General features: G+C 44.7%; 1 protein-coding gene across 20 annotated transcripts; it reads right to left on the bottom strand.

The window, feature by feature from the left end:
- Positions 1-5,666: 5,666 nt before the first annotated feature.
- Positions 5,667-98,471, bottom strand: Tsc22d1 (TSC22 domain family, member 1). Of its 20 annotated transcripts, none has more exons than NM_001310646.1 (5): positions 97,715-98,471; positions 96,443-97,515; positions 94,423-96,196; positions 8,135-8,183; positions 5,667-7,015 (listed from the first exon to the last, which is right to left on the bottom strand). In NM_001310646.1, the coding sequence occupies exons 2-5, from the start codon at positions 97,347-97,349 to the stop codon at positions 6,758-6,760; spliced, it is 2,988 nt and encodes a 995-aa protein (NP_001297575.1). In that variant the 5' UTR covers positions 97,350-97,515; positions 97,715-98,471; the 3' UTR covers positions 5,667-6,757. The 20 variants fall into 20 exon arrangements, 13 of the variants coding, with proteins under 13 accessions (NP_001297575.1, NP_997535.2, NP_001171222.1 ...); XM_006518803.4 differs by having other exon boundaries at positions 5,669-7,015; positions 96,443-97,556; positions 97,715-97,801; XR_001781105.2 differs by lacking the exons at positions 5,667-7,015; positions 8,135-8,183 and adding exons at positions 71,812-73,523; positions 74,324-74,496; positions 75,617-75,766 and having other exon boundaries at positions 94,423-97,556; positions 97,715-97,801.
- Positions 98,472-115,754: the final 17,283 nt, after the last annotated feature.

The raw sequence follows: 115,754 nt of genomic DNA, 5'->3' as shown, positions 1-115,754 counted from the left end.
GGATCCCATCGCCCCTCCATGTCCCCTGGTCTCATAATTTACAACTGCTATCACATGTCATCGACAAAAAGTTGTTTGACAGGAGTACCAAGCCATACCCACATTGCTGACCAAGTACCTAAAAGCTATCCAGAACTAAAATAAGGCAGTGGAGGAAGGAACAAGTGAGCCTGTGCTTCTCCTCTCTTCAACGCTTCTCTTTAACGCGTGCTTCTCCTCTCTTCAAAGCTTCTCTTTAATCCGAGTTGGTTTAGGGCTGCCTGTGAGCACATGAGCATGCATAAGAGATGCTACCCCTCTGAGAGTCCTTGTCCCTTTTCAAGGCAGAGGACAGGGTGGAGCTCGGTAGCTCTCCTATTCTTAGTCCTTTGATCCTGTTGTGTGTCCCTGTGTGCTGGCCGCGAAGAGCCTTACAAATCACACACTTTCCTAGGCACCCACGCAGCCCCACTTCCCGGATCTGTGCTGTACTGGCTCATCCAATCCCATCCTGTCCTCTGCCCAGCCTAGAGCACAGTCTCCAGGCCATTAGCTTTGGGAGTAGTCACCTGCATGTAGGCGCTACCATAAGAACCTCAGAGTTCGGATTTGTTTTTGGGATCACAGGCCATTGCCTTCTGATATCTCCGTCTGTGGATCCTGTAAGTCTCCCTCCTCTGCTTTCCCAACCTTGCCTTCTGAGCATCCAGTCCTGCTCAGCTTCAAGTGCTTAGACCAAAGCCCGCCGATAGTCACAACAGGATCTAAGTTTTCTTCTTTAAGAGGTCAAATCATATGAACCATTATATGATTCAGCCGCAAAATTTTAAGGAGCAGCTATTAGGGCTGATGAGATGACTCAGTTGGGCAAAGGTTCTCGCTGCCAAGCCCGATGACCTGAGTAATAAACTCTATTCCCACACAGCAGGAGGGAACCAACCCCTACTGTTGTTCTCTGACCACCACACCTAGTAATAGCATGCACGCCACCTCAAAATAATTTTTATTTATTTATTTTTAATAAAAAATAATTAGCTGGTATAATTAGGCTTTTAGAACACAATTTCAAATGTCTGTCTGTAGCAGGTACCGACTGAATGAGTGGCAAGTAACAACGGTTGATGGTGGAGGCTGCCACCGTGCCTTAGCAAGAGTGGAGGGCTGTGGTGGCTGAATTCTCAGGCCTGGTCCAAGGGAACAGTACTTTTGACTTGGCAGGGGCTGGGGACTGTCAGAGAGAATTAGACTCAAGACAGGAGGAATGCCACAAATTCACGTTAATAAGAGCATATCTGAAAGGCAGATCTGGCCACCGGTCTCGAGATGACCCAAGGAGCCACAGACTGACAGCTGATTGTGGTATTTCCCAAACTGAATTACACATTATGACTTTATCCAGGCAATTCTCGCTGCATAATATTTTTCTAAACAAACCACACAGGGAGGCAAGGATTTTGATAACTATGCCAAAGATTACTCTTCTCATGTGTTATTTCCGTTTCTTCCAAGTCAAACTCAAGATTCACTTAAGGGTCGGGCACATAGCTCAGTTGGTAGAGTACTTGTTTGCTTAGTATCCAGGGAGCCCTGGGATTGATCCTCAGCGCTGCATAAACTAGGCGTGTTGGCACCTGCCTATAATCTCAGCACTCAGGTGGCAGGAGGCAGGAGAGTTCAAGGTCATCTTTAATATACTTGTAAGTCTGAGTACATGAGACCCAGTCTGTCTGTCTGTCTGTCTGTCTGTCTTATACACACACACACAGAGTTTTATAGTTTTAAGTAAGTTTACAATATTGGGTTGGGTCAATTCATAGCAGTCCTTTGGTCCTGGGTTAAACATGTCACATAGACAGGTTCTTCTCTACGGAAAGACAGCAAGACATCTCTGGCACTTTGTTCTCTGAAGTTCCAGGTCTCTACCACTAGAATTTTCTTGCCCAGGTTCTCCAGGTGTAGAATTGTATTTAGGAGACCAAACTTCTTGGAACCTAAACAGTTGTTCAGACAGAGCTTAATGCACTCCGGGCTCCTGCAGAGTTCAGAGGCCTGAGGGCTGTTGAAAGGTTTTGCTGTGACAATATTTAAGTCTGGATTGGCTTGTCTTCCTCGACAATGAAACTCCTTGGAAAAACCAGTGGGCATCTCCTTTCTCCCTTTACAGTCAGCCCACTGGGTAAACTTCTGTACATGCCCAGTTTCCATTCATTTCTTCCTCTGCCCAACCATTAGGGGCACAGGGACATCATCTGAAACAGTGGCTCTCAACCTTCCTAATGGCGTGACACCTGAACACAGTTCCTCCTGTTGTGATAATCCCGAGCCCTAAGATTATCTAGTTGCTACTTCATAAGCATAACTTTGCTACTGTTATGAATCATAATGTAAATGTCTGATATGCGGCAGATCTGGTATACAACCCCGGCGAGGATCGGTACCCACAGGCTGAGAACCACTGATCTAAAACAAAGACACACTCCAGGGGCCAAACACTTCGAACCCGCTCTTTGCTAAAGGGAGAACACTGGTCATCTTGGCCCCCACGACACTGGGTAATACTTCAGTATTTACTGCCCTCAGGGTGGTATCCAGAAGCAATGGGCTGGTCCAACACTGGACAGCCCCAAGTTTCTTGCACTATTTATTCTCTCTTCTTTCTATTTACAGAGCAGCAGCACCCTGCTCTATCTTCTCCGAAACAGGAGGTGTAAAAGAGTGGTCTACTTTTAACCAATGAAAGGCCTCTCAGAGGTGCATGTTTTCAAAGCGCCTGGCTGGCGGTCTCCATCACCACAGACCAGAGTTCTACCGAATGGTTTGCCACTTTGTAGTATGGATCTCCGACTCCCGACAGTTCCACCACCACCCCCGATGGCTCACCCACTGCATAGTTTAAAGTGTTTGTCAGAAGCCACGGACCTTGGGATACTCATTTCCTCCTTCGCATCCCAGGCAGAAGATGCTAAAATGCTCCGTGGTGACCCATGCTTGCTCCTAGGGCTGTGCTTCCTCACTCAGGGCAGCAGGGGAAGGCCTTCTGCTTTGATCATTCCCTCATAAAGGACAGCAAGTGCCTCACCTCCATGGACACTAGGTCTTCATTTGCAGATGGGTGGAAACCCAGAGGATCATTTTGGGTCAATTTGGCAGAATTCAAATCCTTCAGCACTCACTCACCAGGAAGGAAACCCAAGTCTCAAAGTGATACCTAACTCCAAGGCAGAGGCAGGGACAGGGAAGAAGACAACAATGGATCTAAGACAACCATCACGTCCCAGTTTGCACTGGGCAGTGGTACAGTGTTTAGAACTGAGTTCTACCTTCTGGGAAGACCCCAGCCAACCAGTGTGGTCGTTTGTCACAACAGGTCGTCACGGCAGTCCTGCTTAAGGAAAGACACGGAGCACTTAGAAAGCAACGGAGACCATCTTCATTGCAATGTATGTTGTCCCTGGAAACTCAGAGAATTGGTTTTGAGAACTACACAGTCTTGTAGCACACACATCCACAGTCACAATCTTGGTCCCTGGGTTGACTGGAGAAGGTGGGGGTAGGGCCATCCTATCAAGAGACATGGCTTCTCATTTAGCAATACTTTTTGTTTGTTTGTTTGTTAATTTCGAGAAATGTCTTGTTATATAGCACTGGATGGCCTTGAACTCAAGATCTTGCTTCAGCTGGATCTACAGGCATGTATCTCCACAGTCATTAACTAGCGCTCTTAAAGATGTCTGCCCTCAGCCTGGGGTTCACACACACACACACACACACACACACACACACACACACACACACACGATTGGCAGAGATGGATCTTGGGCAGGTTGAAGATACTCGTTGATATTCTCTGAAGAAACTAACCCAGCATTCTAAGACTCGGTGCTCAGTCTCCATGAGAAGGGCTTTTCTAATTTGAGCTGAAGTTTAGCCAAGTTCTGGGTCTTGAAAGCTCTCACCCAGTGATTTCATGGATGGGGAGGTGGGTCTGTGGATTTCTGTTCCCTCCAAATATCAAATAGCCGGTTTCCACAGCACCTCAGGTGCGGTCGGCGAGTGTCTTTCTCCCACACAGCAGAGCAGGAACCTCATGGCACAATCTGCTCCCCAGTCCTGTTGGTAGGCAGTATTTTCAAACGATTTTATCTGGGAGGAAATTTCATTTTCGGCTTGTGTCTGATCTTACTGCTGTGATTACTGTCTGAATGGATGGGAAATGGACAGCTAAAGGCTGTCACTGCACAAGGCTTCATCTTGTATTTCACTCAGCCGGAGGGACAGTAGTGCCTGCATTGAAATTCATTTTCATTCCTAATTATGGTTATAATTAACTTTTATACGTTTCCTGAGCAAATATATAAACCTGATTTCTGGCACGCTGTATTCATCACAATTATTTTTACTTTTAAACTATGCGAAAACCAAAAGCACAGCTCCTGAATTCTGAACATTGTTAATTTGAAGCAGAGAGCAGGCATTCTTAGAATCACATGGTACCGTCGTCTCTCCGGCACTGTGCCTGGGTCTGTCCTGCAGTGACGTCACGAACACCCAGGGCTCACACTAGATCTCCTTCGGCTTTAGAAGTCACTCCTGCTCCATGGCAGGTGAAGTGTGACTCTATCAACTCCATAGTGACCCACGGGCCAAGGATGCCTAGTTAGGTTTGTGAGTTAGCAATAAGATGTGCTTAGAAATCAACTTAGATATGTTTAAATAGCAGTCAGTAAAACTTCTGAATTTACAAAGGCGAGGAAAGGCCATAAAAATATATCTTTTCATGTTAATGATTCATTACTATTTCACATATCAAGACACCGCAATCTTGTGAGATTTTCTATTAGTCGAAATAATGTCTATTTAGTTCATCAAGGGTGGAGACTTTAAATTCTCCACAGCTACATGAAAAAATGTGAGATGAAATGGCTACTGTCTAGTTTTCTTCAGAGAATCACCATCGAAGCTTCCCGTTAGATCAGTTATGTAGCTCTAAGTATGAGACACTGTCAAGTTCTTGCTGCCCTCCAGTTATCATTATGGCAACTGCCATCGGCTTACAGTGAGGACTTAGGTAACCCTCAGAGGATGCACAGGATGGACCCAACTCGCACCACATCCAAGAGCTATTGCCGAGGTCCTGGGGCAGAGAGCCAAGCCTGTCCTGCTAAGGCCCTTCCTCCTCCTTAGGCTCCACTGTGTTTACACATCACCCAGAAGGGAGAGATGTCCCAGGTCCTACCTAGCTCAAGCCCAGTACATCCTTTCAACCCCCAGAAGAGTGTCTACAAACACAACTACTCTCCCAGGGGCCAGAAACTCATTCTGGCAGCAGAGCTGTCAACGTGGAAACGAACCTGTCCCTCTTCCTTTAACCTTCACACACCAACCAGGCTTGTTCCCTCTCAGTTCAGCAACTACGAATAAATAAGCTCTACATAAACCCTCAAATTTTAAATTGGAGAAGTGAAGATTCTCTTATCAGTCCAGAGGGGTGAAGTGACTTAGTCACAAGAGAATGAGCCCTTCTGCCTGCATTCCCCCCCCCCCCCCAATCAAAACAATGTCTCCTCTCTTCTGGAGTCAAAGCACTGGTGTCAGCGCCCTGAGACTTTACTAGGCAAACTGCTGTTGACTTCATGAAGAGCAGCTGTGGAAATGAATGTATTAATGGCGTCATATAGAAACACGTGTGTATCAACATTTGATATGCTTTATTGAAAGGTGACAAGTAGAACAGGTAAATACAGTGGGGACTGTGTGGGGGACATGCGCAGAACGACTATACAGGTGAGGTGCAGAAACCCCTACTGGGAAATCCACTTCCTTAGCAACTGACCACTTCTCCAGGTATCACCAGCTTAACTGACATCGGTCACGGGGAGTTTACTTCGCAAGACTTCAGCAGCTAGATTCCGGGATTACACAGAGTGACTAACTGGGCCAAATTCTTAAAATTTCTTCAGGTGTGGTTTTTGTCACAAAGCAGTTTTTAAGTAGATCTCTCTAGGAAGGACAAGCCACACCTTTTCAGACAGCCAATGAAACATCTACATTTCAATGTGTAGAAGCTAAACAGTAGTTACGGACAGTCCTCTATGGTACAAATTCGTTACACTACATACACAAATATACAACAAGCAAAACAACCTTCATAATAAGATAGCCTAGGTCCCAGCTACCTGTCACCGTTGTGTCACTAACAGTTTTGTGTCTTCTGATGGTTCAGAAAAGAGGGACAGTACTATCGTGTTTTATAAGCTTTGGTGACAGTTGTCGGTTTTGTATAAGGACTGCATCATCCCTCCCCCCGCCCCCCATTGCAGTCTTGTTTCTGGCCTCTCCGAGTTCTTTGAAGGGAAGGAGAAGAGAGCGCAGAATCCAGGAGCAGCCCACTTTCCGAACCCCACGCAGGCGAGCCCCACGAAGGCGAGCCGCCCGAGCTCTCAGAAGCAGGGTGGGCGGCTGGGGAGGGTTGAAAAGGCACAGAGCTCCTCGGGGTCAATTAAACCATTCCTCAGACATCTGCCACGTTGCACAGGGCACATCCCTGCTCACTCTCTGATTAACCTTTAATTCACTCAACTAGTACATTTCTTCAAGCCAAAAGCTTATGAGTGCTTAATACTGGGGAGAAAGCGAGAACAGCGTGTGAGTCTCACGTCTCTTTCGTAGACAGCAATGAAATGGGTGACTGTGGAGGCGGCTTCTCTCTAGCACATCTCTTCGGTCTGTTCAGTTCAGACAGCAGCAGCAGCAGCCAGTTCTGTTGGGGCCTAGGAGGCTATGCGGTTGATCCTGAGCCCTGGGATGCTGGCTGTGCAGGGGGCTGTGTGGTCCCCTGTGGCTGCGTGGTGGCCGGAGGGGAGCCAGTCTGCAGCTGGGCCTGAAACTGGGCGAGCTGCTCCGGACTGGCCAGCGTCTTCAGCAGATTGTTCTCCTGCTCCAGCTGGGAGTTTTTCTCTATTAGTTCTTTGATCTGCTCCTTCAGAACTTCCACTTCCTCCCTCACCGCATACATCAAATGGCTTTTCACCAGATCCTGAAAACAGGAGGCAAAGAAAGGCTTTAGCTTACTAGGTCCTGGACTCTCCCTAACCAATTATTTATTCTATCTCCAAAGAGCATTTAAAGCACACTTGTGGAAATCTGCGCATAATCACAACCGCGCAATACTCAAGTTTAATGTATACGTGATCAAGCTTTCCAAAAGTCTCCAGACTTTCTCTGCAGACATTAATGACGTCTACAGTCCAGTTTCCAATTCAAGATGGCAAACCGCACCACACAGGGGCTCAGGCCCTGTGTTCGCTCTCCTCCAGGCCCGAGGCCCAGTGGCCGCTTCCCCGCCCCCAGGCCCTCCCGGCGCAGGGAGCGTCCCCTCCCATCTCCTCCCTCCCTTGGCACCGGCTGCAGCCAGTTCCTACAGAGCGTGTTGCCGCATTTTCTTCCCTCCACCTCTACTCCCCCCAGCCCCCCCTTGATTAAGCTGACATCACAGAAACCTGGGCAGACGTCGTAGCCAATGGGAGCCCGAGTTATTTATAGCTCTGAATTAAAGGTTCAGAGTTTGCCTAGCAACAGTGGGCAGAGAATCCCGTGAGAAGAGCCACAGGCGCTGCTCCAATAACAAAGAACGACCAAGGCGGAAATAAAAAATCGGAGAAATCCAGGCGCAGGCCGAGAAAGACAAAACTTTTCTCCCATTCCCCTCCTTTGTGCGGCCGCAGCACCACTGGAGAGGGTCTGGTGGGGTCTAGGGACCCCTTCTCCAGCTGCCCTCAGTGGAGGGGGACACCCTCCCTTCCAGCTCCCCAGTAAAATCTCAGGGTTCCCAGTAAAGCCACACTGCTGAAGGTGCTCCCAAGACCAGCAACGAGGAGGCTGGGCCACTGCCTTATCCCGACACGGAGTGAATGGGTCCAGAGCAGGGCCGCTCACAACCTGGGGCCCTTCTCCTTCCCTGGCAGTCGTGTGGGGATGTGGCTTCTCTCCACGCTGGCAGGGGAGAGAGAACGAGCTAGCGCTGGCATTTCTGACTGTATGAAGAGCAATCAGCACCGTCTGGATTTAGCTAAGGGATGCACTAGTCGTTTCCAAGACATGTCGGTTTTTGTGCAGCGCCCACATTGAGTACAAGTAATTTTAAATCAGTACATACCATAGCTTGCTCTATTTTGTTGTCGATAGCTACCACACTTGCACCAGAGCTGGAAGAGAGAATAAAAAAAGAGAGATCATCGATAAATGGAATTGATCTTTAACATCCAGGATAAGGACAGATCTCTGAATTCGAATGACGTTACTAGCATCCTATTTTGAGTATTCTTAAACGCTCCAAAATGCATCAGACTCCAGAAAATACCAGCCATACTCTATCCAGGCATTTCCCTATTTTAAGGAGCCACAAAGGACTAAATTACATAATGGAAGAAAGCCTGTTCTCGAGCCAGATCTACGAAAATAAGGATCTTCTGGCCATTTCAAAAAGCAACATCTATGTCACAGTAACCCTAGGCATGGACAAAGGAATTCGCATGGCTATCCTGTACCTGTAATACCGCAAGTCAATTTTACTCCGAGTCAATTTAAACCAACTATCCCAGCTGACATTTACCTATTGTCAAGTCTCACGGAAGCGTTTTCGGTTCCCAGCAAAGACGACAAGAAAGAAATGGAAAAATGTCTCAGTTGGTAAACTCCTAGATCCATCGCCACTGGTCTACACCATTGGGATTTCATGCAATTGCAGCCAAATTAAAAAAACAGCCCCGTGGAAAAAAAAGAGAGAGGGCGGGAGGGAGCAAGCTCCAGCAGCCTGGTTCAAACTAGATAAAACCGCCTAGCTGTCTGCAGCTCAGGGCGTGAGAACGGTGGTGCTGGCTCGAGTGACCCGGCGCGTCTGCAGCAGCTCGGTCCTACTCGGCTGCCGGCTCCACTCCTCTAGAGGAGGCCGCCCGGCCCCAGCGCCACATATAGGCGGGGAGGCGCCGCGCCGATTGGCCGCGCCATAGGCCCGCCCCGCGCTCCCGGGCTGCAGTCCCTCCCGGTGCCCGCGGCGCCGGCGGAGCGGGGAGGGGAGGAGAGGGAGGGGGTTGGGCGCCACCTCCTCCAAGGCTCGCTCGCGTCAGGGTTCCCGAAAGCTCCCGGTGCCCGCACGCTTACGTCTAAGGGAGTAAGACCCCGTCTCCAAAGCAGTCCCTGCGGCGGCGCTCAACCCTGCCCGCAAGCTTGCTCTTTGCAACCAGACCCAGCCGAGCTACTGGGCATGCCCAGTCCCACCACTAAGACTCAGGAACGCCGGCGTCTCGATTTCAATTATTGGGTTCTTACAAGAAGCACTAACGGGAGGCTACAGAGGCTGTGTTCTGTGCAAGGATAATAATCCTGCTGCAGGAATTCCTTTTTCATGCTAATGAAATTCATAGGAATATTACATTTGCCTTTTTGGTGGGAGATAGCTCCACATAAAGCTTATCAGTTATGTACAAAAAAACCAATATTGTATTTTTCTTTGGTAGGCAAATAAACGAGTCAAAGGAATCTACAAGATGAAATGCAGGGAACCTTCCCCAAACGGCCCCGGAGTTGTAAGCCTTAAAATCTCATTACCCTAACTGCATCAGTAATTATGTCTTCTTCCATTTATTGCTAGAAAAAAAAATCAATCTACAGGTCCAATCCCAAACAGATCTATTTTCTGCTAGTCCCTAGGGCCAAGGGTTCTTGAAGTGAGATCGCAATTCCGCCAAGACGCAATGCTCCGTCTTCTTAAATCGGAGAGATTGATACGTCAAGGACGTTTTCCAAAAAGCATGCAATTCCTTAATATGTAGCCTTTGCTCATTTGCAGTGTGGCCTGAACCAGTAAAAATGTGGAGAGAATCTAATGGTGGTTAAAAATAGTTCACCAGTCAAGAGATGCTGAAGGCGCTCTTCACCTAACAGTCACAGCGAGCAGATTAATGCCATCAAATCATGGTCCTTAGATAAGAGTTAACCCGGAGCAAAATCAACTCTAATAATTTAAATATCTGTGAAGATGCATCAATGAGGATTAACATACTATAAAACTAAGGGCAGACGTCTGATTACAGGTTATATACAGTCGGCAGTATGGTCGAGGAAAATTTAACCTCTGCAATACTACCCTCTAGTGGCAAAAGACTACAATAACAAAATAAGTACCAACAGTTTGGGACCTCTCCATAGGCAAGTGGTACTCAAATAATTCCAAAATAAAATCTGACTATGATACATAAATACACACTCTTACACTCACGTGAAGAGTGAACCCCTCCTCTATCAAGATGAGGCTTCCCCCTCAAGGAATAAACTTTCCTAAACTGCGGTCAGAGTCTCTTAGACAATCTCTGAAGTTTACCCAAGGCTGGAGGGGGCATATGGTTTCAGAAACTGCATTAATTCAGTTAAACGCCAAATATATTGAATACAGCACAAGAAGAGGAGAGTAATTCTCTTCTGTGTTGAAAAATGGGCGTCGTTACAAAACAATATTCTTTTTATTGTGTTTCGTGTTAGGCTTTGCTTCTGAACAAAAGTGTTAGTGTATTTGTAGTTTATGATGTGTGCTGTTTGAAGGCACCGCTCTCAGTAATGGGAAACAAAGGCGGACTGGGCAATCCTAGTGACTCGTGAAATAGGATGGAGCTCCTATGTCCACGAGTGCTAAGTGGGATTATTAGTTTCTATAATCTTAGAGTTAACATTCTAACTATCAATCTGTATCTTTTTAAATATTTTAGCTGAACACCAATTCCAGAGCAAAGACTATCACAGAAAGGTACACTGTAAATGTAAAAGAGCTAAACACAGAAATAAAGGCCGCTCAGGACATATGGAGAAATGGGGTTAAGAGTCCCAGCTGCAATGTAGAAGGATTACATGATTTTATTCTTCATGTTGTTCTTGAACATAAATAAAAGAGCTAAGTCGGTTCTGTTTCCTACCATTTTTAACTGCATGACTACCCACAGTATTAGCAACAGAAGCAAATATGAACAACCACCAATCTGTCTAATCCACTCCCCTACTGGAGAACTGGCTGGAAACAATGGAGGCTTTTCATCTCTTACACAAATGTGCTGAATTCCCTTAAAAACTTTTTATATGAACGGAAGAATAAATAATCTAAACCAAAGGCAATGGAAACAGAGGAAATCTTCGCGGGCTCTAACCACGGGGTCAGCACGTCCGAGGATGCCCCTTGAAGGTTCTCCTGTTTACCAGATAAGTATCCAGGAGTCTAAATCTAGTCTAAGTATCCATGTCTGAGACCCCAAGAGGTTGGCTGAGGTTTTAAAGAAATGCAACAGCCCTTCCCGAGAGACTCCCGAAGGTGTGGGCCATACAAGTCAGCCTCACCAAGTCTATACATACAGGGAAAGGTATAGACATTTGAAATTTGCTGTTGTGGTCCGCATGAGTGTTTGAATGGATTCTACTTCAATCACCTCTGACTCTTGGTATCAAATGTGGGGAATGAGGAGGAGAACCGAAAAGGTCTGTGAGGGGCTAAGGTGACTGGAGCACAGGAAGGGTCTGTGAGGGTCTGCCTGACGCAGAGACCCGCACACCTACAACAACCTCTTTTCCCATGGAGACACCTTGTGAAGCTATAGGAACTGCCAAGGAAGCAGGCAAGGGATGCATCTTGTAAAATTGCTCGTCTAGGTCCCACCCCACCCCACCCCACCCTTGCCCCCAATCACCTCACTTTCCCAGGTACCTAGGAAGCAGAAGTAGAATACCAAGTTTAACAAAACCACAGATTTTATGGCCAAAGAAAATGTGGTGAGCACAGAGTCAGAACTGGAGATGGGAACAGAAACAAAAATCCTACTTAGCCATTAAACATAAAAATCTTAGCCAGGTGTGGTGGCGCACGCCTTTAATCCCAGCACTCGGGAGGCAGAGGCAGGTGGATTTCTGAGTTCGAGGCCAGCCTGGTCTACAAAGTGAGTTCCAGGACAGCCAGAGCTATACAGAGAAACCCTGCCTCGAAAAACAAAAAACAAAAACAAAAAAATCTTATCATGGCTACAACACGGATGGAACCAGAGTCCAGTCAGTCAAAAACAAATTCCACATGATCTCACTCTAAAGAAGTAGATCTCATTGAGGTAGAGGGCAGAACAGTGGTTACCAAGGTGACCGAGGACGATGGATGAAGAAGGGGTGGCTGAAGGGACGCTACTCAAAGGCTACACAATCTCAGATAGGAAGCATAAGCCAAGAGACCCGCTGACTAGCACAGCAGCCTCAGTGAGTGATCACTGAGAGCATCCGCTCTTCTCCTGACAACTCAGGGCATGGCAAGTCGTGCATTTGTTAGCAAGCCATATTAAACTAGCCCACGTACATTTCTATGAACACAGAAATAAATAAAAGCAGTTAAAAATCACTGTGGACAATTTTACCTGTCAATTTAAAGCAGTATTTCAATATATAGAAATACATTAAAAATTCACAGATGAACCATGAATAATGCTTTAGTGATATAATAGTTCCTCTGCATACCATCGGGGAGAAATGAATGCCATCAAAAGATGAACAACTGCTACATGCAGCCTTCCTTTGGGTTAGAAGATAACACTGAAAAGTCTTCTCCAAGGGAGAACAAAAGGAAGGGAGAGTGCAAAGGAGACAGACAGGAGAAACGACTATCTAGAGAGTAATGTGCAAACAGGATGTGATCCAAAGACACCACTCGGGGAGAAGGAAGTTACCAGACAATCACCTAAAGCAGGAGTCTCCAGGTGAATGCGATGACCAAACACCTAAACCAAACCCAAACCCAAACAAACCATCAAAGCTCGCGGTCGCCACACAACACAAGAACACAGGGATAGAGAGGAATCTCACAGATAGAAAAGGCAAGTTACCAACACAACAGTAACAGCAGAGAAAACGGTTTTCCTACCGCTGCCAGAAGACCGTAGAGACAAAGGTCTTAAGGTTCTGAGAGGAAAGGGCTGCACTGACCAGAGTTGTCACTTGGCCAAATTCTCTCTCTGGTGCAAAACTAGAAGAATAACATGTTTAGATATTTTGTACAATATACTGGAGACCGAAATCAAGAAAAGCAGTGGTCAGGGGAGACCACAGCCAGAGCCAGAGATCAGAAAGGGGGCTGAAAGGCCAGAAGGCTGTGACCTCAGGAGAGGCTGCCTGGTAGGCTCACGCAGCAGCTGGTGCCTGGGCGGCCTGATGGTGGAGGGAGACTGCAGGAGCAGCAGAGCAGAGAGAATAACAAGGCCTGCAGGGCCTGGGCAGCTGCTGCTATGGAGGTACTCAGTCCTCCCGGAGAGGAATCAGTCAACAAACGCAAAGAGAGCACACACCTCCCCCAGTCTACATGGCCATCATTTTAGAGATTAAAAAAAAAAACAAAATCAAAACCATGAATTTACTGAGAAGGTGGTAGGAAGAATTTTGTAGTGTGCGATAGCTCCGAGGAGCTAAACCGCATCTACAGTGATCACAGCTTAATCATTATTCTCAAGATTGAAAAGTAAAAGAAGAGAAAAAAGGAATGTCATGGAGAAATACGGAGATAAAAAAAAATAAACATTAAGAAGTAGCTGCCCTTGAGAAATAGATAAGGGGCAGAAAGGGGGAAATGCTAAGTGTTTTGAGTATGTATATGAAATGCCTGGATTTAAAATAAAGTCTTTAAGTAAAAGGGAAGAATGCAAACACAGGCTTACAAAAGACCACCCACCAACAAGCTTCTATAAAAACCACCCAAGCTTTGAGACAGTCACAGCCAAAGAGCAGACCAGCAGTCAGAAGTCAGAGAGGGTCTTGGCTGGTGAGGGCTACGGAAGCGGAGAGAAGAAAGTCTAAGTCTGGAGCGGCGAATGCTCAGGACATCACCGCCCAACTACAGGGGTGTGTGTGTGAGTGTGTGTGTGAGTGTGTGTGTGAGTGTGTGTGTGTGTGTGAGTGTGTGTGTGTGTGTGTGAGTGTGTGTATGTGTGTGTGTGTATGTGTGTGTGTGTGTATGTGTGTGTGTATATGTGTGTGTATGTGTGTGTGTGTATGTGTGTGTGTGTATGTGTGTGTGTGTATGTGTGTGTGTGTATGTGTGTGTGTATGTGTGTGTGTATGTGTGTGTGTGTATATGTGTGTGTATGTGTGTGTGTGTGTATGTGTGTATGTGGGGGGTTGCACGCTCATGCATGAGTCTCTGTGTATGTGTCTGCGTGCACGTGTGTATAAAGTAGGCATCCTGTGTGCACACATGTATGTGTGTTTTGTTCCTATGGAAAGCTGTCTAAAAGCAAGCCTTGAAAAACTAACAAGTTACTCACTGCAAGGTCATATGTTAAAAAGTAGCAGACATACAACAGGAAGACAGGCAGCCGGGCGTGGTGGCGCACGCCTTTAATCCCAGCACTTGGGAGGCAGAGGCAGGCGGATTTCTGAGTTCGAGTCCAGCCTGGTCTACAAAGTGAGTGCCAGGACAGCCAGGGCTACACAGAGAAACCCTGTCTCGAAAAACCAAAAAAAAAAAAAAAAAAAAAAAAAAAAAAACCAGGAAGACAGGACTCATAAAACAAGAAAAGTCAATGAAAACGACCTGCATGTGACAAAGGCAATAGAACCCAAAGTCAAGGATATTACATTAGAGACTTACCTATGCTTTATACGGTCAAAGGTAGCAAAGAAATTAGGATATTAAAGACAGGTGTAAAAAAACAATGAAAATTATCGATTAAGATAAAATGAAAATTACAGTATTTGAGAGGAAAACTCTACTAGACGGGATGAACAGGATGAAGACGGCAGATCCAAGGGCAGCAGTGTTACACGACTTGAACAGCAGATGATTCCAAGTGAACCACAGAGGAAAAAACAGGGTAGGGAAAGGACCGGGGGAGAGCACTGGCCACAGCAGGAGACAGGCCCACAGGGGCAGCTTCAGTAAGGGAGCCCAGAAAACAGGTCGAGGAGGGGAACTATGTTAGGAGAGGACAGCAGCTTCCCCAAGCATTATTACAACACTAGCCACGGAAGCTAAGACGGCCCTGATGACAGCCAGGGTAAAGTGCCTAAATCCAGTCACAAAGAGAAACGGCCACAGACAGCAACTCTGTCACACAGGGGGACAGCAGTCTACAGCTGGCCTTGTACTGGGACACGATTGCAGGCAGGAAGCAGTTTCAGAAATACATTTATGGTTATCAAAGAAAAAGTTAGCTCAATACATGACATCGAGTTGATTTTGTAAGAGTTCTGCGAAGAACTGGTAACTTTTCAGTAATTGCTCCTTGGTCCTGGGCCAACTGGATAAAGTAAAAAATTAAATAACAGAAAAAAGAAAAAGAAAAAAAAAAACACCTCAAACTTTCCCTCACACATATGAAACATTAAGCACAAACAGGTCACAGAATAAATGTAAAATCCTGAACTACAGTGCCTCTGTAAGAAAACCCAGGAGAAATCTTTCAGTCAGTAGATTAAAAACACTTCTTAGATAGGACCCTAAAACCACAATTCATGAAGGAGAAAAAGTGGCAACAGAGCCATTACTGAAATTATTCTCTGACGTTAACGCCACAAGAATATTGGAAGCAAGTTAATGGCAAAAGGGGCTGGGAACAAAACCCAACAGCCAATAAAAGAAATGAGCTAAGACTGTATTTATATATCTATAATATATATTTATATAATTTATATAATACATTACACATTATATAATTATAACACAATATATTTATATAGCAAATATAAATATATTTTATATATAAATAGATGTGAAAAAAATACTAAGCAGAATCAACCATTACAAAAAATGCAAACCGAGGCTGTGAGATGCTCCCATCCGACACACCTGTATATATCCAGCATGGTTAAAATCAAGCCTTCCAGTCTTTTTGTGAAAGCAGCAGCACCAACCGTTGGGGTGGGGGTGGGGGCACAACAGACCATCCATCTGTTGGCAGTGGGAGTGTAAATGCCACGATCACTTTTCAACCGTTAGACACACACTCTGCATCAAGGCCAGTAACCCCAGCGCAGGTTATGAATTCAAGTGTGTACACATTCACAGCGGCTTTGTCGTAAGCACCATGATGTCATTCAACTGGAAGAAAGACAACCACGTCCCAGCAGCCAATCTAACGGGGTTTACCACTCAGCAGTAACAAAAAGCGAACTACTGACAGCATGAATAAATCTCAAATTTAACACAGTGAGTGGAAGAAGCCATTGAATGCAAAAGGCTACAAAATACATGGTCCCACTTGGAAGCTCTCCTAGGAAAGGCCAAACAGTAGGGAAGAAGACAGAGGCTGAGCCGTGAGGCAAGGTCGGAAGGTGCCAAGGGGACCCTACCCAAGGACCCCTGCATTGGGGACTCGCCTCAAAGCAGCTCCTCAATATCATTCAAATGGTTAATTTTTTTTTTACATCTCCAAGAGAATAATTATTCTGAAGCCAAATTTCTTCATAAATACCACTTCTGCAAAATGGTGGTAGATTATGAAAATGGCACCCCAGATTTAGAAGCTAAATGACTTCTGTAAGAAACATCTGAAGTGAAAAGTTCTCCTGCTTCTATTCCAGGACTGTCACGCACATTTCCTACCAAAAGTGACCAGTATTCCCTCTTCACTTTTCTGCAGCCATGGAAATACATGATTTGAGCTCCTTACACCTTAAAAATAGTCACTGCAGCCTAACATTTCACGAGAAATTCCTGAGGTAGCAGTAGAGACGAGGCAGGAGGACCAGATCGGCCCATTTCTTCTATGTACACAGAATCAGTCAGTCTCGGTGACCTTAAAGTAGACAAACTTAACTAACGAAAGAGTTCTCTTTACAAAGGTAAAGATAAGCTGGAGGGTGGTCCACAGCCACTGAGCGCCTAGTACAGCTCGGACTCAGGTGAGAGAGCTCACTGCAGTGTGAGCTCTTCTGCTCTGACTCACTCCCTATGATGGCCTCTCTGGACACTGGTGGTGGAGCTCTGCCCGGGGGGGTGGGGGGGCTTCCTCTTCACTACGAATTAGTCAGAATTTTAAAGAGGAAACAAGCTTTGTGGACAATTTTGTTTTGATACGCCTTAAGATACGTGTCCGGAATTTACCTACACAACTGGAGGATGGGCACAGAAACAGCTTATCAGTATATTGCCCAAAAGTGGCACAGAGCCTACAGTCTGGTGCAGCAGGGTGTGTAGGTCTGGTCTGCAGTGGAGACCAACCCTCCCAGCCCTCTGCTAGGATGCAGAGCAGACTGACCAGGGATGTCCGAGGCAGCTAGCTCCTCAGTCAGGCTCACTGCAGCTCCAGGCTGGCACATTACAGTGCAGAGATGGCCGTGAAAGGTGTTCAATGGTGACCTCCTGGGCCTCCTTCCGAGAGCCCCCAGGAGCTGTGAGAAAGGCCAGGGGAGTTCAAGAGGCGGGAAGGGAACGATACTTTGTAAATAAGGCAGGCTGTGTGGCATTAGCAGTGTGTCTGGTGGCAAGTGGTACCCAAGTACTCCTGTGGATCCTGGCTCACAGCAGGCAGTACCCTCTAATCTCTAATCTCCTCACACAACGTCTATGTGTGATGCTAACCTTGTTATATTCTCACTAGTTACAACTCAGTAAGGGAAAGGGGGCAAGAGGGCAAAGAGAAGTAACAATGGAGTGGGCCCAGGCCAATGAAGAGGGAGATGTGGGTCTCTTTCTGACTTTCACACATGTACCTTTCCTCTCTCTGTCTCTGTCTCTCTCTCTCTCTCTCTCCCTCTCTCTCTCTCTCTCTCTCTCTCTTACACACACACACACATTTTAAAAATAAAAACTGATAACATTTTTTAAAGGACTAATATAATACATTTTGGCCAGAAGGATACAAGCTAAAATTTTCGAAATTCTCTTTGGGCACTCCTCTCCCATTCATTTATCCATCCTTATTCAACAAAAACTGTGAAAGGCCAGGAACTAAAGTTACAAAGACAAATGAGTCAGAGGGACTGGGGACAGGTGAAGGGGAAGACAGAGGAGGAGGGTATGCTATCTGATGTAACAGGATATACACACACAGGATGACGTTCAGAGAAAGAAGTGGAGGGGGTGGGTCTGAGAGCTCAAGATGCCCTCTGGGCCTTGAAAAACAAGGCATTTACATGGTACAAGGGGGGATGGGGGTGGGGAACACCTGAGAGAAGGAAATGACCAGACAAATGCCTGGGTCACGAGGCAGCTACACCAGGGCTTGATGTCAATCTGGAACTGACTGGCGGCAGTCGGAGGTGGAGCTTGTGGAGGGGTTGCAGAGAAGTAGCAATGGGGAACAGGTTAAAACAGGCTGGGGCCGGGCAGGCTCCAGGGAGACTGGGATTCCTGGTAGCTGGGGGTCAAATGGGGTGTGTGTTTTATTTAGGAAGGTCACTGCCAATGTACAAGATTCCTGTAGGAATGGCAGAGGGAGACCACGCGGGAGGGAGAGAGAGGTGATGACCAGAGGCAAGTTCAGCAGGTAGGTGATTCTCAGCTTTCCAGGTAGGAATGTGCGGAAGGTGACGGTCATTAACCAATCAGATTCTACGGCTGGCTGGTGAGAGAGATAGTTGGTTTGGGGAAAAAGGATGGTGACTGGTTGGACCCAGCAGCCAGGGGGAAATATGGTCTGGAACTCAGGAGAGAGTGGGCCTAAGAGAAATGTTTATAGTTGAGAGATGGCAAAACTATCCATAGGACTGGCTGTAACCACCTCAGGGCTGTGCATGGGAAAGAGAAGTGGAGCGGGGGCACAGGTCATCAAGGGCGGCCATTAGGCAGAGACGTGAGCTTTCTATGGGTCTGGTGGACACAACAGAAGGTGGCGTGGTGTAAGCTATGTTTTCTAGATCCTAGCATACAACAGTAGTCTCTTGAATGACCAAAGTGACAGAGATGACCTCACAGAGGACGACAAGGAAGAAAGGGACAACTCAAATAACAATGCCAAGTGGCCCAAATGTTCCTCAGGAAGCCACCAAATGTGTCCTGTGCGAGCCCACTAAAGAGTAGCCGGTCAGCCTGGTCAGACACACACTGTCACAACCAGTGGCTACAGAGAGCACAGTGAGCCTCTGGCCTCTGTTCTCGCCTCCTGAGGGCTAGCTGGCACAACCTGCTGAGAAGACAAGGAAGCACTAGAGTCAAGCCCAGCTCGGGGTCCAGGCTCCTGATGGTTCTCCTCTGTGGGGAAGAGGGGCGAGACTCCTCACAACTCAATAGGAACAAAACAGGCAGGATCCTGTGCTGACAGGCCTCACACTGAAAAGTAAGCCTGATACAAGTGTGTGTGTACATATATATGTGTGTGCATGTGTGTACATGTGTGCATGCGTGTCTGTGTATGTGCATATGTGTGTGTATGTGTGTGCGTGCATGTGTGTGTATATATATATATGTATGTATATATATGTGTGTGTGTGTGTATAGGTGTGTATGGGTGTATGTGTATGGGTGTGTGTGCGTGTGCATGAGAGAGAGACACACACAGTGTAAGCACGGAGGGGACAAAGCCTGGAGCCGAGGAGTGAGGTCAGAGTTAATATGGAGTTAATCTTCAGGAAAGAACTCCTTGAGAAGCGAGTTTGGGGCGGTCCTGGAATGGAGTGAGTCCACCACAGAAGAGCTTTCACACAGAAGAGCTAAGGACGGACACCTCAGACACTCAGGGAGCCCATGACAAAGCCATGGCAAATGAAGCAGCAGCATGAAAATCCGCAGCAACCAATGCATGGAACCACTGCTTCTCTTGCTCCTTGAGCTGCATATTCCCAGGACGACCTTCTCGTAGAGGAGAGGGATGTGCGGCTGACATCACAGTGTCCCTAAGAACTCCAGTGTGGATGTGACAGCAATGGGTACTACAGCCCTCCCCACAGCCTAGGCTAGCTTCTTCAACAATCATTGGGATACGTCTTACCTTCTGAGAAACATTTTCCTGCCCAGAAGTACAAATAATTAATGTTTCCCAACCATAGAACTGGTTGTCTCAGTTTATGCAGTAGACACATGAGGGAACTTCTTGGTTGATTCTTGGTTTAGATAATTCCATGAAGCCCTGTGATTCTTATCAGGAGTTCACATGTTTAAGTAGCTGTTAAAAATTACTTCTGACCAAGTGAGGAAGACTCAACACATACATTGGTTTCCACCTACATACTACTAAAGACAAAAAGAATGCAGTTTTAGCCACATAAAGACAGAAGAAACATGGTAAAGATATCAATTCCGTCAATTTTCAAAGATGAGGGGGGTGCCATCAAATCAAAGACTAAACAAGCCGTAAGGTGAACTGGAAGACAGTTGAAAGCCATCAGTGAGCCCAATGTTTAGAACACACATGCTCCGAGAAGTCCAACATCCAGATGAGCCAAGCCTGGAGCACAGACACCCACTCACGCCTTCAGCAGCCCATGAGCCTCTAGTGTAAGCAGCGGTCACTGCCAGGGAAACGATGCAGTGTGGGACGCTTCACGTCTCAAACGTCTGCACAGATTCAACATGGCAGGACAAGAGGGGTCTGCATGGAGGAGGAGCTGGCCTTCAAAGTGGCACTGTGAACATTGACAGAACTAAAGAGAAACTGAGGACGTATCTCAGACAAGAACAGAACGAGGGAGAGAAGGAGGGAGGACACGAGAGAGCAGTTACTCAGATGAGCTGACATCGTCAAAGAAGAGAACCAGGCAAAGGTTAAGGATCATAAAATAATCTGAGTTTCTACAGCTACAGATGCTGACTCTGGTCTATCAAGACAGCATGGACCATGGATGTTTCTCATCTGGTGTAGATTTCGGTCACAAGAAACCCGACAGTGCCAGCAGCAGCTGTACCAAGCCACCAGGAGCTACCTCAGTCCACAGCTGTGTCTCACAAGGCCAGCATTTCACATTTCATGCTTCTCCAAATCTTAGCGCTTCTATATCAAAAAAGTATGATTCAATGTCCCAAAGATGGCTAGTCTCCCTGTTTTACTATCAAACAGCGAATGCAAAGGAAAAAAGTATGAAGAAGCTAGGGAGAGATCAGCCATCTCCCCTGGAGGAGGCAGAAGGGAACCCTTGCCATGTGCATTGTCAGTGGTCTATACACCCCCCACCCCCCACCCCGAGAGAGACAGACAGACAGACACGGGGGTGGGGGTGGGGGCGGGGTGGAGACTGTTGTAAGCAAGTGCTGCATTGTCATTTGGGACAATGACTGAAAAACAGAACAACTGGAAAGACTGTTAAGGTGACTGACATGTAGATGGCAGTGAATAAGAAATCAATCAGAAATAGCCCTCTTCCATAATCAGAGAAATAATTTTCTCCATAAAGACCAGAATTTGGCAGATCACGATTTCTTCCAGGCTAAGGTGGCTGAGTAGTTTCAGGCCCCCTGGCTTCCAGAGCCTTCAGCTACAGGTGAGACAGATAAGAAAACAGCCAGAGAATTCACCAGTGAAACCAAGGTTACCTGAAGAAGGCAGCCACACGTCCCACCAAGCTTTCAATCTTACTGAAACACCACCTATCATAGTCATATCTATCTTACAGACCCAAGAAACAGGCCCACTGGCACTTCTAGATGATTATTTATATTATTGGATAGACTTGGAAAACTTTTAATGTCTATTTATGGCAAAATAAGAAAAAAATTCTAGGGTTTGCTTTTATTTTCCAAGGACACCAGTGACGTCTTTTTACTTCAGTCACTGTGCCCATCACATCTGATCCTCTCGCTTCTCATGGAGGATGACAGAAGTCACTGTACCCATCACTTCTGATCCTCTCACTTCTCAGTGGGAAAATGACAGAAGAAGTTACTCATGTTCTCCTAACAGCACAGTCCTACATGGCCTTGGGAGATAAGCCGAAGTAACCTCTCCATTTAATCTCAACGTACTGTGTCTCAACTGCGACTTTGTTACTTTGGACCTTCAAGTCTCTCTCTCTCTCTCTCTCTGTGTGTGTGTGTGTGTGTGTGTGTATGTGTGTGTGTGCACGTGTGAATGCACACCTACACTTGTGTGTATCTCAAACCTTACAGCACATTCGTGGAGGTCAGAGAGCAATCTGTAAGTGTGGGTTCTGTCTTCCACCCTGTGGGTGGGGTGTTCTCCATCAAGTGCATAATGCCAGGTTGGCAAGCAGTCCTCTGCCTGATGTACTACCTACCTAGTTGGACAACACTGATTGCTTTTAAAAATACAAGGCCAGCCTGGTCTACAAAGTGAGTTCCAGGAGCCAGAGCTATACAGAGAAACCCTGTCTTGAAAAACCAAAAAAATAAAATAAAAATAATAAAAATACAGCCTTGTATACAGTCAGATTTGGGGCTCTGGAGTTAGACCCTGATTTAAATTTCCCCAATCATTTCTTCCTGTGTAAAACAGGGATATCATATTTTATACTTTTGCTCTGACAATTAAAAGAAATGACATAGGAATCTGGAGTTTCCTATAGGAATTCCAGCCATGATCTTGTGCCCTAAGTTATCTGGCTTCTGCGGTAATTGGAGCTATTTAAGAGACCTACACATTTCTTTACATAGTTTTGAAAGTAGAAAGTTTCTTGAGAGTGCCCAATACTCAAAATTATTGTAAATTACCAACCAACTTTTTCTCAACTATAACATCCACCGTTTTACAATGTGTTACCCCTTTCTAAACACCGGATCGTTACCTAACTGTCCAGCTGACTCAGGAGTTTAGTGAAGCGGAAGCCTGATGCTGGCTTCCACAGTAGCTCCAGGCCGAGTCTTAGCATCTTTATTTTACAGCTCAACCAGAACACTCTCACTTTCCTAACACTTAGCTGACATCCTATACTATGCTGCAGTTCTCTTGGCTTCTGTCAAGGCTACATGGACTCCGTGCCCTCTCCTGAAGCGAGATGTCCTTCGAGGTTCTCCTCTAGTAGAGCGAATGTATGTTCTCCAGAAAGATAACAGACCGTCTGCCCAGAATAAACCATGGGGGTAAAATAGACTTACCCTAAAAAGCTTTCACCAGAAATCATTCGTAGGAACTCAAAAACGTTTTAACCTGTGTAATGCAGAAGAACACCGCTTTACACGGCATTAAGGAGAACCTTAGGCAATCCCAAGATACACGGAGATATACAACTCCAGAGCTCACCACTCGGACCTACAAGGCGCACCTGGAACACCCGTCCAAGTGCCTGTCAGTGCTTGATACAGGCTCTATCTGCACATCAAAATGAGCACAGAAAAGCATGCCCCAGGTACACACACCATACACACAACCCCTCAAACCTAAAGAAAGGAAAACAGGGCAAAGAGACAATGTCAGTTGGTAAAGATTCTTAGAAATTAAAAACACCTGTTTACCTGAGAAAAGTAAAATGTTGCAAGTTAATGCATAATTTTAATCTAAATTTTAGGTGTACTTATGAACTCGAACATTTAAAAATTTGTAAGAGAGATCACTTAGCCAGACATGGTGGTATGCACCTGTCCTCAGTACTTGGGAGGCCGAAACAGGAGGGCTGCTAACAGGATTGCCACCAAAGGTCGAAGCCAGCCTGAGCTACGTAGTGAGACTGAGGCGTGTGTGTGTGTGTGTGTGTGTGTGTGTGTGTGTGTGAGAGAGAGAGAGAGAGAGAGAGAGAGAGAGAGAGAGAGAGCGCTCTTAGTTACCTTTTAGTCCTCCCTCATCTAAGCTAATCTGAACCCTAACTGTAAAAACTCAAGTTTAACATTTACTCTGTCACCAAAGCAGGTCTGCAGAAGAGCGGCCCAGATGAGCTGCAGGTCTGTGGCTGATCGTACCAGACTCTGAGTTAGAAGTGGATTCAGTTTTACAAGTGGAAGGGGCGAGGCTGTCCACTAAGGCTTGGTCAGAGCAAAAGCAATCAACTGCTGAATCCCGTGACGGGGAGATTGGTTCCTCTGCAGATGGCATAGAGCAACCATTTTGATGTGTGGCTTTTGATTAGAGGATTTCAGAATGATATGAATATATTATACCTAGGGCCACATAAACCTCTCTCCAGGGTAGGGGCTGAAAGTGCCAAGAGTTTTAGAAACCCTGGCACGGTCTTTCCCTGGCAGCCCAAGAGAGAGCAGTGTGCAGCAGTCACTGAGTGAGCAGCAGACACTGAACACAGTGCTTCCACTGTATCCAACCAAGCTTGGAGTCAAGCCAAGCCACCAGGAGTCCTTACCAGGTTTCACCGCCATCTACTCAACCTCCCCTCAGCCTACTGGCCCTGAGCCCCCTTCTCTCTGTGCTGCATCAGGCCTGGAGCCCTGAACTTCAAGCTTCTCTCTGTACTGCATCAGGCCTGGAGCCCTGAACTTCAAGCTTCTCTCTGTGCTGCATCAGGCCTGGAGCCCCGAACTTCAAGCTTCTCTCTGTACTGCATCAGGCCTGGAGCCCTGAACTTCAAGCTTCTCTCTGTGCTGCATCAGGCCTGGAGCCCCGAACTTCAAGCTTCTCTCTCTACTGCATCAGGGCCACCTGCCACCCCTGCCCATCACAACGCCACCAGCATGCCACTCTGCTCTTTTGGGCAGCTTTTATATCAACCCTCAGAGTTCGCAGCTAGAGGGAGCCGGAACCAGCTTTGTATCTACCAGGTGCTCTGGTTACAAGGCAGCTCTTTTGAGCGGCTGCCTTATTTTTACAGTGTGAACAGTAAACGTTAAAGGCCTTCACTCAATGTGGGAACAGCTCACCCAACAGACTCCAGCAGGAAGGCAGGGAGGGAGGGAGTGAATCCCTGAACCAAGCCGGGTTAAGTGACCTTTCGCCTTACCTTAAAGCCTTTGTCATGAGCTCTCTCCTTACCCACACAGATCTTGGCAGAGTAGGAAGCTCTAGTCACCTAACAGTGACACAGTCTCTGCCTAACGGAAGGGCTACGGCTGAGTGGTGGCTCTTAACTGTGGCTGAACTCTACAAACAAGCAGGCAGCTTTTATAAAACACAGATGCTCGAACCTGACCCTGACCCTGACCCTCAGATTCCAATTTCCCGGTGTGGAGTTGGCTTCCCAGGTGATTTGCTGGTGTGAAGCCAGGCTAAAAAGCTAATAAACAGGATCCAGCTGGAGCTCACTGGCTGGGGATGGGTAGAGAAGCCTTACCCAAAAGGTAAGTAAGCCAGTCACAGCGATGAGACAGCAGTCCTAACCACAGGGTGAGCCCAAGGCTCCGCAAGACAGAAAGGCCGTATGGCCCACAGCTCTCCAAAACCTCCCGTCCTGCCCCGGCATTGATGAGACAGTATCTGCTCTGTCTGGCAAGTCAGCAGAGGCCAGGAATCCCATTTGGCCTTCTGTGATCAGAGGACTCCGGCAGGAGCCATCTTGAGGGGCAACATACAGATCCCCTCCCTGGTGCCCAAGAATGAGAACAATCCTGAGCCAGGGATTCCGAGTTCAAGCCCCCCAGCCCCATCGGGGGAGACAGGCAGGAAAGGCAGTCGTGGCAGGGAAGGCCTGACACTGCCGTACCAAAGGCGGAAGCTCGGCACAGGCAGTGAAGCGTCGGGGAAAGGTAGCCTACCGTTGTTGCCAAAGAGCAGATTTTTATCAACGGGCATCAGCTCTGGAGCTGGACGGTCCTGGGCCTGAGGTTGTCAGGTAGATCAACCTCTGAAGCCACCCTCCTGCTTCGAGGCTCCCGGCTGTGAGGCCTGGGAACTCGGGGGCTCCCGTGGAACACCAGACCAGCACAGCCTGGTGATTAGGGTTAAAAGTACGCTTTCACTTTCAAGATTTACAAAGGCGGGTCATGTGCATGAGAATCTCACGGCTACACTCTCTCCCACTCCCTTCACATTTGGAAAGACACCTCAAAGCAACAACTTGCCACAACAGGGGGCTAGAACTGGGGGGTCCCCGCCCGGTCCACATAGAACACAGCTAAGGAGGACTAGCAGAGGCCCCTCACAGGCAAGGAAGGAAAGCTTCGAAAGGGAAGGCAGCTCTAGGATATCACACACCCCACACAGGCTAGGCTCTGCGCCCGCCTCTTCCCTACTGCATGCACTGAAGTCTCCAATCCCCAGCACCGCAGTCTCCACCGCACCCTAACCCTTCGCGGTACTTACTTTCTTCCTTCTTTCTTTCTTTCTTTCTTTCTTTCTTTCTTTCTTTCTTTCTTTCTTTCTTTCTTTCTTTCTTTCTTTCTTTCTTTCTTTCTTCCTTCCTTCCTTCCTTCCTTCCTTCCTTCCTTCCTTCCTTCCTTTCATGTCTTTCTTACTCAGAGCCATCATCTCTACACTCACCCTGGGGAATGAATTGCTACCTCCCCAGTCCCATCTATGTTGACTTCATGGTTCTGTTTCACAGCCGTTGGTAATGATTTCCGGCTTGTAATCAATCCTAAGTTCATTCCGTATCCTGCTCAGCTTGGTGGTGGCACAGCAGTCACAGTGTTGGCCCCTGGCTGCGGGGTACCGGGGATTTACCCTCAAGAGTAAACTGATGGTAAAAAGAGCCCCAAATAACCAACAGATGGACAAGCCGCAGAGCAGGGACCTACACAACACAAGTAGGCACAGCACGTGACTTCTCCAACAGATCCAGCCCCTGACCGCAGATACAGGCCTGGGGAAAACGGGAGGATGAAGACTTCAACTCTATTTGTAAAATGTGAAACGACACCCACCCCACAAACAAATGAGAGTAACAGAGCAATCAGTTCAGGACCTGGAGCAGAAAGCCAGCAACACAGTGAGTACATGGCCAAGTGAGTGAGGAAAACCAGCAACTTAGGAATAGGGCAAAACCCAGCAAACAAGACGGCAACATGTAACACAAATTCAGTCCAGAAACAAAAATTCTGAAGGACAAATAAGAAATTTGGGGAATAAAAAGGCCATGAATCAAATAAAAGCCAACGGATGGACCAAGAGACAAAGGTTACCAGTAAATACTTCATGCATACATCAGTAAGGAGGAGGATGTGATCATGAGTCCCAAGAACCCCAATAAGATCTAGAGAACACATCTAAGAGCCCACGGGATAGAACAAGGAGCTGAGAGAAAAGCTAAAGGAACAGAAATCCACCCAAGAAAATCCCAGGCATTTCTGAAGTCTGCAAAAGAACAGACATCTAGGGCCCAGAAGAATTGAGAATCCTAAACAGGTATGGCCAAAGACGAACCTCTCCATCACACACCAGTCAAGATGCCAAACGCACCAAACTAAGAAACAGCATTGAAAACACCGAAGAAAACAAACAAATCAGCCAACCAGCTCAACTCACCTGGGAAAACAAGCACACCAAGAGCATCAGGTTTCTCACCCAAAACATTACAACTCAGCAAAGTGTGGCGCTGTACTTCAAGTCCCAAAAGTAAATAACTTTTGGGTAACGGTCTCCCACTTAGGCTAAAGAGGCTGGCTCTCGAGTGAGCTCTCCAGCCACCTGTCTGTTTACCTAATGCCGGGGCTCCAAGTAATCACAGCCACATTGGCTTTTTGTGCTGGGGAATTCTGAAAGACAGTCTTAACCAAGAGACTACAAGAAGGAACAAATGTTATAAACTAAAAAGAAAAAAAAAATCATGTGCAACACACTTATATGTGAATATAAGGGAAGAGAAAAAGACTTAATTCTCTAACCAAGCAGAGAAACAATTAACAAAATTAAAGGAATTCACTGATAAGTGGATATTAGCCCAGAAACTTAGAATACCCAAGATAACAATTTGCAAAACACATGAAACTCAAGAAGAAGGAAGACCAAAGTGTGGATACTTCGTCCCTCCTTAGAATGGGGAACAAAAGACCCATGGAGGGAGTTACAGAGACAAAGTTTGGAACTGAGACGGAAGGAAGGACCATGCAGAGACTGCCCCACCCGGGGAGCCATCCCATAATCAGCCACCAAACGCAGACAGTTGCATACGCCAGCAAGAATTTGCTGACATGACCCTGATATAGCTGTTTCGTGTCAGGCTATGCCAGTGCCTGGCAAATACAGAAGTGGATGCTCACAGTCATCTATTGGATGGAACACAGAGCCCCCAATGGAGGAGCTAGAGAAAGCACCCAAGGAGCTGAAGGGGTCTGCAACCCTGTAGGAGGAACAGCAATATGAACTATCCAGTACCCCCAGAGCTCATGTCTCTAGTTGCATATGTAGCAGAAGATGGCCTAATCGGCCATTATTGGGAGAAGAGGCTCTTGGTCTTGCAAAGATCATATGCCCCAGTTCAGGGGAATGCCAGGGCCAGAAAGTGGGAGTGGGTGGGGTGGGGAGCAGGGCGGGGGGAGGGTATAGGGGACTTTCGGGATAGCATTTGAATTGTAAATGAAGAAAATATCTAATAAAAATTGTTTAAATAAAAAAATTAAAGGAATTAACAAACATCTCTAATAACATTCCTAAATGTAAATTGAAAGATGAAACTTAGTTGAAAGGACAAAATCCAACTAGCTGCTGTCTCACGGGAAAGGGTCTCCTAGACAAAGACTGAAAGCACGAAGTCAGTTTACTAAGCAAATGGAAGCCTAAATTAGCAAGCAATCCAGCGCACGCACACACACACCATACACACACCACACAGATACACATCAAGGCTGGATACCTTAGAAAGGAAACGTCTAGACAAAATCAGAAAAGTAACGAAGGCAGATTCACCAGTGGACAGAAATAAAGGGCAGATAGATTCCGACAGGAACAACCCATTCTCATCAAGAAGTCGTCCAGACTAAAAGCCAATGAAGAAACTTGGGTTGATCTACAGCACTGATGTATTTACCAGAACACTGCGCCCAAGGCTGCAGAAGACCTTCTTCTCAGTAGTTCCGGAGCTTTCTCCAAAATGCATCACATTTTAGGTCACAATGAGACTACACACACACACACACACACACACACCACACACACACACACACACCACACCACACCACACCACACACACACACACCACACACACACACACACACACCACACACCACACACACATACATACCACACACACACACACACACCACACACACACACACACACACCACACACACCACACACACACACCACACACACACACCACACACACACACCACACACACACCACACACACACACACACACCACACACACACCCCCCCCACAGACACACACCACACACACAGACACACACCACACACAGACACACAACACACACACACACACACACACCCACACACACACACCACACACACACACACACACACTCCCCTGAAATGGTTCCTTGTCTCGAATCAGATCACAGTGGAACAAGACTTGGATTTAGCAGTAAGAGAAACCACAATAGCCACACAAATACTTGGAGATTGAACAATATTGTCTAGAACAGTCATTAAATCAAAAGGAAGATTTTGAGGTTCTAATAATCAAGTGAAAATGAAAGCATGACTTAGCTCTGGCTTGTAGCTGAGGCAGCTCCAAGATGAAAGGTCATAGTTCTAAGTACTTACATTAAAAAAAAAAAAAATCAGGTGGAGGGAGGGGTGGGGTGGGGTGGGGAGGGGTGGAGGCAGGGAGCTGGCAGGCAGGTGAAGGTACTTGCTGGCCAGGCAGGTGACCTGAATTTGTCCCCTAGAGCTGGCATGGTCTAAGGAGAAGGCAGAGGGCACTGCAGCAAGTTACCCTTTGACCTCTGTGTGTTCTGTGGCATGCGCACATAGACAGACACACATAAATAAATAAATAAATAAATAAATAAAATTAAAAAAATAACTGGAGAGGTCCCAAGTCAATAAATTAATGATGGACTTCCAGGTCTTAGAAAACAAGAAGAAGTCCAACCCCAAAGCTGTGGACAGAAAGAAAGAACGATGGAGCCAGAAGCCTGAAGAAATGCGAACACGTTGGTTCTTTGAGAAACATAAAATTAACAACCTTTTATCCTGACTAACCAAGGGAAAGAAAGACCTAAATGAATAGCTGAGATCAAATTCCAGTAAATTCAAATGGAATGCAAATGAGCACTAGTGTTTTGAAAATTATAACAAACAAACAAACAAATTTATGGAAGAAATGGAGATGCTGAAGTACAGAGCGCCGACCAAAAACTCAAGTCAGTGGGCACCAGCAAGCTGAGCAGATCCGCAACAAGCAATGATACTGAAAGAGCAACAGAAAGACAGTCCAGGCTTGGAGGCTCTCACTGCTTTTACCACTTTTAATAAACTGAGAGCTAACTGAGGGTCTGCAAACAATTCCATTAGGGCAAAGTCCCTTGACCTGAAGGGGGCCTGAGGACTTCACTACATTACAGGGAACTCTACCAAAGCCGCTTCTAGGAAGCCACTACTATTGTGCTATCAAAACCAGATAAGGATGGGGACACACATAGATGCTCGATTATGCGCTCAAGCAACCCCCCCACACACACACCACAGACAGACACACACACACACACCATACACACACCACACAGACACACATCAAGAATCCAGATGAACAATAGCACACACAAAATTTCAATAAGTACTTGCAAACCAATTTTCAGGAAACAGTAAGATCACAGCTACCATGACCACAGTGGCTTCCTTCTAGGGAATACAGAGATCAACAAAGGCAAATCAGTGAAGGACCACACTGGATGGCTTCCTCCACGGGAAGGAAAACACCTTGTCCTTGCTGGAGTAGAGATCTACTCTGCTTATGCCATTTGCCATTCCTGAATGTGACGCTTTTGCCAAAACCACCACCGGAGGACTGACAGAATGCCTTCCTTCTCCACCATCACAGCACGCTACACGGTATTGCTTCTGACCAGAGCAGTGCCACAGTGGCCCACCCGCCTTCCCATGCTCCCCACCCCCCTGAAGTAGCTGGCCTGACAGACAGATGGGATGAACTGCTGAAGACACAGTTACAATGCCACTCATTTAGGGGACAGCAGCTACAACCAACCAGTGTTGGCAAAGCTGTCAGAAGCATCTAGTGGGGAAACACAGAGCTTTTAATAGAAGATTCTGGAAGAAATAGGAAGAAATAGGATATCCACATGAAAAAGAATTAAACCAATCCCTAACTCCAGCCCCTTTCCCTCCCCCCGCCCCCATTCCTCATACTCATACACACACACACACACACACACACACACACACACATCAATTCAAAACTGATAAATGACTGTAACGTATGACTCGAAACTGACTCTGTTACACAAAACCACAGGGAACACAGCTCTAGATACGAGAATAGGCAAGGACTTTCTGGAGAGAATTTGGTTAGTACTGAAAGCAATCCAGTTTCCTCAGTACATGTATGAAATTAATTAAAAGATTTCTATACATCGAAGGATACAATCACAAAACTGGCTTCTGCTTAAGTGTTCTGTTCCTGACTCACCCCAAATAATAATAAATTCTACTTAACATTCTTTTCCTTAACCTCGCCTGGCAAGCCCTGCCACCACCCTGCCACAGCCTTATACAGCAAGGCTTCTAGATCAGCGTTACCCCGTGCTCTAGGGGGATGCAGGGGAACGCAGGCCTATGTATCCCTGCAGCCTGCTTTGCTGCAAGCCCTCGAGCGACTGTGGACACCTACAGGGCAGCCTTCCAGTCTGAAGCCTGGGACTCAGTCTGCACCCAGCTCAACTTCTTTATTAGACATTCAACAGCAATTCATTCTGACAAAATTCCTTCATTAAAAACAAGTGGATTTTAAGCTATATTAAAGATAACAAAAATTACTTAGGTGTGTAGGCTAACACATTGAGTCCTTATAATAAGATACTCGCAATGTTAGAAGTAAATGTCAGATTCCCTACTATCTCAGATGAGCTACATCGTTGGATAACGTGTTCTAAACACAGCTATATCCTGAACCTGATTCGTTTCACAGTGTAAAGTTAGCTTTACAAAATTCTGCCCTAGAGGCCCCAAGATTTTCAGCCAAGTCTAAAGTTAGTGTAAGGATAAGTTACAGGATTACAGTCTACTAAGGCAGTGGACCAATTACTCAAAAGCATATAATACCTAGCTAAAAGGAAAATGTTTACATTTTATAGTTATGAGATAAAGCTATCCATATATTTTAAGCACCTAGCCTCCGTATCTACACACCTGCCCACCACAAGGTTAAGAGTCCTGCTACTAGGGAAAGCTGGGAAGAGAGGCTCAAGTGTCCATGGTCCATGGTCAGGCAAAACGTAGCTCCTGCATAACGGCTGGTGGCTTCTCTATAGTGTGCGTGTAAGAGACAGTGCAGCCAGTGCAACACTGGGGGAAACACTCCCATGACTTGATAACTACTGCAGCCATGTGTAAAATCCACAGCAGAGCCAGTGTTGGGACATTACAGAGACCCAGAAAAGCAGAGGGCTGCCTTGAATCATCAGTACCTTAGCCACTGCTCTCTCAGCGCTCATGAAACCACAGATAGGATCTTAATCTTGGGCCAGTGAATTCTATGTATTACCTTTATTTTTTTAAAGAATTACTTATTTTATGTATGAGTACACTGTCACTGTCTTCAGACACAGCAGAAGAGGGCATCAGATCCCATTACAGATGGTTGTGAGCCACAATGTGGTTGCTGGGAATTGAACTCAGGACCTCTGGAAGAGCAGTCAGGGCTCTTAACCGCTGAGCCATCTCTCCAGCACCTATAAATTACATTAAGACTGGAAAAACATGCAAATAACTAATGGCAGGAACAACGTCAGTAGACAACTTGGCTACCGTACAGACTCACAAAACCACCACAGACCCGGAAGCAGGGAAGAGCGAAGCTTTGATGAACACTAATGTTCTGGTCCAGGAGACAGACGACTTACCCAATGCTGTGTCACCAGAACCACAAACTGCTTTGAACAGCCAAACTCAGTGTGAGCCACCCCCGTACTCCGTGTCATCTCCTCCAAACAAACTGTCTACACACGAGAGGCTCAAGGACTGCAGGAAAGACCCCTTAGCATACTTTAGATGAGACCTTACATCTACAGGACGCCTCTCCCAGCACCACGGTGTGTCACCTTGCCACAGTGGCCTGTGATAAATAAAACTCAAGACGTCACAGTGCCTTCCTCCCCTCAACCGATATGACAAAACCCCTGAGAGAAGGCAGGGCTGGCCTGCCACTGTGTGCTATTTAATTTTGCAGAAAGCAGCCATGTTCTATCACACTAGACTAGAGACCAGCACTTGGCATTATTAATAGGAAAACTAACGCAAATAAAGGAAAAAAAAAAAAAAAGCAAGATGGAATCAGGCAGCGTTTAACTGCCCAGGTGCATGCCCTTGCCAGGGCCTCTATCCCTTCCCTTCCACCCCTCACTGCTCCATCTTAGTCCTTAGTCTACGCAGTCACTGCTATCTAGAGGGTTTCCTGATAACAACCACACTACATTGTACCGTTTAAGACACCAGGAAAGCCTGGGATGAGGCTCAGAGAGCATTCCATCATAAAAGTTAAACTGTAAAGCTCTGCTATATAAAACAGTTAACATTTAACAGAAAAACTTTGATTTCTGCATAACCACGAGCTTGCTCTGCACGGAACCAAAGGGAACCTACAAACATACAAGCCTGCCACCTTGTGGAACACATGCAGAATTACAACCTCCGAGCTAAATGTACTAAAATATACTAGATATTAAAAAACAGTAATCAAGATAACATATCCATTCTAAAACATTAAATATTAGTGGAGAGGTCCACTAGCATTCATTCAACTGGTTGTTATTAATGTTTTATTTAGTGAAATCATTTGGAATCAAAACTAAAGTTTCTCTTTAGACATGAGCAGAATTGCTCCCGTAGATAGTGGAATAAACTTGGGGTCTCATCCCCTCTTAGTTACAATAGCCACCACCTATGCTTAATGAACACAACACGGCAACTCCACTGCCCACCAACAGCACCACTGGACCAATTTTACCCTATGAAGGAGAATTCCTATACAATCTTTACTATTTCATAATTAGACTGCAATGAGTCCAAACTCTCAGAAGAATCTACTCATTACTTCTTGATAACAAACTGCCACAAAAGAGCCTGGTCTAAAATAGCGAATAAAAGACAGAAAAAACCATTGACTTTTTCCGAGTACCTGCTGCAGTCATGGATTTTTCAGAAAGCAGTAGCCTTTGGGGAAACACAGCCTCCTTTGACGCTGAGGGTTAGCCGTGGCTCTTGTGAGAACATGGGCTGCCAGGTTACAGAAACTCCTTGTGAATGTGGCTCAGTGCGATCCACAGAGCTTCCGATGGCCCTGGGTCTGGTCCTTTCCGGGTTCCTATAACAGTCTGCGTGTCCACCTTGGGGAGGAAATAATCCTACGGCCTAAGGGACTGACAAACTCTTAGAACAGTGCTAATGTACTTCCTGCTTCCAAGGATTTAGTTATTAAACCTGGACAGGATGGACAAAAGCTACAGAGACAAAAATGGAGAATCTGTTCCAAACGTCTTTTTTTTCAGATAAGGATTCCATCTTTTGGCGAAGTGTTTTCCTTTGTTCTGTTTTGTTCTTCACAAACAACAAAACAAAACTTGTAGGCGAGAAGCAGGGAGATCATTACTTTTTTTTTCTGCTCTACAATTCCATCTGAAGGAAACTGGAAAACTGACTATCTCCAAATCTCCAGAGAAAGGCTTCTCTCTCCCGTTGTGAGCCAGCATTCCTCAGGATGAGTCAGCATTCCTCATGCTGAGTCAGAGTCTCCCCCCACCTTCCTGTCCGGCCCTTCAGCCCCTCAGCCCCTCAGCACCAATGGCATACAATGGTATATCTGTGTCTCTTTCCCTCTTACCCACACACACACAGCAAACATCTAAGCACCGGGTCTTAAGAACGAAAACATGAGGAGCCACAGTTACCCTCCGAGTATGGTATTAATAATTCAAAATGGTTTAAGCTCTGGTATCAAAGTTAAGAGCTAACTGTGCTATTCAACTCAATTTCTTTTCTCTCTTTCTCTTTCTCTTTCTCTTTCTCTTTCTCTCTCTCTCTCTCTCTCTCTCTCTCTCTCTCTCTCTCTCTCTCTCCCTCCCTCCCTCCCTCCCTCCCTCCCTCCCTCCCTCCCTTCCTTCCTTCCTTTCTTTCTTTCTAAAGTCTTACTCTGGGTGTGGTAGCACACACCTTTAGTCAAAGTGCTAGGGGTTTAGAGGCAGGTGGAGCTCTGTAATTTGAGGCCAGCCTGGTCTACATAGCAAGGAGAGCTAGACAGTGAGAGAGCCTGCCTTTAACAAAAAAAGGGGGGGAGGGGAGAAAGGGAGGGAGGGAGAGGAGGAGGAAAGAGGGAGGGAAGGTCTCACTGGATGGCACTTGCTGGTTGGGAACTCTATGGAGAACAAACTGTTCACATCTCCCTATCCCCCTGCCCCTGCTTCCAAGCTGCTGGACTTGCTCATGACCTTGTACCGTCACGCTAGGCTTTAGAAAGAATCTCATGTAATTTATCTGCCAACTGAAGCAAAAGACTCCTCTTGTCACCATCGCCATCCAGTCCTCCAAGTATTTTTAAAGTAGCTCTTAAGATTTCCTAACTAGGGCTGGCGAGATGGCTCAGTGGGTAAGAGCACTGACTGCTCTTCTGAAGATCCTGAGTTCAAATCTCAGCAACTACATGGTGGCTCACAACCACCCACAATAAGATCTGACACCCTCTTCTGGTGTGTCTGAAGACAGCTACAGTGTACTTATGTATAATAATAAATAATAAGTCTTTGGGCCATAGCAACCAGAGCAAGTGGGGTTGACCTAAAATTTCAATTCCCAACAGCCATATGAAGGATCACAACCATTTATACAGCTACAGTGTACTCATATATATGAAATTGTAATATCCAAAATAAATTCAAGACTACCCAGTACCTTCCCCCTTCAAAAGGACTTTCCAAACTGTACTAGCAGGCCAAGTACAGAGTCAGATAAAAAAGCTGGCTGACTAAACAAATATAGAAACATAGTTTTAACGGTCAAAATTACTAAGCTTCCAAAACAAGATTAACAATTCCTTTGTCCCGCCTCATACTAAAAACCTCAAGGACAGACAAAATGAGAGTCACCCTCCACAAACCAACCAGTATCTAAAAAGGTTATTGGCTACACCAATTAAAATAAGCCAGACTAAACTGGTGCCTATATCTGGCCCTTACAGAGTTATAAAAAGTGTGTCCTTTCTTTGTTCTGGGTCTCTCCTCCAGCCTGCGTGCTGAGAGGGGGTTCCCCAACCTGTTGGATAAGTAAATTCCTCATGCGTTTTGCAACGATGGCAATTTCTGTGGTCTTTGTGAGTGAGGGTCTTTTGATAAGCTACAACAAAATAAATAGATAATTAAAAAAAAAAAAGATTTCCTAACTAAGAAAAAGAAAACAAAATGGCTGAACTGGACTTAATGCCAACCTCCAAGAGGACAGCAGCCAACTGCCTCCCCAGGTAAAAACCAGTGTGTGGGGGAGTGGGGGTGGGGAGCCAGTTCATCCCTTACTAGAGCCACAGTTAGTACTCACAACGCTCTTATCTCTAGATCACAGTACAGGCTTCATGTATACAATGGTGGCCGTCCTCCAAGCCTGCCTTTGCCCCCGCTCCCCACACCAGGTCCAACTGACACTCCTGGGGGACCAACAAGTGCTTCAGATGAAAGTTCTCAAGTTCCATCTGACCCTCGAGGCAGTTTCTACTTAAAGGGGAAGCAGCCTAATTTATTTATGGTGACACACTATGACAGAAAGAGTAAAAAAATGCCATGATACATGGTAGAGGTATTTACCCCATTTCAAAGGGTTAAGGGGCACAGGAGATTGTCATGGGGCTTTCCGAGTTAACCGTTATGACCTCTGTTGACCATATCTACCCAACCCTAGACCTCAGAGAGATTCAGTGAGAGTTTCCGCAGGCCTTGAAATGTGTTTGTATGGCGAGAGGAAAACTAGTGGTAAACAGCAAAAGGATTTAGGAATGAAGGAAGACTTGGGGAGGAGAAAATCTAACAGGGAAGGAGGGAGGAGAAAAGATTAGGAGGAAAGGAGGGTGGGAAGGAAGACATGAAGAGGGAGAATAGGAGGGAGGACAGAGGAGGGAGGAAGGAGGAGAGAGAGGAGGGAGGAGGGAAGTAAAGAAGGGAGGAGGGAAAGAGGAGGGGAGGAGGGAGAAAGAAAAGAGAAAAGAGCTGACAGGAAGAGGGAAGGGAGAAGTTGAGGGAAGGAGAGAGGGAAGAAAGGAGGAAGAGGAAAGAATGGAGGAGGGAGGAGAGAAGAGGGAGGAGGGAGGAGGGAAAAGGACCCAGTGTCCCAAATAAGCCGATGATGACAATTGCCACCAAAACATAGATCATACAGTCACTGAAAATTAATATTCTAACAGAGCTTGAGGGCAAAACAGATTTAGGGTTTTCAAACTCAACCACGATGTGATCACTGGTGTAACAGGAAACGAGGCACTGATGTCCACCCAGCTCCTACTTCAGCAACCACAGAAGCAAACCGTACGCGAACCGTAAAGCCACGGGTGCAGCTTCTTTCCAAGAACCCAAGGACCAAACCATCAAAATCGCCTCAGAAAACACAAGTGTTAGCTCTACGTCCGTGGACAAAGTATAAATTTGTAACATAATATATGTAGGTAACTATTAAAGTTGACTCTCCTTTTTTTGTTGATTATCTAAAAATCGTCAATATGCAAAAGCAATGATCGTGTGCGCTAGTATTTTACTTTTATATTTTAATTGTGTGTTTGATATGTGTGTATTTGTGGTATGTATGTGTGAATACAGTATGCGTGTGGGGGAGGTATGTATGTATGTGTGCAGTATGCACAGGTATGTTCTCCCTGCGCATGTCGTGGGGAGGACAGACATCAACACTACCTGTTTCCCCACCACTCTCCACCTTATTCTTTGAGACAGGGTCACTGAGCCTGGAGCTCACTGTTTTGGATCTGGCCATCTCCACCCTCTAAGCTTTTATGTGGGTGCTGGGAAACACAACTCAGGTTCTTGTGTCTATGTAGCAAACTTGGTGCCATCTCCTCGCTACATATTTATTACAAAAGAGTATTCGTAACTACATGACTCGACACATCGACCATTGTGAATAAATGCTGTTGGTGAGTACTGCACACCTATAGCCCCAAACACTTGGAAGATTGAGGCGGACAGACCATAAAGTTCTAGATCAGCCTAGGCTATAGTGAGACCCACTAAAGAAGCCGCATGGGGGCTGGAGAGATGGCTCAGCAGTTAAGAGCACTGACTGCTCTTCCAGAGGTACTGAGTTCAACTCCAAACTCCCACATGGTGGCTCACAACCATCTGTAATGGGGTCTGATGCCCTCTTCTGGTATCTGAAGAGAGCAATGGTGTACTCATATACATAAAATAAATTTTAAAAAAAGATAAAAATAAACACATGTAAAAACAAATAATAGAGGCCTTCTACTCAGAGATAATCCTTAAGTTTAAAAACATAGCCAATGTTAAAGTATAATCGCTTAATACTTAATAATTAAAGCTAGCATAAAAATAGACTTTTCAGGCTGGAGAGATGGCTCAGCAGTTAAGAGCACTGACTGCTCTTCTGAAGGTCCTGAGTTCAAATCCCAGCAACTACATGGTGGCTCACAACCATCTGTAATGAGATCTGATACCCACTTCTGGTGTGTCTGAAGTGTACTACAGTGTACTTAGATATAATAAATAAATAATTAAAAAAAATTATCCTAAACACATCTTACTAAGAAATTAATCATCATTGACCAATCAAAGTTAAAGTTAAAATCATTCTAATGTATTTTCTAAGATGGAGAATAAAAATAACATCACTAGCCAGGCAGTGGTGGCGCACACCTTTAATCCCAGCACTTGGGAGGCAGAGGCAGGTGGATTTCTTAGTTCGAGGCCAGCCTGGTCTACAAAGTGGGTTCCAGGATAGCCAAGGCTACACAGAGAAACCCTGTCTCAGAAAAAAGAGAGAGAGAGAGAGGAGAGAGAGAGAGAGAGAGAGAGAGAGAGAGAGAAAGAAAAAAGAAATTAAGTTCTGGGGGCTGGAGAAATAGCTCAGCAGTTAGGAGCACTAACTGCTCTTCCATAGGTCCTGAGTTCAATTCCCAGAAACCACTTGGTAGCTTGCAACCAACCCCAACCGTAATGGGATCTGATGCCCTCTTCTGGTGTATCTGAGAACAGCAACAGTGTACTCATAAATAAACAAATCTTTTTTTTTTTAAGAAGTTAAATTCTAAAACAATAAAATAACAACTATAACTTTAGACACAGCTCCCCCATAATTACTGTGCACTCAATACTGGGCAGACCTGTACACCAAGGTAGCAACAATAAGTTTTCATGTAGAATAAAACTACAAAATGTGTTAAGAAACACAAGAAACAAAATGTAGCTAACCTTGAGGTTTAAAAAGGCTAGAACAAGCTAACAAAATCTTACATAAATTGTATGTTAACATACCGAAGTTTGGTTAGCCTGAGAATTTGAGATTATTTCTCTAAACCAAAGTATATGGAAGGACCCAGAAATGCTGAATATGAGAAGTGAAAAAGGCAGCAAATGAACTCAAGAAACTCGAAATAACCTCGCTCAGCCCGTTTTAATCCAGTAGTCTTTGTCACCATGATCAATTTGAGTGTTTTAAACCAAGAAGTGTGAACGGTAGCATGATCAGTAAGTTTTAAAGCTATCAAGAACATTCCTCGGACTACTCTGAAGTCAGACTTCCAAACACTGGCTAACCTGGAACAGACACTGTCGTTAGAACAGCCAAACACCCAGATTCCACACAGCAGAGACTAAATGAAAGTCCCCACAGCAATGCCCCAGCTATGGGACAAGGCTTCAGGGGAAAACAAAAAACAAAAACAAAAAAAAAAACAGATCCAGATGTACACCAAGAAGAAATTATGCCTACAAGACAGCAGGTGGCGCCAACACACCATGTCCTATTAGAATGCCTTCCATATCCTACAACTTATTTCTATATGTAGAACCCCTGCTACCTAATGATTTTATTTATGTAATACTTTGTAATTTTTAGGACATTGCTTTCATTACTCTGAATACACAGGCACTTTATACACCCATTACAGCTATTTTTAAGATGCATTGCTTTAATAAAAAAAATTAGGAAATGTTAAATATAAGAAATATGCTGCCACAAAGCTCCACGTTTAAAAAAGCAATGCCTAGAGTAGAAAGCCATCTGTGTGTGAAAAGGCCGTGATGAGACCTTACTCTGTTAACCTAAACTTTAAATTTAAAGTACATGTAGAGTAAAATGGAGTAAGAACGGAGAGAGTATGAGCAGGTAAAGCCGAAAGTGCATGAATGCACTGAAGCGCCCTCAACTCAGCCTCACAGGCGGAAGATAGCTCCCGTCAATTCCAGAAATGCTAACATCTTCTTTGAAACCAGTTCCTTCTATAAGAATTTCATTTCTACATGGGACTATGCAGAACATGATCATTTGCAAGCTGCAGAGTATACCACACAGTCCTCGTCCCCTGCCCCACTAACCCATCCCAAGAGCTTCCAACTGATGTAGACGTGCACAGAACTTTAGTTGGTCTGTGGCAAGAAATGTGCCTGAGCATTTCTTTCTTGTTAGTCTAGGATGGAAAGGCAGCTAATGACAGAAATGGCTAAGCCTGTAATAATCACAGCAAACACAACGGAATGTTGATAGCATGAGGCAACTACACACCATTCTAGAAGTTAGTCCAGTTGTTGACTGCTACTGCACCACACTGACACTGGCTGAGGGGTGCCTCCCACGGCACTGTAAGTCAACAGAGGCTGCTCACCATGGGGTATGTGTCTTGAAACCACAGAAGACACATGGTGCTCCACTTACATGACATCACAGGACGACGGACAGAAAATAAAACTTAAGAGAATGGGAGCTCTGCCTGTTTGTCATTAAGGAGTCGTAGTGGGAGGCAGTGATGGTGGACGTGATCCAGAGACGTTGGCACGACCTAGACATACACATACTTGTAAGGTTTTAAGTAACATTCCAAGTACAAGTTTGCTGGGGGGGGGGGAAGTAATATAAACAGAATACTAAACAAAAGCTAAGCCCTCTCCCATCCCCTCCCCATTCCTGCTTAAACGTTTAGTTCTCAGCATTCTCATTTTCGTAGAAGCCCATCTGAAACCCCACTAGTTGGTAACCACACTGAAAATATAATCTTTTTCCAAGGGAGAGTTTGAACAGAAGTACCCTACATTTGTAATTGCTGTTCCCAGAAGGACATGAATTACTAAACGAAAATTTCAGTGGTAGGCAGGAATCTCCTCCCCGAGTGTTACTGTCAGACAGGTCTCAGAGACACCCAAGGCAGCACAGGCTCCCGTCACCGCTCCTACCTACCTACAATAGCTCTGCAGCGATAGCGTGCTGCAGAAACTCCACAGGACGCAGATCAATCTGAAACTGCCCGGAAAGTCCCTGCTGTCACAGTGCTGAAGGGGCAAGGCGGACTGCAGCCAGAGAAAGACATCAGTGCCCTGACTTCAGTGCTGGACCCTCACTTGCTACAGTAGCGCTTGTCAGGAAAGACTATCAAGTGGGGGTGTAGCCACAAGACTGTCTATCAGGGTAAGCAACAGCAATCCTGACTGATGCTGGCATGCTCCACAGGAGGGAGTTCATACTTGATACTATAGACCTAGGCAAAATCCTTATCTAGGGATGTAACAGGCCAGGAAGAATCTACTGGTATCTGTTGTTACTGTTGTTTTTCTACATGATCACTTTACCAAACTGCCTTCTAAACATTTCTATCCATAGCCTGGCGTGGCTCCCAACCTTAGTCAGAGAAGCATCTATGCCTGACTGTTCACAGTGCCGCTAAGAAGCTACCACGAGCCCTCAGCCATGAACGGGACACAAGGAGGAAAGGATGTAAGGACAGATCGCAGGGCAGAGTCTCCGGTCACGATGTGGCTGCTGCACGCTTGAACACTCAATCTGCACAAGGTCGAGCCAGATCAGAAGGCCGGCGAGAGGTGGGAGGGGCTCCCGAGGCCCCGCCCCTAGTGAAGCAGCTACTGCCTTGGGAGAGCCGCTTTCTCTAGGATGGTCACTGGTGAGGAGCCGCATTCTCCAGTGGATGAGCCCACACTTGTGCACACATGGATGGCGCTAGCTGGACTCGATGGTTTTCAAAAACGTACGTTCATTAAAAAATTATGAAAGGAAGGAATGGACTCGGAGATATGAGGGAGGGATCCTGGGGAGTCGTGGCGGGAGGCAGTGACGGTGGACATGATCCAGAGATGTTGGCACGACCTAGACATACACATACTTGTAAGAAGGTTTTAAGTAATGTTCCAAATACAGCAGGGGCGGCCGTCCTGACATTTACAGCCGATTGAGTTATTTCGGCCTTTCACCGTCCAACAATTCTGCCAATAGGAGTGGTCTTCTCAATTAAAAAACAAAACAAAACAAAACAAAAACCCTCAAAGCCGTATGTAGTAAATACTAGATTTCTTATTAGTTTTCCTAGGAGACATTTCAAAAACATACCACTGGTTCAGAAAGACTAGCTAATGAGGGTCACTTTCAAAGCCAGAGTGGGGGACCCGGGGACTGAATACTTCAAGAGAGTGAAACAGAGAGGATGCAAAATGAAATCTTCCTGCCATTTGTTGCTGTGAAACATCTAAAACATCTCATTAAGAAAAGTAAGCCAACCCAATTAGAAAGGTATGAATCAGAAGGTACAGTTGACAAATCATTGGAATAAAGGAAAATGCAACTGTTGCGTGGGTAACATCAAACTTGTAGAATGACTAAATACAAATCTAAAATTACAGGACGATAGTTCATGTACATCGTGAGGAGTGGAATGGGTAGTAACTGGGGTTGAAATCTAAGGGATTCGGTTTTGTTTTCCTTTGAAAGTTGGTCTTAGGATAATTTCAGACTTTTAAAGTTGATAACACAAATGGGATGAATGAGAAGACCAGCAGTGTAACCCAGAACACCCAAGCTAGGAAGGGAGTAAAACACAATAGGTAGAAAAGCAAAAAACAAAACAAAACAAACAAACAAACAAAAAAACCCCAAAACAACAGAATCCTGAATCTAAACCAAGAATTGGAGGCAGGGGGTAGATGGAAGTCACACAGTGGTCCTAACTCGCCAGGGAAGGGACTTAAGCTGCCACTGCCCGCACCGAGTGCCTAGGAGACAAACTGAGTCTCACGGGCATGGAATTGGGAAATCTGGAAAGTAGGGAATGGGAGTATTGAGCATATTAACCTGGAAAGATTATATGCTTTGCAGAGACAAAACCGAGTCCAGTAACAGTTAAGATGATAAGCACTACACCTACATGGTTTATAATATGTTAACTTATTTACCTCTTAACTAAGGCTTTTCACCAAACTACTGCATGCAGAAGACTGAGAGGTGGTTTTCCCACCACCCGAGGACAGTCCTTAAGTAGTGCCATTCTAGGACCATGAAACAAAGGTCAACCCATTCACACAGACGCCATCAAACTTCTCAAGAAACTTCAGTAAAGAAATCCAGCAGGCAGACTGCTCTGTTCCCACTTGACAGCCAAGTAAACGGAGACTGGAATCGAGTTACCCGACCAAGCTCACCTTGCTAGCACATCATGGAACCAATATGCAGATTGAGCCTGGCTCCACGACCCTTGCTACTATAGTCAGGCCACTCTGCTACTATGAACCCTTCCTCCACATGGCGATTTTCTCTGGCCTATACCTTAAAAACCTGCCCTTTTCAAATATTTATAAATTAATTTCAGTGATTCACAGTGCAACACCAGGCATGTAAACTAAAGACCACAGACAACTTCCCCTGGACCCCTGCAGTAGTGGGCTTACCAAAGGTGTTCAGCATTTGCCTGATTGATCATTGTGACTAACTGCAGTTGTAAGACAGTGATAAACAGAGGAAAGTGAGACTAGGCAGGCGGGCGGGCGGGCACAGCTCGCACAGCACAAACACGCCTTGGGAAAGTCAGCCACAGGACCCTATTAGCACAGGGAGCACTCTGGACAGCCTTACAATGCAAACGTCCATAACCGGTACTTCTCAAGTTATCTAAGCCTAGGATGAAGGCTGCTAGCTCTGCTCCCGGGCAGGTACCCCCAAGATACAGATTAAAGCAGAGGACATAAAGATGGAGCCCCTAGAAGTCTGCTGGGGCTCCATTCTTGGAATCTATAAACCTAAGTAAACTTGGTAGAAAAAGGGAGAAAATAAATGGTCTCTACCCAAAGTACAAGAAGCCATACGCAAATACCTTTGAATTTTCACAGAGCTGTCGTTGCTAATAGGTTTGTAAATCATCCCGAGGCCCAAGATGTCGTCAGTTTGAGAAAAGAAGGGGTGAAGATATAATCTACAACATAAATTTTTTTTTCGGTATTTCCAACTCTAATGCAGAGCAAACCGGAGCATTTGCTGTAGAGACATCTTTACTCTGAGACAAAGGCGGTATAGACAGGTGACACGGAAGCAAAGCTGGCCACTGATAATGTGGGTCGTAAGTATCCCATCACGGTCACTCGATCCTCTCCCTCCCTCCACTTGAGCTACTCAAACCCAACCTCAGAATTCCTGGCTGTTTCTGCTTTTTATTTCAATTAGAAACACTTGAGACACTTCACCACTAAAAATACGCTAATACTGTCCGGACAAAACAGAGCTTGCATTCCTATAGAGAGACAACCCTGTCAAGCATGCCAGTTAATATGCCTGGACTTCATGCAGGAATCCCAGCCAAGGTAAAACAGAGCCCCTGCTGGTGCTTCCTACCAGTACTTCCAAACACATGGAAGACCTCCAGCCTGGAAGAGGGTATACATTGTAACCTGATATTGTCCAGGGGAATAAAACCAGCTCAGGCCATTCAATCCGGCTTTGCTTACTAGGATAAAAGTCTTCTCCAAGAGAAGAATTATTAGCATTATTTTAACCCGTTAGGTACTTTTAAAGCTTCCAGAAACTTTCCATTTAAAGTCTTCAGTGAACGGATGAAAAATAATCTAAAGTGAAATGAGGGTATCATTTGCCCCAGTGATAATGGCTATCATTCCTTCAATCAAGATCATGGAAAATAAAACTGATACCCAAACTGACATCATATGTTTAAACCGTCCGAGATTTAACATGGAGGCCAGCAGCAAACCTTAATCTTCAACACCCCTTCTTAAACACCCTAGTTGAATTTGCTAGCGAAATGCATGAGCATGCGAGGGAGCTGAGAACCCTTGTACCGGGAGACAGTTCCACACTGCTCCTGGGCAGCTGTGCTCTGCATATAGGCATGCAGAAGGCTGTCTCCAACAGAGGCCGCCGAACGATTGACTATGTTCTCCAAGTATTAAAACTATGTGCTGTTCTGGCATCCAGGGGCTCCATAGTCGTCATCTTTGTATGGTTTCGGTTAAAATGTGTATTTTTGTTAAAACGACATTAGGCTTGTTTTATCCAAACCATATAATTAAACAAGGAAACCACATGCTCTTTGTTAAACGATCCCAGAAAGTTTTTTCAGTGACCTCACTTTGACTGATGAAACTGCCTTGTGCTGGCTTAAAGGACCGCATTTCAAAACACCCTTCGCACATTTCAGTACTCATCTCTGGGCTATTGTGAAGACTAAGTAAGTTAATATATGGTTAAAAGACTTTGGCTGTTATTGGATAACTCGGCTTTTTTATAAACTTCAATTTGATTCAAAAGGTACTTCAGGAAGTGCCAACTACGTTTAAGACACCATGCTAGATTCTATGGGGCTAGTCACAGAACGATTAAAACATGCCCCGTCCTGGAGGTACTTAGGGGCGGATTTTTAATCTTAACATGTATTAATGGAGCTAGGAAGATATTTCAATCAATATAATGCTTGCTGCACAAGCAGGAGAGGACTGGAGTTCATATCTCCTGCACCCACTTAAAAAAAAACAAAAACAAAAACAAAACAAAACAAAACCAAAAAAAAAAAAAAAAAAACCAGCACAGGGACAGACTGTTTGACCTCCAGCACCCAGGGAAAAAGCTGAAGTTGGTGGTGGGTATCTGTGACCCCAACGATGGGAAGCAGAGGCCGAAAGCTGGACTATCAGCAAGCCAAAGTCTTTTAAACATATATTAACATACTTAGTCCTCACAATAGCCCAGAGGTGGGTATTAACTGCTCCCAACTTAGAGATGAAGAAAGCAAAGAGGGTGGTAAGAAGCGAAGGTAGGCAGGAACTTGTTAAAAGCACAACAAAAAAAATGCATGCAGTGCTTTCAAAGGAAGAGGGCATCTCATTGGGTAGAGCCTGCAAGATGTGGTCCCTTAATGGGGAAGAGGAAGCAGGGATCCTGAGAAAAGATAAACAAGAGAAGGCACTGTGTGGAGGCGCTCTGTTAGGAGCAAGAGGGCCCCCTAGCGGCCACTAATGCTGTCTAAGCTGAGTGCTGCGAGAGAGGGTTTTAGTAAAGGAAGCTGCGGCTGTGAAGGAGATAAGTGGTCTTAGAGCCTAGCTCATCACCAGTTTCTCTCGCTAATAATCAAGTGTCTCAACTGTGGATGCTAAACGAGGACAATGGAGAAGGCCCCGAGAAAACGAAAAGAAGACCACCAAGGCAGTTATAGAACTGCGGGGACTGTGCACTCACTGCCTGCTGTGTCCCAGTGCTGCGGCTCAAGAACCAGCAGGCTGGAGGCCAGTGAAGACAGTCTGAGCTGACGAGCTGACCAGGCTGTTGAACATGGGTGACTAAAAGACCAGGGCAATCCCACCGGGGGACCGGGGGTGGGGGGTGGAGGGGGCTCAGGCCACCAGGAGGCAGAGCGCACGCTCCTTCGAGAGACGGCCAAGAAGAGTTAGGGACATCTGTGCAGAGCAGAGGAAGATGAAGAAAAGGCAGAGACCTAAGGGAACGACCCTCACATCCTACACAAGAGTGTGTCCGGTGAGAGAAAACGGCGGCAATGCCCAGATGAGGGAGGAAAGGCCAAGCCCAGGCAGAACTGTCCCGAATCAAAACATCATCATCATGACGAAAGAATCAAGAACCGAATTATTTTACATTGACCTTAAATACCTTACTGAAAATTACATTTTTTTTTTCAAATTTACAAAGCGCAAGAATTGGATGCCAACTTAAAAGCAAGCAAATGTCACAGAACTCTAAAACTCTTCATTTTGAGAGACGAAGGAGGGCCCTACGTTTCCCAAGATGGTCCCATGATAGAAACAAAAGACAGCGCCCTGCAATGTCAATTTCATTCCATTTCACTAGGTGAGGTGCTTCCTATCGAACCGCAACACGGAATGAAATAAGTGGATTACACGATGTGGGAGGAGTCTTACCCTGGCCCTCGTACCCCCCCCCAAGTGTGCCGCACCTCCCCAGTCTCCCTGTGTGCACAAGTTCTCCCAAACTTCATCTCTGTCTGCAGAGCACCATGTAACTCAGCATAATGGATGCTTAGCACAGGGACCACATGGGTCCTGTGACAACGGGGAGTACAGAGGCCTGTCCCTGTGCCTGGGGAGTCAGATACATACATGAGGTTGTCAAGATAATACAAAGCAAAGCACACATTAAACCCTGAGCTCATCTACTGTGCGCTGAAGTTACGACAGGACTAGGAAAGATTCAACCTCTGACGTGATTCATATGATGCTTGAGGTTGGGAGAAGCTGACAAGTGCTTTCCTTTCTATTTCAGTACTGCAAATGTCCCAACTTTCGGCTCTTCGGATATAAAACGGGAATACAGGCATCCTTCTAAATTCACCATACCATTTATAGCTTAATCTCACAGGGATGTTCAACGACAGCTGACAATAAGCCTCTGAGATTGACGTGCAAACGGTTTTTGCCCAGGTTTAGCTGGTTAGACTTGGGCAATCCTCTGGGTACAGTGTTTCCATTTGGCAAGCTTTAGTTTTCCATGGGGCAAACCTGGCAGTTAGTTATCTTGACTATTGATAGTCACAATGTGCGTTTAGCTAAAAGTGCAGGAGAGGTGAATGAATCCGTATAACCTTGTCACCAGGGCAACAGAAGTAGCTTTCTAACATATCTCCCTGCGTCTAGGATCACTTGTCTGTCATCTCCAACCCAGCAGCCAGAAGGATCTTAAGAAACAAAACAAACAAAGGAACATGAGAGCCAGTTGCCTCCTCTCCTAGCTCCCCTCAAAAGTCCTTAGCATGGCTCCTGCAAGGCACTGGACCCTCCCCTCTGTGTATGCCCCTTTAGCCTCTGGTCTCAATGTTGGCTAAATCGCTGGCCCTTTGCTCCAGACACCCAGGACTCTCTTCTGAGCCCTGAGCAAGCTCACTTCCTACTACAAAGCCTTTGTCTCTCCTGGGCTCTCTGCCAGTGTAGATGCAGAGTCAGACATGCAGCCCCCATCCTCTGAGAGACTTCTAGGGAGTATCTCCTTAAAAACTGACATCACACAGGACACCCCACGTCCTAGGCATGGTGTGACAAGTTAACAATCTTGCCAAGACATGTTAAAGAATGCATTAAAATAAAAATCAGTAAGAGCGGTCTACTGAACAAGGGGGCTCTAAATTTTTGCGGCAACTCCAGACCCAATATAAATTAAGTCAATGGTACTTCTACCTCCCCATCAGCTGGCACAGTTATCGGAAACAAAATAGCAATAAAAAGAATGACCCTGGAAATGAAAACTCATGGCAGGACCTAGTAAGGTCTGAAAGGAACCTGTTCCTGCTGTTGCCAGTCTTCATAACATGATGAAGTCCATAAGACACATTTGTATTCTGCCAGCAGATCAACTCCTATGAATTCACCCAAGGCAGCAATCCTGAGGTAACGCGCAGAGGAGTGCACAGACTGGAGTGCTCATTACTGCAGGGAGGCGGGGGGAGCGCAGGCAAGGAGCGGGAGAAAGAAATCAACACGTGGCAACATAACAGAGAAGGCAACGCTGGAGGGTCCAGATGTTTTTATACAACAACTAAAAATGTTTCCAAAGAAAATTTGTGATAAAACGGAGACATTTTTTAAGGCGAAGAAGAAGAAGGAAGAAGGAAGAAGGAAGGAGGAAGGAGGGAGGAGGAAGGAGGAAGAGGAGGAGGAGGAGGAGGAGGAGGAGAAGAAGAAGAAGAAGAAGAAGAAGGAAGAAGAAGAAGAAGGAAGAAGAAGAAGAAGAAGAAGAAGAAGAAGAAGAAGAAGAAGAGAGGAAGGAGGAAGGAGGAGAAGAAGGAGAAGAGGGAGGAGGAGGAGGAGGAAGAGAAGGAGAAAAAAGGAAGAAGGAAGTAGTAGTAGTAACCTGCAAAGTTGTATATACCAAGTGTACTTTCAAACATTTCCAAACAACATGAAGGAAATCTCTGCCCGGTGTTCTGCCTTCCTACAGCTGAGCACACGTCACTATCACGGGGAAGGGGGTGGGGCGGCGGTGGGATTAACAATAAAGTTCAACTTATATGTGAGTGGAGAAAGGGAAGCTGTTAACTTTATACAATATCCACCCGCCCTTTATTTTTGTCACTAAGTTGTTGGTACACTAAGGTTAGGGTTAAATCTGATTTCTAGCATCTAACACACAGCCAGCCTGGTAGTTGTCCAACATGACTATATATGCAAACAGTCACCCACTCACTGAGCCAGCTAAGCAAAAATACACACACATGCTTTTTTTAAACAGACAAGAAACTGCCTGCCAAGTCAAAAATCTTTTGTGTTGGAGTATAGTTGATTATTATTAAGAGCAAATGCTGACTCCTGTAAGTGCCTTTTTAAAAAGCCTTTTGAAAAGAAAGAAAGAAAAAAAGATAGTTTCACAGCTGACATGGGTTCTAATTTAAACACTGAGGACAGATGAGATGTGACTGGGTTGGAGCCTGGAAGGAAATCTGGATAGTGGAGTGGTCCTGGCCACAGCTCTCCTGAGCAGCCTCCATCCCTCGGGCTGCAGTTCTAACCCCAGACTTCTCCACACACTTCCTGGGCAGTCACACTGCTTCCTACACTGCATTAATGATCACCATTAAGATGGCAGCTCCCAAGCCAATGCCTTCATTTCAGACTCTTCCCTCGAACTTGGGGCTCAGATCTGAATCCCCACCGAGCAATGCACTCAAAGGGACTTAGTGTTCCCTCTAGACACAGAACCAATTCCCCTTTACATCATATGCATCCATCGATAAGTCTTAGGAATTCACAGTAAATGTCAACCTCTCCTAGTCCAAGTTGGTATTAGCTCTTCCAGGGACCCTGAAGCTGCCTGCTAGTTTGCTTGCTCTCAGTCCTAACCCTTAGCAGCCCTCCTCAGGAGCCATTTTCAATAAACAGGCATCAATTTCTCAGAAAGGCCTTCCCAGTCTCCAGACCAGGCTAGGTTTAAAAGTGATGGATCAAGCAGGATCCCTCTATCTCCGTCAGCCTTACAGTGACCTGGTGTTCTCTGCTGTGAAGTGGGCTTCAGCCCACGGGGTTTACCCCCACTAGCCTGGCTCACTGGATGGGATCTAATGTGTGACTGGCACTTTGATAGGCCTCTCTCTGCAAACCTCAACCACAAACCTCAACCACAAGCCTTTTTATTCCTATTTTCAAATGTACTCACATGATTTTGTGTCTGTCAACTAAAATCTCACTGCTAAAAATGTTTGCCATATACCTTTTAGTCGCTATATGGAACACAGAGACCTGCAACTGTTGTGATGCGTGAAAGAGGTCTTCACGGGTCAAAACCTAGAGGTAATCATTAGGAACATACTAACTGGAAGAGAGGCTGTCTCATAGGCCTTGTCGCTTGTCCATCTCATAAGCCACGCTTGCTTCCTTAGTCATTCTCCTTTTGATCCTGAACTTGTGTAAACCACTAGAAACAGTGCCTGACAGAAACTATTACCGGAGACTCAATTCCAGTCCCCACGAGTCAACCAGGGCCATGAAGCAGCCCGTGGAAAGCCGTCCCACCTCTTCTACCCGAGCCTCTGCTTGGCAGTTTGCTAGAAAAGGCCTTTGTGAGAGATCAGGCTGCTAGACGGCTCCTGCAGGTACCAAGAAGCAGCTCCCAGCAGTGTGGTAGGAAAGCCAGTGTAACTCATGAAGGAAGAGCGTGACTCACTAGGTCTACGGTTCTTACAGTCGGGCTCTTGAGGGACATTCTGGCTACAATGCATTCTGTTGACCTGACGGGCAGTTCCATGGTTAGCACTCTGAACATGATCTGACCATCGAAGGAAAAGTATAAATTATTCACTAAAGGCTGTTAGAACAACTGGGAGCCAGAAAAGTAAACAGACACAGAGTCAGACAGAGACACAGGAAAAGAGAGACAGAAACTGACAGACAATTTGGCCCCCAAGTGGGCCAAAAAAAAAAAAAAAAAAGGATAATTTTCTTTTATCCTTGAGTAAGTCTTGACTCTGAGCTCCAATTATGGAGGAGAACTTTGAAAAATTTTACTATATAAAAAAAAAAGACATAACCTCTGCATGAGCTAAACACAGGACCCACCATAAACAAACTTACAACAGCCAACTGTCAAACAGGGAGAAATATTTACTACTTTTCATATCATGTATAAAAGTCCAACACCAACAAAAAAATCCTGGCAGCGTACAAATAAAATACACATATAAAGAGAACTTTAGCAAAGAGCATGTGAGTCAGAATCGCTCTGTGCAGCGATTCTGAATCGCTCAGGTCCAGTCGTGCAAAAACACAGCAGTAAGAAAACAGATTCTCATGCATTGTGTCTAAGTAAACTACAACTCTCAGGCTGGGTGGTGGTGGTGGCGCACGCCTTTAATCCCAGCAGTCGGGAGGCAGAGGCAGGTGGATTTCTGTGAGGTGAGGTCAACTGAGTGAGTTCCAGGAGAGCCAGGGCTACACAAGGAACTAGGGGGGGGGGGGGGACTCCACTGGGCATTTAACTCACACAAATGCAAATGCACTTAGGAAAGGGCAGGTGCAAAGTCACTCTTTACAGAATTCCATTTGTAGTAGAAAAGGCCTAAATATGAAAGGGTAACTAAGGAACAAAGGGACTGTCAAGGGACAGGACGAGCCAGCTGTGGTGACATCCTAGGAGATCCAGAACAGGACAGACAGGAGGCCAGCCTGGGCTGCACAACAAAAACTAAGAAGCTGTTTGCTGTCTGGAAAGGCTGCAGTGGAGAACAGGACAGGCACGATGACGTGTAGTCTGATGGTTGCCATCGTGTACAGAAAGCATCCACAAGAACACGCAGCAGGCAAATGTCTTCTCACGCGCTTGCTCTACAACAGCTTTTCAAGTGAATGGCTGCAACAGAAACTGAGGCTGATTCAAACAATGGGGGTGGGGAGGGGGCTCACACCCTAAAAGCAGGTTTTTAAACATGTTAGCTAGAATGCAATGTCCCTGAAGTGATATGTTTACTCGGTCTGCAGATTTTTGATATTTATACTGCTAAAAAAAAATTAAATTACAAACAAAGCCAGTTTCATGCTGAACATCATTACTACGCCTGAGAATCTTGGAGGGCACTAGAATAGGTCAACACTACCAGCTCTCTGCTACAGTTTTTCTTCATTCTCCTTGTCTGACTTTAAAAGGTCTCTTAATGTCCAAAGTGTTCCTGAGGACCTGAGGCTCACACAGGCATGTACCAGGAGGGTGACAGGCACTATTTACACGGCAGCCAGACGAGCATCCAATCGCAAACACAGCTAGGCTACTTTCGAAGTACACTCAGTGGCTGCATTATATCAAATAAACGATATTCTTCCTTGTCACAAGAAGCAAACGTCCCAAGTGAAATACTATTTGACTTCTATTTGTGGAAAAACTCAGTGTGCCACCTTAGAAAAGCCCCGGTCCAAAATCCAATAGGAAAGAATTTGGCAGAGGAGCGGGCAGCTTCCTCCCTCAAAGCCAGGCTCGCCCAGGATCCGCTCCTCGTTTCTCTTTTTATGTCTTAGATTCAGCAACACTACTATCAACGGGAGCATCTCAAAGCAGAAAACGAAACACTCCATCTCACACTGCACCATGGAGGATGAAGGGAGAAAGGGGCTGGAGCCTCTCCCCAAGTCTTCACTGTTGGGTGCCACGCCCCTCTTCTTCCGGCCACCCCCTCATTTCTCAGCTCTCCCATGCCAATCAAGCTATAAAAAGCAACTGACCATGGCAGCTGTCAGATCCATCACACCCTCTCTGACTTAGGATTTGCACACACGTGTTTGTTTGTGTGTGTGTGTGTGTGTGTGTGTGTGTGTGTGTGTGTGTGTACAGCACGTGATAAGATTGTCTGCCTATGTATTAAGTCTGATTTATGGATCGTTTTCACTATTAACCTGTGCTCCAAAAAACCTCAAGTTCAGGAACATGATGAAAACCATAGTTACTTTAAGAAAATACTCCCTTCTCATTAAACATTACTAAAAACACTTTGAAAACTGGAATCGTAGGCAGCACCATCCTTGATCCATGAAACCCAAGCTCCTTTCTTCCAGCCCAATGGCACAAATGGAGTATCAGTGACAAGTTTAAAGAAAAAAAAAAGTTTGAAGTCCCCGAAAACCTAATGTGGTGGCACACACCTGTCATTCCAGCACAAAAGGGGTTAAGGCAGGAGACTCTTAAGTTCAAGACCAGCCTAGGCTGTGAAGTGAGGTTATGTCTCCTAAGACAAACACAAAATTGCCTGTACACAATAACTGGCTCTGTCAAAATGGAATAACTGGGCTTAATATGAATCCACAGACTGTTCTTCTCATTAGATTCTAGGAATCTTTCTTTCTTTTTTTCTATTTATTTTTTTATTTTTGTTTTTTCGGGACAGGGATTCTCTGTAGACCAGGCTGTCCTTGAAATCCACCTGCCTCTGCCTCCCAAGTGCTGGGATTAAAGGTGTGCACCACCACTGCCCAGCACCTTCTTTCATTTCTATTTAGAGACTTAACTAGAGACCACAGCCAAGGATGGGTGAGGGGCTTGCTTTAACCTAACACTGTAAAATTCAGAAAAAGCTATCTGACCCGATTTCTATTTCTTCCCTGCCTCCCCCCCCCCCCCCCCCCCCGAGACAGGGTTTCTCTGTGTAGCCCTGGCTGTCCTAGAACTCACTCTGTAGACCAGGCTGGACTCGAACTCGGAAATCCGCCTGCCTCTGCCTCCCAGGTGCTGGGATTAAAGGCATGCACCACCGCCGCCCGACTGATTTCTATTTCTTAATCATGGCATTAAGATGGTAGTAAAAATTATGGACTGGTAAGGCTAGAATTTATTTTTATATGCAAATCACTTTGATTTCAAAGGGCTGTATGTGAAAAAAAACTCAATTTTTTAATTATACCGTTACCCAGTTATCTGCAATAGACTGATGTATTTGGTGCAGTAAGAAAATACTAGAATTTGGTACTTGAAGTTTAGGGAAACTGACAATTGCTTTCCTTTCTATTTACATACTGTAAATACCCAACTTTCTGCTCTTCAGATAAAACAGGAAAATAATTTTTGGTTAATATTTAAAGTTCAGTCAACTTGACAGGGATGTTCAAAGACAGTTGACAATACGCCTCTGAGATTAACACATAAACTGTGTTTGCCTAGCTTTAGCTTGCTAGGGTGGAGAAGGTACTCACAAGCTCACGGTTTCTAGTGGGTAAGCTTTATTTTTTCCGAGGAAACAAACAAAGAAAAATAAGCCGGACGGTGGTGGCACACACCTTTAATCCCAGCACTTGGGAGGCAGAGGCAGGCGGATTTCTGAGTTCGAGGCCAGCCTGGTCTACGGAGTGAGTTCCAGGACAGCCAGGGCTATACAGAGAAACCCTGTCTCGAAAAACCAAAAATAAAACAAAACAAAACACCAAAGAAAAATAAGTTAACACTGTGCTATCCACACATAAACTGGCACTGCACACTTGGCGTCCACTGTCAGGTCTCCTCACATCCATCCATAGTGCACAAGTTCACACTACACATGCCCAAGCTGTTTCCCAGCGGCCTCACCAGGGTGTGAGATGGATCTCTAATGGCCGTTATCTGGTAACCTGTGATACAGAGCTTTCACCCCTCAGCTGGTGGGCACCGGGCTGAGTTAGACTGTTAATGAAGGAAGCAGCAGCTTCTCAAAGCTCTTGCAAGGAACACAGGGTCAGGACCACTTAATGCCGGGCCGAAAATGGAAGAATGGCACGTCAGACCCAAGTCCCGTGTTAATCTCACCAGCTCACCGGAGCACCATGAAAGCCAAACCTTCAAGAATTCTATAGGAAACACATCTGACCGCCAATGAAATGATAGTTCTAAGCCCATTCTCCATCTCCAGACACTAAAAGCATGACCATCAACCAGATCTAAAAATTAAAACATCCAAGGATACAAACTGGTCTAAAGCCACACAAGTCTCAATGTAGCTCATTTAACGTTTTAAAATACTTACTAAATATTACTAACACTGTGGAAAGACTTGCTGTTTAAATTCTTTTTTTTTTTTTTAAAGCACCCTACTGAAACTAAATTGCAATAGTGTATCAGTCCAGGGGGTACTGGCAACTGTGAGACACAGAAGTTGGGATATAAAAATTAGACACAGATTCTGGATCTGGCTGGGCCGCCTGTCATCACCACACTCAGGACGTTAAGGCAGGCCGATGAGACAGGAGACTTAAGACCTCTTTCTTACACAGCTTGGCCTCTGGCATTTGCAACACTGTTTCCAACACAAACACACAAAGGACTTGGTGATGGGTTGAAGGCAAGTTTTACTGAAGATATAAACTCAGTAACAAATTCCTCCTTTTAAATATACACTGTATGTGTAGGACTTCTACTTTAACCAAAAGGCAATTCTCTGATAACCTTAGAAAGCGAATCTAGAGAATTACCCTGATTCACTGAGAGATGCAAGTTACTGAGAAGCCGAAGTGTGACCTGTGCCCAGGAGCCCATCAGTGGGCTACGTACACAGATTTGTGCATGTGCATATGGAAGACCTTTAAACAAAGGAATCCTTGGGACATTTTAGTCAGAGGGTGGAGTTGAAAATTCCCCTTTCTCTCTCCTACAGTTCACCACCAGTCACTTACTATCAATAACTTGAAAAACAATGTGTGAATTAAAAGACAGGCTAAGGGGGTGGGAAAGATGGCTCAGCAGTAGTGAGCACTGGTTGCTTTTTCAGAGGACTTCGGTTTAATTCCCAGCATCCACACGGCAGCTCACATCTGCCTATAACTACAATTCCAGGGGGGCAGGACCCACACAAACATACACGGGGGCAAGGCCAAAATGCACATAAAATAAATAAATAAATTAGTTAATAAAGATAGGCTACAGGCCTTTCTCTCACGTGGCACAAATCTTAACAGCACCCTGAATCTACCCTCTCTGTAAAGAAAAGGTTTCGAGAGTTCATGGGGGTAGTTGCTCCTCGAACATCTTGTGGAAAAGCTTTATGGATAGAGGCTTGAACATATCTGTATCACGCAGTGATTTGCATTGAACACGTGGAAGGAGTAACTTAAAAACCCACTTGCATGCTCAAAAAGCTGAAAGGAGAAATTTAATTTCTCTTTATAAACTCATTTATATTAGGCTTTTATTTCTTTTAAACAAACAAAAAAATGTTTTTAACCTTTATTTGTGTTTGTATTTGAAGGTCAGAGGGCAACTTCCAGGCACTGTCTCTCCTACCATGTGTGTGCTCCAGGGATCGAACTCGGGTCTTCAGGCTTGCTGGCAGGCGCCGTAAGCCACTGTGCTCTCACCAGGCTAGGAGTTTCTTAAAATGACAGACACTTATAATTTTCAAATTGGGAGCAAGGGAAAACTGAAGTCAGAGCAGAGAAAATTCACGCGGTAAGATCCCTGGGAAGCAGAGGCACAAGCCAGGCGATGTTAAAGCCTCAGATCCCTGAGGCAATGTGCCACCTCCTAGGACTGCTCAACTGTGTGAACTGAGCTACCAAAGCCATGAGTGCTAAATCAAACTCACCTTAGATTCATTCAGAAAAACTTTTCATTAAAGCCTGTTAAACAGGGATGGGTGTTTAGAAAAATCACCCATCGTTATTTGGTGCGTTGTACTGAGACGTCAGAATGACGTGGGAAAGACCTCACATCTGCACAGGATGAGTGGTGAGCATTTAAAAAAAAGGAGTGGGGGGCAAAACTCTTGACTCACAGAGAAAAGTAATAATAATAATAATAATAAAAATCAATCCAGGATACAAATCTGGTTCTCTGAAAACCTGAAGGTGATACCCAAAGTGGAGCCAATAATAGCACCTAGCTTTCCACTGGAAATTTCAGTTTAAATGTATATGAACCCATTCATTTTTAGTAGAGTTCCCAAGCTACACAATTCAGGGGACACAATCTTTGCAGTGACCTGACCTTTTCAGCTGAGTGGGGAGAGGACAATCTAAACCGGAAGCTGATGTACCACCCACCTAATCCACCTACTAGGGCAGGGCGCTGACCCGATTGGAAAGGGATGCTAATTAGAAAATGTGCATACATTAGAAAATGTGCATACATTGTATCGGCTAGATCCCCAACATCCAGGAAGGGATTGCTAGTTGTTATTAGCACATACGGGATACGGGAAGTGGGAACCAAGCAGTGTTTTAAAACTACATTATCTCCACAGGACTGTTATTATGATCGTTTAAAGTACTGATGAAAAAATAAGTCTGATAGTATTACAATCACATTTTCCATGGGGGAAAATAAGCCAAGCTTATTTGCCACTGACAGAACGCTCAGATGGTGAACTTCATATTTGGGGAAGTATCCACTTATGATGTTTCCGTTACAAGTACTTAGGGAAAAGTTACTGCTTTTAGGATTAGAAATTTTAGGAAACATGTAATAAGCTATTTTGCACGGAAGTTTTCTTCAGCGCAAAAATAAACACATCTCTAACTTTATCAAGAAGAAAAAAAAAATACTTCAAAGTTGTCAAGCAAGCTGGAGAGGCCCAGGGTCCTGTTAACCAATTCTAGAGATCATCTTTTCCCAAAATAAACTTGCCAGTGCCTGAGCGCGGCAGAGTACTAGACTCCAGCCTGCTCTGTGCTCTGCAGGGGGCACCCCGCAGGCGCTGTTATTACTTGGAATAGTTTGTGCTCTAGATATGTATTTTGGCATTCGTCAGTTGTGAGGGGTGGCCCACACATTAAACTCACAACTGTCACAAAACATCCCCACTGGGTAAGACAATTCAAGCAAGAAGAACAACAAAGACCTACAATGTAGATGATTTCAAAACCATGACTCACTCCTAATGACTGCCAAGAGGCTGGAATGATACATTTATCCCAAAGGCTACATAAATGTGAGACTACCAACGGTTTATCGCACAGTTTCCTAGCAAGAAGGCCCTCCTATAATATAAAGGCGCCAAAGAGTTAAGTTTAGGAACACTACAAAGGTAAGAGCTGATGACGCTGCCCAGTACTCCCCACTTCTGCAGGAACAATCAAAAGGCCTCTCTCACCCCGGGGGGGGGGGTGGGGGGGGTGGGGGGGGCAGGAGTGGCGCCCTGCAAACAGAAATGAGGCAGTGAGAGGCATGGACAGAATCTAGGCAGGTTTGTGGCATTCCCAAGCTCCCCCTGAATGCACAAGGCTTTTCAGGAACAGCCATCCCAGTTTCCTGTTCCCACACTGCCGCCAAGCCCGCCAAGCCTACTCTGGGCACTTCCCCACAAGTCCACTTTCTTCAGCTTTCGAACACATGAAAAATGGAAAAGTGCCAATCCCTTTCTTGAGGTGCCACCAAGCCTGAAAGGGAAAACATTCAGATCACACACACACACACACACACACACACACACACACACACACACAAAGCATGCACACACTTAAAAAACAACAACAACAAAAACCCACTGATACTGCTTTTATCACTAACTAGAGAAATGAAGGAGCTTAGGGGAGTCACGGCTCTGGTTACTTCCATTTTAAAAGAGAATTCTTTCAAGCTGGAGAGATGGCCCAATGGTGAAGAGCACTTGCTGTCCTTGGAGACAACCCAGTTCCCAGCACCCACAGGGGCAGTTCACAACCACCTGTCACTCCAGGCCCTAGGGATCTGAAGCCCTCTTCTGGACTCCACAAGTTAACTACATATTCATGGTGTACATATAGACAAGCGCTCTCTCTCTCTCTCTCTCTCTCTCTCTCTCTCTCTCACACACACACACACACACACACTTTTAAACTACCTTCAAGCTAAGTGTATTAGATATATTAGATACAATGAGAAGCAATGATAAGACCGACAACATCATGGGCCTCAGGAAGTCGGGCAGTACACAGAATATGTACTTTTAAATAGAGAAAAATCCCAACGGAGGAGCCCATCCACAAAGGATGGGGGTTAAGGAGAACTGGATGGTACATATGATGACAAACCAAAGGTACTTCTAACATGAGGAAATGTAGCTGAGCTCTAAAAGGGGAGTAGGGGACCTCCCAGTCACAGAAATCCCCTATGACAAGAGGGAGTAAGACATCGTGTCTTAAGCAAGCCAGCTGGAAGGCCAAATCATGGGGCTTGTCATTGTACAAAAATAAACACTTTTTTAAAATTGGGTTTAAGCAGGAGGCAGGCATGAAGAGCAAAGGCCATGGGAGCGGCTGAGGCAGGGTGATGCCCATCCGGGGTAGAGGCTGATGAGAAAAGACACTGAGAGAAGAGGTGTGAAGATCAGCTAAGCTTAGAGACCTCGGACAGAGGGGGAAACAGTCTCTCAACACCCGGTGCTGGGAACAACTGGGTGGGATACAGCAGGAAGAGAAGAACCGCAAGAAAAGAAGAAAACCCTGCTCACTCGCCTCACTTTTCCGTTCCAAATAGATCACAGACGTCAATGTAAACTCAACCGTTAAAACTTTATTGAAAGCAATACAGGGGGCTGTGGAGATTAGTTTTTTCTTGTTGTTATTGATTTTTGTTTTGTATAATAACTACCAAACTCATGGCATATTAGAGAGGCACAGCTCATTAAAATGAAACCTTTCTCTTCTCCCAGGCACCACTGGGTGAATGAAAGGTCAAGCCATGAAAGGAAGGCCATCTGGTAAGGACCCGGCGTTGGACTGGGACTTCAGTGCCACTGAGAAAATGACTTTTAGATGGGTAGCAGTTATGGATAGCTCGCCAAAGAGACAAGAGAACAAGACTCTGACAGAGTGCGACGTGGACTGGGGACCTGCAGATTAAAACAATGAAGAGCCACCGTGAGCCACCGTGAGCCACCGTGAGCCACTGTGAGCAGACAGACGCAGACACTGGCGCTGCCAGATGCTGGGGATGACGCCAAGTGACAGAACCGGTAGCCACAGCTGGCAAAGAATGCAAAATGAAAACGGCCACTTTACAGGACAGTCGCAGCCTGTGCTACAGAGGGAGGCTGAGAACGGGCACTTTGCCAGAAGAATTCAAACTTGGGTCCACATAAAGAAAGCAATGTCTGAACAATCATGGATGGTATTCCTCCTATCAGCCCCAAAGCCGCTGTGAGAAGCCATTCAATGCATAAACAGTAGCAAATATGTACGCCTGACAGGAGCTGATCTGCCACCAAAAAGAAAAGAAAGAAAGAAAAAACCATTCAGCTACATAGTGCCAATGAAAGCAAGCCAGTCTGCCCCGTCACACTGAAGGCAGGCAAACTGGCTGGGAAACGATTGGTGGGTGCCAGAGGTCACAGTGAGAAAAATTAATACCCAAAGACCACACATTTCCAAATTTGCTACAAAATTAACTTACGCATCATGTGTATAAAACTGCTTCTCCAACTGTGACAAATATGCCACTCACTAGGATAGTAATGGAGTGACATCAAGGGAGAGGTCAGGAGCTACTGAGGTGAGGCAGAGAAAGAGCAAGGTCTACACGTCTGTCACCTTCCTTTTCCTCAAAGAAGGGTCTGAGAAGGGCAAAAGGGTAAAAACTGGTGGACAGCCAGTGGCCAAAGAAAGCCACTGGTTTGCGTAAAACCATTTAAGCACAGAGAGAAGCGAGGACAACACGCCGAGCCCTGAAGCTCATCCATGGCTGGGGTGGAGAGCAATGGCAACTTGAGAGACAGGAAGAGAGAGAAGAGAGAAAACATGAAGTCACAGAAGCCAACAGAGTGCACTTCAGGAAGTACAAGAGTTCAAACCAAGGCTGTGCTTGCACAAGGTCAGACAGAGAAAGTCATGAGCTGCTGTGTTTGGCAACAGAGGGGGCCTTGATGACTGTCCACAGTCATCACGGTGGTGCAGGTGCAGGAAGCAAAAGCCAGGCTGGGACAGACTGAAGAGAGACAGAATCTGAGAAGCTGTGACAGTACAAATAGACCAGTCTGGGTGTCCAAGGTGCGGTGACTGGAGACAATGTGTAAGGAAAAGTCGAGTGGACTTCCTTCTGCTCTAAGCCCACAGGGAGGTGAGCTGACCCGCATCACCATTTGGTCTGAAACTCGATGGAGCCAGTCAACTCCAGCCTCAACAACGCACTGTAGGAAGCCTTTCTGTGAGAAGCTGCTTGTCTCCAAGGAGCGCTTCTCGGAGCTGGCACTGGGCAGTTTTCAATCATTTCTAAACCTGTTAAGACTCCAAAAGCCTTCTTTACTAAAAACTGGTGTATGAAAGTCTAACAGATACTTACAGTGGGCCTGGGGCCAGGGCTCAGGGAGAAAGAATGCATGCTGCTCTCAGAAGACCCAAGTTCAGTACTCAGCACCCACAGTGAACGGCTGATAAATGCCTACACACACACCTACACACACACACACACACACACACACACACTTATATAAACAAATACACAGTTAAAAGTGAAAAAATAAGTGGGGCAGTGGTGGCACACACCTTTAATCCCAGCACTTGGGAGGTAGAGGCAAATGGATTTCTAAGTTCAAGGTCAGCCTGGTCTACAGAGTGAGTTCCAGGACAATCAGGGCTACAAAGAGAAACCCTGTTGTGAAAAAACAAAAGAAAAAAGAAAAAGAAAAAATATTTTTAGAAGATACCCAGAGCAATGATTTATCAGGACTACCTGATAGTAGAGGAAAGAGAACATTAAAAAAAAAATCCCTTAACCAGATTCAAGAGTCAGGAAAGACTAAATAAATAAATCCGAGTGACAATGATGGCTTGCAAAGTGCACAGAGCAACTCTTCCTCCACGTGGGACTCCAATATAGTCAAGGCAAGCGCAAGCAGGGCCAGCTCAAACTAGGAGAAGCAGGCAAATGCAGAAACAGCGACTGCTGCCTAGCTTCCCAGCTGGTGCAAAGGCCAGGGAATGAGCGAGCAGCTACTGGGAACTAGGAGGGAAAACCTCCTGGCAAAGCACCATGGGGGCCTCACTCCTACATGATCCACCTCCAGGTTCTTGTGGTAAAGAACATACAAAAATACCAGGCTCCTGTGTCTAGCAAAACTATCCCGGGAAAGTGAAAAAAGACTTTGGCAGACAAGAAGAGATGGGGGTGGGAGAAGGGTCACAGAAAGGCGCCTGGGAACATTAAAAGTTCCTGTAAGAGGAAAACAAGGCAGGTCTACACAAAGGTAAGCTTGGAGACAGTGGGAAAGCAGAAAGGATACTTCTGCGATTCTCAGCTGATCTAAGCCTTTTCTGAATGGCGACCGCACCAACACGGGAAAGCTAGCACAGGATGGAGAGAGGTCTAGGATGCTCTGGGACGAGGCAGCGGCTGGGCTCAGGAACTGAAATAGTAATCCGAAGGTAGACTTGCCTGACACGGATACTTTAATCTCCAGGACTAAAATAAACCTTTAGTTAGAAGGCTAAGAGAAAAGAAACATGGAATTTCATAAAATGCTTGCTTGCTACCAGAGAAGAGTGGGGGAGGGGAGAGACGGAGTAATGTCGAAAACACATGAAAGAAATGAAAAGTTACATACAAGGTAACTAATACACCGACCGTCTCAGCCATCACTTCAGCTGCTAACAGTGTAAACAAACCCCTCAAAGCGCGAATACCATCAGGAAAACAAGCGTGAAGATCCAGATGTGTGCTGTCTATGAGATACTCTGCTTAAGTTCAAAGGCCCATCTGGATTAGGCAGAGTGCTAAGGGACAGGCATGGGGGTATATACTTGTAGTGCCAGCACCGAGGCAGAGGCGGGAGGATCTGGAGTTCAAGGCTAGCCTGGGACAACAGGGTGAGATGCTAGACCAAACGGAGGAAGGACAGGCAAGACACCTCAAGCAAACTGGATGAGATGATCTGCATCTAGAACTCTGGCAGCACTCCCGCGGCGAGATGGCTGGTGCAAACAGAATTGCCCAGGACACCAAGGGCCAGCTAGCTAGCCTGAAGCCTGCAGCTTGGCAGAAATAATAGGAGACTCACCTCAAAAATATGAGAGAGCTGATACCTGAACACTGTTCTGTCTTCCAAACATGTCCCATGACACGTGCCTACACGCAAGAACACACATCACACGCACAGCGATAATTTTTTTTTTTAAGTAGAGAAAAGGCAGTATGTATTATACTTTCACTAATCAAAAGAAATCGGAAGGCTGGGGATGGTGGTAGAGTTCTTGCTGATCATACATGAAGCCCTTGAGTTTGTGTCCCAATACCACATATATCAGGCATGACGGCACATGCTTATAATTCCCAACACTTGGAGAGGCAGGAGAATCCCAAGTTCAAGGCCATCCATGGCTGCATGCTGAGTTTGAGGCCAGCCATCATAACATAAAAGAAACATTAGACGCCAGAAAGTTGGCTCAGTGGTCAAGAAATCACTGTTCTTGCAGAAGACCCTCAGCTCCAGCTCCAGGGTATCCCATACCCACCATCAGCACCTGCACTTGCAAGCTCACAGGCCCATTCCCCCACCCCCAGACTCTCACATACACATACATTTTTATAAATCTTTTTTTGAAAGAGAAAAATCTAAAAATGTGGAAGTACTTGTACTCATTTCAAAGTTAAGTTTGAGAACACGAAAAACATTCAAGATAGGTAAGTATTAATGATTAAAAAGATCAATATTGTAAGCTGTGAACATCTGTAGTATGTATGTGCTCACCCCCGAACTCCCCGCCCCACCCCCACAAATGAGACTACGAGGCAAAAACTGACAGATTAGAAAAACAAGCAAATCCTCCATTCCAGTGAAAGACTTTATGAGAGTAACTGCCAAGACCTATCAGAGAGAAGAAGGCACAGCCTAACACATCATCAATCAGCAGGGCCTAAATGACAGCTTGGGGTTACTACATCCAACAGCATCAAAATCCATCTTCCTCTGAAGCTCCCACAGCACAGTCACCAAGACAGTTCATGTTTAGAGCAATCGGGGATATCCAAATATTTTCAGACAACAATGAAATTAAACCAAAACTTAGTAACACTTCAAGCCAGCTGCCGCCCCTCAAATTTTGGCGAGGCTTTTAAAGTCAAGTAGTAGTCTGAAGAGAAACTGAAAGTATTTCAAACTAGAGGCTGCCAGGGTGACTCCCCATGTCAAGACTCCTACTGGACAAACCTGGACAAATCCCAAATTTAATCCCCAGAACGCATACAAAGAAAGGGGGCGGGGGGGGGGGGAGCAACTCAACAAAGCTGTTCTCCAAGCACACGCCAACATAAACAAAACTTTACAAAAGTATTTCAGACTAAAGGAAAAGGAAATTCATCAAGATCTGGGAATCAGAGCAGCAAGAATACTACCTGGAGGGAAATGCCCAGTGCTGAACACACATGCAAAAAAAGACTTATGGGGAGGTGGGGGGAATCAACAAAACCCAACTCTAGTTCTTTGATCAATGCACTGACTACTGGCCACAGTGACAGCACACACTAATGACACACTTGAAAGAGAGACCATGAGATCCAGCAAACACTAAAAGGACAGTAAGCATTGAGAGAGCTGTCCCCAAACCTGGCAACTTAAATAAAATACAACAATATCTTCTAGGACCAATCTACTTAAACAAGGGGGGGGGCGCGTCCCGGAATGTTGTTAAATGCACAGACCTGTACTTATTAAATAAATGAAGACACTAATTAGTAGCCTTCCCAAACAGAAGCGCTAGATACTGATGACAACACTCCTGAACACTATTCTCTACCAACACTCATTGCATTCAAACACACACAGCCTATTTGGAAAGATGAAACACTAGCTAGTATCTCAAACAATGGTAACACAAGAAAGGGAGATTATAGATTATAATTATAGATTATAGATTCACTTCTCTCATCAACAATGATGCAAGTCCTTGACAAATGAAAACCCACCACACCTAAGTGCCACTCACTATGATTTATCCAATGCATGCAAGGCTGGCTCAACTCAGAAACCAATTAATAGAACTAATGGAATCAAGTTGCAGTCGAAAAACTCATACGATCATGAAAATAAATGCTCTTTAAAGATTTGGTTTTTAAGGGGTTTATATCTCTGTATGTGACAGGTGTGGGTATGATGAGTGTGTGGGTGCCTTTGAAGATCGTATGAGGGCATCTGGTACCCGAGAGCTGGAGCCAGGGCAAGTGCTGTCAATCAGAGTCATCTGCAGCCTTCAGTAAATAGATGCTTATGCATTTGTCAAGATTCAACAGCAATTCCGGATTAAAAGCACTAAGAGCGACTGGAATGGAACTTCAGTCTCGTAAGAGTGCCGACAAGACTGTGCAGCTAAGCTCACAACACCTTCCCCTAATACTGGCTGCACAAAAACATGTCCTCTCACGTGTCCAATAGCAGATGCTAGTGGCATAAGCAAAGGAAATGGAGGATAGACTGGAGAAGAAGAAATCACGAGTATCTCTGTCCCCAGACACCACTCCCTACCAACCTCGCGGGGAACACGGGTGGGGAGGGGGGAATCTCAACTCTGTAGGTCACTACAGCAGGGCTGAAGGATATGAAGCGAATAACACGACAAGAAAGCCAGCTGCTTTGAGCAGTAAGTCACTGGAAAGGAAATAAAGACACTGCTTCGCTTTTACAGGAAAACAAAATACAAAAGGCTGGTATGCAACTATCAATGGTATACAACTATCAAGGCACTTGAGAGGCTGAAGCAGAGGACTGAATTTAAGGCTAGCCTGAGCTACAAGTGCTTGCCACGAGTTTTTAAAATGGGGGTTAAATCTTACATTATCTCATAATTTATATATATATATATATATATATGACTGAAGTGCTGATGAATGTGAGAACAGACAGGTCCCGTCTTCAAGAATGGGAAGACCGAAACTTTTTAGGCTGCAAATTCATCCCAAACTGACATTAACTTCAATGTAGCCAATCAAAATGCTCAGCTGCTTTTGTGGATGGAGACAAAGATCTGAGACACTAAGAGGCACAGGAAAGCCGAAGACGGAGAAGAGCACAAGACAAAGCATGTGAAGGATAGCATGGCTTCAGGTCTTCCCCAAAGCTCCAGGCTGAGAGGAAATGGTAGCATCGCAGCATCAGGACAGGACATCGTGCCAAGAGACAGAAACCAAGAACAGAGTAGATATCTCTGAAAAAGCAACGAGCAAAGTCTTCAAATTTCTGCCATCAAAGGGAAGCAAGCCTGTATCCTACAACTTTTGCAAAATGTTAACTCAAAGTCAAAGAAATACTTGTAAAATGCCAGACCTTGAGGGTGGGGCAGGGGGCTTAAGAGGGGACAGGACAGGGCTAGACAACGAAGAGTGGAGGGGAAATCTATGTGAATGGGTTTGGAATAAATTTTTACAAACAGCACCAAATCATGACTCATTAACAGGAGAGTGTCAGGATGGACTTCACTTAAAATGAGTAAAATAAACACACTCCTCCGAAAAAGAACATTGTCAAAGGTCTAAAGACAAGCCAGAATTGTGGATAAATTTTGCCAAACATATATCTGACAAAGGACTGGTATTCAAAACACAACATAAATTGTCCAAAATCAATGAACTGATTTCCAAGCAGGCAAAAAACCCTTAGGATACCTAATGTCAAAGAAGCTAACAGAGACAAAAACCCACCATATACAATGGACCTTTCAACAAGGATGGCCAGGGACCTGTGAATTCAAACAATAAGCGACCACTGCAACTCCTACTGGAAAAGCCCAAACCAGACACCACCAAATGCTGAGGAGAGGATACAGTCACTTTGGCAGGGATGCAAAACGGGCCAAAGAATCTGCATTTCTAAGATGCTTGCTCGCCCTCCCACACCCTCTCTGGTGCCCAGGGGCAGCTAGACCCAAACCACACTTTGAAAATTATCACTTCAGAGAAAAACCAAACCCTTTCTGGGGTTGAGTGGTGGTGGTGGTGGTGGTGGTGGTGATAGCTCCGGCAGTAAAGCCCTTGCCTTTAGAAGTTTGACAGTTTTGTGTATAAAGGAGCTGAGCTTAGCTTACCATAGGACCCAGCCACAGCACGAGCAGGAGCCCCTAGGGGTTCTAGGTCAGTGACCTCTTCTGATGTCATCAGTGAATCTGTGACACTGTGTGAGCTGGTACAGGACTCAGCAACAACAGTAAGTGCCACACTAATTGAGAAGGGAATTATAGGAAAGATGTCCACCTTATTGTCTAATGTATTTTCCTAGAATTCCCAAACTTTTTAAAGCCTGTGAGTATATACTAAGTGGATCCTTTTGCAGACCCAACACGGCATTCTATGAAAATAACCTGCCCTTCTTTTGGCAAAGATTTTTTAAAAATAAGACAATAGATTAATTCTTTAGACTAACACTTTCATATGCCATCTCCTTTGCCCACTGACAGTATACTCTCAGGCAGATTTTATAAGCTGAGTTGCTTGGCATAGAAAACAGAAATATCCCCAGCTTTCTCACAGGTTAGCTGAACCGTTGGATAAGCACAGGCAAAGCACCCAAGAAGTGTGTCCATTATAGCTATGTAAACAAAATCCTAATTCTGCCAGAGTAGGATAGTCAGCCTTCCTCCGTAGCCATAGATCCAACATTTCAGACTAAAAGGACTAGGGGTTAAAAACTGTCTTCACGACACATGAGGACAGGTCTTATTGTTGCTCCTAAGTACCAGTGTGTCAGCTGATCTAGAGAAGATCTCAGACACACTGCAAGTTGTAGGTGGGAACACACACACACTGCATCATTTTATAAAAGGCACTTGAGTATCTGCGATTTGAGCCCATCCATCCACGCTGCAGAGACCCGTAAGCTCCTCATGTCTTCCTGGAGGTCAGTTCTGTATCCCGGTGGAAATCTTAAATATTCCAACTGGCAACTAAAAATCATGCTAAGCTCTACGGATGCTGTGCTGTAGAGCATCTGGCCTCTATTTCAATACACACCACAAGTTCTGCATCTGCACTAGAACTTGGGCTTCGACATCTACTTCTTCAACGTCTTCAGTTGGTTTGGTTCATTTCCCAAATGGTTCCAATGAAGCATTGCTCCACATTTCTAATTCTGTTACTAAACACAAGTTCATTTCCTCAATGCCAGTCATGTAACAATACTTTGGCTCCAAAAGGCCTGATTACCCTTAAATCTGCAAGGACATCCTGGAAAAATAACATTTTATATTATACCGGTCATTTAACACACAATTCAGTTATTTGTGTCAGAACTAAGCAAGCAAACCAAAAATACCTTAAGTGGAGATTATACTTTTGTGTCTCATTTTCCAAGGTCTTCCCTATTACCTCAACTCTATTCTTTTACTAAACTATGTGCCTTGTACAATTTTTGACTACCGATCTGATTCTTACAAATAATTTCTTTGTGCATTATACTACATAAATTATCTGCTTAGGACAACCTCAACATAATAGACTTAAGTGCTTACTGGATACAGACGTAGGGACTTGTATAGGTTATATATCAGTGATATAAGATCCCATGGACAAGCAAGGTCAGTTCTTAATAGCCAGACACATCTGTACCGTTCTGGGTCAATGTTACAATGAAAATCCAAAACATGTTCAGAGACCTATAAGGCTCTCAAAGACATGCTTCAGAAATAGGGGGCATGGCCGTGCTTGATCTAGTAGGAAGGAGGCTCAAAGCCAACAGGAGACCATATAGAGACATCATCAAGACTGCCATATATGAAAAGGAAAAAAAAACTTGTTTTGCCAACCTAGTAACATGATATCCTGTCCCAGCTGTGGCTGAGAATTCCACACATTTATTATTTATGAGTAGTGTGGAATTAGAAATGGTACACTGTTTCTATATAGCAATCAATTGTATGTATAGGGGTGATAAACTGGTTCACAAAGCAGAGAGGAGCAAATCCTGGGTCAAGTTCTTCTCAGAACTACTCTCTCACCAAAGGCTGAGCTGACAGTGGATTTGTATCAGCAACTGTGCCGTTTTACCCTAAGAACTAGAACAACAATTTTAAAATCCCTCTAAGGAAAAGCAGTATGTTGACAAGCTGAAGTCCTTCTCCAAACAGTTCAAATGTGATGTAATTCACAGTGTTTTCTGTTACCTCTCAGAAGTCAATGACACTTGTGACCTTAAGAAAACAATTCTAAGCCAGACGTGGGGGCGCATGCCTCTAATCCTAGCACTTGGGGAGGTAGAGGCAGGTGAATTTCTGAGTTCAAGGCTAGCCAGAGTGAGTTCTAGGACAGCCAGGGCTACACAGTGAAACCCTGTCTTGAAAAAAACCAAAAAAGAAAAGAAAGAAAGAAAGAAAAAGATAACAATTTTAACCTGTTTTCTACCAGTCAAGACTGATTTCTCTCAGATACACCGAGTATTATATTAACACTCAAGTTTTTTAACCTACTGAACTGTCCTTAAGGAATATAACAGTATAGCTTTCTCTTTCCAATTACTTTTACATAGTAGGTAATATTTCTTACTTAGAAATATGGGTTTCCCAACTTACTTAAAGTGTATAAAAGTCCTTAATTTAATAAACCAAAATAAAGATTTTATATTTTCTAAATCATAGGTGTAAAGCCATAGAAATGAGAAGCCAGAGGCAAAGTGAAGGCAGGTGGTAACTGGGAAACGCCCTCATTTCCATGCCAAGTACAGCGCTTCCACGGTCCTTCACAGGATACAAGGCACCACACTAAAGGCCAGAAGGGATACACACCTGGGACGTACTCAGGAGGCTGAGGCAGGAAGATTACAAGTTGAAGACAGCCTGTGCTACACAGGAAGACTGTCTCAAATAAAACCCACTAAATTAAGTATGGGTCATAGACACTAAGAAAGGAAAGGTAGACGTTGCCTTGGAACTTTATAATATTAGAGGTTACTTGTACATAAAGAATACAGTGTCTATGGATATATTTCTAGATAAACCGCAAGCATGTAAAAACAGATCTATTTCTGTGGTCTGGAAAAGTTTCCGGGAAAACCACGACCCTGGCTCCTCTCTCTCTGCAGAGAAGGCAGCCCTGGTAGGCTTGTGTCGTCAGGAGACACCGTGCTGGCCACAGCTGAAGCTCCTCTGCCTGCACCACGCCTTACCTCTTCTGGGGAGAGTCTCTTTGACCAGAATTTCTGAAAACTCCGATGCACTTCCAAGTCCTGTAGGATGTTTCCTATAGTAATCTAATTTTGCCTCAGATGTATATACTAGTGGAAAAAGACTCCAGGGCACCTCCTGTGTGGTTACTTTGTTTTTTTTTTTTCACATTTAGAACCCAATTAATATGGAATCATTTTTTACAGGTAACAAAAATAACCAAATGGAAAAAAATTTAAAAAAAGACCTTGTTTCCAAAGCCCAAGCATTGACATTCTGCTCACCAGGGCAGAGGAGAATGTGTTGTGTGCACACGTGCAGCAAGTTTAAAGGTCAGGACTTCTTTTCGTAGAAAAGAAGTTATCCAAAGATCTATCCCTCTCCAAAAAAAAAAAAAAAAAAAAAAAAAAAAAACCCAAAACCCAACCCTCGTTTTATCACGTACAAAAATCACAATCTGTTTATACTACAGCTAAACTATTCAGTGGTGGTGAAGCAAGCCAGAGGCCACGCCCGACTCTTGAGCATGTGGGTAAAACCCACATTTCCACTCTGCAGTGTTTGATTATGATTTGATTATTATTAACGACAGTATGGGGAAGACTGCAAAGGCGGCGTGTACACCTCTCACTTCATCATTATCTTTGCAATCATTTTGAAATTTCGGATGCCTACCACAGCCGTCCTCTGAAGCAGGACTGCGGACCTTTCAACAACTCAACTCTAACATTAGGAACTCTGCCCTCTAACGGGAGCTTTAACTCATCTTTCCAAACTTACCCGATGAATAAGACCAAAGAATCCTGGCTCCATCCCCTGCCGGCCCCAGTGTAGCAGGCATTTCAAGTTAAACTTCCACTTACAATGCTCATTTTGCTCAGAATGGCATTTCCTTGGGAAGCCAAATCGCTAGGCTGTCAAGCCTCAAGCTCTATTTCTCGTGTGGGACTCCATAGTGTGTGATTTAGTGTCAGAGTCCACCGTCCGAGCCTCACGTTTGGGAAAGTGCCATGGTGGCTGCTGGGGGAGGTGAATGTATGGCTGTGATGATCAGAGTCACCCGTGTCTGGAGACGTTAAAGGCAAGGGACTCTCAAGTCAAGGTCTACTATATGTTCAAGCCGAACATTAAACAGAAAACACTTCTCTTGGTGACACCTCATGAATTGGGCAGTTCTCTAACCAGCCATTATTTTCAATAGTTTCTGTTTTAAGTAGAGGAATAATTTCTGTATGCTATTTTGTAAGGGGTTATATTTTGATCAATGTAATCTCAAAAATTTGATCAAATTACTCTTAATATTTACTATACTGACTCTAGAATTTTAACAGGATTTTTTTTCTAAAATTTAAAAAAAAATCAAAAAACAATATATTCAGAAACACTTAGCAAAAGACACATAAATACACTTAAAAATACGGTTGCAATTTTCACTTTCTACTCCTGAAACAAAAATAAGCCATTTATCAGTAAGTGCATTTTTTCCATGGAGAAAATATTTATTAGTTTTCAAATGATCACATAATACAAATATTACACAATAAATCATTCTAGGAAAAAATCACTTATATTAATATTCATAGAGTAAACACGGAAAAGATATAGGATTGCATATTGTGACACGAAATTGTTCTTTAAAAATCTAGAAAGAAAATGCATCAGAATTAAAGTTCAAACAAAACAGTTCACAGTGATACACAAAGTTTGACTTTGCAGTAGCTTGTAGCGTATGAGGTAATAGGAATGCACTAACATCTCGTTTGCATACTTTAAGGAACAGAGCTGAAATTCATTAAAGCTTGAGATTCCAAGGGTAAATCACTTTCTGTCTTCAGTGCTGAGACAAAAGGCTAGTGGGCTCAGGCATAAAATGGCTCCTACTGTGGTTTAAAGAATACAACAGGATGTCTAGTAAATCCCAGTTTCAGTTCCAAATCCAACTTTTGTTTAGATCCACTTGTAAGCTATCTTACTAAGGCAGGACAACAAAGCTGTCATCATTCTACAGGAATTCAGAGTTCTGTGGGGAATTTTTCAGTTCAAAATTATCTTTAATATTTACTTTTAAAAGCATTAAAACTTTTGAAAAATGAGTTATAATTAAGAAATAGTTTTTATAGCCAAGAAAGACTAAAAGCAGGTTATCTCTTAGCTGATAGTCTTCCATGTTGAGAGGCTAACATTTTAGTTCTCCTATTATTAATTCTATGATTTCTCTTCTTAAGACTTATTCCAACTTAAAAGGTGTTGGAATAACGGTGACTGTCACCGTTTTCCTTAGTAGCTTTGACTGGTCAGTTACCTGATAACCAAAGAAAGAATCACCATTTTGACAGCTGCGGCCAATTGGTAAATTGGACAATTCCTTGAAACCTATTCCCACCTACGGTTCACTCTGACTGTTCACTACCTCTGCTCTGCATCTCTCAAGAGGCGCAATGCCCACAGTGCAGAGTCAGCCCTTCAACCCTAACAGGCGTTTACTGCTTAGGAACACAGACTGGGCTCCACTGGGCCTCCAAGACAGCTCCATGGCTTTCATCATTTCATAAACTACAGTAAGAATAAGGCTCAGGACCAGCCAGAGATGAGCCAAGAGTACCTGCTAACACTTCAAGACTTGGGTTCACCCTTTATTCGCTTTAGCAATGGGTGACAAGAGAGATGGTGGACGGGTTCCTCAAGCTCTCTGTGGTGTTTTTTTTTTTTTTTAAAGGCTGCTTTTTAAAGTGGGGGTTGCCTATGTGATTAAATGATTTTCAGTCCCACAAATCTTTTAATTCAAGCAGATACAGAGAGCTGCTTTGAAAGACAAGACTCTCAAGCTTCCTCTATTTCAGTCTTCAGAATAAGAAATATTTTCATGGCCATGTAAAACTCCAATATGAAAAGATTACTTCATTATTTGAGCCTTTCCATTTTCAGACCAAAAATAAACCCGAGTATATCTTGGAAGTTTGTAAGTAACAAGATCAGGTGGGCTGGCTCATCCTTGTGTCTTCTAGACATAGTGCATGGGTCCGTTCACCACTGCCTTCCACACTGCAGGTGCTGCCACGGGGACAGATAGCGTCCATGAGGGCTCTGCTAGAGGACTTCCTTTGCTGAAGAGGTAGGATGTTTACCAGTTGAAAGAAATCTGGGCAATTAGAGAACAAATAAACCGGTCTCCCATTATCAAGATACCTGGAGTCACAGAAGAAGCCACCAAGGAAACAATGAAAACTTGCCAAAGCACCAACCTCACATTCTACCCACTGCGGATCTAAGACACGCCTGCACTCACACCCTACCCTTGGCATCAAAGAAACTAAGAAAGAGTCATCTTAATGCCCTAGGAAAAATCTAGGGTTGGCATAAATTACATTCCTAGGGACTAGAAAACTACTTTTGAGTATGTGTATAGCTTTCAGGAACATTAAATCCTGAAACATATTTGTTTTATTAAAGGATGACACCTCCATTTGACAGTAAAGCCACAACAGTGCTACCATTCCATCTCCTAAGAGACCGAGTGTGAAGGCCTAACATTTACGGTAGGAAAAAAGACCAAAAAGTCCTCTCTAATAGGGCAGGGTGACACCTGAATAGTCAACTGTATAAATTTAGAGATTTCAGGTGTCCAGTTCAAAGAGAAAGAACAGAAACTTCAATTTCTGGACTCTGCAAGAACTCTATCAAGTCTACTGTTACAATAAAGGCCAAAGCAAGAAATGACTGCCTTTCTTTCATTCCTGTGAACTACACAGGCATGGAGCAAATTGTGTGTGTGCTCCAGATTAGCCACTGAATCAGTTATCTGGAGAGAAAATTAAATTTTCGGTTTGTTTTGTGAATGGGCACTAGACAGTATTCTCCGCAAACACACAGACTGCAGTCCCACTTGGCTCCTCCAAGAAGCCAAGGGGGTTCCCAACAGAATAACGGGGAATGGAAGGACACTCCACTCTACAGATAAACCCAAGTAAATAATGGAAAGCACCCACTTGTTTATTATCCTTTCCCACTCTCTCCAGAAGCTGGGTATTCTGTCTCCAAGGGTTCAGTGGAGAAAGTGGAGCCCTGACGTCAAAAGCTCTCCGTGGTCTTGGCTGTATCTGTGCTGTGGCTCTAGGATCACTCCTTGTACCTCTGGGAGGAGAGAAGCACTGAAATAGAGCTGAATATAGATTTAAGAAAAAATTCTGATTAAAAAAATTACATACTCTGGTCATTTGAGTTTGTAATGGCTTATCCTCAGGACAAAAAGGAGCGATCTTGGTGCAAACTTTCTTAAGTACCATCTTAATTTCAATTGTAGTCGTCTGTTACCACAAATGATTGATTTCCTCGGTAGCTAACTAAGAAGGGGCCTGTACTGGTCTAAGCCATAACATACTCTGTGACAAAGCGCTCAACTTCAAACAGAGATCGGAGCAAAAAAAAAAGAAAATCATAAATTATTATGGGAAACAAGATCGCAGTTGTTATAAAGGGCCAGGGAGAAGGCACTCAGCCTGATACACCAAAGATCCCCAGTTAATTCTTCTATGAAAGAGAAGAGGATGGACTGGGAAGTAGAAACAGAATAATCACAGTAAAGAATATTACTAATCAGGAGCATCTACAGAGCTCAATTTAATGGTTTAAATTCCAGTAATTCAGACAGACCGATCAACACTATAGGCCAATATTATAGCTTAAAAAAAAAAAAGGTTAAACTGGAGTTTTATCAAAACTCTGACTAATGTCAATGAAAAAGGTTTCCTTTCTCCAGCGGTCAGTCATCTTTGAAACTGGAGGGCCGCATAATATTCATAGGTAATAAATACTTAAATTTTTTTTTTACATGCATGATCCTTTTATTTGGAGTCAAGAGGGACCAGGAATAATCATTAGTGGCCAGAATGTAGAGATTAGAACACGGAAGTATTCCAAACAATAGATGATGGTGAAGATGCTGGGAAACAGTTTTACTGTGGGACAGAGGTTCAAAAGCTCACAGTGTCTGATCCCTGGAAAGCTCAAAGGAGATGCAGAGGCAGGTGCGGATTTAAAGGATAGGAACGAACAGCACTGCCTTGGGGAAGGGACCAGCTGCCTGTGCGCAGGGTGGTAAGCTCCGCTGAAGCCTGAAGCCCCTCCTCTATTCCTAAAGGTGCCGCGTGTCCCTGCGGCGCGTGTCAGTCAGCCATGGTGTCCTATTTCTGGGACCTGTTATATTCTGGGTGAGCGAAGGAGGGGAAATGCAGCCAAGTTGTTTTCCCCTCACACCAACTGGTTATCACAAGTTTCCTTACCTGTTAGTGGACCGAGGGTTGTGCTGTCCTGTTCTCTACCAAACAACCAACAAAGGTTACATCTCAGCATTAAGGAGGCAGTGACCACGACAGTGTCGCCTGCCTTCACTTCCTCCTGGCTCTGGCAGCCAGGGTGGAAACAAACCAAAGCTGAAAAGGAATGGTTACTCCATTATCTAACAACATTTACACTCAACCTTTTCAAAGCCTGAGGAGGAAGAGCAAGCTGAACCCTTCTACTTAGGAACATACCCAGCTCTGCACAGATGAGGAATAAAAACAACGTGGCCCAAGAAAAGGAAACCCGTGAGGACTATAATTTCCAAAAAATTAAAAGAAAAAAAAAAGTAGCAGAGGAGGTGGAATTGGCACCTAGGAAAGACAGGAAATCAACAGCCTGAGTACTTCACGAGCCAAAGTGGCAACACGTGGCCCTCCCTAGCTCACAGTGCCCAATAGACTGCAGGACACTGTGGTTTTTAAAGAAAGGGCTGCCCAGGGCCTTCTCATTGGGAAGGGAGAGCAGGAATGACAAAAAGCACACACTAGAACCAAGACCTGAGTACAGACTACCCAGAGAAACACTGTCTAGTCCTTTACTAAAAAGAAGGACTGACGTTCCCATGGCTGGAATGGTCGAGTCTGTGACAACAGCATGGACCCAGGGCATTGGAGACGCCTTAGACGCACGGCCCTTGCACTTCTGCAATAATTAGCCCACAAGAACCCTCCAATTCTTTCTAATCAATTCTGTTGGCAAACCCTTCCTTCCTTTTATGATACTTCAATATAAACCACTGAAGACTACTTAAGAATTCTACATTAATGAAATCTAAGCAAAATTTAACTGTAAGAGTCAAGGTAGTGTTTTAAAATTCTATTCAGAAATTACAAACAAAGGTTGGGTATTTTTTTCCAATTTTCCCAGTCCTACCCCCCCCCCCCCCCCAATTATCAAATAATGACCAATCATAACCCAGAGCTGGATGGAAACTGGAAAAGGTGAAGAGCCATTTTGAACATTAGGTTAAGTTCACAACTTCAGCAGGAGCTCTAAAGTAATCACTTCAAAACCTTTATTTTTCACACCTTCAAGAATGCATGTTAAAAACACAGCCATCTTAGCTTGAAAACAGCAAAAGCCAAAGAAAGAGAACCTTAAAATCTTTGCATTCAGTTACAGAGCAAGTTCAATTCAAGCTCCTCAAAGTCCCCCTTCTCTCAGCTAGTCCTGTATTCTGTCCTCAGCACCAGGCCTGCTGCATGCTCTGACTCAACAACCAATAAACACGTAGATTTCGCCAGATAAAAATTACTTTGGTATCATTCAAGGGAGGCGGTGTTCCTTTTACTGTAAGTTAAAATTCTGGTTAGATTTGATGATTTTATACAGAAAAAATGTACAATTTCAAGATGGGGTGGTGAAGTGAAGGGCATCAACGGCGTTATCTCACCAGTACACAGCAGACCACCTCGCCCCACTGTCCTCTGTGTGACATAACTAAGTTTTCTGCAAGACTAAGACCTGGTTACTAGAGAATAAATTTCAAACCAAAGGTAACAAACTCTGTCGCGCTGTGATGTCACAAGGATGGGAGTGATGTAACACAAGGACGGGAGTGATGTCACACAAGGACGGGAGTGGCCTCAGTAGCCACGGGCTAGCAAATGCACCCGTGCTCCCGGGAACTGTCTACATTTCTGAAGATTCTCACAGAAAATCCAGCTACGTTCAAATAAAAAAAAAGGGGGGGGGTGGGGCCGCTAAGATAGATAGAGATAGCATTGTATACATTTACACATCCTACTGAGAAAGACGCATTCCTTGGAAAGGTCTATCAAATGAAGCTATTTGTAAAATTTGCCCTCAGTACTATATTATCAAATGAGGATATACGGCTTACTGGTTTTATGCATCATCAAAGAAAAAGAGAAAGCTAAACCTACTTATTTTTAGACAACGCACTTGAATCACATTTTCGTTGCTGCTTTTGAGGGCAGCCTTGGTCTCCCTCTCTGCCTCTCTAGCGCTAGTGCCACACAACAGTCTGAGTTAGCCCACACATGGGATTCTCCCTTAAAGTCTCTGCAGCCACTGATCCAGTTAAACCTGCTGCTTGCTTACCTGTGTGCAGACTATAAAGCAGACAGCAGACTTGGTCACCTGCCATAGCATCTTTTTCTTATCTACCTTCTAGCACCGATACTTCCTGGTTTAAAAGAACTCCCATTTAAAAAATGAACTTCCCATAGACTCCTCTGTCCATAACTGCCCCAGCTGGTCATCAGAAGAAAACTGATTTTCCTAAATAAATGCAGAATCTTTGCTCTCCAGGCCCTAGGAGTGTGTGTGGCACGCTGAATAAATAATTCAGTAAATGTTTTCCAAATGAAGTGCACTAGTCAAGAAAACCGTGAGAGAGGACTGCGTTTCCTGGCTTTCATACAGGTAGACACTACACAGTTCAACTTGAATTCTTAAGGAAACAACTTTATCCACAGTATCAGAGTTCAGACAGGAGATGAGACCAAACCAGACTACCTGCCACGCCAGTGTGTCTGCAGAGTCAGACCCCATCTCAAACAAACCACCCAACAGACAACAAAACCCCCTCACCATCTAACAAAATTCCATTATGGTTTTTTTCATCCTTTTGAAAAAGTAATGTTCAAAATGTTATTGATACTGAAGTCCCATCACTAGATTTAAATGTCAAGTTTTGTTAAAAGGTAACTAACCAAATGTGTCTTCACAAGAACTAAGGTACAGGATCAAGTAAGAGATGGAAACTGAGACGATCCTTAACACATGATGTATTTAAAGTGGTCAGCTTACTCAGACTGAAGGGCAAAGGGCAATCAGAAAACAGACCTGGTAAGTTCTGCCAGCTAGCTGTGACAACAGCGAAGGCAGCCTCAGAGGAAAGGAAAGACACAATCATCCCTGAACCTGACTCTCACAGAATAAAAAAAGAACTGTCTGTTTGACCTGCCCACATCACGGAGTGATCGTAAGTCTCAAGTTACTCAGCTGCGATTTTTAGAGCTATCCTACCTTTTCCCTCTCCCAAAGCTCCTTTTGCTGGCCTTGCTCTTAGAACATCAAAGAGACTCTGAAATATATGTTACTTTCAGACAAAATACCCCTTCCATTGTTTTTTTTTTCCTTTTAATCCTAGGACCCCAAGTTGTACACTGTATGAATACACAGAATAAGAAAAGACAACAGGTAATATTCATGTTTCATTGATTACATCAATTCCTTTAGTATCTTTATCCATTTATGGCAAAACCCAGCAACAACAACAAGAAGATGAAGAATACAACTGAAAAGGCCCTGATGCGGCAAGGATGTCAGACGCTAAATCAAGACAGGAAGTACAAGAAACAGAATACATGATGCTGTCCCAGGTCATCACCTTCACTGAGACAACTCCAGTAATGGGGCAAGTAGAGCAGGCAATTCCCGTTCTAGGCACGGGGCAGACAGACCGCAGCAGCACTCCTCAGCTACTAAACTCCTATCCCGTCCCATCAGGAGAAAACAAAAACAGGGCGAACAGAAGAAAGCCTTGGCTATATGAAAATCCTGTCTGAAAAACAAAAGCAAAACCAAAGACAGACAGACTGCTTATGTTCACAGTGCATTTGACAGTGCCACTTTCTTTGTATTTATCAAGCCAGCGACCCAAATCTCCACAGAGAAATAAAGCAAGGTGCTAGGACGATGGCTCAGCAGTTAGGAGCACTGTCTGCTCTTCCCGAGGACTGGGGCTTAGTTCCCAACACCGCATGGTGATTCACAACTGCCTAACTCTAGTTCGGAAGATCCAATACTGTCTTCCAGCATCCCACAGAACTAGGCACAAACACTGTGCAGGCAAAACAACTGCAAACATAAATAAAATTAAAAAGGAAGGAAGGAAGGAAGGAAGCGGGGGTGGGAGGGGCTGGAGGGATGGCGCCGTGCAACTTTCTTAGAGAGGATCCGAATCCAGCTCCCAGCGCCCTATGCCAGAGGTCTGTAACCCCCTGGAACTCCAGCTCCAGGGAGCTTGAAGTCTCTTCTGGCCTCTTCAGGTACTTGCACCCAAATACATGTGTGTATATACATATACATACACACAATTAAAATAATTTTTTAATGAAATGAAACTCCTCTAGTATCCTTCACACATTTTGGAAGTCACTGACTACTTACTACTCAGAAGTAATGCCAGATTGTGGTATTTCTAAAAACTAAAAAAAAAAAAAAATCATTCTGTCCTCAAATTTAGAGTTCAGCAAATACTTTAAAGCCTAAGTTGACTTCACAGTTTTATGGCAGCTCAGAAGAGTCAAGAGCTCTCTCCATATTAAGTAGCATTATCTTCACAAACATCTTCTATGGCAAATTTTTCACCTTAAAAACAAACAAAAAAAAAATGTCTTGGGCTACAAAGAATTTCAAATTTTACCTTGAAATTTGAGATTTTTTAAACCTCGAATGGTGGCTCAATCTATAATCCCTGCCCTCAGAGGCGGCCTCAGGAGGATCATTGCAGGAGGATAGCCTGGGCTACACAACAAGTACTATTTATATATAGTCTGAGCTATATAAGTACTATGGCCGGGTTACAGAGCAAGAACCTGTCTCAAAAAAAAAAAAAAAAAAAAATCAAACAACAAAATTGCAACATTTGTATTAGCTAGATTCTGGCAACCTAATTTGGGTTTCCTGAAGAATAGAGTGCCTACCACATACAGACTCCATCCCTAATAACTGAGCTGTTTACGAAGGCAGGGGCAGCTGGATGAGCGAGGGCGTGTGTGTCAACGCAGCACTGTTCCGAGCATCTGGCAAACACCTCTGTGGTGCTCTCATGTGGCGATATTCAAACTTTCATTTCTAATATGAATGCATACTTAGAAAAAATAAGATAGGAAACATCTCCAATTGTTATGGCAGGATAATAAATGTAAGAGAAACGGGCTCAAGAACACACAAAAACCATCTGGCAAAGCCACTGGGCTCTAGAACTTTCCTTTTCCCATGTGACAAACTAGTATTATTTAAAAAACAAAAACAAAAACAAAAACAAACCTCATTTTGAAAGTTTATAGAGAACTTCCAAATCCAGCTCAATGGATCTCCGAATTGAAGAATCCCGATTCCGAGTCATCCATCGCCTTATTGATCAGCCTCATTCACTGAGATGGTTGCCATCCCATATGGGGCTGAGAACGGAACAGATGGTCTTCAGGGCACTGTGCCATCCAAAACAATCTTTACAGAGTTTCAGATCCCGTCATCTGGAAACTGATTCTACTTTGGAGTGTTAAATTGCCACATGACACTGTATAATATCCCTAAGTCCCCTTCACTTCCATTAGAAACAAAACAAAAAAAAAAAAAGGAAGGCACGTTTTGTAACAACTTTTGCATCTGTGAACTTAGCTAGCCCAAGCACTCATCAAATACTCAGATAAAGGACAGTCCTCACAGAATGGCATTCAGAAAAACAACCAGCCCCTGATGTCCCCACTGAATGGAATACATTTTTTGGTTTTGTTTTTAACAAAATGACAATCTGTATCATGCTTGGTAGAAGTGAGAAAGAAGCCACTCTGAAGCCAAGTTCTTCCGTACACTCCCTGGCGATACAAACTACACCAAACATCACAAAGACCCAGAATGACTTGCTGAGAAGGCTGGAGTATGTACAAGTCTTAGCCTGGTAGGCAAGCTTTCTTTTAATTTACAATGCTATAAAGGAACCTTCTTACTCGGCACACTAGGGACACCAGCCATGTACAGAGTCTCCTCTGATTTTCCCAAACAGTACCAGGGTTATATTCTAGCCCCCACAGAACAGCTAAGAAAACTGGACTAACAAAGTTTAACTCGTTTATAAAAGTCAATTAAGAAGTAGAAAAACGGGCTGGAGAGATGGCTCAGTGGTTAAGAGCACCGACTGCTCTTCCGAAGGTCCTGAGTTCAAATCCCAGCAACCACATGATGGCTCACAACCACCCATGATGAGATCTGACGCCCTCTTCTGGTGCATCTGAAGACAGCTACAGTGTACTTAGATATAATAAACAAATCTTTAAAAAAAAAAAAAAAAAAAAGAGGTAGAAAAAACAAGGCTAGCGACCAGGTCTGATGCTAAAACTGATGTTCCAATAAAATCATTGAATGCTGACAGCACGAACAGCTTTGTTGATCAATTACTTGAATGCAAAAGCTGTCATGTGTGCTATATATGGGACAACAATTGAGCAAATACTTAACTTGGAAGACACCAAGATCTAAGATGCTTAGGACTTGTGGAGATCTTATGGGCTTTCCCTTCCTTGTATCATTAGCACTTCTGCTAAACACTAGGTATGTATGAAGCAAGCACTTGGTATTTCTGAGACAATACATTTCTATGGAGAGTCCTGTAGAGAGCTTTCTAGACTGACAGACAACTCCTTAAGCTAGCTGCTGTCATTTTCACTCCCCATGGGTAGACCTCCAGGTGTAGGCAACGAGGGGAGGGCATCCCTGGAGAGTGGGCTGTACCAAGTTACTCCACAAAAACTGTCACAACTGCATCTTTCCTTCCCACCCTCTCTACTGGTTTACCACCCACCCTGGTGTTTGTTCATCTCCTAGTGATGTGTTTAACCTCTAACTCAGACCTCAGTTATTCACTACTCATGGTATGTAGACTCAGTGCTAATGGGATTTAAGTTTCATATTCAAAAGCTCAAATATAGTACAGCTTGGCTCTGTGAGAGTAGACTCTATTCTTAAAAGCTTTTGGTTTTACATATTAGATCTATTTATAATAAGCCACTGTAAAGCCTCATGGGCTTAGACTCTGAGTACAACTTGAAAAATAACTGAAACTAAGAAAAATTCCAAAAGGAGCCTTACCTTCCACACACTTAACTCGTGGCCTGGCCCGCGGAGACAGAAGGTCTGGGAAGGTCACGCGTAGAGGTAAACTGACGAGCTTTCACAGCAGCTACTCCCTCCCACTAGTGACAGTGAGAATTAGGGAGCAGACAGGGTCCAATCAGTACCCAGTGATGACCTAAGCCAGCACCTCATTTCTGGGCTTCACTGCACCCCAAAAACCCCAGCTGTCACTTTCAACAGCTCCAATGCTCATTCACGAAAACAAAAGAAAACGTGACTAACTTCTGCAACAACTCTTAAGTACAACAACTCCTAATGCAACCTTTCCAACAACAAATGAAATTTGCATTCCAACAGAAAGGAGGAAAATGATGAATTCCATTTTTAAACTGCATTATTAATCACTCATATAAATTAGCACTTTTGTAGTTCATTAACAAACATAAGCTGCAACAACTAAAAATTAAAGACCTGAGTCATAAATACGCTATTACAACTCAATTAGTTAGAGTAAGGTTTCTGCTTTTAGCCTATTTAACTGTTAAGCTATGCTGAGCATAAGGCAGACACCCTCAGTAAGCTTAGCACTGAGAACAGACAGTCCCATCTACTCATCTTCCGTGGCATAAAACTGTCTCCCTGGACATGGGAGGCAAGAGGCAGATAGAGCTCTGTGATATTTAGGACAGCCTGGGCTACATAGTAAGTTCCAAGACAAGTGAGGGTTACACAGTGAGAGCCTGTCTAAAAAAAAAAAAAAAAAAAGAAAGAAAGAAAGAAAAGAAAAAGAAAAGAGAAGAGAAGACAAGAAGAGAAGAGTGTCTCCAGTTACTCTTCTGAATTGTGACTAGACTCCCACAATTCCAAGTTAACGCCCAGGCAGTACACTTGGAACTGTTAGCTACAGCAATGGGAGCCACCACTGTCCACTGTCTTCCTCTCAGGTGTCCATGGGCCCTTATGAATTTATCATCAAGCTGCCAAAAGTTCAGAAGCTAAAAGGTCTGGGATGTGGAGTAGTCTTAATCCAACAGGGCACGAGGATAGGAGAGGCCTGGATCTAGATCCACTGTTCTCTCGTGAACTGTAAGAAGTACTCGCTAGGAACCAAATGTTAGCGATTTTAGCAGGTAAACAATGTGAACACTCAACTTCAGACAGTAACTGAGGAGTGTGTGGTGGGTCTCCATGAAGGACAAGAACAGTAAAGAGCAGCTGGGGCGAGTGCAGGAGAGAAAGGGGAGAGAGGGGCAGATCTGATGGAAGCTCCTGACCATCACGCCACTAAATACAGCATAAAGACATGGCCCGTGATGGATTCTAAGAGATGCAGGTAGGCTGTGAGAGGAACACCCACTGATGGTGCCCGGGAGAGTTGCAGATCGCTGGGCTCCTCACACCAGGCTGGGCACGTCAGCTCACACCACAGCTGCTGTGTCCACTCACCAGCTTCATTATCTCTGCCCCCAAAGGATACTTAAGAAACGCCCAACGACATAAACACTCAGGGCAAAGTGTTCACTTAGCAGCGTATTTTTAAAACTGTATTTGCTAGGCAAAGTCATCCAACATCATCTTTATAAAGTACATTTCAAAAGCGGACTGTGTTCAACAAAAAGAAACTGTGTACAACTGTCACCAATACAACCAGGTTATCTAGAGAGAGCAAGCAAGGAAATGAGCCTCAAGTTAAACACAAAACTTGCTTATAACGACAATACCTGAAATAGCCACCCCTTTCAACCCAGCAAATCAAAAACTAAGGGGCCCTCTATTATATCAAAATATCTTTATTAGTCAGTAATTCTACTGTGGTAACAGAAAATGCCCTTTGCCCCAGTGCCGCCCAACACTCTTTGAGAAAGCAGAAGTCTCCTGACCACATGCCACCACAGCAGGATGGCTCAACTTGAGAAGGAGAGGGACCACAAAGTGAAATCTTTGGGCATGAAGCAGTCTCTAGGATGAACTAAATGTGGGGGATCCCATTCCATAGGTGGGGGTCCTGGTGACTAGAAATTGGAAAGTGGGCTGAGTAGTGGCATTTGTATCCACACCCACACCCACTGTTTCCTGTCAGTTACATTGTTGCAACCATGAGAAGAAAGTCAAAATTCAAACCCCTAAAACAAGAATTCCATGCACAAATCCCAGATCCCACCATACTGAATAAAAGGCTTCTCTCTCTCTCCTCAGTTTCCTCACCTGTAAAATGGGGATAAATATGAAGCCAAAATAGATGTTCAGAAGATTAAGTAGCTAGCACCCATGTGCTCAGACAACTCAGAACAGTGGTGCTGGTTCTCCACTACTCTACACCAACGCCACCACTGATGTGATTGGAGTCTGAACAGCACACAACATATGGCAGAAACTACCAACTCCCAGGCAGGACAGAGCCTCAAGAGGGCATAATCTAACTCAAAGTGCTTAATTAAAAACAAATTAAAAACTACATGAAAGTACCCTTATCACTGCTGCTACTGAGATACACCATAATCATGTGGCGATTTTAAGGGTAAGTACCATTTCAACTCTGAGTATCCTTTCAAAGCACTCCTAGCCAGTCAATATACTATTTGTTAGTATGTATAGGCACACTAAGAAAGCCTAAAGACAAAAAAAAGGTAGTAACTAAATAACCTGAATAAGCTATTGAGAGAATTAAGTCTTTACTAACAAACAATTCTGAATTTGTAAGTCATTCAAAGAATACTCAGAAATGTACATGGGATATCAAGAATTCCCCAAACCGGACAGTCAGGTGTTACTGCAAAACTTCGAGGGCCCTGGAAGAGTAAGCCATTATTTTCTTCTGTCTCAACCACAGAGAGCTCTGAGCTACTCTGCTCCGTGGATCCATGGATGAGCAAAGCCACGGCATGCATCACGGCCTAACACTGATCTGTCAGGAAACCAAGTCACAGTAAGTCTCCCCAGTCAGCACGAAGTGGTTCTGTGACAGGCAACCAGGCCAAACACTGACAGGTTCACAGACATGAAGGGACACTCTTGGACTAGCCTCTGGTGATCCCTGGATTACATCATTTCCCCTCCTGGTGGTGGGGGTGCTGCTTCTGGTATCATCACCATCATCAGTAGCCCACCCTTAAAATCGGAGGCCTCATCTGTCTCCCAATGCTTCTCAGACACACACACAGATAGTCACTAATGCTACTGTGAGTTCTGACCACTGCCAGCCCTTTCATGGTTCTTTCCCCCTCTGAAGAGCCCCTACTTTCCTCTTCTGAATAACAGGCAACTAATAATGGCCACAAGCAAAACAGATCACAGAAACTGTAAGCAAATGTTTACCAAACTGGTTAGAGGAAACAAACAAACAGACCCCCTCAACAGAAGCAAGTAGCATTCTACAAGCTCAAAGATTGTTTTTACATAGCTGACTACAAAGGATTTCCAAGATAATACCTAGGTATTTTAGAAACATTTTATGGAAAATAACTATGCCAGTCAAAAGTGGGAAAAATACTGATTATTCCGATTACAAAATAAATGGAGGGCTCTTTGTTGTTGTTTCATTCAAGTTAAAAGAATTTTTAACAGCTTTAGAGAATACAAAATAAACAAAACACAGTGCTTGTTTAGGGAAAAAAGAAAAAAGAAAAAAACCCCAGCCAACTCACAAGCAGCGAAAAGCAAGTCTCAATCACATCTACCAAAGGAAAAAACTGACGTCACATGACAGCCTCTAAGGAATTTAATTCTATCTTCTAAAAAGCTGCATCTGATTTCCCTGTTCTTACACCATGATTAAGAGTAGATTTTCTTCATTAAACAGACTTTCACCATCTCTGTAAACTGAAATAGTTTTTGGGTACGAGTAGATTCCAAACATCCCTCTTCACAGAGGTTAAAATTTTATCAGATAATCACATCAAGTAATAAATTATAACAAGTATTATAAACAAAAATAACAAGGTGCTTTTAATTAGTTTTAATAAACAACCTAAATTCATATTGGTATGTCAGAGGCCCTCCCAAAAGTTAACAGTTTAGCGGGGTGTAGTGGTACATACCTGTAATCCCAGGGCTCTGGAGGCTGAAGCAGGAAGATCACAAATTCAAGGCCAGCTGGGGCTACACAGCTAAGTTCAAGGTTGGCCTAGGCTACATAGCAATATCTTGGATCAAAACAAGAAAAATAAAATACAATAAAATGAAAGGACAATTAAACTTTAAGGAAGAGTTGGGGAGGTGACCTTGGACACATTTATGTTCAAGAACTGCATGTCCAAATGCCCAGAGAGGAATGGGTGGCAGGTGAGAAAGTTCCTGAAAGGTCATCAAGTGTCATTAGGAATGAAGCAGTGGGAGTGGAAGCCCTGGGCAGAGCGCAGCGTGGGGCACTTGCCTGGCACGCACGGGACCCTAGGCGCCATGCCCAGCACGGAGAGAAGCGAACGTTTTACTTTTCCCTTTTATCTGCTTCTTGTCTGCCAAGAACAGTGAGCCCTTGCCACATGCTCGCTCCCACCACCAGGCGCATGGGGCCAAGCAACCAGGACAGAACCTTCTAAAACCAGGAGCCAAAATAAACCTCTCCTAGGGAAATGGAGCCTGACGGGAGGCCAGGAGCGGCCAAGACAAAAGGATCACCTTACACAAGAGGGGAAGGGCTCAGGGGACCTGGGCACGTGCGTTACAGACAGGCAACACTGCCACAGTAACAGCTTCATTCGCGCTGCAGCACCGTACCAGAGAAAGGCAGGGTGTGTGTGCGCGGGCGCGCATCGCTCGGTCAGAGAGCTGCCACAGGCGGTACTTCCCTGAGTGAAGGCTGTTTTCTCTCAGACTGGAACTGTGCCAGCAGAGACGAGATGGGAGACAAAAGAAAGATGGGGTTTTACAGTCAGCATGGAGCCGGAGAGGAAAAGGAGATGAAGAATGCCATCTTAGTGTCTAAAGTAAAATAGTGAGTCTCCAAAATGAGGACAGCAAGCGTTAGTTAGGTTGACCACTGGGGAAGACAGGCGCTCCCTCCGTAGGCAGAGCAGCTCGTGCCTGTGAGCCCAGCACCAGGGAGGCTGAAGCAGGGTGGCTGCCTCAACTCAAGTTTGGGCCCAGCCAGTACTAAAACACCGAGCAGCCTGTGAGAATCAGAAAGGCCGAGGAAAGCTGACATTGATAGTCTGGCAGAGAATAATCTCAAAAAGACCAACACAGAATAGCAAGAAAAGTGGGAAACAAAAGAACAAAAAAATAAAAACTAGAAATAAAAAACAAAGAAGGGTGTCGCAGTCAGCCAGAGTGATGCAGGTGGGAGGTCGGTCGGCCAGCAGAAGGCAGCAGAGACGACTTTGCGGTCAGGAGGACTGGGAAGGAAGAAATGGCGGAAGGAAAAAGGTATCTGTCTGTGAGATCACACCCACTGTTTACAATATAGGGAAGAAGGGCTTGTTTTTTTTCTTCTCCTGTACCTTCCTTTGAATGAGCTGTGTGTGGTAGGCCTGACCAGGAATTCCTGCATCTGGAAGGCTGAGGCAGGAGAACTGCTGTGAAAGACTTGTCTCTGCTAAGCAAGGAGAATGTGACCTCACAAGCAAGGATGAGAAACAAGCACACGTTCTGCCATGACATCCAGCCTTGATGGTAACGATCGAACCCAAGGAACAAGGCTCCCACTGTGACTCCAGACCGGGGCTTTTCAGTTTCAAGTCTCAAATTTAAATTTCTAGACAAGAAACAATATCTATTCTTTTGCTGTTAAAGTGAATTTTTGAGGCCCTATCTCAAATAAATAAAAGGAAAGATATAAAAATGAAGCCTATTTAAAAAAAAAAAAACAGGCCATGAAAAGACAATAGTAATACAACTCTGGATGCTGGAAAGTGGACGGCTGACTTCGCAAACAGTAATAAAAACAATCAGATTAGGTAAACAGTGGAGAAAGCCAAAAACATCCCAACTTAAACTTCACAAAGCCCCAAAGGCCCAGGAACTGGCAGCCAGAGCCACTGTAGGCATGGAGGCTCTGAGGAAGGCAGGTGTAAGCAGCTCTCAGGCCTGCTCCTTCCCCAAGGGCCAAGTCTGCAGGCTGAGAGGGGCCTTGTGAAGCCAAGACGAGTGGGCGAAGCTCAGCAGAAGGCAAGCGGGGAGAGTGGAACATGGCTGAATGAAGGCCTGCTGGGGACCCAAGGCTCCCAAGACTTTTCACTCCTCTGCTCCCTGCAGCCCCTGTGGACACGCCTTTCTGCCTAGGCACTCCTTCTTACCATAGCTAATCAAGTACGAAGATATCCCGACCCCTAGTCAAACAGCCCAGTCAGGGTACCAGCTATTGGGGCCATCAATGGCCGACAAAAGCTCTGTTGAGAACCTGTACCCAACACTTCCATCTCCTACCTTGCACACAACTGCCAACTGTTTAAAGGAAGGGAATAGAACATGAAAGATACAGACCCAGGTACAGAAGAAAATGAAACCTGGAAAAAGCAGACTGAACACAAAGGAAACTTTTAAAGAGCTAAGCGTGATGACACACGACAACATCTACACAGAGGCAGGGCTGGATAATGGCAAGTTCAAGGCCAGCCTGGACTACACAGAGAAACCCTGTCATAAAACAAATCTAACATGTTCACGGAGCTAAGAAAAAGCTCTGCTAAATTAAAATGGAGCGGTACACAGCTTTAAAAAAAAAAGGGCAAAGATCAAAAACAACAAAGCTCTTGGAAATTAAACATAAGAAAAACGGAGCAGAAATAGAAACCAAGGAAATCAGACCAGCCAGAAAGGCCCATTATGCAAATAAGTTTGAGGAGAAAATTCTGGGATGTAGTTCACCTGGCAGATCCTTTGCCAAGTCTATGAGAGGCCCTGGGTTCAAACTCAGTACCCCAAACTTTACAGGATGAAATAGCACACAGCAAAACTTCATGAAGAGAAGCAGAACCACCCTCCCACCACGAACACAAGTCACCACTGGAAGCAAACTTTAAAAGCTTTCATAGATTTTTAAAAATGAGGAGAGAGAGGAAGGGAGGAGAATGAAAGAGAGGAAAGACACTAAGGCCACATAAGGCCTAAGAAACCAAAACGGCTCTAGAATTCTCAAAAGCAGTATGGAAGCTTGAGTCAGTGGAGTCAGTGGTGTCAGTGAAGCTGTAAGACAAGGTTTGCGACCTGTCACCCTCAACCCAAGCTCAGAAGTCAACCGAGTGTAAAGGTGAGCTGACACCATTTAAAAACAGCAAGCAAATCACGAATGATGTCAACACTGGCTGTGGAAACGAAGATGGACCACTGGAGGAGTGAGAGAATCCAAGAGCAATGAGTAGCGAGCCTAGGTGACAGGCCACCACGGTGGCCAGAGTGACACTCGACTTCCTAGAGAAAGGCCGAGTCAATACCCCGATGTTAAGGCTGAGGGGCAGGTAATACGGACCATTCGTGAAAAGCGGTGACTAAATGCAATATAAATGGGGACCATACACTCCAGCCACTGACGCTGACCCCAAGCCAAGTTCCACGCTAAGAACAACCACAACAAATGTTCTAAGTAGCTCTCCGGTCCTCTGGCACTGACATGCAAGCACACAATCACCAGAGAGCTGAGGAAGGCCTCTATCCAGGCGGAGACCAAAGCACACACAACTTGGAGACCAGGAGAAACAGGATGAAGAAATTCTTAAGAGGGGGACCCACCCCTTCCAATACACCAAGTATCTGGGGACGGAGGGGGTAGCAGGCCAGCCACTGGACACTGTACTGTGGACAGAAAAAGGAATGATCTTTTACAAGGCTTATGAATATTCAAGAGTGACATAGCAGTTGGGAGAAACTCCCGGAACAAGGACAACCAACAGGCAGGTCCATTTTTATCTGAGAAATTTAAGAACACAAAGTAAGGATAGTTCTTATTTGATAAACTCTTAGGGACACAATGAGTTAAGTTCAGAGAGTCTTCTAAATTCAATTTAATTTACCTGATTCTGTGAGAACTGCTATCGCCTTCATTGTTTTCAAATGAGGGAACTGAGGCACAAGCAAACCAAACAACCCCCCTGAAGTCCTAGGAAAGGAGCAGAGGACAGAGGAGACAAGGCTGGGCGGTCTGCCTTCTGAGCTGCTCCTGACCGGCACACTGTTGGCCAACCGGGAGTAAGACAGGCTTGTCAAAGACGAACCATCTACACAAAATTAAAGGGATTCTAGGAAGGAGATCTGAAAAGGAAGGAGGTGGGAGGTAGACTTTTATTCTTTAAATTGTACATCTAAAAAATAAATACTTCCTGTCAGGCGTGATGGTGAACACACACCTCTGACCCCGGAAGCACTGGGGAGGCAGAAGCAGGCTGATCTCTGTGAGTTCAAGGCCAGCCAGGGCTACTGGTCAATACAAAAACCATTAAAAGGTATTTGGTGTTTTACATTATTTTAATTGATCCGTCCTACCACTCCCAGTAGATAAGCAAAACAAGTGTGGTTCCTTTTTCTGTAAGAAACCCCTGATTTCCAGGCTGGGGAGAAGGCTCACTCTCCCATCTTACAAGATGGGAGGTGCTTGCTACAGAGCCTGTGAACCTGAGTTTGGACCCCAGAACCCACATAAAAGCCTGACAGAGGCAGATGCTTCTAATCTCAGCCCCGAGGAACTACAGACAGGTGTAAGTATTCCTGAAGCTCACTGGCAAGCCAGCCCAGCCGACACAGTGAGCTCCAATCTAATGAGAAGGAATCTCAAAAAATAAAGTGGACACAGTTGAGGAAGACAACTGAAGTTGACTCCTGACTTCATAATCACATACATGCATGAAACACAAAAGTAAACATTTTTTAAAAAGCCCACTCATTCCTGTATAATTTAAGGACTTACTATAAAACAGACACTATTTAGAATGCTGGCATCATTTCACCTTAAGGAGCAAGAAGCTAGCGAAGTCATATTGCTCATTTCATTCTATTACATAAATTATAACACCTGCATTTCTAATGATGTGGTTAAGATGACAGACAATAGGAACTGTGCCTTGATAGGAAAAACAGAAAAAGATCTGCTAAGTTTGTTTAAAAAAAAAATTTTTTTTTTGTTCCTGCCCTTGTGGGAAAGACTGGTAAACATAATTATCACCAAATATACAGTACTTAAATAGAGACAGTAAAATGTGCTAAGGAAATACCCCCTGGGGAAGAACAATCTTTCAGAGGGAACATCTGAGCTTTGCTTATAAACAAGAATTTCACATAACACTGTGCTAACAAGTACAGAACATTATAGTAAAATAACTATCTTCCTGTTCCTGCAAACGTGAAGTTCACATTAAAGGCTAAGACATCAAGATCGTTATAATAAAATGGCCTTTTAAAAAAATAAGTCACATAATCTTCCATCCCCGTATCTGTAATGTTTATAGTCTCCTCTGAGTATTACAGTTGGTAAGTGCACAACTGAAAGCACTTTCCACGTGTCTGACTGAGCATTTACATCTAAAGTGCTAGAGTATATCGCAATATATAGAGTATATCACAATATATAGAGTATATCGCAATATTTACTCAAGGATAATCTCTCTCTTCTGCCACCAAACATTTCCATGCTAACATTACTTCCTGGGTCATAAAATGAAATGAGGGCACAACCCTTTCTTCCAAAGGATATCAATGGTGACAAAGCCTGAAGGATGCAGGTGACACAGGCTGGCACGGAGGACAGGCAGTAGCTCTAAGGTTGGTTCACTTTTGCCTCTCCTAGGTATTTCCCAATTATCTCCCAAGGGCAAATTTAAGTTTTTTTTTTTAAATCAAACTACAATGAGATAAAAACAATCTGTAATAAATCACAATTAAAACTAGACCTGGATGGTTGGTCCAGCATGCTCCTTGAGGGGGAGGGGGGAGGACGACACTCCGACCTTAGAGAACTTGGACACCTGGCAAACAGTGTGTCCACTCTTGATGACTCAACTCTGATGTCAACTGACACAAACTTGTAATAAAGTTCAAAGACCGTCTGAGGACTGCTTCCGTTGGTTACTGCAGACAATTGCTTCCCAGTGCTTCCCTGGAACACAGCTCTACCCCAGTGACTCCTGACCCGCCTTGACCTCAGTCACTACGCATCTGTTTAGGAAACTGCTCTGCACTCTCACACTGGGATTCACTCTACGGATAAAAACCAGTGTGCAGTATCCTCTGACTTAACTGTGGACAGCAGGTCTTCCCAGGCCTGCCATCTCCCTACCAACAGGAGGAAAAACAAAGGAGGAAGCCCTCCCAGGAGCTCACAGACAGTAATTAAGAAAACCTTCCCAGGTTTGTTACCAGTGTGTGGTAATGTCATGTCTCTATGTCATCTGTCTTTCACATCTTAGGTTGACATCTGTATTATATAGTTATTTTAACAAGGAACTTCACTCAGTTCACACCCTTTTGGTTTAGGAAACAAAAAAATTAGAGTAAATAGTTCCTTAAACTAAAATTACAGGTGAGGATCAGAATGATAAAGATAAAATTAAAGGTTGAACAATAGTTATAATTGCACGAAACAGTCCATCTTGTGAGGTACTTTTGTAGGAGGGTAAGGACTACATTTAGTTAGTAACAAAATTTAAGTATATGACTATTAGAAAAACAAAAAAACTAAAAAAGTATTTTCACCTGTTTCAATGTTAAATGACTTGGGAAAAAAATAGTGAAAACTTCACCAGAACACATGGCCTTGTTTTCTCTTTATAAAACTCTTTTGCAACATTTTCAGTTTTTCAAAGTAAACCCACAAATATACAAATAGAATATAAATGTTTCAACTAGAATAGTTGAAAGTTTAATGTCAAATATCTCAAAAAAAAAATCCTAAAATAATTAACTATCTTAAATGTTTTTTCAAAACTTCAGTGAAAAAGAAGTCTTTTTACAACTACTATACTTCTCTGTTTATATATACTGGCAAACTTGCAAAAAGAACTTTCCTTTTTTTAAAAAAAAAAAAAAGAAAGAATCTTAAAGTAATATAAAATCAAAGTTCACAGTCTGACTCACAAGTGTGATTTAGCATATTATTTCCAGCATAATTGGAAAAAAAAAAAATGCTGGCCTAATACTGCCTTTTAGCCTGTCTGTCTTTTGGCGAGAAGAGAAAACAGGTGGGACAGATAACCAGTATAAAATCAGCCCTTGTAAGACTGACCTCACTCTTTAAAATGGCTACCACTTTTATCTACTATCAGAAGACAAGACTGTACAGCATTACTGACTACCAAGGATAAATGTAGGTATTCTGCCCTTGGAAAATACGCTTTAAGGCGCACATTCCTCTTCTGTTCCGACAGAGTTTACAGAAGCTAACAACAGTCTGAGGGCAGCCTATATCACCCAGATTAGGTCATCTTTCCCACAGTGCCTTAGGAGGGCAAGCAGGTAACTGTATCTTTCACAGCGTGAGATCAAACATACTAGGAAAGAAAAGGGCTGTACCGCAAGAACAGACGTGGCAACCACACCCCCAACAAGAAATCACCATAAAGATTCTAGTAGCTCCAAAGAATAGCTTTAACTATTTCGTGGGGTAACAAAAGGTAAGCCGCTTTTCATAATCTTCTCAAAAGCACTTTATAACTAATAAAAGCTACCTGGTAGCCCCAAGTCTATTTGGCATATACACTTACACTTTATAACTACCGTGAACATTACTGTCATAACCTAGTCTGCCTCCCAACCACTCTGAAACCATTCCGTGACATTCTTCCTCTGGGAAACTTACCATGAATATGCACTTCTCACATGCAAACGAAAAGGTGTAGGTATATATACATATGTATATATGTATATGTGTGTATATATGTACATATATATGTGTGTATATATATATCTTCAGACTAACTGCACCCACACGTATTGTATTGCTACTTGAGAGATTAACTTGGAACTGCCCGATGGCTGCAGAAGCACGTGATCTTACCTCTCGTCCTCGCCATCCACCAGGGGTGTTGTCAGCGGTAGCACCTTCAACGGGAAGAGAGAAGCAGGGGCTGCTAGGCTGCTGCTACTCCCATCTGAAACTGCTGACATTCCCCCACTGTCACCACTCATAGTCTGAGGTAAGCCGCCTAAGGAGGGCTCCGCTGGGCGCCTGGCATCTTCCATTTGGCTTCCAATGGCCTGAGCTAATGATTGTGTAGAGAACTGAGTAGAACTTAGTGGTATCTGTTGTGCCAAAGGCAAATTTATGTTAGTGGCTATCAAGGGAGATTGACTAACACTTTGAACCAAACTGCCATTTTGGGTGGCTGGGGGTTGTGCTATATTCTGTGGTGGAACTAAGTTTGTTGGGACAGAAGGCATTCCAGAAGGAGCGGCTGAACTAACCTGATTTGTAACAGAAATAGTGCTAGCAGAGGGCAGAGGACTGCCTGTGGGCAACTGCTGGGAAACAACCCCTTGGGCCACGGTTTCTACTCCCTGTGGCTGGGGAGGCACAGTTACCAAGGTACTCTGGGGTGCAATGACCAATTGTTGTGGAAGGCTTGAAGCACGGGTTTGAACTCCCTGATGAATGATCCCGGTTGGAGCAGGTAGGACTACTTGTGAAGATGGAGGAGCACCTTGCTGAATAACTGAAGGTGTAACTTGGGTAGAGGGCTGCTGTACTGCAGTGGGTATGTTTGCCTGTTGACCGATACTTGCAATCTGACCGCCAGTTGGTACAGTGGACACTGCTGTTTGAGCCTGGCCAATGGGCTGCCCAGCCGCCCCTGCAGGTTGTGTTTGTACTGCTGTGGGCTGCCCTGGCAGCTGGATCCCCTGTGCCTGAGCCACAGGAATCACTGATATTCCTGCCCCCGTGCCCGTGGAACTGGACTGCCCAGAGGACAATGCTGCTTGAAATATTGGCTGCTGCTGCTGCTGCACATACTCTGAAGTTGGATTTTGAGTCACTGGCTGGCCATGGCCTGGGGCTATCTGCGCAGGAACCATTGGTTGCTGCTGCCCATATTGTAACTGCTGGGGTGGTGCCCCTGGAAGAGGAGTTTGCACGGGAGGAGCTGTCTGAGAATATGGCAGCTGCGGTTGAGCCAGGCTGGAAACAGAAGGCTGCTGACCTACAGCCGCCGTGATGCCGACCACGCTGACAGGGGAAGGCTGGATACCAGTTGCGGCACTCATGGTGGCTTGCAGAGGGACAGGCTGAAGAGTCTGCTTCTGCTGAAAGCTCAACTCTTGAGGCTGTAACTGTACTTGTGACATCTGTGACTGAGAAATACTCTGTGGCATACTAACCGCCGCAATACTCTGTGGAGCAGGGCTACTGAACTCTAGCTGTTGGAGAGCCACACCTTGAAGACCTGGAGGCGCTGGTGGTAGCGGCGGCTGCTGCGGCGCCACCACAGCCGGGGCTCCCATCATCTCTCCACTTCCCACACTCTCCGTGTAGTGACTCAGTGTGCTCACACTACTGCTCACAGAACTCCCACTAGTGCTCTCCCTCTCCGAGGACGATGCTTCCGTGGGGGTTTGCTTCACCGTCTCCACCACTTTATTGACGGCCACGCCTTCTGTAGCTGGCACAGCGTTTTCCTTCTCATAGAATTCTGTGCAAGTCCATCGACCTTTTTTAAAGGGTTCAGAAGTAGAGTCTAACTTCACAACCCTGAACCTCGATGTGTTAACTGTTGGTTGCTGCTGCTGCTGCTGCTGCTGCTGACTGGAAACCACTCCCACAGTGATACCTGCAGCTGCATTAAGGACACTGTTAGCAACAGGAGAGGAAGAAACGGTACCATTGCCCATGCCACTCAAGATACTCGAATTAACAACACTGGTAACTCCAGGCCCACCACTTATGCTAGCAGCATTAGGGATATTGCTTGTATTTATATTAGCATTACCATGCACGCTGTTCGTCACACTGGGACTGAAACTACCCACAGCAGCAATGTTAACATTATTCGTAGCGCTCGTGCCAGTAACCGAATTTATACCTAGGCTTCCTGTAGTACTTGGAGTACGGATGTTCGTCATCACTGATGCTGGTAAGCCACTCGATGGTACTGCAGGAGGAGGTGCGACTGGCACACCACCATCAGAACTTCCAGTTGTAGAGAGTTTCCTGGACACTGGGCTCGAGGGTGGCCCTCCGGGAATGGATGGACCGGCCACAGCAGCATGTGATGAATGATGGTGCCCATGGTGAAGGTGGTGCCCATGATGAGGGTGATGGTGATGATGGAGGTGGTGGGGATGGGCATTCCCATTGATCACAACGTTCTGTTGTGGAAGGTGAGGCAAATGAGGCTGAGGAAGGTGGGGCTGGTTAGGAGAGACTGCCCCAGGTGTCTCAGCTTCCTGGAAGTTATTCAGAGTCTCCTCTGAGGAGCTTCGTTCAGGCTCACCTAAGTCAGTGGCCCTGGAAAGGGAGACGTCGAGGATCTCGGAAGAGGAGAGATCTTCCGTGTGCGACTCATCCAGATCGTCGTAGCTCTCGGTGTCCTCCGCGATGCTGTTGTTGGAGCTGATGCTGGCAGAGATCTGAGCCGGAGTAACGCTAGTTATCTGGAAGCCACTTTTCTTTTTCATCTGAGTTCCGCCTGGCGCAAGAGGCTGTCCCTGCAGCTGAGCCTGCGAGAGGAGGTTCAGGCTTTGTGGAGGCGGAGGCTGGGGTCCCTGCGTGGAAGATGCAGCAGGAGGCGGCGGCTGGAGCAGCGAAGGAGGAGGAAAATCTTCAGAAGATGGAGCAGCACCACTGACGCCCGTACCTGCTGCATTGAGAGCAGAGGCGCTGCCACCACCGCTGCCCCTTCGAGGGAACATTGCCGGGTGCGCCATCTTCCTAGCACTAATGTCTGCAGCAGCGGCCGCCGCGGCGGTGGACTCCGGCGGCTGGTGCATTGTGCTGGGTACCGGGGGGCGGAGGAGGCAAGTGCAATTTCCTTCTGCACCGTAATCTTTGTATGGAGAAGCCGGAGAGACGAACAGGACCTGAAGCTCCGCCCGACGCGATCCCTCCTCCTCCTCCTCCTCTGCCGAAGGCGCCGGCTGCTCGTGCCTTCGAGGGCTAACTTCGGGAAGGGAGGATGAACCGGGTGAACCAGGTGGCTGGGGAACCGAAGGGGGACCCCTTCAGTCCTTCGCCATTCACTTCCCCCTCCAGTCACACACCCCCCTTTATATTCCGCTTCACGTGGGGTGCGGGGCGGGAGGGAGGGGAGCCCAGGAGGGGGCGGGGGAGGCGAGGAGAAGCGAGAAATGCCCACCTTCTTTGGCCAACTCCGGAGCCAGCTCAACCCCCTCCTCCCGCGGCGACGGCCGCTGCAAAAGCCCCTCCGCTCGTCCTGCACCGAGGCAGCGCGGAGCGAGCGGTCGCCCCGGCCCTCGCCACCCCCGGCGCCGCGGCCGCCGGCGAGCCCTGAGCTCAGCGTCGCTCCAACCTCCCCTGCCGGCGCGGCCGGCCCCGCTCGGGCCTCCCCCCACGGCCCGCGGCCCCTCTCAAACCCCCTGGGCTCGCGACGGCTGCTCCGGGAGGAAAGGCTGGCCGCGGCTGGGGCCCGGGCGGCGCGGCTGCGAGCGGGGCGGTGGCGGGGCGCCCGGTACGGTGAGCCCAGCAACGAGGCGCGGGCGGGCGCGCAGAGACGCCGGATCCTCGCGGAGCGCGGCCGGGGCGCGGCGGCGGCGGCGGTGGCGGCAGCAGCAGCGGGAGCCCAGGGACCGCTCCATCACTGGCAGCCATGGAGCCCGAGCATTTTCCTCCCTCGGGGCAGGCGCTCGGCTCGCCACACGTCCTCGGAGAGGAAGGGCGCCGGCGCCCGGGCTGCTCCGGCGGGCGGCGGGACGTGCGCGGGAGCGGAGGGGCGAGCTCGCGTCCTCTTCTCGGCCCGCCGGCTGGTTCGGCACCGAGCTGCTCCCGCGACCGGGAGGGAGGGAGAGAGGGAGGGAGGGGGCCGCGGGCGGCGGTGGCTCCTTTTCGCGGCGGTGGCGGCCAGACGGGGCTGGTGCAGCGGCTGCAGCCGACGCCGTTCAAAGAAATGAGAGGTGGGGTTGGTCGGTGGCGGCGCGGGGCGGGGGAGTGGGAGGGCGTCGGGCGAGGAGGGGGCTGTGATGGTTGTTACTAGTGCTCTTCTCGGGCTGCTCCGTATCCCCTGGTCTCTCGCGGCATCAAGAGAGGAGGGACCAGCGCCCCAGCGCGAGAGGAGGAGGGTCGAGCTCTGACCGAGGAGAAGGAGGAGGAGGAGGTGGCAGGGGGGAGGGGTCGTGGAGGAGAGGAGGGAAGATGGCGTCTGCGCGTGCGCGCCGGCGCTGCAGACATAAAGCCGGGTCTGACCAGGGGAGGTGGCCTGTCTTCGGTCCGCGCCGAGCTCTCGGCTCCGTCTCCCACGGAAATTACCGAAGGCCGGCGGAGTCGCCGACGCCGGAGGGCGGTGGGGGGTGGGGCACTCGGGCGCGCGAGCGAGCGAATCCGGGTCGCGTGGAGAGGCTGGGGTGGGGCTGGGAGGGGGGGGGGGAACCACGCCGCGCGCGTGCGCGCAGGTTAGGCGTGTCCGCTGCTGTCTCCCACGCGGACCCCGGCGGCGAGGCGGGTGCGGAGCGCTAGGTCTCGGGTGTGCGCGCCCTGGGGCGGTGGCTCCCCCGCCCCGGCCTGCGGAACGGGTAATGAGGCTTTTCTCCTCAGCAACAGCAGCATCACGAGTTGCAGCTCCCAGGAGCCCTCCGCTGCTGCCACGACATGAGTCAGGCTTTCTTCCTCGGCGCGTGGCGGAACCCTCCTCCTCCTCCTTCTCCAAGCAGCAACCTGGCCTCCCCCTCGACCCGCACCGCCCTCGCCCCTTCCGGGGATGCCCCGATAGAATCGGGTGTCTTCCCCCACAGCAGTGGTACCTTTTGTGCAGAGCGGTGGTAGTTGCCACGCGGTCCCTCGCCCTTCGACGGGCAGGGTCGAGACTGCTAGCATGTGGCACGGATGTTTGCAGGGAATCTCCCAAGCCCCTCCAAGGGAAGGCTCTTACAAAAGGGAGTGATCCTTGCTGTCCTTCCTTATCGGGTGGGAAGAAGCTAGCCGGCCCTGCCAGCTAACCAACCAACAGGTGGAGCTTCCCTCCAGCCATTTATTGTCTTTGTGTCCTTGCTGTGGCCCTTAGAGAGGTAAAAGGTTAGGGCTTGGTTTTAGTGGAATTTAAAGGAAATTTGTAAAGAATGCCTTTTAGGGCTAGAAAAGCAAAAAGACTGGTAAAGTGCCCCCCCCCTTTTTTCTTTTTAACTAAAACTAGATTTCATGGATTTAGGTAGGTTTGCTTGGAGACAATTTTCTGTTAGCTGCCTCCGAAGTATTACATGTCAAAACCTCTCAAAGCAGGGCTTTGCTTCTAACCAAGAATGTAAATCTCACCCAGGAAATTTTTTAAGCTGAGGTGAAAAGGGTTGTTTGAGAGCGGTTTGTTTCTGTTCTAGTTTAGGTTTCAGGGATACAAATTGATCAGAAGAGAGACCTCTGACTCGGGAAATCACCAATTTCGTTTCTGAAGGATAACACCCAACAAACAGAAAACCAAAAACTGTTACCAGCAGTTTAACACCCCTCATTCTGTACATTAAGAGTTTGAATGTCACCTATATACTGTTGACATCTTGGCATCCTTTATCTGGTCTGTACCAAACTCTCACACGTGCCACCTCATACATGTCCCCTACAAAACAGGTGAAATTCACATTATTTTGATTTTTTTAAATGAGTTGAGGGTCTCAATAGAGATGGAAGAGTAACCTTCAACTCACTGTACCCCGCCTTTAGGTTCTGGAGCGTTGTAATTACAAGCCTTCACCAGCCTGTCCACTTCCTAATATAGAATTCTCTGCTAGGTAAAAAGTATGTGCTCACAAATTCTGGAAGTAATAGATTATGATAAGTCATTTTGAAAAACATAAAACTGCATTGTGCCTCAGTATGTTAATACCTGTACTTTCAAACAACTGAAGCCATTTGAGTATTTTACAAATTTAATCATTTCACTGGGTATGGTGGCATAACTTGTAACCCCAGCTCTGAGGAGGTAGAGGCAGGGGGACCTTAAGTTCTAGGTCATTCAGGCTACATAGGGAGACCTGTATTTCCAAAAAAGAGAGAGAGAGAAGAAGAAGAAAAAGGAAGGAAGGAAGGAAGGAAGAAAGGGGGAGAGAGAGAGAGAGAGAAAGAAAGAAAGAAAGATCTTTTGTCTTGCACTATCTGGAAGTCACCTGTGTCTGTGAACATAACCCCCAGCAGCTTTTGTTGCAAGTGACTCACCACTTTCTGAAATGCATATTGGACATGCTCTTTCAGCAGTTTTTCTAATAGACACTAGAAGCTGCCCTAATGGACTAAAGCTGCAGAAGGATGTAGATGGACAGAAAGACGTTTCTCTGGACTGTAGTGAGAAACCACATGTCCCTTAGATCTCAAAACGTTGCCTTAAGTCAAAGTTTTACATGGCAAATGGCAGTTTGTCACCCCTTGGCCAAGGCAATGCCTGCTATCACTTTGATGATACAGCTAAAAAGTAAAGCACACGAAAGCCTTATGCAAAGTTGGAAAAGGAAAGCCGTGTAGAAAGGGCCTCATCGGATGCAGGTGTTCCTTCTGATAACCCAGCATCCCACTGGGTTCTGATTGGGAGGAGAAATTCAAAAGAGAGGTTTCAAACAGATTAAAGCCAGCTGGGCATGGTGGCTCAGTCCTTTAGTCGTAGCACTGGGGAGGCAGAGGCAAACAGATTTCCGAGTTTAAGGCCAGCCTTGTCTTTATAATGAGTTCCATGCCAGTCAAGGCTATATAGTGAGTCCTTGTTACTCTAGTTTCTGTTATATACCTATAACTTGAAGAAAAAAAGTTTTAAGTCAAGAGCTGAGATGATATCTTATTCCAGTACTCAGGAGACCAAGACAAGAGTGCCCAAATTTGTGGGTAACCTGGACTACATAGTGAGTTCCAGGACAATCTGGGCTCTGGTGTAAGACCGCCCAAAAATGTTTATTTAGTTGTTTGTTTTGTTTTTTTTAAAGGCTTTAGTCATGGGATGAGAATGTAGCTCCATTGTAGAGCACTTCTATAGCATACAGAAAGCCCTGGATTCAGTCCCCATATCTCCCTCCAGATCTCACCAATAATAACAGCTCATGCTTAATGCTCTCTATAACTACACCATTGTTCTATGTGCTAAGAGTTTCAGCTCACTTAATCCCCACAACTGTGTAAAGTGGGCGCTATAATTGTCCCCATCTGACAAATGAGGGAAGAGAAGTTGTGGTCTTAGGGCTTGGCTAGTAGCCAGGCCAGGATGCAAACCCTGGCAGCCTGCACACCAAAACATAGTTCAAGATCCTGTCAACCCAAGCACTCAACTCAAGTTTAAGTTCTACCAAAGACACGAGTTTGAATTTTCCTAGCTAGACAGCTCCAGAGAATCTATAAGTACAGTTTTCTCCTAGTGCAGAGACATTCCAGGGAAGGACATAAACTGTAGGGACCTGGTATGGCCACCTAGGAAGGAATTGGGCATTAGTGAGCAGAGCAATGGTTTGGTTACATTGGATGAGCCTTTACTGACTGAAAGAGATGCCAAATGCTTGGAAGAAAGGTGTTAATCATACGTAAGGAAGGCATATTTTCTGTATAGGATACCATAAATGCTTTCCCATTTGAGCAATTAGCATTCCGATGCTCCTAAGAGCCTGTAGACAGCATAAGCTTCTCTTCCGAACATGTTCTTTTTAAAGGACCGTTAACATCTGTGCATCTTTTTAACTGTAGAAAGAAAATCCTGTATCACGCTTGCTGGTATCATGATGCTAATAAGACTCAAGCCACTATGAACTATGTGGTCCAAGTACCACAAATAATCCAGAGCAACCCTCGTCGTAATTACCTTCTCAAACACTGAAGTTCATTATTAGTCTTAACTCTCAAGAATGTGGGTGTTTTGTTTCTGGCATACACAGCTAGCTTATATCATATATATATATATATATATATATATATATATATATATATATATATATATCAATGTAAGGTGGATCGATTTGACAGACAAGAAAACACACATGATTATATCAACTGATTCATAAACATCAAGTTATCTGTCATTACTCAACATCCTTTCTTAATAGAATCTGTTGACAGTTTAATTACATAAGGAAAGTTATCGAAGTCCATTGGTGAAAAGTCTGTAACTAGTATTCTAATGAATAGGAAGACACTGATAGCCTTTCCTGTAAGATACAGTATAAGATGTGGATGCCCAGGCTGGTCACTTCAAATTATACAATACTGAAAGCACTATAAAAAGCAAAAAAATGAAAGAAAACTTATCTGAATCAGAGATAGACAAGTAATATTATCTGATAAGGTTTCTGTAATGGCTATTCCTGGTTGTCAACTTGACTATGTCTGGAATAAACTACAATCCAATTGCACACTAAACCAACATCCTACCCATGAACTACATGCCTAGTTTTTATCTAAGCTTAAATTAAAAAAAGGAAAAGGATGCTGCTAGGCTTCGTGGTGCTCGCCGTTAATCCCAACACTTGGAAGGCAGAGGCAGGTGGCCTGGTCCACATAGTGAGTTCCAGGACGGCTAGAGCTGTCACAGTGAGACCCTGTCTCTAAAATGGGGGTTGAGGGGAAGAAGAAGAGGAAGGGAAGAAGGAAGAGGAGGGGGAAGGAGAGGTCGTATTCCTTAGGAATTACCTTTTGCTCACTCATTTTCTCTGCTCTAACAACCTTCAGGAAAAAATGATAACGATTTTTAGTAGCATGTTCAAATTACTGTTTGCATTTAATTTTGTTGTGGAAGACAAACAGAAAGTCAGTATCTTAGGGTCCAAAAATAGTTTGGGGGGCTTTTTGTTGTTGTTTCAGTTTGGTTTTAATATTTAAATGCCATTAAAAAATAAAATCTTCAACCGTAGGGGTTCACACCTGTAACCCTAGAATTCTGGAAACTGAGGCAGGAGTATCACTAAGAGTTTGTGACCTGGCTACAAAATTCCAAGATCGATAAGGTGACAGAATTAGGTCACGCCCCCAAAACAGGGTGGGCAGACAGCTAACAACATGGCTCAGAGGGGAAAGGTGTGTGCTAAGAGCCTGAGGACTTGATTCCATCTCTGGAATTCACGTGATGGAGGAGAGAACCAATGCCTGCAAGCTGTCCTCTGACTTACACACACACACACACACACACACACACACACACACACACGCGCGCGCACGCACTATGCTTCATCCCCCACAAAGAAATGGTTTTAAAATACCTTAAATAGATGCAAGCTAAATTTTGGTCAGAAACACAATAAAATTCTGTTAGCATCACAAACATTTAGAAGTAACTTCTATTTCACAACTAGGTGACCTACAGTGTTGTTCTACATGAATGATAAAATAGACTCAAATATCTGAAGAAAGTGCAAGATTTAGGAGGAAATGCTCAACAAAAGTATTATATGCAACACAAAGATACCTGTCACATACAAGAGAATGAAATGTAATCCTGACTCGGCCTCTTCACCGAGTTAAATCTAAAGTTAATGCCAAACTTCCAGCAAAGCCTTCCCTCAAAGATGGGAGGAGAGAACCCAGGCACCCTGGCCCCGTTAGGAACAAGCAAGTTTGACACCACGTGATGATTCCAAACCGGCGGTGTAATACTGATGTCTTCAGAAGGCCTGCCTGCCTGTAACTGAGATACAAAGGCTAGGTTACAGTGATCTCAGTGTTTATTTTGGGTGAAGACCGAGCGACATTCAACTCTGCCCAGTGTTGATCCTAACTGGTTGGTAAATTAAAACACAGTTTTGAAATCCTTCTAAAGGAAGATATCTTGAGAAAGGGGCTAAATGTGCTTTATTCTTTCAGGAATAGGATAGAAACTTAATATATGCCTGCAGGGAGTTTGTTTTTGAGTCCCACATTATACAGCAATGGTGTCAATATAATTTATCATCTGACCTTTACAAGTAGGCTTTTTGGGTGTCTCTGAAAGAGATTGGGCTTGGAAATTCTAGCATCAGAAAGCAAGCTCATTACTAAGATTTTGACCAGGGTATTCGATACTGTTGTATTCACCTCTGTAAAATTCATTATGCCCAACAGCTTGCTGACTACTCTTTCTTATGTAACACCATCCAAAAAGCATTTCTTAAGAAGCAGAGTTCAGTGGAAATGGCACATATGTTGGAGTTGGTGTATGTCCTCTGATCACTGTATGCCCGCCTAGGTGTAGCATTTGGTGTGGGGTCAGGAGCTGGGAGCCCTCTGCCTTGGTGAATTCAGGAAATGCTCTCCTTTCATCTCTGACCTTTGGACGTGTGGTATCTATATCCATCTTCTGGTCAGCTGAGCTTGTGGGCATTCTCTAAGGCACCTCCTTGGTGATCTTTGTTTTGTGACTGGTCACACTGCTCACAAGACGCCCACAGAGAACGGAGTAATTACAGACAAAGTGGTTCATTGGACAAGTTTGACTTACTGTGTCTAAAACATTTGCAACCTGTTTGCTGGCCAGAAGTCTCAATACCTAATGAAATGTGTGCTATTTTTCATTTTCTCAAGTAAACTCTTTTGTACTTCATTTATGACCAAATCAATAAAAAAACAAACAAAACAAAAAACAAAAAAAAAAAAAAAACCACATTGGGGCCAGCAGGGTGGCTTAGCAGGTGAAGGCACTGGCCACCAAGCCTAATGGTCTGAGCTCAGTCCCCCAAACCTGTGTGATGGAATTAGACAACTGGCTCCTACAAGTTATCCTCTGACCTCCATACCTCTGTGGAGATATGTGGGCATGACATACATGCGTTAACACACACATACAAATAAATACACAAATGTAAATTTTAAAAGAAATCTATCACTCTACTATATAACTAAAGTTAGAATAAAGAAACTAAATTGCTGATTATAATAGATCCCATTTTCAAAATTAAGTAGCTGTAGTAGCACATGAGTTTAATCCAGCACTCAAGAGGCTGAGGCAGGAGGATTTCCATGGAGGAGAGTAGCCAGCTTAGTCTATATAGCATGTTCTAAGCCATTGCAAAACACTTTTAAGCACATTGCATATTGCAAATGTATGCAAGCGCATGATGTTTTAGTATTCGTTTTCCCCTCTTGTAGTAGGTTCTTGCTGTGTAGTTCAGGCTGGCCTTGACCTCTTGATCCCCCTGCTTTAGCCTCCAGAATTGGGGGATTACAGGAATATATCTGCTATGCTTCGTTTCAATTTTTTTTAATGATAATTACTCTGTAGCCAAATATATTTTTAGTGAATATATGCTAATTGATTGAAATATGACTTTCTTGCTTCCTGTTCCCTTATTATATATAATACAAAACGTGTGAAATTCAAGAAAAATCTAACAAGAAAATTCTGGTCCCATACAAGTCACTATTCCTGCCCAGTCCTGCCCGTGGCCCTGTTATCAGGATTGTGTTCTAACGACACATTAATTCAGCATCCATCTTATAAACCACTTGTGCTGAATTAGTAACTCATGTAATACCTAATATGCTTTCAAATAGCTGGGAATTCAGTGCTTCTCAACCTGTGGGTCCAGATACTCCAAATATCAGATACTTACGTTATGATCCATAACAGTAGCACAATTACAGTTATGAAGTAGCAATGAAATAGTTTGTTGTTATTTTTTTGGCATGAGGAACTATATGAAGGGGCCACAGTGTTAGGAAGGTTGAGAACACTGGCTTAGATGCATCCTCTGAACGTGAAGTTGTTGACGATTGTAAGAGAGACAACCGTTCAATCCCTCCCTTTCTTTCCTTCCCATCCACTGCTGTGCCCCCTCATTCTATCTCCAAATTAGAAATTACAGTCATTTCTATGTTGACAGAACCCCAGAACAGTAATATTTTATTATCTGCCTGTGCTAATTATGCCACAGGAGTCAACTACTAATGCCTTTTGCCAGGCTGCTGATCCTAGGTGCCCGATGAGTTGTGTTCCAGGACTGATACGTGCATTACTCGTACTGCCATAGAAGCATGGAGCTAAGAAATGAAAGGCGAGAAGAACATTAAGCCTCCCGCAAATGCATGCTGACAGCAGTGGCTGATTTCATCTGAATCAAACAGTAGGAATTTCTTACTTTATTAGGTTAAGAAATGTTACTCCCCACAAAGTAAGTTGAATTAGTCAAAAATATATAACAATTCGTGAGCTGCCACATCGGTAAGGACTAGAAGAGGGGAAATATGTTTAGATCCAAATTTTATGTCGTTAATTCAGTGTCTGCTGGCTGGTTTGGAGTGTGTGTGTGTGTGTGTGTGTGTGTGTGTGTGTGTGTGTGTGTGTGTGTGTGTGTTCTTTCCTTGTTGGCTCCTTGGGGATTGGTTGGTTAACTGGTTTGGTTAATTGGTTAGTTTTTGTTTGTTGGTTTTCAGGCTCGTCTCCCTGTGCAGTCCATGAAGACCTTAAACTCACTGTGTAACCCAGGCTGGCCTCAAACCAAAGGCAGTTCTTATGCTCGAGCCATCTGAGTGGCAGGTACATAGGCATATGCCACCAAGCCTGACATTGGTTCTTTAGGGGACAGAATCACATATGACGAGTGGCAGGTACATAGGCATATGCCACCAAGCCTGACATTAGTTCTTTAGGGGACAGAATCACATATGACGTAGTTTGTTTTCATATATATGGGTAGTGGAGGCATGAGGGGAGGAGCCTCCCTGATCCACCCCCCCACCCCCACCCCCGAGTCTACGCAAACTTATTGAAAGCAGGAACACAATTTGGTTGCACCAAAGATATTTTTTTCTCTTAAAAGTGATCAGAGTCGTCTAAGTCATCGCAAACCCTCTGGAGTTGCTAATTGCTTACAAGTACAATAACAGATCTTAGGAAATTAGAAAGATTACTTTTAATGTGAAATAATAGCAATACCGTTCAAGACCTATGATGCTGAGACCTCACTGGCACATAGGACCACTAGGGAACAGGCATATGGTGAGGGTCTGATACAAGTGGCAACGCTATCATATCACCAGTAAGATGGGATTCTGAGAAAATGCGCGTGTTGGTTAGCTGTCTCAATGTGCTGTTTCACTTTTACTCTTTGCTTGTTTGTTGATGACAGAAACTTGGGCAGAGACAGCCCAAAAGGAAGACTTTCTGTGACATACCTAAATTTAACTATTATAAACCAGGAAAGTACAGGACACTTGCTAGGAAGCGGGGACAATGACAACACACCAAAGGACACACACACAGCCAAGGCTGTTAAATGTCATAATAGCACCCAGCTGTGCAGAGAATAAAATAGTATCCTTTTTATATTGGCAATCACCAACTTTATTCCATGACAAATCATTATTTATGTAATGAGAGAACAGTTCACAAGGAGAAAGTGTGCTATGTTTACAAGTTACCCTAAATTATCAGCTGTACTGGACTGAAATTTTCTCCCATCCTCACCAGGGACAGGGGCCATCTGAGATGTTCAGACCCACTTGCCCTGTGACATTGACGGGGATCTCCATGGTAGCCCAGAGCCAGGAGATCAGAGCATGTGGACAAACTGAACTGCATTCTGCCCTGTATTTTTTGATACAACCACGTCCTAGTTTGCTTCCTACTGCTGTGATAAAACACTGACCAAAACCAACGTAGGGGGTGAGGAGGGCTTGCTTAGCTTACATTTCCTCATCACAGTCCATCCATGCTGGGATTCAGGACAGGAATCCAAGCAGAAACCTGCAGATAAGAACTGAAGCAGAGGCCTAGGAGGGGTGCTGCTTATTGGCTTGCTCTCCGCGGCTTGCTCAGCCTGCTTTCCTATATCACCCAGGATCCCCAGAGCAGGGTGGTGCCACTCAGACTGGAACAAGCCCACTAGGTGCTAATCCAGAAAAATCCCAGACTTGACCACAAAATAATTTCCTGGAGGCAATTCCTCAGCTGAGACTTCTTCTTTCCAGATACATGTAACTTTGTGTCACCTTACAAACTAACCAGCAGAGTCTCTGAATGTGAACACCCCACTCTCTGAATGTGAATTCCCTATGGGCCATTGATACCAACCACAATGAATACCTGTGGGGTCTACCATCCCCATGTCAAATGCTGCATGTGCACAAAAGATTGGGAACCCTTCCAGGTTTGGTCTAGACCAAAAGAAAAGAGTTTAGGCAAGCAAACCCATTGACTGAGAATATAGTCATTAAATTTAATTCAAATTCTATTATAGTTTAGCCCTATTTTAGGAAAATTCTATAAATGTGGGGTTTTTTTTTCCTAGTAGTAAAGTTAAAAAAATTGATTTCTATTGTCCTGAGGCTTCTTCGCCATCAAACTTTCATTAAGGAATTGACTAAATGTAGCTCCTTTTTAATGTGGAACAGAAAACGCTACCTTTTCCTCCATACTTCATTAGAGAGCATTATGGAATGGCTAAAGCCACACACTTCATTAGGCTGTGCTAAACTTATGCAGCCAGCAGAACCTAGAGCAACAGTTATCAGCATCAAGCTGACAGGGTCAGGTGTGGAACAAGTAGTACATTCTGGAAAAAGGGAATGATCAGAACTCTCCAGTGCTGCCTTGTGAGTGGCTCTTAAGATTGTAACAACTCAGGGCCGGAGAGATGGCTCAGCAGTTAAGAGTACTGACTGATCTTCCAGAGGTCCTGAATTCAAATCCCAGCAACTACATGGTGGCTCAAAACCATCTGTAATGAGATCTGATGCCCTCTACTGGTGTGTCTGAAGACAGCTACAGTGTACTTACATATAATAAATAAATCTTTAAAAAAGGAAGAAAAAAGGTTGTAACAATTCTCACGTACTCTTCTGCAGATGGGTGGAGGCTGACTTGAAGTCAGTGTCAGAGGAAGAAGCCTATCCCTGGCCAGACAAACCTTTAATGGTTAAAGGCCCCTGGCTTGACTAATTGCTGTTGTTTTAATTTGGGAGACACAGCCGTGCCTTCATAAACTAAAAATAAAGCCCAGGCACGCCCGACTCCTGAACATAACCTGTTGTCGCCGTTGTCTTTCATGGAGGCCCTAGCTGTTTTCCTAATGACTGTAACCTAACATCCTACCATCTGGTGATTTGAATGACAGATACAGTCAGAACTACATGATTTTTTTCTTAGTACTTAAATTTAAAATTGTACATCAAAATGCATAAGGGAAATTAGCTCTTAATCTTCTTTCTAGAGTTTTCCATATCGGGATTGTTCTCATGTGAGCTGACTGTCCCCGTTTCTATCATTTTTCCGATTTCCTTAGTTCCACGTATTAATTCCATAATTTCTCTTTTCCTACCAGCTCGTGGTGGGGTTTGCATAGTTTCATTCTGTTATTGAGGACAGGTTCCTGGCTATCCTGGAACTCACTGTGTAGCCCAGGCTGTCCTCCAGCTTTGTAATGATTCTGCTTCTGCCTCCCGAGTGCTGGGACTCTGGGAGTGTATCACCATGCCCAGTGCCTGCTAGTTTTGTTTTTTTTTTTTTTTTTTTTTTTTTATGGAACTTTTGTTGTTCTCTGAAATAGTCTCATTATGAAGCCCAGTCTGGCCTGGAACTTGCTATGTAGCCTAGGCTAACCTTAAACTCATGACAGCCCTCCTACCTCAGCACCTCCAGAGATATGATTATAGGCACAAGCCACCACAGCCACTCTGACTTTCTGAATTGCTTATGTAGCTCATTATTTTCAATTCATTGTATGTTTAAAATGAGTTAATTTTTACCTATGCATTTCATTTTAATTACCAATAATCACCATTATTTTCCTAATCCATACGTTTTTATATAATACACAAGTCAGGGGAGTTTGTAATTTCTGTTACAATTTTTCTCTTGAGTCCAGGAATTCTGGGTTTTGTTGTTGTTGTTGTTGTTGTGTTTTGGGAGGGGTTTGAGCAGGGTTTCTCTGTGTAGCCCTGGCTGTCCTGGAACTCACTCTGTAGACCAGGCTGGCTGGTCTCCAACTCAGAAATCCTCCTGCCTCTGCCTCCCAAGTGCTGGAATTAAAGGCGTGTGCCACCACTGCTCAGCAAGTCTGGGAATTCTGTATGAGTCTTGTTTGTTTGAGACCGCAGGGTTCTATTTTACAGATAGAGAGATTAAAGTTGAGCGTAACCAAATGTCTTGCTCAACATTTTATATTAACATGTGACTTGACAATGATCAACACTTCAAATCACTATTCCACTTGTGACTTCTGCTTTCTTAACTTAGATCCTTTCTCAGTCTGGAAGCTTTCTGAAGTTAAACTGCCTTTGTCTTTAACTCATGTGGAACCTACAATTCCTTTTTTTTTTTTTTTTTTTTTTTTTGGTTTGGTTTGGTTTGGTTTTTCGAGACAGGGTTTCTCTGTATAGGCCTGGCTGTCCTGGAACTCACTTTGTAGACCAGGCTGGCCTCGAACTCAGAAATCCACCTGCCTCTGCCTCCCAAGTGCTGGGATGAAAGGCATGTGCCACCACGCCCGGCTGGTTCCAGTTCTACATTTTTATTAACACTCTCTGTTGAAATTTTCATTTGTGCCTAAGCTTTCTTGGGTTCTCTTGAGACAACTCCCTTTCACTTTCTTGTGGGTCAGGACCTATTTAATTTCTAGATGTATGACTTCCAATGCTTAGCATCTGCTGTGACAGCTAGAGGAACTCCAGCGTGTGCTAGGCATTCAGCTTAGTACCCAGCAGCCATTTGTCTCTGGCTCTAATCCCTACAAGATAAGTTCCCAGGAACCCTGGCTCAGTGACTCCCACCCAAAAATGACCATTTACTTTGTTATGATAAGATTGGCTGCCTTTTTGGCATCTATGAACTCCTTATGCTGACATTCAAGGACAGTATTGAGGTCTCCTTGAGTACCTGATCTTGGCAAAGCAAAATATCTCTTGGCTTGCTTATGTAGATGCTTAAGATCCTTTTGTGGTTTTCACCTTTAACAATCCTTCCCTCATCCCACTTCTCTCAGCAATCTCAAGTTTGGCTCAGAGACTGTTTGTTCTGTTAGTAGTGTCTATCGATAACGTTGGTGAATTGTCCCAATTGAGTCTATGGCCTTCTGCAGATCATGAACTCCATGATACTACTACAATACTGTTTCAATGTAAAACAATTACAACCAGGGTAGAACATATCTGTAATCCAGCACTCAGGAAGTAAGGGCATTGCTAGGAGTTAGAGGTTGTGGATACCAAACCAATCAAGGTTAGATGGCAAGATATCATCTCAAAAATCATAAATAAATAATTGGAGAAATTGTTGTTCCGTGAATGTTCGCAGAGTGTGATTGGTGTCACCTCTGAAATTGATTCACCACCAAACAGCAAGTCCTGTGGTAGAAGAATGGTTGCTTAGCACAAACAACAGATCAGGGAAAATGGAATGAGCAAGGACGAGAAACTATGAGCATACTAAACCGACCCACATTTCCGTGATTAAACCAAGAAAGCAAATAGAAATGTGTTGTATGGTTGTTGTATCACTGATAATGGTGATGCTACAACAAAGTGTGAAATCATGAAAAAAATAACAATAATCAACTTCATAAACACTTGTTTGAGAAGTAGGTTTTACTCTTCTCATTGTATCAATAGACAGAGAAGCCCTAAAGGTAAGGGACTTGACCTGTGAGAAGAGGTCCTGACTCCATAGCCCAGGACTGCAAGTGCCCACAGTCTTATCTTTTCCATCCCCCCTCTAGCCTGGAGCTGCTACCCATGCCCCACCATGCACATCCTGGGTATACCTGGGAAATAGGAGATAGCTCTGACAAGACTGGGAGTGGGGGTGGTCAGCTACCTGCTGAAAATACATTACTGAAGATTCATTTTTTTTCTCTCTCTGTCTTTGAGAATAACCTTTTGGTTACAGGAAGTACAATGGTCTAAGCATCAGACACGGACTGTGTGGTACTACTTACCTCTGTGTGAGTCTTCACTGAAAGTGGTCTAGGGCTCTCCAATGTCAGAAGCTACACTGTGTATTAAAAAATACTGTGCTAATGTGATGTCTGAGGATCTTTGTATATGTTTTCTCTAGGCACTACTGAGAAAGCTGGGGGTTTCTATCTTTTAACAGAACATGCCAATCTTTCCCATACGATGTGATGTTTTATACTACATCCTTCCTGACAACCAGTTTTCATCATTTCACAGATGTACCGAAGTAACCTCTTTGGTTTTGTGCTAGCAAACTGGGCATACAGGGAATACAGCCTATAGCATAGTTTCTAAGTTTTCATTTGTGCTTTCTTCCCTGTGACCATGAGAATTTGAAAACTGGCAACTGGGATCGTATTTAACGTTTAGATTAGCATTCCTACCATTTTTAGCTTCCTGTTTGATCTCTACAATTATTATTTTATAACAAGTATGTACAATGATTACAAAGAATGCTATTAGAACACAAACCTTCACAATTTAAGGTTAAAGGATATATATAAACATTTACATATACAGTGAGCCCAACTAGATGAACATTTGCATTTTTATCTAGATAAAATATTGTGCTAACCCAAAATATTGGCAAGCATCACTCTAGGTTGTAAGACTATGCGTTATTAGAAATATATCTAAGTATTTGTCATGTTCCCTACAGTGGGTTACATATGACTTTTTGGCAGATGTAGGTCAGAGCCAAAAGCCAGAAGAGAGGCCAAGAGACAGTTTAGCTGAGCACTTCTTTCTGCTGCCAAGGGTTCTCCTGCTGTGGCAAGGCCTCCTCGACTGCCCTATGTGGAGGGAGCTGGAGTACTAGCAGCTGCTGGGATTATGAGGGCCTTAAGTTTGAGTTTGCATGATAAGGTGAAGAGTCGAATAGTCTCCTTTCTCTGGGGCAAGGTTTGTGCTTCTGAGGCTGTGGTGAAAATAGCTATCCCATTATGGGTTACATAGAAACTACATCTGCACCCAGCCAGCCACTGAATGTCTCCTATCTGTCTTGCCCACTTCATTCTTCATCTCGAAGTTCAGTTCTCTGAGCTAGGACAGTTGATCAAGTTCAGACAGTTTTGTTTTGTTTTGTATTTTAAAGCTTATTTAAAGTTTATCTTATGTCCATTGCTCTTTTATCTACATGAATGTCTATTTGATGACGTCAAATGCCCTGGACTGGGAGTTATAGACAATTGTGAGCTGCCATGTGTGTGCTGAGGATTGAACCAGGGTATTAAGGCTCTAACAATAATGTTCTCCCACTAGCTCATGAAAATATCATGGGACCTAGAATATGTGTCTCCTGTTCATTTTGCCATTTAAATGTGGGTTTTTGCCATTAAATCATGTCACCTTTCAAGAAAGACCATATGTGCACAAATCCCTGTGTATGTGCGAGTGTGTGTGTGTGTGTGTGTGTGTGTGTGTGTGTGTGTGTATTGCTTGGCCTCTTTATCTTAGCTTTTTCTCTGAACTCAGTTTCCACTGCTCTTGTTTCTGGGAAATGAGACAGAAGTGAACTCCTGTCATCTTTCAAGGTTTGTTTCATGTTTATCCTATGTGAACACAAGTAGGCATAGCTGAGAAACATGATGAATGCGACCATATTAGTCCATACGATGGAGTCATTCATCAAATATTAATGATTTGTTTCATAAAATGATGTTTATAATTGTCTTTCTAGCGTGAAGACCCAAGCAGTTCTAAGAACAGTAAAGGAACCTCAGATTTTCCCACTAAGGGAGCTCTGACACAACAGCCTAAGTGGTTTTCCTTCAAGTGACATTTTCTCACACAGAAAAATTTGATGTCATTTCATGTGGCAAATGAATATACATAAAGGATATTTCCAAGGAGCTGCTAAAAATGAAATAAAAATAAGAGCTAACAGCTACAGTTTAATTCTTGTTCATTACACTGTGTTCTGCCCTATACCCAGCCTCTGGCTTACTGTGAGCTTTTGGACCAATAGACCAAACAGCTGATTAAAGTTGAGTTGATAAAATTTCATCACTCTGGCATGACCTTTCTTGTCATGAAGTCTAAACAGGCCATCAGTTTCCTTTGGTACAACTTAGGACTGCACAAATGTGAGTAAATAAAATTTGAAACAGCCATATACTGTGGGGCTCTTTAAACTCAACACGTCTCATGTTTACACACGTGTGGTTTGAGGAGAAAAGATGGGGTCAACTCTCACCACCCAAACAGGACTCAGTAAAACCAGAACCACAAGCAGAATTAGGATTGAGTTCTAACAGCATTCTGCCTGAAATCACTTATTCACCAACATTAACTGTCCAACTAACTGGCAACACGAGGAGGTGGGTCATTCTATACAGACTGCTTTCTGATCAGGATGGGGATAACAGACCTTCATTGTGCAGGGAGTGTAAGAACCAACAGCCATCCCATTCCACATTTTAAGTTGTTGAAATTATAGGTACTTTGCCTTTTAAAACATTTAGACAACTGATTAAATCATGTTTATTGCTCAAATATATGGAGAGTCTGGCATGTTTGGTTGAGCCTTGGATATGACATCATTTAGGATTCTTGGACATACCAGATGTTGGCAGCAAGCCACTCACTATGGAGATGTTTGTTTGGTACTTAGATATGCCAAACTTTGGCATCTTCTTTCAAAGGAAGAGTAACAGTTTCTTGTTAGGCATAAATGATGATTCTTTCTATGACCAAAAAAGTCAATAAGAAACTCAGTTTGAAAGCAGACTTTTTCCCAGTGTGAATGAGAGTCCAATTATTTTCTCATGTAAGCCTTGACATTTCTTTTCTCTTGTTGGACAGTTTTGTATCTCATTTTCTGGACAGATGTCTATTGCCTTCCAGGCTTTCACAGAGAATTTAATCCTTGGCAGTGAAAAGAGAGAATCCCAAGGTGTCAAATCAGTAGGGAAGGGAGAGAGAGAGACTAGACAAGTTGAGGGGTTTAATTCAAACTGAAAATCCTCTAGCCATGCCAAAGATGTGTAATTATCAAAGAAGCATACCATTTACGTTGTAAAATCAGGAGCTAAAACTCTGTCTTGCAGGAAACATTTTCTCCTCAGAACCTAAAAATGTGATGTAAATCCTGAAGTGAGTTTTGGTTGTTTTGTTTTGTTTTGTTTTGTGACTGCATCTTGCTTTGTAACCCAACCTGGAATGCTTAGCAATCCTCCTGCAGCAGACTCCTCAAGGTTTGAACTGCCACTTAGAGCAAATTCTTTTTGAAAAGGAATATTACTCTTACCTTACCATCGCTGTCTTATGGCATGATTATTTTACCCTTGGAGATGTGCTGAGATGATTGAATGCTAATTTGCATTTTGATTCAGGGTTAAGCTGGAATTGTT

Source organism: Mus musculus, chromosome 14, assembly GCF_000001635.26.
Source record: "Mus musculus strain C57BL/6J chromosome 14, GRCm38.p6 C57BL/6J".
Classification (NCBI taxonomy): Eukaryota; Metazoa; Chordata; class Mammalia; order Rodentia; family Muridae; genus Mus; species Mus musculus.
Note: the sequence above shows the minus strand (reverse complement) of the source record. Positions and strands in the feature narration are given on the sequence as shown.

Excerpts from the sequence above, each read along its gene's own strand:
- Tsc22d1 (XM_017315943.2), bottom strand. The coding sequence starts at position 97,349 with ATGCACCAGCCGCCGGAGTCCACCGCCGCGGCGGCCGCTGCTGCAGAC. Across the intron at positions 8,184-94,422 it reads GTGGATGGCGAGGACGAGAG|CTCTGGTGCAAGTGTGGTAG; the intron begins GTAAGATCACGT and ends TCTCTCTTCCAG. Across the intron at positions 7,016-8,134 it reads ACAAAATAGAGCAAGCTATG|GATCTGGTGAAAAGCCATTT; the intron begins GTATGTACTGAT and ends TCCTGTTTTCAG.